Source organism: Diadema antillarum, unplaced genomic scaffold (genome assembly GCF_040938485.1).
Source record: "Diadema antillarum isolate AM-2024a unplaced genomic scaffold, OU_Dant_1.0 scf00000095, whole genome shotgun sequence".
Lineage (NCBI taxonomy): Eukaryota > Metazoa > Echinodermata > Echinoidea > Diadematoida > Diadematidae > Diadema > Diadema antillarum.
The window spans coordinates 2820884-2965062 of record NW_027270984.1 but is presented as its reverse complement, the minus strand read 5'-3'; the positions used below and the strand labels follow the sequence as shown (position 1 = coordinate 2965062).

The 144179-nt window shown below is 38.9% G+C and overlaps 5 protein-coding genes and 1 pseudogene across 6 annotated transcripts; 2 read left to right on the top strand and 4 right to left on the bottom strand.

Moving 5' to 3' along the window:
• Nucleotides 1-5769: 5769 nt before the first annotated feature.
• LOC139718537 (uncharacterized) lies at nucleotides 5770-10198 on the bottom strand. The gene is made up of 4 exons (XM_071630008.1): nucleotides 9692-10198; nucleotides 7858-7987; nucleotides 6908-6975; nucleotides 5770-6038 (listed from the first exon to the last, which is right to left on the bottom strand). The coding sequence occupies exons 1-4, from the start codon at nucleotides 10029-10031 to the stop codon at nucleotides 5785-5787; spliced, it is 792 nt and encodes a 263-aa protein (XP_071486109.1). The 5' UTR covers nucleotides 10032-10198; the 3' UTR covers nucleotides 5770-5784.
• Nucleotides 10199-24015: 13817 nt separating this feature from the next.
• LOC139718524 (uncharacterized) lies at nucleotides 24016-30260 on the bottom strand. The gene is made up of 4 exons (XM_071629996.1): nucleotides 29915-30260; nucleotides 27504-27633; nucleotides 26174-26241; nucleotides 24016-24269 (listed from the first exon to the last, which is right to left on the bottom strand). Exons 1-4 carry the CDS (start codon nucleotides 30258-30260, stop codon nucleotides 24016-24018), a joined length of 798 nt encoding a protein of 265 aa, XP_071486097.1.
• A 15031-nt stretch (nucleotides 30261-45291) lies between these two features.
• LOC139718523 (cytochrome P450 2J4-like) lies at nucleotides 45292-56966 on the bottom strand (annotated as a pseudogene).
• A 3018-nt stretch (nucleotides 56967-59984) lies between these two features.
• LOC139718480 (uncharacterized) lies at nucleotides 59985-68140 on the top strand. Its single transcript, XM_071629954.1, has 3 exons — nucleotides 59985-60462; nucleotides 64775-64898; nucleotides 67950-68140. Exons 1-3 carry the CDS (start codon nucleotides 60117-60119, stop codon nucleotides 68041-68043), a joined length of 564 nt encoding a protein of 187 aa, XP_071486055.1. The 5' UTR covers nucleotides 59985-60116; the 3' UTR covers nucleotides 68044-68140.
• Nucleotides 68141-76354: 8214 nt separating this feature from the next.
• LOC139718479 (7-dehydrocholesterol reductase-like) lies at nucleotides 76355-118583 on the top strand. Of its 2 annotated transcripts, none has more exons than XM_071629953.1 (7): nucleotides 76355-76583; nucleotides 105106-105247; nucleotides 106780-107002; nucleotides 115710-115979; nucleotides 116433-116546; nucleotides 117262-117516; nucleotides 118076-118583. In XM_071629953.1, the coding sequence occupies exons 2-7, from the start codon at nucleotides 105114-105116 to the stop codon at nucleotides 118538-118540; spliced, it is 1461 nt and encodes a 486-aa protein (XP_071486054.1). In that variant the 5' UTR covers nucleotides 76355-76583; nucleotides 105106-105113; the 3' UTR covers nucleotides 118541-118583. The 2 variants fall into 2 exon arrangements, with proteins under 2 accessions (XP_071486054.1, XP_071486052.1); XM_071629951.1 differs by lacking the exon at nucleotides 76355-76583 and adding an exon at nucleotides 89879-89961.
• A 19260-nt stretch (nucleotides 118584-137843) lies between these two features.
• LOC139718522 (uncharacterized) lies at nucleotides 137844-143021 on the bottom strand. The gene has a single exon (XM_071629995.1). The coding sequence runs from the start codon at nucleotides 143019-143021 to the stop codon at nucleotides 137844-137846; it is 5178 nt and encodes a 1725-aa protein (XP_071486096.1).
• Nucleotides 143022-144179: the final 1158 nt, after the last annotated feature.

Sequence of the window (144179 nt, the reverse complement as noted above, 5' to 3'; positions counted from 1 at the left end):
ATTTCAAAAAAGAGCAAATTTGGTGACCCGCCTCGGGCCACCAAATTTTTTTTAAAAGTAAGTCAATAAATTCGTAACTTTTTGCGCCAGATTTAATTAGCAGTTAAATTTGTTCAAAGGATGGCTGAAAAGAACTGAATGAATGACTGAGAGTGAGTGTTGCAAGTTTGTTGAAGTCTATTTATGAGTAGATATGTCCAACTTCTAATTCTTACTGTCATAAATCTTAAATATTTGACTCACTAAAAAAAAAGGACTTTTAATGTTTTTTATTGTTTTTTTTCGGGACACCAAATTTTTCTCTCGGGCCACCAAAAATTTGAAATTTAGGATTTTGGTAGCCCCATCGGGCCACCAAACAAAAAAGTTAGTGTCGAGCCATGCGTATTGTACATGAAAACGCCAAGACATGAAGAGAAAGAGAGCATGATAGGAGGTCGAAGAAAGCCTAAATAAAGGCGGATTCTTGCTTTGCAAGAGTTTCTCAGCACTCAACATACACAAACAAGTTCAATGAAATACACATTGTAATCTGTCAATAGAAATACATTGTATCACCACGAGGCCTATGCCCGACAGACAAGAGACAATACCTGCACAACATGCAGTTCACCATAATCTGGAATGATATAATTATGTTACCATCAGGAATGTTGTTTTCATTGCACAGTTACTGACTGGCATATAAGGCGCGAAAGATGCGTTTTGAAAGGTGATCCATCATATTATTCTTGCAGCCTGTTACACACTCGTTGAAAGTTATTTGCATCTTGCCTTTTTTGACAACTTTGCGTTGTATAAGACGATTGAATTAATCAGAAATAATGACGATACTCCGAGACAACGTCGCAATCATATAATTTTAAGTATTAAAAGAAAATGTCCTTTATGGTATACCTTCATTTATCTTTTGTAGAGCACGAGAATAATTCTAGCTCTCCGCACTATGACAATCCAACGTCTAGTCACCATGGATACTACCACTGCGCCCTCTGTAGTCTACCGTGTCGCCAACGATGCTCATTTCTCCCAAGGTGTGACGAGAATCTCCAGCTTATGACAACAATCCTACTCAAATTACCCTGACGTTCGCAGCCGTGCTCCTTGTCGGACAATCATTGACTGTTATCGGTATGTTTCCCCGAAACCAAATGTACGCTTGTTATGAACGAACACAGTTTGCCATGGGCACAATATCAAATAAAATATATTGATTGTTAAATAAATTTCAAAGTATGACTTTCATATAGTTTATTCGAATTATCGATGCTGATGTATATAAATATATGTATATAATATGATATTATATTACATATAAAGAATTAAATATATATATATATATATATATATATATATATATATATGGGTATATGTATGTGTGTGTATATATATATATATATGTGTGTGTGTGTGTGTGTGGGTGTGTCCGTGTGTACTGGTGTCGTGTAAAAAAGAAAGTTATTCATTATTCTTTAACTTCACCAGTAGTAATTATTCCAGAACAATTCAAAATCACACATGATGATATCAACGGCCAAGCATATTAACGCTGCTATTTGTATAATTCTATAACATGAAAACATGTTATATCTATATTATGCATGCCTTTCATAGTTTCCCAGGACCGATGACACCTCCCCGGTGTCACATCACACAGGTACACACACACAGTACACAAGAAAGATGATACGGACTGCTGGCATCATGGATAAATTCATGATAGATATCACAAAGAAAGGCGCAAGCTGTTTATTTTTTTTTTTCATCGCCTCAGATTTGTGTTTTCAAGGAAAGTCAGAGAAACATAACGGATACTTTCATCACACAATCACTTTGAACATGCAGAACACAAGTATTTGGACATACACTCAGAGCGTAGCATAAAACAAAGTCATGGTCATTGATGTTCAGTCTCTTTTCCGCAAAGGATGATATGATATACATTTTACATTACAATATTAAACATGTACTAAGGAACAGGAACGTCGATCAGTTTTCACGATGGGGGGGGGGGGGGGGGGGCAAAAACACAAAGTTGGAAGATCTATGCGTCAATCTCCAAAGTGTAATGAGTACACATACATGTATATGGAAGAAAACCTATAACGGGGGAGGGTGTGTGACAGGTATCCCCTCCGACGCGAGGGAGATTATGCATTTTCAGAATTGAAATTAAACTATCTGTGTGAAATATTTGGACAGCACACTATAAAAAAAAAAAAACCAAAAAAAAAAAAAACCAAAACAAAACAAAACAAAGGCAAAAAAAAATCCTTTCGGGATTTTTTTTTTTTTTTTTTTGGGGGGGGGGGGGTGGGCAAAAACGTTTGCCCCTTTACCCTCCAGGATCGACGCCCCATGCATAGGAATGAGCTTTTGCATGTTTATGAATTTTATAAATGAAAATACATCGTAAACACAATTTTGATGGAATTTGGGAAATTGCCAATTCTAAAACGGAACTTTTTCATTTTTCTGAAGTGATAGATCTGGTCCACACCTTTGATGAAACATTCGGAAATCTGTCGGTCTATAAGACGTGTACTAGTACTATAAAAGCCTATGGTAAAAGAATCGAACGCAGGAGGATGTGAGAGGGGTATTCCCTTCCCATTCGAGGGAGATTTTGCAGTTTCAGAATTGAAATTCAGCAATCTGGTGCACACTTTTGGTAAAATATTTGGACAATTTTCTACCCCCCCCCCAAAAAAAAAAAAAAACTAACAAAAAACAGAACAAAACAAGAAAATTTGCGACATCCCAGGAATTGCGGGGGGGGGGGGGGGGGGGGCAAAACGTGTGTGGATCATGTCGTTTGATTACCAGCGTCTTTCTCCACTTACATGACTTAAGACATTGATGCTACTGTGGTGCGGTACCAGGTAGGCACTCCAGACTTTTAAATTCTTTCTCCCAATTTTCTGTCTCCTTGCAGATGCCTTTTCTCCCTATTATCTCCTTTGTGACATATCGTCCCAACTCGTAACATATTCATCTTCACCTATCTCTTTCCCCTTCGGACACCTCTGAAGGGTAAAGGATACCTTGCAAATCCGCCGAATTTGCAAACGCCACTTACTTTCACTGTTTCAGTCACGAGCCTACCGAATTGCTTCCGACTATCTGGCTTCTTCGTTCTGTCAGTTGTACTTGAACACCGGAGCGAAACATGGTACTAGCACTTTGCTGAGCATGGTGTACAACATATCATTACAATTATTGCACAGTTCCTGCTTCATTCTAGTTGGTTTTATTTTCTTCCACTCCTGTGGTGAAAGCGAGATTTACTGGGAAACTTCCCAGTGTATGCTCTATTATCTGTGATTGAAGCACATGTACCATCTTCTTGACTGGGACTTTATCAAACAACTAACCATCACTTCCTCCGAGAGTGCAATAATTATGTTAAAAACGACATGACAATGCATTGGAAAACAAAGAACAACAGAAAGAAATACGTGGTTAGTAGGTACATGATACAAGTTAAACATATAAACGTCGCTCTTTGTAAATCGTTGGGAAATTCAAAGCAGTCGTCGATATCAAAACTGTAACGCAGAAGCAACAACATCATCTTGTTGCCGTCATGTTAACGCTTCTTCTTCTTCTTCTTCTTCTTCTTTTTTGGGACAAGAAAGTTCTACACTATGCGACCAAAAAGTACTTTGTATATAAAAAACGCTAAGGGAAACGAAAGGCACTGAGCCTTCTGACTTGCCAGACATCAAACCTCACATAGACATGCAATGGAATGCTAAACATTTCTTCTTAGCGCCAATCTAACAATATGCAATTTACAAACAGACCATATTTTTCCTCTTCTCCTTGATTTTCAAACTTACGTTGGAATCCGAACACTCCCTGACTGTATTTAGAAGCGCGTTTCTAAAGCCTAATTATCACAGTTTCATCCTCAACAAACATCCAAACTCCAAATACATCATTATCAGACAACTAAATGAGTAACTTTTATGAGTCTGACAAACTCAATTTGTTCGGAACAAAAAAGAAGAGAAAAAAGGCAAATCAACTGAAAGGCTGGTATTAACTAACTGCTATGAAGTAAAAAAAAAAAAGAAAAACCAAATATTTAAAGTGATATCTCCACAAAATCAATCACCCTTCCCCTTGTTTGTACTTCTCCCATAATGTTTTGCGCTGTCTTTTCATTTTCAGATTCTAATCCAATGTTCAGCCAATGAGAAATCAAACCCTTTACAGACACAAAGTACAATGCAGAAGATAAGACAAGACAAGAATTAACATAATTATAAACGATATGATACTCTATTCTATTCAGTTTTGATCCTGTTTTGTTTGCAATTAGAAGAACTTGCACAGAGTGATTCAATAATCCCGGCACTAGTAGCTCTGTGACACTGAAATCACGGTGACACAGTTGTGCAGGTTGACACAGAAAAATAAATACCTCGTGAATTTGATGACATGATTCTGACGGAAATAATCCATCTTTGATATTGCTGTGCTGCCGACCTTTTTCATTATAAAGCTGCAGCGAATTATTGTTCAATCATAATCATAACCATCATTATCATTATCATCAATTCCATCGATTGCTTCACGATACAAAGGAAGATATATACTCTCTTGTAGAGAAAAAGATAAATGTTTTTCCTTCCTTAAACTAAGATTTTCGTGCGCCACTGTCCTTTTGAACTGTCGCAGCAGTATTAACTGACGCCACGTCGTGTTGATGCCACACTATTTAGCACAAAAGAAGAGCAACACGGTCTGCCGTGAATCTCTATAACTATCCCAAGAGTAGTTTTTTTTTCGTTTTGTTACTATATAGTCTGTGATGTTTCATTACTCACAAGTGCACTTGGAACATTAAAAGTCCTTGGTGAATAAAGTATTTTGATCCACGTGCAAGGATATGTACAGTCAGTAAGTACAGCCAAAATAAGAATAATGGCACACTAAACATTCTAAGATCGCACGCTGCTACGTAGTGTTGACAAAACCAATGTCAGGCAGGGAAACTCTCGATTTGACGGGAGCCTGTGAGGGTACTGTGTAGGACTCCCACGATGAAACAAGCAGCAAGTGAGTTGGATGTGATCATATAATATACATGGACAATGACTCACAATCGTCATTAAGAACAATCTGCTGTTGCTTTTGCAATGAAATAATACTAATAAGGTATATTATGGCATCACCCTCTTTGATGCTCATTACTTTTTGCTATATCTTGGTTCTTTGTGGTTGCTGAAATGAACACATCTTGAACCCTTTGAAGAAAGGTAGTTACTACTCTGTTATTGGGGAATAAACCAAATGCTGTAGGTGCCCTTTCATTGTGATAGTTTTGCCTGCTATAGACTCCCAAAGGACAGGCGAAACGAGATACAGTGAGGTACCATTCACAATGACGTGACGATCAACGAAACGCTTATGTGGTTTGATCCAAGAAACAGCGGAAACCACACCAGAAGTGGCATTGTCAACTTTCGTGCGGAGTTCGAAAGATATCGGTGATGGTGTTGAGTGGTTTTCCCTTTGGAAGTGCCATAAGCAGCCTTGGATCAACATTACCACGGTGCGTTGACTTCAATGATAATCATTATGAAGCTTGCTCTGTCATGCACAATTTCTGACATAGTCTGACTAGCACCCGAGTGCCCGAGTGTACTATCATCTCTCATGCACTTCTATTCCAGCCGACCCGAAGGTTGATATGAAATACAACTGCATTAATAATACATGTCAGGCATTGAGAAAAAATGCACGACTGCATTTACGGCCATTCAAGAGGACATCTCATAGAATCGTGCATTTGCTGCTCGCCTCCTTGTTCTTCATGACACGGTCACCGACGACCAGGCACTGTCGTAGTGCCTCCAGCGCGTCGATGTGTTTCTTGTCGTCGAAGAAGTGCGACTCGATGGTGTAGTTCTCGATCTCGAACAGGTAGTTGATGCCCATCTCCTGTAGCCCGACGCGGAACGTCGACACGACATCCCTTCTGACATGTGGATTACGGCAGTTTGTGATGATCACGATTGGGGGTTCTCCTAGTAAATGTGAACAAGAAAAAATAAACAACAAACAAACAGTCGATTACCATTTACATCTCCACTTTCTCACACAGTTGAAATATTCCGCCACATGGATAGCCCATCAGCAACATGTTGGCGAAGTACATTGCTCTTGCGCACACACCTTGAGGATTAACCTTAGACTCTATTTGCACTCGAAATATATTTCCAATTTTTATCAGTTCACAACATCAAATTTTTACATAATGGGATCAAGAATACGCCAAGCAGAAGCGGTGAACAGTCAGGTTTCAGTTCGTAATCAGACGTTCAAGTGGAGATGAAGCTCACTTTAAAGTATTCGCAATGTTGCACGATTGTATATACCCTTGAGCACACTGCATCTCCAGCGACACACTCACACCTGTGCATTATAACGTTATTCCCATGACACCTTCTTAACTAAGTTAACATCGGAAAGTGTCAGTTAAAGCTAAAGTTCTGCGACATTATTTTGACTAAGACATTTCACTTCTGTCGTTAACCAACTCTTTTTCTCCCTCTTTTTTCCGTGCATGTAGTAATATCCAAGATTAACCAAGATTAAATGATCTTGGGTAGCCTTATTTGGATCTGTTCTCTACCTAATTTTCTGCACGCAGAAACTGTAAATCAAAATTCTTGTCGAATTAAGCCCTTTCAAAATTCAAAGAGTTCATAGACATACCCAGACACTGCATATGATATAAATAATGCCACTGCATGAGTTAAAGCAATGATAAACATTGTATTCCTTCCGCATCGTAAACTCCTAAGCAACTTTATAGATAATTATGAAAGATAAAGGGAAATGAAATGAGAAACCCGTTCTCAAATTGAACACAGTCTTTCATCAAAATACGTACCTGTCATCTGTTGAATTGTATTCACAAGCTCTCTTAGATCTTGCGGCTGCATATTCAGACTCCTTGCGCTGTAAGCGAAAAACCATACATAAATTGATTTTTCCCTTATCCGGAAATACTTTCGATTCTCCAAATGGAAGGTGTAAGTACAACAAAAAATAACCTATAAGGTGTGGTTGCATTCTTTTATGGAGTGTCCCCTCTTTTAATTGATAAAATCGACAATTATTGGACATTTACGAAAGTGAAGGGTCTTTTGGCGTCTCTGAAATGAGTTCTTCGCGGCAACTGTTTCAAAGTAGCATTGATTTATTATTGATCACGCAGTTCTGTCATTTTATCCGCTAGAAGGGAATTACAACGAAACCATAATAGATCTTATCTAGAGCTAGGTAAGCTATGAATTACACTTGGGGACTGCATGGAGATCACTAGAAAAATGTTTTCATGATTGGCTGATGAGCTGCCGGCCACATTAGAGGTAAATTCCACTCATTTTAAAAGCGACTCCCGCATTCGGGATTGAAACACCGCTGCAGATGATGCATGTACTGACCACGCAAAGAATCACTCGGTTAGTATTTTTCATTTATACTGACCGTCCTACCGTGAACTTTACTATTATGTTCATTTCATTTTTTCAGTTTTTGACATTGCTTTTACAGTTCGACTCTATTCTCTAGTTGTTGTTGTTGTCGTTTTTGCTTTCCAATAAGGGGTCAAATCAAGGAATACACCCCTGGTGGCTACAACGACAAGAATAAACTTAAAGGCGATCCTCTGAACTGAAAAAAAGAATATACACGCGTGCGTTTGTTTACATTTCCCAATCTAACAAATAATAACAAATAATGACAAGTACTAACAATGATAATAATGAACACCCCCCCAAAAAAAAATCATTGCAGAATAAGAAAAGAAAATTATAATGTGTATGATGGAATATTTACCTAACGACGAGAACACAGGTGTGAATTTCGCAGTCCTGAGACGAAAGAAAAGTTCGCTTCAGTCCGGACACCAACCTCTTGTAGAACCCGCTGTCCCATTCGACCTCATGTCCGTCACCGTATACACCGGCTGCGCAAATGAACATCACAACTTTCCTTATTCACAATAAGCCAGTTCGGAGTTAGCTCATATGCAAAGTGGTGCACATGACTTTTTTTTTCTCAGTTGGTTAGGTGCTTTACCTTTTTTTTTTTTAAATGACATACTGCATAAGCCTGCCCGACGTGGCAATCTATGAAATTTGTCATTCCTGTTCAACAAAGAATGAATGTATGTAGACCAGGTAAGCAGAGGGGTTTGTTGATAGCATTAACACTTGTGAAAGCATCCATATCGAATTTATTACAGTATCGAACCTCTTCTATTAATACTAAAAAAGGACAAAATACCAGCCTTTCTGTAAGGTGGATGTGCTGACAAGCACCATTTATGAGAATGTCAATCACGTCAATAATCATTATTGAGATGCTTATCTCAGTAAATTTGAATACCAACATGCCTGTTGGTAAAAATGACAATTTTCTGCTCATGCGCGAAGTGGAATTGCCTACAAAACATTGACACATTTACTAGTCATCAACTGATCGAGATGCCACTTCATGTTCAAGGTGACTTGAATGTATAGAATAAGAAAACATGAAATATGCAAAACTGATTGTTTAGTTTGATTTACGTGCTCATTATACAGAGATGTAGTCACAATAGCACACAATGCATGTATATCATATGATATTTATTCGATGGGGCAATATATCATAACATCCCCATGTACAATCTCCAGTGGCTATGATTGGCCTTTACACAAACTTTCAGAGAATATTTGTCCCTCTTGAAGTGAATTAAACAGTTAAAGGTCGAAACTCTTCCATCAGTGGTTGAATCTTGTCAAAAAACAAACACATAAAAAAAAATTACATTGGTTCACTGTTTAACGCTAAGATATTGGTTGAAAGCTTGATTTGCATATCATTTTTTTTTTTTGTACGAACCAAGATTGATTGTGAAATTATGAAACCTTTCTTACACTCCCTCAAAAAAGAGAGAAAAATAAAAATTTTAAGGGTGTTTCTATATGATTATAGATGTTATGTCACTTGTGAGTAATCGATTACACTAGAGACGGGGCTTTCTTGTGTACTAAGCATGTGTCTATTCCTATTTTTTTTCTTTTTCAACTTTAAAATTCCGCAGAATATCCATTCAATAGGTATACGCTCGATATAGATATTCCAGAAAGCGATATGGCATAGTGCAATTACCATGGAGTTCTATTTAATGTCTAAGAAGACTGTTGTGGATGTGTACATAGGCCCATGAGCTTTTATTCATGCCCTACCTTTTAAATATCATTGTTACTATAAAATATAGATCTAGCTCTCATAGCTTCGATTATAACGAGGCCATATAGCTCAGATTGTATTTACAATCATTCTCCATTCTGATCCCGAATGAGCACACGGCTACATTTTATGATAAACCCTGGCAAACATGTTTCCAAGTCCAAAGAACACAGGTTACCCTGCCTGCAGTTTGAGGTCGAAGGGCAAATTGTCTTCATATTCACGTTGGCTTAATAAATAGAGCAGATCAAAACTGATCAATTGACCACAATTTCTTCAAATATGCGATTTCCACGCGGCGTGATACCATCATAACACAATTTCAAAATATAACATTATATGCGAAATCTTATATGTTTCTAAACTGTATCATTTTACAGTATGTCCGATATTGAACTTCTATATGCTTATATACCCTGCGGAAAATACCTACCAACTTGATTGCCCAGTTCAACCATGAAGTTGCCTCCGAGGCTCCGCATGCCTCGGTTGTCGACTAGGCTGATGAAGTCCGAGATGTCATAGGAGTTGAGGGCCCGGGTCTTCGAGGCTTCCTCAGCAAACCCTTCGGGGGCTTGATTGTCCCAAGTATCTCCCGTGGCATACAGAACAGAGTTGATGAAAGCTGACTTGCCAACGCCTGGTGGACCAAACAGACCTATGCGAAGTCGTGCCGGTGGGTGTTGGGGTCTTTGCCTTGCTGTTCGCATAGTCGATCCTGGCTTGTAGCTGAATATGGCACTCCGCAACTCGTCAATTCTACTATGCGCCATGATCAATTGTTAAAGATGTTTAGGGATAGGATCGGACGAGAAAACCAACTCTCCAGCAATGTAACCTCTGAAAGATGAGAAATAATCCGAAGAAAACGTCGCATGAACTCTCTTGTAATCACGATTTTAACACTTGAACCCTACAAAGCTCAGGTACGGGGCATCGAAATGCGAATCTTCGACCTCTTGGACACTGAAAGAACGACACAAATACGAGCTCTTAACAAACCAACGCAATCTCCTCTCAATCTGCTGCTATTTTTAGGCACTGGGTTTTCCCACAGCTCACTGCTATCAGCTGGCTATGGGGAATTTTCACAAGATGATCCGTGTGCAACGCTTTTATGGTCTGTGAGGTTGCTGTGTGCTATGTGTTCGTCTAGAATTAAAGTCTTCTAATTGTCACTTGACTTATCTTATGCCTTTATCACTTTCAGGAACAAAGAACTGACAGATAAAATCCAAAACAAATCCTGCAGTATATGGACCACAAACCGTTGGCATCGTAGTACCACTACATTCAGGAAATGAGCAGTACACAGGAACTCACGGCAGTCTATTATTTCACCAGGGTATAACGAGAGCGGTGTAGACGCATATGAAACGTACATACCACGCATTCGCAGACATGGCATACATACATGCCGTCTGCCTATCCGAAAATTACCAAGTGCAATGTACCTGGGAATGTCCTTTCCGGTGCTATGAGGTTTACAATTGTGCAGTGCAGCTGCGGTTTTTAACGTATATTTTCTGCAGTTATCAATCGGCAATTTAATTGCAATTGCCATATAGAAGAACCGAACAATGGCTGAAAATAGTCAATTTACGAGCCCATGTATAGTATTTAGGCACATACCAGACGAATTGGCAATCCTTAACTCTTAAAAGAAAAAATAACAGTTTTGTGTACATTAAATCGAAATCTTGTCTGCTTGTGTGGCGCTGAAAATTTCCCGAGAATCGAAACGTTAGGGATAGTTCAGTTCAGTGTTATTAGTTGCATTCACAGTTGACATTTACCAAGATATATACCTATTTTGATTGAATCATTTCTTTATTCAAGAAAACTAATATTATGATGTTTGATTATTTACGTTGATACAAGACATGTTACATACTATTTTCTTGGATAGCAATGAAAAAATGTCTTTTCTAATGTTTTACATATCTTTTGAATGTTGTTCCTGCTATAATATGTTCTGAATATATTTTTGTAGAACAAAATTTGTAGACAATTAGTAAACAAAAAACAAATCATGATATGAATAATGATTGCATTGAAGAACGATATATCGGTATACAAATAGAGCATACCCATGGTAGAGATAGTTCAAGTTCAACTTTATTTCATTTCCATTAAATAAACAGTAGAAATTATATTCAATGCATAAACAAAACAAATTTGTAGTAATTTCGATAAACGTACATCAACAAGATACATGTGATGATGAGTAACAACATAATTGCATTTATAAGGTATATACATATGCATATTACACGGATGGGAATGGAAATTGAGGGTCCCACTAAAAAGCCAAGCTTGTACGATATGGGACCCTCAGAAATACATAAAATGCAAATAAGGGCTTCATAAAACTACAAACAAATATATGAAACAAAATCAAAGAAACCAATGTCAACTGACATGAAATGAAATAACAGGAAAGAACGAAAAAAAAAAAGAGAAAAGGGAAACAACAGAAAATGAAACTGCAACACACACCATCGTGGACACAAGCAAACAGATTTCCAGGATGTATAGGAGTAATAAGACGCACCCTTGAATGATATTGTGAATATAAGGATTGGGTACAAATACCAGAAAAACTACAAAAGAGCGGACATATTAAAAGCAAAGAATAGACACAATGATGCATTGTTCGATGACTGTCATATTTGAGGAGAACTTATATTCGACAGATTATTTTACTCTCATGATAGAAAATAATTGATGTGTAATGATTAATGCATATAGGTAAGTGATAACTTAATTGAGTTCATGAAACAAACCTAGTTCGGTAATGTGTTATAAGATTTCAATAGAAATAATATCAATTTATTCTTGAAAGAATTCAAAGTTCGTGCTGTTACAATATCATTAGGAAGTGAGTTCCAAAACTTTGGCCCATCGTAAATAAAGGTGTTCTGAGCCAGTAGGGTTCTGAAAAAGGGCAAATGAAACTCATTCGAACGCCTTGTTGGGTGATTGTGAACGGACTGATTTCTTGGAAACATTGTTTCAAATATATTTGGAAGATTTTTTTTTTTTGCAACTGATTGACAAATTGCCCTACATCGACGTAAATAAGCACTGAATTGATCAGTGTTTTAGTAGTAGCCATGATAAAAAATCATGGGCGTACATACTCGAGCAGGATTCGAACCTACGACCTCCTGATCACCGGACAGGCGTCATCTGTGATCAGGAGGTCGTAGGTTCGAATCCTGCTCGAGTATGTACGCCCATGATTTTTTATCATGGCTACTACTAAAACACTGATCAATTCAGTGCTTATTTACGTCGATGTAGGGCAATTTGTAAGATGACGCCTGTCCGGTGATCAGGAGGTCGTAGGTTCGAATCCTGCTCGAGTATGTACGCCCATGATTTTTTATCATGGCTACTACTAAAACACTGATCAATTCAGTGCTTATTTACGTCGATGTAGGGCAATTTGTCAATCAGTTGCAATGAAAACATCTCGACGGAAGAATTTTCATGAATTTGAAGATTTTTTTTATCATAATTAAACATAAATTGTCCTAGGTTAAACAGATACAAATCCTTGATTTTCAATGTTTTGTTTTCAAAAAATAACGGGTCAGTATGAGACAGAAATGCAGTATGACATATAATACGGAGTGACTTCTTTTGTAATAAAAGTAATTTATCTAAGAATGTGTGGTATGTATTTCCCCAAGCAAGAATACCATAATATAAGTATGGCAATATGAGAGATGAATATAATGTAATAAGGGACGACAAAGGAAGACAAAATTCAACCTTGTTGATTATACCAATATTTCGTGAAATAATTTTGGATATACTATCAATATGGATTTCCATGAAAGCTTATTATCAACTGTTATTCCCTGAAATTTAATATGGGAAACAATTTCCAGTGGAGTCCCATAAAAAACAATGTCAACAGGTGGTTTCTCTATAGAGTTGCTAAAAAACATATTTTGTTTTTTGAAGATTGAGAGATAAATTATTTGCCTTTATCCATTGGGCAACATTTTCTAATTCAGAGTTTATTGTATTTACAAGAGTAAGAGGATTATTGTGCGAAAAAAATAAATTTGAGTCATCCGCAAAGAGAATAAAGGAAAGAACATCTGATGACCTACAAAAATCATTTATATAAACGAGAAACAAAAGCGGACCTAATAAACTTCCCTGTGGGACCCCACATTTGATATTTAACATTTGTGAATTATACCCATTCAAAGAGACATATTGCTTCCTGTTCATGAGGTAGCTCCTGAACCACTCCAAGATACACCTAAGCTACCCACTATGATTATGACAGTATGAAAGTATGCACATTGTATGCACATTGGATACAAGAGTTCATAACATCACGTGGTGTGGACAATAAAAAGGAAATAAAAGGAAATTCCACAAAAAAAAAATCATTTTTCATGAAAATCACACATTTCATCAACTTGATCATGACATAATGTTAAGAGTAGTAATTATTCCCCCTGTTTTCTGAGAGCAGTTAGTCAAGTGCTCTTTCATTGTGATAGAAAAGTGAAATCATGTTTCATTTATCTTATATTTTCTTTATTGTTGTCTACACGTGATGTCATAAATTCAAGTAGTCTCCTCAATCAGAGGATGAAAAGTTTAAACATTTATAACTTTTGCATTTATTGTCCGAATTTCCTCAAATTTTCACTGATGTGTTTTACTAATGTTGCTGCTTTCTCTCAATCCACATTGCTCTTTGGGTTTTGGTTTCCTTTAAAGCTTCTCACCTCCCTGGTTCAATCCATTATGTGTTGTCATCTTGGTGTACATAGCACGTTTGAGGTAAATCCCGACTCTGAGAGACATTGCGCAAGTCAACGAGCGCCCGGGATTCCCCGCGAGTAAGATAAGGGTGTGTAAGACAAAGAGAGGTGTTACCATATGCAAGATAGATGGAGAAAGATGTACTGCTAGGCTCTCCTTGGAAGTAATGCTCGTCACCGCCGAGCCAGGTGCATTGACAAAAGAGAGTTTACATGTACACAGTATGCAGTAATCAGGACTATAGTGCTATCACAGCAGTAAAGGAGACTTCTCCCTGTACAGTTCGCTCTCTCTTTCAATGTGCTGGCTAAAGTATACATTTCTTTTACTAATTGTTACCGTAATGATAGAGGCATTATTACCCCCCGTCCTCCTTTCAGAAAGAGTTAAGTCAAAGTGCTCATCATTAAGGTAGAAAAGTAAGTGTATGTTGATTTTCGTTTCCATAGAGAAGTCGTATATAATTTCTTTATGATTATCGTTGTCTTTGAGAGACGTCACGAAATGTTGCAGTCGTCTCATCCAGCGATGGCTTTAACAGATGTCAGGTTTTCCTTAAACTTTCGCTGCGTGTTTATCTACCATAGTAAAGATATTATGTCGTTTCCCTCAACCCGCACAGTACATTTGGGTTTCAGTTTGCCCTTCGAGTTGGAAAGGTTTGCACTGAATCTCTGTGGACAAGGAAGTAGGCCTACTGTATGCAAAGCTTGGGTGGCTTTTAAGAACACTGTACTCCTTCAAAAGCCGATTTGGAGTTTCTCTTTTTTAAATCTACTCAACCCTTGCATTACTTACGCTATATATGGCGTGTTTTTTTTTGTGTCGCCTAAAGTGCTCGTATTTATCTCCGCAAGTTAGTCTCTCAAGTAAGGAACAGTTATACTCAGGACATGGCTGATAGGAGACAAATGAAAGTATAAGGTCCAGAATATATTAGTGACCAGCTCTTAATTGTGTTCGTATGTTAACCCGCTCGATACGGTAACTTGGCGGCCTGAGTATTAAATCAATTGGGATTTCAGAATTCAGTATGGAACGGGTTAATAGCGTTATACTCAGAGATACGTAGATTTCAATCTCGCACAACACCACGAAGGATTTTGTGAAAAAGAAAACTGCTAGAAGAACAGTTAAAAAACAAAGAAACCAACACTCATGATACCTTTCTGATTTATGAGGTTTTAGAGCATGTTTGAGAAATACTAGTGAGCAGTCATAGTTTCTTTCGATTGATATCTATAATTAGCACGGTGTAATTGTTTCGTCATACCTTGAACACCTGGTTACTTTTCACCACGACATGATGAAGCAGTACACAGTTCGTTTAATGTTGTCTGTCACGGATGATTATGCTCCAACTACAATGCTCAAATGTGGAGTGTACGTGGTACAATGCAAATTACACTGCAAGGCGCTCGTCATCACACAATTGGCTATTATGATACACTGCAATGAGTTTGTTACACCTAAGAATAACTTACGACAGCAGATGGACAGTCAGTAAATGACATTGATATCAGTCCGGACAGTCCATCAAACGGTTTGAGAAGGAAACGCGTTGTAAAGTTAACGGTTTCATACGTGTGGCTGTATAAGGTATATCAATATCAAGTACTTGCTTATTATGAACTGACAATCCTCGACGTATTAAGAGCAAATAATTCCATAATCAAATACTGACCGTGCTTTGCCTAGCATCTACGAGGTTTATTCTACGCACGTCTGACTTAACAAGGGAATATCACCACTCCTCTTCCACAAAATAGAGAAATAATGTAATTTTGGGTAAGCCTCTCACAAGCTTTGATGTTATTTGTTTTGCGGACAAGGCATGCAGTAGAACTTGAATACATCATGGAAACCGTCTAATTTAGCACCTTCTGCACACTAACAGTTTGAGTTCAATCATGTGCCAAGTTTGTAAAATGTAAATGCTGTGTATAGGTATAGAGCCATTGTTGCACGGATGCAAGAAAGGGCAACAAAATAGTGTAGATTAAAAAAGAGGGGAAAAGCTGATCGGATCAGCAAATGATCACTGCAATTATTGACTGACGCCTTGAAAAGGCATTGTACATCAACCATGTCAACGAGATGGCGGCATGCCAACATGACAGGTATTCTGACGTTTCGATATCACATTAAGAGTGGCCTTCGGACTCTGTGCATGTCTCTGTATATAAATGTATATAGCGTTCCGTGTAAAGTGGTGGTTACCCCGATGTGATAATAGCACAACATTTCCACGGCACAGTCCTTTTATTTGTCTGGCAGGCATTTCTCTTCTGTGCATTGTTATCATGAATGTGGGAAGTGTGCGAATCGCGTTTTCTCCACACGAATGGCATGACAAGTTGAAACAAGGATTGCCCAAAGAAACTTCTAAAATGCCTTAACCCTATTAAGCCCAAGCTATTTTGACCCCTCGCAGGCCCAGGGGGGAGGGGGGGGGGGGCACATTGTGCCCCCCCCCATATAACTTTTTTATTATTCGATGTATCATCGTCATATTTGGGACGTGGGTAGAGTAACTCATACTCTACATGACCGTACATTTGAATTTTCACAAGGTCACCCATGGAGGGCGCTATTTACAAAAATATAAAGAAATACATAGGAAATATGCTAAAAACATGATTTTTCGGTATAATTTCTTTATCCCCATTATATATGTCTTATCATAGACCAATCATTTTCATATTTGTCACAAATGATAAGCAAGTGGAATTTTATTATTTGTTAGGTTTGAAAATTCCCAAGGTCACCACATGGGGGCGCTATTCATATCAACATAGTGATACATTATGAGACCTGAGATGAAATGTTTGGGATGGGTACATGTATAGTTATGACATTTCATATTTGCATAAAAGTGGAATTTTGAGATTGCAAATTGAAAATATGATAAACTAATGATATTAGAGGCATAACTTGGGTGAAGGAATCAAAATAACTCAAAATATAAGGGCAATCTGTAAAAAATATTATTGTTTTCCATTATCTCTATTATATCTATTGTTTTATGCCATTATCACATAAAAACAAAGAAATAATAAGAAAAACTTTCCAGGACCATGATTACTTCAAAGTTTGCTTCATCAACAAATTTCAGCCAAGAAACATCCATTTCATACACTGTAATGCTGTTAAATGAAATGGGAACAGAAAAAAAATATGCAAAATCTGACTGACATGGTTGTCAGTTTATGGTTGCCATGGCAACCGGCAACATCAAATATAGCTAAATTATATATCAAAATGTTCGCAATAAGATTTTAGGAAAAGTCACCAAATTTGGTTGAAATCGGATTAAGGACGAAGGAGTGGTAAACGAAAATCTGGTAGGGGGGCACAACGTGCCCCCCCCCCCCCCCCTTGGGCTTTATAGGGTTAAGGTCGATTAATTGACAAAAACCATCCTAAAATTTCGACTTTTCAGCCCACTGAGTATTCGAAATGCTTTTTTCGTCATACAAAACAAGAAAAGCAGGAGAGAGACACAGAGAGATAGAGAAAAGTAAAGATTATGTTTGGTTACTCTTTACCAAATTAAACATGAATCACTTATGACTTACCACGCAAACACTAGGGCTTACTCTACAAAAAAATTGATTGTCTCTTGCACTTTAAATATCTGCATGGTTTTTTCATGCTATCAAGAGATTGGAACTTTGGCAACCATGCATGTCATACATGTGATTAAACACATCACTTCAGCAGCGAAGAACTCAGAACTTTTGCCAGCCGTGGCTGATGTTTTGTTTTGATTAAGCCTTAATTGGTTTATAAGCTAATGAAAACAAACCATTAAAGAAATAACTAAGGAGTGATGTTATATTAAATTGATTAAATATAACGATTTGATTGTTTTTCCTATACAAAATGCTCCTCATCGACATTATCATTGAGTAATCATTGTAACCACAGAGGTTGCATCAATCCTTCCCTCGCCTTCTTTTTAGTAGTTACACGTTCAGACGGTAGGGACTTCGAGGAAATGTTAAATATTGCAAAGACACAAACGATCTTAAGCACACACACTGGATTTTTTTTTCATCATCACCTCTCAGATTTATGTTTCAAAAGAAAGTCAAATGAACTACATAACATCATGGATATCCTTTTATAATGCAATTCATTTCACAGTATCACTTGAACATTCAGAATGCAGGAATTTTGACACACATTCATAGTTGTAGCATGAAATAGATAATGGTTATTGACGATAATGATTAATGATGTTCCTCAACAAACAAGGAACAGAAGTAGACCGCCAAGAAGACTCTGTGGGGTGGTCACTGAGAGTGAAAGACTGTATAACATACTCAAACTTGCACGTCAATAGAAAGGAGACGAAAAAATAAGAAGAAAGAATCATAAGTATTAAAATACAAATTATACGTCGATGGGCGTTGCTCATGGCAACTCTATGAGAAATACAAATCATTCGATATGACGAACTATGACATACAATGTCACAACGTTAATAACATTTCCTTGCCGTTGTGCTTGGGTGAATTTTGCAAATAAGAAAAGAACAAGCTTCATTGCGACCAAAAAACATAAGATAAATAGAAACAAAATACAATGTATGTAGACTCTTGAGAAATCAAACGTACCGGACCTAAGGAATTGCCTGCAATAAACGTTTCGTTTTAGCACCAATGCACTAACAATGAATAGGAGGAACTTGCAACCCTAAACGTAAGCTCCCATCTAATTATCGTGAGACCAGTATCAAAGGAATCTCTGCAAGCTATTACAAAAGCTGGTAAACAAATTCTTATGCTAACATGTTTTGAAACACTACCTTTGCTCATCGAGGATCTTTTTAACATTTTCTTTTTATCCGTACATCTGAATGCAAAATTCATTCGCGCTTCTTCCAGATACGCTTCTCCATTCGCGTAATGGTACCACGATGTTACTAGTAATTGCTATATAGTCGTATTTTACTTGATTGGGATGCGTGTTGCAATCTGAACACTCTCAGACAGTCCGACTGTATTATAAGCTCACTTTGATGATTTGATTTGTAAGCTTATTACAAACTATTGTTTGTTTGTTTTCAAAGGGGATGCATATTGCCCTGTTATTCTAAATATTGAGGTACAAAGGGCATCAAACAAAACACTCCCTTAGAACAATCAAATCGATTCACGATGAATATAATCTTTCTTAAAAGAAAATCAAAAGCTATTTAGTCAGGTGTAGCGTCGTGACTTGACAGGCCGACAATACTACGGCGCCATGCATCCACCAACAGTCAGCTCACATAGGGACCACTGTTAGTTCACATTTTGGGGAAATACTTCTCTTTGCAATGCTACTAAACTGATATTCTGTATTGTCTTCAAAAGGGTTTTTAACATTCCAACTCTGGTGAATTTGTTAATTGTCAGAAAAAAAGTAAACAAACATAATTTATAATTTATGCCAGCCTTACAGTCATTTTGTCTTGAACAACGATAAAAAAGATAGAAAAAACTGTACAACGTGTATATCAATCACCGCCAGCTCTCTTATCAAAGAAATTATTTTTATTGCTATAGAACTATGCAAACACATCCAACCTATTAATATCTCCACAAAAGGTCCCATCCCCTTGTTTATACGTCTTCCATAATAATGCCCGAATTTTCATTTTCCATATCTAAATGAAAACCAACATGACCAAGATGCAAATCAAAGTCTAAAGCAGACACAAAAATACTATAGGCCTACAATATGCACACTAATTCTAATACTTGTGCTTCTGCCCATGAATGCAGTTTAAACCACACACATGTCAGATAGGATCGAAGACGAGACGGAACGAGATAAGACAAGACATGACAAAACATGACAAAACAACAATATTGTTATAACTTTTCATCCTGTTTTGTGTTCAAACTCGTATAGAGCTAGTCAAGACTCCTGACACTGACGCATTATAACAGTAAAATGACAGTGACTGAGTTGTGCAGATCCATTCACAAAAATTTGCACTATACATTCCAACTGGAATTTCTATCATTCTACGTACACATAATTCGCACAATATTCATCAAAGCAAATATACATCTCAATACAGAGTACTTCTATTTAACACCAAAGCTCTTGAAAAACATGCAATGAACTTAAAGCGTCGTAAAAAAATAATGTACAAACAATAACAACAACAACAACAACACTATATAGTGTCTGAGCAGACACCATTTTTCCGAATCCCTGGCAGCTTAAGAATGTTTCTTGCAATAAAACAGTCATTGTAATAATATTCCCAATTACTATCTTTACATAAAGAACAAAAACAATGTATTCTTCTTCTTAATCTACAATCATAAACTTCCTTTCCTACAAGCATAGTAATATAACTTATTGCGGAAGTGCTGCGCTGGCACTATTAAAACCTTAATAATACATTTTCCGTCGTATCTGTATTTCCTAAACTATAGTTCATTCCATAATATAATATGAACGTATTGTACTCACTCAAGACATAATTAAAGTTTGTACATACAAATTACGAACATTTTATTCTTTTACCATCGTTCAGTCAACCTAACTATCTTTAACATCTTATTTCTATGTAATATGTAATTCAATATTTTGAAGAACTGAAATCAAAACCTGATGTACTATAAAGACGGGGACAACGGAAATGGTCGCCCGTATATTTTTCTATCAAGACGTATTAAGTTGTCATTGAAGAAAATCTTTACACTGATATACTCTATTTACTCTATTCTTAAACATAGCATAATGTTTTATAGCCAGACTTAAAGAAGAAATCCACCCCAAAAATAGATATTTTCAAAAGAAAGAGAAAAAAAGTAAGATATGACATTTTGAAATTTCACGGTTTTTTTTTCGTAAAACATTTTCTTGACCAGTTCATTTGTATATTCAAATCAGCAAGTTGACGATGTTACATTCTCACAATATCTTATTCATTCTTTCTACAGAAATGACCCAAAATCTCATATCTAAGCTGTATAAATATAAAACTTTATCCGATTTTTGTATTTTTTTATATCATTCTGTAGGAAATATTTTTTTCTTTCTTTGAAGTTTTGGAGTGGATTTCTTTTTTGAGTTTTGAGGCATTTTGCACAACTGACTTGACATTTTTTTCATTTTACTTATTAAAAAAAATGTATTCACGTATAAACATTCAGGTACGATTAAATATCAATCTACATTATTTATATATCATGGATAAAAAAGATCTGAAAATAATTCGTTGGCTATTTACAGTCTAAATTATATGAATAAAATTCAAGTTATAATGGGATAATAACCTTTTTTTTTTGCTAAAATATATTCATCTTTTTTCTTTGCTTGCTTGAAGAAATGATAAGATGAGAAAAAAAATATAGTGATTGATTTCTTTTGGCAATAGAAATTGAAACATTTGCATGAAGAAACCCCGACATTGAGGTATTTGAGGCTTTCTATAGAACCAAACACAAAGGTACTTCAAGCTATTTGAATCCTATTCTGTAACATAATTTTTTTTTTGTTCATTTGAGATAAAAATCTTTGTGTAACATCACATTCCCAAAGAGATGTACAATTGCTTCTGAGGATCTCGAACAAAATATAATGGAGGTCTTTGTTAGGTTTTCCATGGCAAAAAGTAATTCATTCACCCCGATAATTCTATAACAGTGTAGAATTTTGTATTCAAAATAACGAAGCTTTATATGAAGAGTAGATTTTAAGAGTAGATTTATAGAGAACATTGAATTATTTCAGCCAGTCTAAATTTTGGTTTTTCTTTCCAATTTTTTTCAGATTCAGGAGTGCATATTTTATTTCTATCTCACTGATTTTTCTATCACGACCCCCTTTCCGCCAAATTCCAAAATATTCAATAAAAAAAAAAATCAATATCCATATCGTATTTCCTCTTAAAACAGTAAATGATAACATATTTCTCTTTTTTATTTCTTAAATTCTTATAATTGCAAAGGACCATCTCCGCCGTGGAATATTTTGACTTTCTAAAATTTCGTGTAAATCCATATCATTAAATTTTCTTTTCTACATAAAGAAATATAGAGCGTGCTACTTCCGCCAATATGTACCTCGTAAATTTAATGACATGATTTCAATGGAAATGATTCATGTGGAACTATTGTGTTGCAAATCTTTTTTTTTTCGAGATGCGACCATCAATCATTGGTAGATCATAATCATGATAATTGCCATAATTTTTATCATAATCACTGATCATAGAAAAGGTGATAAAAAAGAAACAGATGGCAAAATGTAGAGGGCTTTCCTCTTCCTTAAACCAAGACTTCCTTAAACCTCTCTCATTTTCAACTGTAACCTTCTGCCACATCGTGTTGATGCTGTATAATAGGACAAAAAGGAAGCTAAACACAGTCTGCTGTGAAAATCTACAACCACCGCCACAATAACTCTTCCATTTGTCACTGGACAAATCAAAGACTGTTTTGGACTGCATGTTACAATACTTTACATGAAAAAGCGCATGAAACATCGAAAGCCCTCGTTTAAGGAAGTATTTCGATCCAGGATTAGTTGTCAAAAATATAAAACAAACAAAACGAAACCCCATTCACTGAAGTTCATATGCGCCCATTTCCTTTTGTAAGCACCTCTATGATGAGAATATTTTTGAGGAGACTAAATCATAAAAGAAAAAAACAAGTGAGTAGGATGTGTAACTGTTCTCATCTACAATACATGTGAAATATGGCTCATACGGTGGCTAACAATGAAATCTTTTGTTATTTGATTTCTCAGCATAAACTTATCATGTTCATTATTAAATGATGCACAGGATAGAGTGCGTTAGTGGAGATGTAGCGCACTCGAGGGTGGCAAACATGCACTACATTGTAAATACCCGAGAGTGAGCTGCATCTCCACTAACGCCACGAAATAATCCTGTGCATCATTTGTTTTATAAAATGGGTCGAAAACTAACAGCATTTTTCACGTACCTTTGTGAGTCAATACCAGTCAGCTACATGTAGCACTCGCTCAAGAGTCAAGATGTCCGAAGATGTTAGTCCCAAATATTTACGCACGTCGCACTCGGAAATCCCGCACATATAAGTACTGTACGTATAAGAGTATTCGTACGCCACACATGTTATGCACACAAGAAAGGCCGGCCGGCAGCCCGAACTACTAGAAGTTGTTTACAGGATTGACAGCGCGTATAGTAGCGCGCGACGCACTTGTAACCACTGATTGAGTGCGCACTGCTAGTGTAAACATTGTGACGTCAGGCCGTGCATGCTAGTGAGAAATTGATGCACGCACACGTGAGTTATTTCAGCGCTTCCAATTGGCTACATTCTTGAACCCATTTTATAAATAATAGCATCATCCTCGTATTTGCTCATTACTTTTCTGCTATCTCCTGGTTCTCTGTGGAAACTGGAAAGAACGCGTCCTGAACCCTTTGAAAATAATAAAGCAATGGGCTTTTGAGGAATAAACTGAACACGTGTCTCTCCACTGCTATAGTTTAGACTCGTTTAGATGGCTAGACTCCCAAATGACCGGCGGAAGCAGCTGCAATGAGGTAATATTTACAATGACCTGACGGTCAACTAAAAGCTTATGTGTTTTGACCCCAGTACCTGCAAAAACTAGACCGGAAGTGACATGACTGCCCTTCATGTCGAGGCCAAAAGATATTGGTGCCGGCTAGTGGTTTTCCCTGTGGCCAATAGCCTTGGATCGTCGTTATAATACAACACATTTACTGTAACGACACCTATACTATATGGAGAACGCTCTGGCACGTACAATCTCTGACCATAGCATCCGAATCTGTATAGGCTACAATTACCCTCACTGTAGAGAGGGGCATGCCCCTCATGCAGCTAACCCGAAGGCCGAAGTGAAATGTGACTGTGTACAATTGCATCAGAATAATGATGCATGTAGGCCTAGGCATTGGGAGTTACAACCCTTCCAGCGGACATCTCACAGAATCGTGCATTTGCTGCTTTCCTCCTTATTCTTCATGACACGGTCACCGACGACCAGGCACTGTCGCAGTGCCTCCAGCGCGTCGACGTGTTTCTTCCTGTCGTAGTCGTGCGACTGGAGGGTGTAGTTCTCGAGCTCGAACAGGTAGTCGATGCCCATATCCTGCAGCCCGACGCGGAACGCCGCCACGTCACTCCTGACGACCATTGGGCTACAGCAGTTTGTGATGATGATGATAGGGGGCTCCCCTGATAAATGTAAACGACAACAGCAACCAAAAGAATTACAATCTAGCTATTCGACTGCAGGGCGCAGTCGATTATAATTATGTCTCTACCTTTCATGCAGACGGTATGCTACGCTACATGTTAAGTTACATGTAACTGCAGAACATTGCTCTTGTACGCGGACCTTGAAAATTGATCATAGACCCTCTTCAGGAACGGACCCAGGAATTCCGTATACAGGGAGGGCCTTTACAAAATTAAAGGGGGGGGGGGCGCATGCAACCCACCCCTCCAATTTTTTTCTTTTCATTTCTTTTGTTTTAACACAAAATAAGTGGGGGGGGGGCGCTCGATGCGCCCCACCTGGATCTGTCACTACATGCTCTTTGCACAGCAGAAATATTTCCTCATATATTACAGTCTACAACATCAAATAACAATTAAAGGTGTTAGTCAAATGCGTACGCGGGCGCACGGCGCAAGTTTCCTAAAGAGACCTACGCTATCGACTCCTCTTTGGCGCTTACGCAGTGGCCCACTTCCCCGAGTCCGAAGAAGTCCGATCCACTGTAGTCAGTGGTCCGATCACAGTTCGGCTCATGATTCGGCTGAGGGGGATGACCGCGTTAATAGCAAACTTCTTTTGTGATGTCATAATAACAAGCACATATGCACGCACCCTGGCATTACTACAGACTGCGCGATGCGCAGAAAAGACAACGATCGAAGGCAACGTTACTTAGCAACACCTACGCACTTTACTCTTGATGACAGCTGAACTTCGGTAATCTTCGTATCAATGCTAACGGTGATCGGCAGTATCATCAACAGCGCCCTCTACACTACCGGGACTATGCCCCTTTAACATCCTCATGACGTTTTCACAGCACAGTTTATGGCGGCAATTGACAGTTTAGCTGGAATTCAGTGACCTTTGATCGAGACCATTTCTGAAATCTAAGCATTTGGCCTATATTCGAATTATAACACCTATTTCGGTGTGTCTTATATAGACCTATCATCTGCCTAATTTTCCGCATAGGCCTACATTAACTAGAGCTGTTCTCGACATTACCGGTGGTCCGGTGGCCCGGGACCACTAATGAAAGACCTGTCTCACCTGAGTATCTCACCTTCATCTCCCACGCATTCTTGCAGACTATCTATACTGAAAACATTGTAAACTTGGGAGGCTGGACAGAGGGCATGGTGTCCATAATTGCATACATTTTTCTACCGCACTGGTAAAAAACACCTGTCAAGTACAATGTCCTTAGAAATTTTGACTACCTGTATGCAGCTAAAAAAAAGGTCAAAAATGCAAAAAGTGGCCCACTATTTTGATCCCCGTCCAACCCCAGGATCTACCACAAAATGTTGGTAGCCCCTCCCCCCCCCTCCTGATCAGCCCCCGCACCCCCCCCCCCCCCCCTCCACACCGGGCCCACCCCTGGAACTGCTATAAAGAGACTTAAAACGGCAGTCATCAATCTATTCACTCAAACCAATAAGTTTATCACTTCTGGTTCTGAAACAGAAGATTTGTGAATACTTTTAAGGGGGGGGGGGGAGGGAGGTGGCACGTCTCTCTTTTCCATTCCCCCTCCTCCTGACGTTGCATTTCTATTCGGGTCACCAGAGAAAGGAAGTGAGTGTTAAACCATGTTTACTTTTTTTGTGTGTGCAAAGCTTAAATTCATATTCTTGTTGGATTACTCCTATCGCAATTCAAGAGTATACAGACAATAACATCCGGACACTGTCATACGTGTAATGCCGCTGCACGTGTCAAGGCAATGATCACACAGTATCCTTCTACACGTCGTGACGTCAGTAGACATGAGCGAGAATAGGGAAATGAAATGAAAAACCCATTCTCATACAGGTGTACTGAAGACAGTCTTTCAGCCTATCACAATACGTACCCGTCATGTATCTAATGGTTTCCACAAGCTCTCTTATATCTGCCGGCCTTATACCCAGACGCTCTGCGCTGTAGAAAAAGGACATACACAAATATTGATTTTTTTCCATAACTCGGAAATCCTTTGACGTGTTTTTTCATTCATTCATTCATTCATTTGACCCTACTGGTTTCCTAACACTTTGTTTTAAAACCACAATCTGGTGATTTCAAGGTGAGTGAATAAAAAAAAATATCAATAAATACATATCTTGTGAGTATATAGTAAATGGGTTCGTCTTATAGGAGTGCCTCATATCTTGTCGGTAAAATCGGGGACAATTACGAAAGTTACAGAGACTTTGACATCTCTGACAAAAATGTCTGAAGCAGGTTCTTTTGGGCAGCTTTATCATAATAAACTTTCCGTAAAAAAACTGAAGAAATCATGACATCGGTATTTCTTCCGATTTCCAAAAGGAGCTGTGGTTTTTCGTTTCAAACTATCACAAAAACGAAGACTCGAAATGCCACTATGGCGACTAGTTGATACCTCTGCCAAAATGCATGGGTCTCCCACAAGGTTTAGAATACGCATTGACAATGTGAGAACAAAGAAAAAGAAAAAAAATGATTCCGTGCTTGAGTTATTTGGAGATTAAGCTTATCTTATTTTCTTCTGACCCCTTTATGACCTTTGATTTCATGAACCCCAAATCAAACTGTTCCTTTCTTATTTCATTATAAATACACCTCAGAAATGTGGTGAAAATCCGATCATCCGTACTTAAGTTATTGGGAGATAACATTCTGTTTTATGTCTCTTCATGATGATCTCAAGACCTTTCTCAATTGAATTCTCTTACCACATTTTGAACACACCCTGAAACATTTATGAAAATTCGTTGATCCACTCTTAAGTTATCATGTACACAAACAGAAGGACAGACAGACAAACATACGGAACTGAAAACAAAACCTTCGCCGGCCGTAGGTTTGACCTACTGGCGGAGGCGATGATAATAATCCCAATCCCAGTGCCAATAATAGTAATAATAATAAAAATAACAATAATGATGTGATAATAATAATAATGATGTGATAATGATAATAATAATAATAATAATAATAATAATAATAATAATAATAATATTATGATAATAATAATAATAATAACAATAATAATGATAATGATAATAATAATAATAATAATAATGATAATAATGATATTGTGATAATAAAAATAATAATAATAATAACAATAATAATGATAATATAGAATTTAATATAGTAACAATACAACATAAAATCATCACAGAAAAGGGGCATTATAATGTGTATGAAATATTTACCTGACGACGAGAACACATGTGTGAATTTCGCAGTCTTTGGACGAAATAAAAGTTCTCTTCAGTCCCGACACCAACCTCTTATAGAAGCCGCTGTCCCAGTCGACCTTGTGTCCTTCGCCGTACACACCGGCTGCGGAAATGAAGACCTCAAGTTTATATATTCACAATTTATCGCTTAGAAAAGCATAAATTGACATAATACACGAATATACCTTTTTCTAATTATGGGACACAGTTGATGTTCAGGGTGACTTGTATGTATGGAATATATATGATTATGAAAACATGAAACATAAAAGCGATTTTGAAAGCTTGACGAGTTCATTTTTGAATACAGAGATTTCAAAATTGGGTCAGAAAATGAATACCATCACCTTGTAAGTATCAAATGACTGTATTATGTTTGGCTCATACCGAATCTTCACAAAAACATTCCATCTCCTTTGAAATTAATTAAACAGCAAAACGTGATCCCCTTGTCTTTAGAGATTGCAGCTTTCGGAATAATTAATTGCCTTGTAATGCTCAGATATTTTGCAAAAAAAAAAGTTTAATCCGTATCTGTATTATTATTTTTTTTTTTACAAACCAAGTTGTGTGACTATCATGATAAATCCATGCAATTATCATCATCATGTGATTTTGTCTTTTGCGCAAACATAATAGAGGAACTGCACAACATATAATTTTCGCAAAGTACGTCCGATCTTTAGAATTTTCGCCATTATGTTTGTTTGATTTCTCTAATTTTTCAAAATAAAAGAAAACACGGAATGGCTTTTCACTAATGCAAGTGGGTGGGAATATGTAAGATACACTTTGATTGTTGCCTTGGCAACCGCTTCACTTTCCATGACGGGTATGTAAACATTGAAACACGTAGGTTGTGCACGATTTGTAATTATCACTTTGTCGTTATTGTCTATAGAGGTGAGACCACATACATAGTCAAATATTTCATTGGTCTGCTTTCACCTTTTTGTGGAAAATAAGGTTTTCATTAATTAATAACATGAATTTAATCAATATAGATGTCACTATATATCTATTCATATTCATATAGTCAATATGGTCTAGCAGTTTTCGATGGAATCACGCGTAGCAGTCAGAAATGCCAATACTCGAGGGTTTCGCAGGATTTGACGAAAGAAAGCAAGACAAATCTGCCCTGAAATTAAGCCTCTTAGCACAAGACTGTAATATTGCTGATAACAAACTGCAACAGATTCTTAAACAGCTTCTCATCACGATACTATACATATCAATTTCTTGATATTTTATGGTAGCTCATCAACTAAAAATGACATAATAAGCGACCTGCTTTATTGTCTTTCTGCTCAATCACTTCAATCCAGGTTAAAAGACTCCCTTATCGGTGTTGGAATTCTACCTTAGCATCTAGAATCTTGCATTTAAAGCATGCTTTTTTTTTCATTTCTGCTTGTAAAAAACAAAACATGCAGGTAAAAAGAAAATCAAAACAAATTAAAAAAGTATAATATTGAATGAATTCAGCTACCAAGTAAAGTGCCGATTTCATTCCTAAAATTTGTCTAGGGTTTTTTATTGTAGCAAGCAGGATTTTCAATAATTCTCAATTCTTCAAAGGACTATCATTCCAAATCTATCAATAATAAACATTTATATCGCACCATAATTAACAAACGTGAAAGTTTCAAAGATATGTATATGTAAAATTAGATTATAATCAAAATATAATTTCACAGGATCAAAATTGTTTGCGTCGGTAAAAAAATCAAGGAAACGCTTTTCTGCCTCGTGTAGCTTTCATATTACAAAAGAATCTCCTCAAGTATATATGCCAATAATGCCATCTACGACTACGAGGCATTGTTGCATAATCCCAAGCTCCCCATTGTTTATATACCCTAAATCATACCTCTTCCCCTCCTTAAGGCAGGTAAATGCTATGGTGCGCTGTATGGTATACATGATGACATAATCCCATTTCTATAGGTACAAAAAAATATTTGCATGAAATAATCTCTCCTAGCCATTAATCATTGACAATTATGAACGTTTTAAAAATCATAATCGACAGTGTCATTCCTGCATGAGCCATTGATTGCACAAAAGAAAACCAGCGACGGACTTTTCTTAATTATGTTATCATTTTTTCTCTTCCTTTTTTATTTTCTGATTACGCGAAATATCCAGGTAATATAGGAAGTAGTATTTTTATACCTATTACTTTTTACAATAATTTCATCAAATACTTCAACAATAATAATAGATACAGCTGCGCATGTCTTCATGCATTAGGTCCTATCATTACTTCTTTCTTTCTTTCTTTCTTTTTTCTTACTTCTCGCACGTCCGATAATGAACTTCTGCAATGACATACTTTTCGTGGAAGGTACCAGGGAGGTCACCTCCCTGAAGAAACCTACCAACTTGATTGCCCAGTTCGATCATGAAGTTGCCGCCGAGTCTACGCATGCCTCGGTTGTCGACCAGGCTGACGAAGTCCGAGATGTCATAGGAGTTAAGGGCCCGGGTCTTCGAGGCATGTGGATCCTCAGTAAACCCTTCGGGGGCTAGGTTGTCCCAAGTCTCTCCCGTGGCGTACAGAGCAGAGTTGATGAAAGCCGACTTGCCGACGCCTGTTGGACCAAACAGACCTATGCGAAGGCGCGCCGGTGGATGTTGCGGTCGCTGTCTGGCTGTTCGTATGGTCGATCCTGGCCTGTAACTACTTATGGCATTCCGCAACTCCATGATTCTAGAATCCGCCATGATCAATCAATAAACCCTGATGTTAGAGATAACATCAGACGAGCTCTCCAGCGAAACGTTCGCTCTGAAAGATGAGAAATAATCGAAAGGAAAAATAGCAAGAATTGTTTTTAATCACAAGTTTAGTACAGCGCGCTTGAAGCCCACAGATAGGGCTCGATTCGGGGAGTTAAAATCCCTATCTACGAGCTCTTCAGAGGACGACACATGTTATATTTTATGGGGCATCCTCGCTCCTCTCGATCTGCTGCTATTTTTAGGCACTGGGTTTTCCCACAGCAGACTGCTATACGGGGTATTTCGTGATCACATCATACAGCACCAGCGCTCGTATCGTCTTCCTGGCCAATGAGGTCGCACTGCGATGCCTGCTCGTATTCGTCCCAAAGCAAAGTCTTGTCGCTAGACTTATCTTATCACTTATGCCTTCATCACTTTCAGGAACATAGTACTGACAGACAAAATCTCAAGCAGATACAGTGGACCAGCAACCGTTGGCCTCGATTATCACTATATCATTCAGGAAGTGAGCAGTACACGGGAAACTAGGGCAGTTTGTTTTTACCAGGGGGTAAAGGACACGTCCGTAGACGAGCACATGAAACATACATAAAATTATTACACATTCAAAGACAAGGCATACAATAAGGCCCTCTGCCTGCTGAGGTTACGAAGACGGCTACCTCGATGCTCTTTCCAGAGCAGGCGAGGCTTCAATATTGCAGTACAACTGCGTTTTCTTAACGCCTTTTCTGCAGTAAGTAATCGGCAATTTAATTGCCATAATAGAAGAACCTATATAACAATGGCAGAAAATAGCTACGTGTATTTAGGCCCATATTATCATACGAATCGGTAATTCTTTAAAGGGATCACACAGTTTTGGTTGAGACCTAATTTCAGATTTCTAACATTTTTTGGTGAGATAATGAGAAACCTCTTATGAAATATGAAAGAGCATGTAATTCTATGAGGAATTCAACGTTTATTTGATGAAAATTGGTTTTGAAATTGCTGAGATATCAAAAAAGAGCGATTCTAATAAAGTGTGGGACCCACACTTTATTACGATCGCTTTGTTTTACTTATGTTTTTGGATGTTTCAGTCATTCCAAACCCGATTTTCATCAAATAAACTTTGAATTCCTCTTAAAATGGTATGTTCTGTACTACATCACAAGTGTTTTCTTGGTATCTCGCAAAAAGTTCAAAGCCCAATTCTCATCTCTACCAATACTGTACTATCCCTTTAACTCTTGAATAAGAACATTAATAATATTGTGTAAATAATTATGATAGTCACTACACCACGAATTCTTGTGTGGCGCTGAAAATTCCCCAAGGATTTAAATGCTAGCATAGTTCACTTCAGTGTCATCAGTTGCATTCACAGTTTACAAATACCAAGATATGCCAGTATAATTATGTTAATTGGTGATCGATTATTGATGTTGATATAAAATATGTTGAATAATATTTTCTATGCTTGACATGTCATTTGAATGTTGTTCTGTATAATGCATTGTTTATATTGTAGAAAGCATGTATATAAAACAAATGTCCTGCATGATATGGACGATAAATGATTGAATTGAAAAAAAAAAGGATACCGGACCGGCATACAAATTGAATATACCCACCATACCCACCTTACAAGAGATAGATAGAACACCTATGGTGTACACATTATATGACGGTATAAAATTATACACACTGTGCAGAGTTTGTTTACTTTAAGAGTGCAGAATCACTTACAATGTAGTCAAAGTGAGCCATTGCTTTTCGATCTTTCAAGGAAAAGTTGGCATGTGGATTCAATGCATATAATATATGCATTGAATCCACATTATAGGAACATCAGACGCAAATATCAGTGAAGTTTGTCGCCTTCAGATGTCAGCTATGAGTTTTAAAGGTTTGGTTAAAGCCATATGTGTCGTCGTCTTGGTATACATGGCACGTTTGAGGTAAATCCCGAAACTGAATTGCGCAAATCAAAGAGTGCCCGGGATTCCCAACGAGTAGGCCTAATAATGTGTAAGACAAGGGATGTGTTACGTAATCATGACAATAGAGAAAGAACTACTGCTCTCCTCGCACCGAGCCAGGTGCATTGACAAAGGAGAGTACATGGATGCATTCAGTAATCAGAACTAGTGCTCTTACCTGCTCACGCTCTTAACTTCCTCACAGCAGGAAAAACAAAACAAAACAAAACAAAACAAAACAAAACAACAAAGCAAAACAAAACAAAACAGAACTTCCCCCCCTGCCACAGTTCGCTCTCTCTTTCAATGTGCTGGTAATGGTGAAAGCACGTACTTCACTAGAGCACCGAATCAAACATCGATGCACTGTAAAAAAAAAAACACTTTTGTCAGAAAAAAAGAAAAAAAAAAGAAAAACGAAGAAAAAAAACACACACGCGGGATCACACTTTAATTGAGTAATTAATTAGAATAGAATCGTACATGTAGACATGATGGAGATTTCTTTTTCTGTGTGAGAGAGAGGGCACAATTTTCATTTCATTTCGATTTGCGGATTACAAGAGTATAATTATACAGAAATACTTGCTAATAACTTCGAATTCTGTCCTACAGTTTTCTAAATAAATCTTACCCTTTTGAAATCAAATGATAAATTTGTGTTGATACATAGACCTACAGCTTGTTATTTAACAAAATATGAAACTTTTTCTTCGTCTCCAAATTTCGTCTTGGAGCTATAGAGTGGAGTCGAGCATGGCTTCAAAGCGAAGATGAAGTTAACACATCTCTTTCAAAGTTCAAATTTCAAATGTATTTTCATTTCCATCAGATAAAGAGAGAAAATGATATACAATGTATGACCAGAGCATATTTGTAATAATTGCAGAAATGTTTAACAAAATACATGTGATAATGAGTAACAAAATGAAGAAAACAATTGTATTTTTTGATATATATACTCTATATACATTTGATCACACTGTGTTTGTGCGTGTATGTGTGTGTGTGTATGTGTGTGTGTGTGTGTGTGTGTGTGTGTGCGTGTATGATACACCTGAATGTAAAGCTCTAGACCGGAGTCTCACAAACCAAGGAGGTAGTATCAAGTGTACATACTTGCTGCCATAAAATCAAAATATCTCTGGGCAATATCCATACCTATTCCTATCTTGCACACATATTATGTAAAATCTTAAAATTGACAATGGATAACGAAGGTTATTAGATCACTTGCGTGGTGATTACTGTTTCAATTTTGAAAATTTGTTCGCAAAGAGCAAGCTGATAATGAAATAATATTTATGCCAGCTAGGACCTCTCATGACAATAAGTCTATCAATCCATGGTCATTTTTTTTTTTCAAATGGACTAGATACGTTGTGCAGAGCTATTAGACATAATATTATGGATTGAGTGAATGCAGCAATGTATAGTAGAACACGAAGCGAAGTTTGAGGAAAATGTGACAATCCATTGAAAAGTTATGAATTTGTGAATTTTCAGTGCTGCCATCGATGCATAAGGAGACAATTTGCGACATTACTGCAGGACAGACAGAGAGGAAAATATAAAGAAAAGTCCACTCCTTTGATTGAAAAGGTTTGCACTGTATCTCTATAATTATGGACAAGGAAGTATCCATATGCTTGAGTGACTTTCCTGAACACTGCATGCCCTCCTTCAAAAGCCGATGTGGAGTCTCTCTTTTAAACCCTTGCTGTGCTTGGGTGATCAACGGTTTTCCGTTCTAATCTCCGCTCAAAGCACTAAACGATGGTAAAAGCGTCTTGATTCTCGTATTTATCTCCCAAAGTTGGCCTCTCAAAGGAACAGTAACCCAAAAGATGGCTGATACGAGAGAAATAGAAATATAAGCTCCAGAATAGTGACCTGCTCGGACGACGTTCATAATGTTAATAGCGTTACTCATAGATGTCAATCCAACACAACGCCATGAAGAATTCTGTGTACATACTGCTCTAGAAGAACAGTTTTTGCAGAAATCATTACGGGTCACTTTATGATTTCTGATGCCCTGGAGTATGTTTTGGAAATGCAGTGAGCAGTCAATGCAGATTCATTTTACTGATTAGCTGGATGATTCACATCGAATCATCATTCTGTTGTACCATGAGCACCTGGAGATACTTCTTAATTTACGCATAGCCCGCATTTAAGTTGTACCCCGCATTGAAATTGTACCCGTGCTCCTTCTCTTGTTCTTCACACTAGGCTTCTGTAGGGACCTACGCTCAACAAGCTCGCTTTTAAGTAGGTGCCATCTTATTTCTTAATAGCATTTTTACTTTGATCGAACCTCTGACACATCGACCGCAATGTTCTCTAATTACATGAATAATTTGTATTGTTTATCCAAGCTGGACATTATGACGATTATATTTTGTTATACTTTACGCATTTTCCATTGAGAAATACGAAAATAGAATTCAAATTTAAATTCAATTCCTTTGGTTCTGTCTGTAAGGGCTGATTATGCCTAAATTATATATGCTCACATGTGGAGTGTGGTGTAGTGCAAATTACACTGTAAAGCTATCGATCGTCACCAGAGAATAACCGTGCTAGTATGATATATTGCAATGAATTTGTCACACGTAAGTTATGCAGAATTTCGACAGCAAGTGCGCAGTGAGTCAAGGCATTGATGTCAGCTCATCAAACAGCTTGAGAAGGAAATGCATTGTAAAATTAGCCATGTAACGCGAGGTCAAGGTATTGAGTATATACGCCAATATCAAATATTTGCTTATACTGACAACCCACGGATGTACTGAAGGAAAAAAAATCATAATAGAATACTGACAATGCTTTGTATGGCAACCATGTCTTTTCATTTACTCACGTTTAATTAAGGGAATGCTCACCACCCCGCATAAAACAACAAAACAGCACACAAACAAAAAAAACATACAAACAAAAATGGAGAAATAATGCAATGCAGAGTTTCTTTTGTTTGCTTTTACTTTAATAGGTATACATATATACGTATCTTTCTTTCAAGCTCCCACGACTTGCCATCACGCCGAAACCCCGGGCCCTGAAATAGACTTTTCTGTATCCAATATGTTAAAATTCATGGATGCTTTGTCTCCTACAGCCCATAGTAAGGAACATTCCGTTTCCTCCAAATAAGTTTCTACTAAGTAGGCGGAAATTCACGCAGCATTTATGAGTCTTTGCTATAGGTTTAGGCCTACAGGGTGAGTTTCTTCGCTAAACAAGCTTTGTTGTTGTTGCTAAGGCAATCTTCTGGGAACAAGGCATTATTGATTGACTTTGAACACATCACCGACAGAATGTGTTCAATGTGATGCCAGGGTTTATAAAAGGTGTAGACACTTGCTGGGAATGTAAAGAGTTACTACTACATAGATGCATTGATAGACAAGAAGAGGACAATAGAATAGTGTGTATAGGGTACAAAAAGAAGCTGATCGGATCAGCAAACTGTCACTACATTCATTTTCACGCCTTGGAAAAGCATTGTCCGTCAACGAGACATCGGCATGAAGTGCTGCGTATTCTGTGCGTTCAGAAATCACTTAAAAAGTGGCCTTTGGACCGTGCACAATATACAGCAGTCTTGCCAGGTGCCTCGATCCTTGTGTAGACGCAGCGTTATGTGATGCGATGTGATGTGTAATGTGTTACAGTATGTGATGTGATTTAATATACACAGTATTTCCAAAGCATGGTCTTATGTCTCACAGAAACTCTTTTTCTGTGCCCTATTCTCATAAATAATGTGAAAAGATTCAAATCGAAGCGCGTGTGCTTCTTATGAATGAGTTGCACAAAGAAATGTCTAAACTCTTGTATGCCCAAGAGTTCGACTTTAAAAAAAAAAGGTCCATGAGTCATACTGCCCACGAGTCATACTCGACACTATAGGTAAAACTCTGGCCCACGAGCTCGACATTACAACACTGGGCTTAATGTGTCGGTCTCGTGGGCCCCATTTGCTTTAAAGAGTGTCGAACTCGTGGGCTGTGTGACTCGTGAGCTGTACAATTCGTAAGATGTATGACTTGAAGGATGTTTGACTCTTGTGCTGTATGATTCGTGGGCGTCAAACTCGTGACGTGCACCCTTAGAGAGTATATCACTTAACCGAGACGAATTCAAAGCTGTTTATAGCTGATGTTTGCGTGGATAAAGCCTTGGTTTATAGGCTATTCAAAAGCCAACAAACAAATAACTAAGGAGTAGTATTATTGCATTGATTAAGTATACGATTCGACTAAAGAATGGTTTCAGTCGTCGATGAATGACACGTTTTCATCCTTCCAAAAGAGATCCATTTTTGCACAGGGAAACTTGAATCGGGCATTTTTTTGATGAGCCATCCACTCCCCCCCCCCCCCCTCCTACTTGCTAATCAAGGCGATTGCTCGTTCTTTCCCTCACCTCCGATCCTTGGTAACCCATGATTATGGGAATTTGAAAGAGTAAACGGCGCTGTGGAAATGAATTGTGGGGAATTCCCAGCCATCTAAACGCGACATTTCGAACAGCTGCAGCAATCATGCCAGGGTTGCCTGATCTGGAATGTGTATACCTACCTGGCAATGCGTGGTATTACCACCAAGGAGATTGAAGAACCTCCTTGGTATTACTACAAAGTACATATACTTTGGAAAGGGACCGGGGGGGGGGGGGGGGGGGGGGCGGCTTCCATTGTGTTCCCTCCCAATGTGTAATACCGACCACGGGAAAGCGCAAGCACGTAACTACAACCTTGTAAGGATTCATCAACTCAACTAGTGATTGTTGGTCTTCCTTCTCTTATTCGGAGGGGGACTTCAAAAATGTCGGTCCCGTGATTGCTTGTTTACAATCATACATAATGTATCATAATTATGAAAATACATACACAAATAGAATAACATGTGCTGCTGCTGACCATGTTAATGACTGACAGTTTGAACAATTTGCAGATTTTGTTTAATTTTGGCATTTTTCAATGTGTATATATATTTCAGAAAGTATTATACATTTTGAAATATCAGCATTGATACTTACTGCTTATTATGATCTTTTGTTCTGAATTTGTTGAGTACTCAGCAAAATAATGACTTTCAGTGAACTTTTTTTTTCTTCAAAGTTTGTTTACGAGAACGAAGGACAGGATCAATATTCAGACGAAGGTTTCTCGTGCCTCTAATATTGCGCTCACACGCATGCATGCGCGCGCACACACACACACACACACACACACTCACATACTCACATGCACACTCTCTAGAGTCGACGTGATTGAGATTGTATACCTACGTTAAAAAAATAGATTTTTGACAGAAAAGAACAAAAACGAACAAAAAACAAACAAACACACTATCTTATTAGAATTTAAATAAACAAAGGCTGACAGACGTCAACTCCCACATTAATCCTTTCTGTACCGCTGACTCATGTTACACAAACCAGGGCCAGGAAATAAACGTGACGCACAGAGAACCTTTTAAACGTTTGCCTCTCTCATGTTATTTCTATAGAAGTTATCAGCGTAAGATGAACTGGTATGTTACATTAAAAAGTTATCTGGATTCCTTTCTGGCTTTCTCCTGGCGTGAACTCCGGTGGTATGTTTCAAAGTGCATTACGGCAGTTGAAGCTGGCAGCGTGGAAGTAAACATGATATATCTTCCACCTCCCTGATGGTTCAGCGCTGGGAGCGGCGGGGAATACCCAAGTGATAAAAATATAACATGGCCATTGCGCTCAACTCGATGCGTTGTAGCGAGTCTATGGGACGCCACGTGTTGCAACAGTCGTCGAAAGACCCTAATTGGGCGTCCTACATAGTCCTCATCAGGGGGTTTATTTTGCGCCAAGAAAAACATCTGATCAGAGGTTCTGACACAGCACGCGCGGCACAAAACCTTATGTTTTTATCACCAGGACTGAATAAAAGGAATTTCGGAATAATAATAGCATAAAAAGTTCTCATTGACCATTTGCGCACTTTTGTGCGTGATAATTTAATTGCCAGGATAAGTACTTGAATGTAAAATGTTATCTTTCGGATAAAAGGGGAAATCTGTGAGAAATAAAAATTAAAAATAGCACAAGCACATCCGTGAAAGCTTGATCAAAATTTAATGGAAATCAAGGGAGTTATGATACTTTGAAGTTTCGGTAATTTTCATGAAACTGTTCTTGAACAGTCAATATGAATAATTATGCAAATAATGAATTGATGATGTCATCACCTTCCAATTTGCCATACAGATTGCACATAATTCATGAAATTGTCTTTTTTCGATCAAACAAAATCATGACCCATTTTGAGGTTATTCAACCAGAAATAACATTACGTTTTATACTTTAGATCAGGAAAAAAAAACACTGAATGTTCGCCATGTTTTGGTACACGAACGAAGGAATATTGTGAGCTGATGGTATCATCAGCTCACTCATTTAGGCCTACATAATATTCATATGAACTGTTCAAGAACTGCTGTACAGAAATTAGCGATTTTTAAACATTATTTTCATAACTTTATTACTTTTGATCCTATTTTTATCAAATTTTCATATCCAACAGGCATCCCTTTACAAAATTAATCATGCCACACATATCAAAGCGCACACACACAGTCACACTCTGTCAGTAACACACGCACACAAACGCAAACATACACACACACACACACACACACCTATATATAGCTGATCGTGGAAATCCTGGATGTCCTTTGGTGAGGTTGTGTTTCGTTCCCGTTCTGCGGCACTAATTAAAGTTTTTTATACACAGTTTACCAACAAGGGCACCTGCTAATTGTTAAACATCGTCGAAAGTGTCTCAAGACATCTGTCACATTGTCTTAACACCTTGCATTTTCTGTCACCAAGAAAGAGCGTTGTTTCGGGCTAAACTGAGGACGCCTCATGTATGCCCCAATCAGGGCTTATTTAGTGTTATTATGTCTGCCAAGTCAGGCAAGCCCCAGAACACGAAGCTCACACATATGAACAAAGCCAATGAAAATTGCCATTCTTTGTGAATAATCTGCCCTATTCAGTGTTTATGTGATGCCTGCTAAGTCAGGCAAGGCTTTGAAGCACACGCTCAAAAGGACCAAAGCCGCCTCTTAAGTGCCATCCTTTGGGAATAAAAAAGGTAACTAGTCGCTGATTATTCTCTCTTGCCGTCTTGTTTCGGACGGTTCATGTCTATATATGTATATATATATATATATATATATATATATATATATATGTATATATATATATATATAATATATATAAGTATATATATGTATCTTGTATACATACATTTGTATATGTACATTATGTTATACCTGTTTGAAACATGCAAGTCATCAAATTAAGATTTCTGTGAAAGTCGCAAATTTCCTAACTAATATAAAAATGGAAGTCAAATCCAATCATTATGCCTAGATGAAAGTGTGATACATCAACATTACTATAAATTTATTTTGATTCATTGTATTTCCACATATTTGTAAATGTACGTTCACGTAATCTTTATATTCAACTGTATTATGTGTCTCGTCTTTAATTTGAATAGATTGATTTCTTGTTGTTGTTGTTGTTGTTGTTATTCATGTTCAGACCAACGGCATAAATCCGTACTGAGGAGTGGGGGGATGATCGGTGATAGTCACCATCACCACGATTACAAGCCCATAACTGGACCGGAGCAGTCTGGGGGGAAGCTTGGTGCCCCCCCCCCCCAAAAAAAAAAAAAAACAAAAACAAAACAAAACAAAACAAAACAAAACAAAACAAAACAAAACAAAACAAAACAAAACAAAACAAAACAAAACAAAACAAAACAAAAAACAAAAACAAAAACAAAACAAAAACCAAAAAAAACCAAAAAAAAAAAACCAAACCACAGAGTGGCGTAAAGTGGGTCAAGACATGGGGGGGGGGGGGGCACCTCGTGGAAAAGTAATTTTCAGGGTGTGTATATGCTTATGCGTGCTTGCGTGTGTATGTGTGCGTGCGCTGTCCGTCTGCAAACTTAATGGGGACTACAATACATAACGATATGTGATACATTCCCCAGCGCAGTCATTCAGCAACATTGTAAGTTTTTTAGAATGACGGTGTGAAACAAGAATTTACTTGGAGCAACATCAGGAGAATTGCATAAAATTAAATGCGAGCGAGCGTTGAAAATTTTGACATTTGTACAAAAACTGCCGTTTGTAGCTATATTTTTCGCTATGGAAATTAAGGGTGTGGCGCACCAGGCTCAACTGCTTGCAATTACCGGCAGCAACATCAGGAGATTGGCATAAAGATTAAATGTGAGCGAGCGAAGCGAGCGAGCTTGAAAATTTTGACATTTTACAGTAAAAAAACAACTGCCGTTTGTAACTATATATATTTTTTTCGCTTTGGATATTAAGAAGGAAGGGGGAGGGGGCTCACCGGGCGCAACTGCTGGCAATGTTATTACTGACAGCAACATCAGGAGAATGGCATAACGATTGAATGCGAGCGAGCGTAGCGAGCGAGCTTGAAATTTTGACATTTTACAGTCCCAAAACTGCCGTTTGTAGCTATATTTTTTCGCTTTTGAAATTAATGGGGGCGCAACGGGCGCAACTGCTGGCAGTAACTGGCAGCAACATCAGGAGAATGGCATGACGATTAAATACGAGCGAGCGAAGCAAACGAGCGTTGAAAATGTTGACATTCAAAACACCCCAAACTGCCGTTTGTAGCTATACTTATTCGCTTTGGAAGTTAGGGGGGGGGGGGGGGCGCACCGGGCCCAACTGCTGGCGATTATTGGCGACAACATCAGGAGAATGGCATAACGATTAAATGCGAGCGAGCAAAGAGCGAGAGAGCTTGAAAATTTTGACATTCTAAAGTTTGTAGCTATACTTTTTCGCTATGGAAATTAAAGGACAAGTTCACCTTCACAGACATGTGGGTTGAGTGAACGCAGCAATATTAGTAGAACACATCAGTGAGAGTTTGAGCAAAATCGGACAATCCGTTAAAAAGTTATGAATTTTTGAAGTTTCTGCTCAGTCACGGCTGGATGAAAAGAGTATACCATGGCTTGTGATGTCACATGAGTACAACGATATAAAGAAAGAATAAAGAAAATTCAACATATTTCAATTTTTCTCGCATAACAAAAGAACACTCCACTTCTCTCTTTCAGAAGGCAGGGGAATAATTTTACCCTTAACATACGTCAGCAGCAAGTCGGAGAAATGTGCACTTTATTCATAAAGTAAAGTTTTGTGAAATTCTCTTTTTATTTTCCTTATATAGTTGTACGCATGTGACATCATACACTGTAGTAGTCTTCTCTTCCAGCAGTGACTGCGCAGATACTTAAAATATTCGTAACTTTTGAACAGATTGTCCAATTTTCCTCAAACTTTCACTGATGTGTTCTACTAATATTGCTGCATTCTCTCAATCCTTATGTATATGAAGGTGGACTTGTCCTTTAAGGAGGCGCACCGGGCCCAACTCTGGGCAATTAATGGCAGCAACATCGGGAGAATAGCATAGCGATTAACTGCGAGCGAGCGAAGTGAGCGAGCTTGAAAATTTTGACATTTTACAGTACAAAAACTGCCGTTTGTATTTTTTTTTCGCTTTGGATATTAAGAAGGGAAGGGGAGGGGGCGCAACGGGCGCAACTACTGGCAATGTTATTACCGGCAGCAACATCAGGAGAATGGCATAACGATTAAATGCGAGCGAGAGGATCGAGCGAGCTTAAATTTTTGACTTTTTACAGTTCCAAAACTGCCGCTTGTAGCTATATTCTTTCGCCTTTGGAATTAAGGGGGGGGGGGGGGGTCGCAACGGGCGCAACTGCTGGCAGTCACTGGCAGCAACATCACGAGAATGGCATGACGATTAAATACGAGCGAGCGAAGCGAACGAGCTTGAAAATGTTAACGTTCTAAAACTCCCAAACTGCCGTTCATCCGCCGTTTGTAGCTATACTTATTCGCTTTTGAAATTAAGGGGGGGGGGCATTTTTTTTGGGGGGGGGGAGGGGAAGGGGAACCCTCCGTTAATTGAAAGTACCTAGATATCTCCATCCACGGAACTTTTGCATTCTTTTTTTAAACTGAAGTAACAGACCTGGTGCACACTTTAGATGAAACACTTTAAAATCTGTTAATCTATTCCACATACACACTATTTTCATCTGGTCTTGGAGACTGCTGAAGAATCTTGCCAATTGTGGGTTTCTCAGTGATCTCCTGGCAGTCTTCGTTATAAATGTGGTATGGGATCCTAAGTAACATGAAAGTAGCAAATGTCTCATACATCCTTGTCATATAATATCACATAATGATGATAAAAAACAGGGCCTCATGAGATATCGATAAAATTTCACGTGAAGTATGTAAAACGTGCCTTCGCAGTATTTATGTTATTTATTTATGTGATCACTGCGTTCAACATACGTACTTGTTGTGACAATCAGGGTGGTGTAATTAGTTCCTGAGGTTGATCTTCGTATTAAGGTGTCCAGTCACCAGTCCTTGGGATGAGTAAATCAGCAGTCTCTCAGATCGTGGTCAGAGATATGGGGCAGCTATAGTCAAGGCGTCAGATTGAAATGCTAGCTGTAAAAGTGGTTTCTTTCGCGTACAGTGACTTTCGCGGTTTCCATCGGTGCCGACTTTTTCGCGTGTGTTTAAATTTGCGGTCGGTAATGATAGCGTTGTAACAAGCGACGAGTTCAAAACATTTTCGCGTGATGTTAAATTCGCGGTTCAACCTCAAAGCGTGAAAAGCGCGAAAATAAAACCACCGTGAAAGAAACCACTTTTATTCCTACCTGAACTTTGTTATATTATATATTCATAGAACTTAGTTATGTTTATGGAAAACTGATGAGATTGACGAGAATTCAGAAGACTGTATTAAAGCAAAGAGCTTGAGTAGAGAGAGAAAAAAAAGAAGGGTATGATTATTGTTTGGATTTTAAAGCGGAAGGGAGGCCAGGTTATTTTGTGTTTTTGCTGAATATAACCTTATGATTTTAATGCACCAACATGTAAATCATGTTATGTTCTTGAAAGGAATGATACCTCGGTCACAATAATGGTTAACATTTTAATATGGTTTTGTTTTTCTTCTTCTTCTTCTTTTTATTATTCACGTATAGGCACCATTAAATCGCCTGGTCTAAAATTTTATCCGTTCTCCGCCTCTTTTTCACAAACACTGATTACTCGCCTGACGGAGCTTACAACAAAACAAGCTTGCTCTCATGTAGATCGCGTCATACTTCATTTTCTACAATCCCATTTCAATTTCGACCAGTTATCATTACAATTACTACGTTATTATCATGTTTATATATATATATATATATATATATATATATTGTTTGTTTGTTTTTTGTGCATTGTTGACAAGGTTTTCTGATGTAACATTCATAAATGAGAAGTGTAAAAGAAATGAATTGTACTGAATCGAAATGAATTATGGGGTTGCATCTCGATTGTAGCAATAGATGTCATTTTAAGAAGGATTTAACGTTTATTTGAAGAAAATTGGTTTTCAAATGGCTGAGATATCTAAAAAAGTGATGATAATAAAAGCCGAAAGGCCACACCTTTTATTGGGATTTCTTTGTTTCACCTTATTTATTGATATCTCAGCCATTTTCAAAGCGATTTTCATCAAATAAACTTTTGATACCCTTACAATTGCATGCTCTTTGACATCTCACAGAGTGGTTCCTGAATATCTCGCAAAACGCTGAAAAGCTAAATCCTCACCTCAACCAGAACTGTACACATCCTTTAATAGGTTGGGAAAGTGCTTGTTTTCACTAGGTTTTGAATAGATTGGATCTTATGATGAAAACTATTGATTTTGCCGTGTAGTTCTTCGTGTTCATTCTCAAATTGTATCTTCACGCGTGTACAAAGGCAGCTGGCGCGGACACTCATGATACTGGCACATTTACACTCTTCTCATACAATCGAGCATATCCATAAAGGGAATGGTTGATTGACACCTTCGAGAACAACAATGTCCACTACATTGAAACTGATAAAAAATGAACATTATAAAATTTTGTTTGTTGTTAATTGATATAAAAATATTATCGGTTTCCATTTTGTGAGATTACGTGAGATTATGTGTCAAGTTGTCTGTATGAGTTGGTACATTGTGTTGTTAGTGTTGGGAAATTGTTTTGATATTTTTTATGTTCGTGTGGTGCTATCAACGACTGTGTTTGAACTGTTTTTGAGTTGATTGCAGAAACTAGGAAAGTGATCAACAGAATTTGGAATTTGTCCCAAAATAAGCTCAACGTAACCATCGCGTGCATTCAATACACAAGTATACGAAATGCTATTGCTCACATTTACTCGAATTTGATTTGACCAAAAGGAAATAGAGTTCCCATTAATACTAATTGCTAAGATTTCAAATTTGAAGTTCCATATCAATTTTGCATGCGTGTACTGTGTGTATTTGACTGCATATTCAATGGTTGGAATGACGAAGATATGAAATTGACCGCAAAAACCTATAGTACTTATTACGGGTACAAATGATACTTCTGAACAGACTTGATATATCTTGTTAAAGCAAATCTTTGATCGTTTGTGTCTTAGTGAATTCAATCACTTCATAATTATTGAAATAAAAAGAGTGACTTAGCCTACCCTTGTAATGTACCTAGCTCTCATTTAAGTAGCCCTTATTACAAATTACATTGTTAGGCTATAATCAAAGATTGCAATATTATGGGAGGCTTTAATGTTGATCTATCTAAATCTCAAACATGGCGCGTGTCAAATCAACATTTAAAACTTCTGGTGTACCAAATTATTAGGATCACTATGAATACAAAATAAATTAGAATCATCAGCAAAGAGGATAAAAGAGAGAACACTCGAAGAATATCGAATGTCGTTTACACAAAACAATAGAGAATAACAGTGGACCAAGAAGATTTCCTTGTGGAACTCCACACGTGATTGGAACGGTAGACGAATCATATCTGTAAGTTGTTACAGATTTAGTGAAATTTAACGCTGTATGGCACACGTTGAATACTTCGTGGGTGCTGTGCTAAGTCCACTGACGCCCTGCAAGCTTGACTTGGGATGGCCGGGTGGAATTCGAAACTCAAATCGCTGAAAAAGATTGGTGAAGAATAAGAAAACCTCCATTTTGGCCAGTTGAAGCCCCAGACATTCTCGGCGACCTGTGCACCCAACAATCAAGATAAATTGACACAGAGTTTTACAAGAGTTGAAGAGTTTGTTTGCAAAAACCGATATGTCCATATTTGCCAAATGGAGATATTTGCGATTAAAGGTCAAGAAAAATAAAGAGAATAATAAGAAATTTTTTTGCTTCTTTTGACCATAACTTCAATAATGTATCTTTATATGTAATGACCAATACGTTTTAGATCATCTAAAAGGTATTATTTTGTACTTTATGACAGAGACCGTACTTCAAAATCTTCAAAAATGGACTTATCGTTGTTTTGCGAACAAACTCTTCAGTTCTACTTCCCAGAAAATGGCTTATGCCATATTATACAGATGTGTTAGACCTACACGTATTTTGATTCTTGGTGATCGTATCTAATAATGCAGATGAGAGACTGCTATGAATTACCATTTCTGGTTACTTCTGCTTATCAACAACTTCGTTATTTTTTCCAAGTTTATTGAAATTAAGCCCTTCCATTTGCAATTATCAACTTTCATCAAAATTGATTACAAAAAAATTCTGCAAAGTGCACTGCCGACCTCTCTACAAGTGGTTGATTAATCAACTTGTTGATTGTAGTCGGTAACCTGGAAGAAGAAGATATGTCTTAAATGTAACGGTGCCGTTAGAAATGAATTTGATAGTATGATGTAATCGATATAATAATAATGTTATATACATCTAGACGAATAAAGAAACAAGTAAATGAATACATAAATGTAACAGTTGAGTAACCACATAAGTAGGCTATATACAAAGAGAGAGCATCGCAGCGAAAGCCAGAAAGAATAAAATTATGAAGGACTGTCTGGTTACATTCGAAGACAGACATATGAGTCATATGCATTGGATAAAATGGGAATCTTGGAGAAAAAAATAAACAAAAGAAATAAAGTTTGAGGAGGGAGAGGGTGACATATTTCCTTACAGTTCGTTGTTGCATTAATTATTTTGCCCAGATTGGCATCTACGCTTCACAATGAGTAAAAATATAATAACACGCATGTATCTTAGAATGAATGGTTAAGAATGCGGAATTAGTTTAGACAACATTATCTACCCATACACTGTTTATTAATTAGACTTCAATGCGTTTCTGGGAGATTCTTGTTTTGCGGAGACGCGTGCAGAATAAACTGTGCATTCCTAAATGTCAGGTTTCTTTGATAATTATATGACGGACAACGATGACGTACCATCTCCTATGACATGGTATTCGTGAAGTTTTGACTGCATTCATTACACAAGATTAGATATAACTAAGATTCGCTAGGTCAGATGCACTTACCAACGCCAAACGGCATCCACGCGTCACTTTTAATGACAGTTTTCCCGTCATCAGACAGGAATCGCTGTGGCTTAAATTCTTCTGGATCCATCCACTCTTTGCTGTCATGGTGAACAGCCCAGATGTTAGGGATCACAATGGTCCCCTGAGGTATGGTGTAACCAGACAAGGAAACATCGCATGAAGTTTTGTGGGGCAACGTGTTGGGAAAAACTGGTCTCAGGCGCATCACTTCAAGTATCGTAGCCTCGCAGAAAGGTAAATTCTCCCTGTCGCCCAGTGTTGGCTGTCGGCCCCGCCCAACAACATTGTCCAACTCGGCCTGTACCTGTATGTTGACGACAAGGCAAAAGCACTGTTGAGTTGAAAGTTACATAGTTGTCTTTAAATCTAATTCTGCTTTCTTGGGAAGAGGGTTCCGAGGTGCTAGATGCAACATATTATTGGTCCTATTATCACCTTCACTTGCAAAGAGAAATCTTGACATGAATTATTATTGTCATAGAAAGCCGCCATGAGCACATTTCTCCTCCACTGTCATTATCACATCAGTGGTAGAGTCCGACACCGATGGGGAAAATAATAGCCACAATTGCTAAACCTAGTTCCTTCAGGGAATATTATAATTGTATTATTGGTGTGTTTTACCATAAAGTAAAGACAATATTAGCGTCTATAGCAATTTATGCGTGAGAAGTATTCACTCTTCCATTATTTTATTCTTTAAACAAGAAAGAGAGGGAGAGGGGTAGATGGCAAGCAGGACTTGCTGATCACCTTGGACAAGGACATCTTCATACATCCCTGCCTCCACATGCTATCTTTGTATAGGACTCTTTATAATAGCTATCTTACCCACGCACATCTCATGTATAATCGAGGGCCAAAATGACCATCAACAGAACAAATAAAAAGGTTTAAGAGTTAGGATATTTCCTTTTTTGTTTGTTTGTTCGTTTGCTTTTGTTTGTTTCTTTCTTTTAGTGTTTATGAATCTTTAGGCCATTCCTTGATCATCTTATTTTTCTTTACGGAACCCATGATACCGTTTTCTTCAACCCACTTTTTTTTTGTCCACATAAACGGCTTATGACGTCATGAATAACATCTCCATGCATCATATATCTTCTTCTACCCCGTTACCAATTCTCATACTAGCATCTTCCTTGAAGGCTCCAAAAAGGGTAATGCCCTTATCATTGCTGGCCGATATACATATTATATAATATAGCCAAACAAGACGGATTTGCCACGCGGTCACGGTCATAAACCTGATTATTGATTTTTGTGGTAGGACAAAAAGGACATTTAGGCTCTAGTCGCAGTTACTGGCAAAGTCACCTCTTCTTGATAATGCATACGAATGTAGAAATGAAAAAAAAAATGTATATTTTTTCGTAGCATGTGATCTCTTAACTTATGAATCCGGACGTAGACTTTTATAAAATTTTGTTAAACCTATGCAGAGAGGGATATCGCATCAACATTGTCATTTCATTTCCACTTTGTAACAAAACGTTCAATGTCATATTCAAATGTGGGCATAATTATGCAGTTTGCAAACAAGTACAAAGAGTTTACCTTTCGTTGTACGTCTGGATAGGTCATCAGGTAGAGAATCATCCACGACAACGTCAACGAGGTCGTCTCCAAGCCTGCCGCAAAGAAGTCTAGGACGGACCGCCAAAACTCTTCCAAAGTGAACACATCAGATATGTCATGTGCAATGAATGCGTCTACCATGCTGCGAATGTCGCTTTTCTGAAACGTGTCGCGATGACGATGCATTTCAGAAAGAATAAATTTCTTCGATATCAAAAAGTTTGTTTGAAACTCACGGCACCAAGGGGTGTAGAGGAGGAAAGAGAAGACATTCACGGGATCAGAATCCGATACGCTGGTGAAGAGCCTGGTTATCGAGTCTACTACCTTCTGGTATTCCACGTCATCGTAATCGAATCTGTTACCAAAAACAAGTTGGCAGATGATATTCGAAGTCGCCTTGTTGAGGTACTGCAGTATCTCGATGGGCTTGTCTTGAGTAGCCTCAATTTCATCACCAAGGTACTTTGCCTCAAGGTTGATTTGAGGTTCGAGGCTTTTCTTACCCATGCCGAAAGCCCGGAGAGTGACGAGGCCAAATTTTCGGAGATCACTCCAAGACTTTCCATTGCTCCATACTATGGAAGCTGAAAAATAATAGTCACAAATCAAACGGACAGTACATTAATATCTACACGAATTTTCGGATCTTTCTCCCCGTGCATATATAGACCTATCTTTTAAGAGTAATGGGAACATACTTTTTGAAGAGTGTAGTATTAACTTAATGATTGAAAAGTGTCTATAAATGTCGGTATAAAAAATAACTCTATCAATATATTGTAGCTTTCTTCGATTTCATCGAGCATTGCTGTTCGTCGATAATGGCGAATCTATTTCAAGGCTACATTTTTCTCTAATTCAAATCCGTGTCAAAACAGAAAAATTAACATAGTACAGATTTGTATTCTTGTAAAGGGGAGACCTGAAGGCAAGAACATTAGAAGCTTATTTCTCCTGCGATTGACTGATTGTGCCATGAAAGCATACAAAAATATAAAATTCGATATCTTCATATCGCAATGTGTAATCAGTCACCAGACGTGTAAATCAGTGAAGCTAAGAGTTCTTTACTATTGATACTAAGGAAACGAGATATGAACAGCCTTCAAGATCAAGTTCAAGTTCCTTTGTTTAACACATAGCATAAATCATACAAAGATACATCATATAAAATAAGACAATTCAAATATCGTGACACTTGCACGTACAAAAAAAGAGAAATTATGCAGCTGTAAGGAATCAGCAGAAAGGCCGAGGCCCTATATGCGACCCTGCACCACAAAACAAACAAAAAGTCGCCAGACATGGAATTTTAGTTAAGGGCATATTCTGAAAGACTAGACTCTAAGCTTTAAAATGATGTATAACTCAATTCCTATAGACTCCCCTAACCTATCTAAATACTGGAAAGAAAGCACCCACTCTGGAAAAGTGTGAACTGAGAAAAGAAGTTCTGAAGTACAGAGTCTATTCAAGCGCTTAATCATTTACCAAGCCGTGCTAGCTGTGCAATGAAAGGGACAAAACACAGGATGTAAACCACCTGAGCAACAGCAATGAAGGGATTATCAGATTAAGCTACAATTGGGCATGTTCCATTAACACATTCTGCCCATGATTACTGCCAACTTTCATAGCAGTAGCATTATCCTTTCAAAAGTTATTAGACTTGAAATTGAAGAGAGTGCTAGGGATTTCAAGAATTGAAAAGGGACCTCTAAAACATACTTGATCATTCTACTCTCCTCCAAAAAGGATTGCAGAAAACGTGCTAAAAACACACTTTCTCATTCATGTCATGATCCCAAATTAGAGCATAATGTAGAAGAAGGATAGCTCTTTCAGGTAATATGAAAAAACTCAAAATTAAGTCAATTGACGCTTTTCACTTGTTTTGACCGCTCACTTAAAATCAAGGGGTGCAACTTTTTGTTCGTTTTGTGATGCAAGGTCACATATAAAAAAAATGAGACCCTGAAATAATCATGACAATTATACATCTAACACAATTCACACACACACACACACACACACATTCACACACACACACATTTACACGCCAATCACACAACAATATAACTGTATCGAATTAGAATTAAAACATTAGAACTTACAACTCTTGGTCTTGTCCGGAATGCCTTCCAGTATATGCTTTGGAACATAGCGATCAGAAAATGCATCTCCGTTCTTTACCAGAGCCTGCCTAAACCAGAAATTTGTACAAAACATGCGGGCAAAAAATGCGGGCGATACGGACAGATACGACCAGATGCGAATACTTGCGTCCACTTGCGGATATTCTTACGAATTGGCACATAATAGTTCTGAACACTTGCGGAGAGTTGCGCATTTTTCGGATAGTTACGGATAGTTACAGATTGCGATGAATAATTATGGACAATTTGGTTTTCTCCTACGATCCCTGCTTAAGTCAGTGCATTATGACAGCAAGGTTATCACATTTTGGACTGTCTTACATTGTACACTGGGGAAAACTGAAATTGAATTACGTACAAGTTGTGAAAAATCGTAATCCTTTAATTTACTTTACAATAATAAAAGGTATATGAAATTTTGAACTTGAAGTTTGAATTTTGTTTGTGCAACTCAAATATGAATAAACGTCATAAATGTAAAGAATGTATGTGACCGTCCATCACAAAACGAACAAAAAGTCGCACACACTGATTTTGTGTGAGGACAGAAAATAGGTGAAATGGGTCAACCGAGCCGATCTTGACTTGGCTACCCTGGGTAAATAAGGCCTTATCATTATTATTATTATTATCATTATTATTATTATTATCATTATTATCACTATTATTATTATTATTATTATTATTATTATTATTATTATTATTATTAATTTCAGTTTAATCTGATAATCCCCTCATTGTTCTTACTCCGGTGGTTTCCATCCTGTTTTTTTGTCCCATTCATCGCACAACCAGCTCGGCTTGATAAAGGTTAAGCGCTTGAATAGACACTCTACTTCAGAGCCTCTTTTCTCAGTTTACACTTTTTCTGAGTGTGTGCATTCTTTCCAATATTTAGATAGGTTAGGAGAGTCCATTTGATTTGAGTAATACATCATTTTAAAGCTTAAAGTCTGCTCTTTCAGAACATGCTCCCAACTAAAAATTCATGTGTGGCGACTTTTTGTGTGTTTTGTGGTGCAGGGTCACATATAACATCACTATACCACAAATAAAATACAATATAGATCGAAAAGTTAAACATAAGAGTAAGAAAATATTACTTGCAGTCATGGAATAGACAAACTGTGGTTACGCTGTCGTTGTTCAGCGATATTCATGACATACTGGGTTATGTTAAGGAGATATTTATGATAAAGCAAGGCTTATTAAATTTACAGAAAAAAAGACATCAAAACCTTCAAACACCCCTCCAACACCCAAGTACAATATCAAGTCATCTCTTGAAGTAATGTATTTTCTGTTTGAATTTCTTGTATGCATGTCATTTTGTAATGCGCAGTAGAGTATATTATTATAGTAGCTGCGCAGTATAAATGTCCTTTATTATTATCATTATTATTATTATTATTATTAGTAGTAGTAGTAGTATAAAAAAATTGAATACACATTCGATGTAGCGTAAAGTGCATGGGTAAGAATATAGAGAAATACTAAATTCGTTCTCATTTTATATAGTTGCCCCTGTCCCACACCTTCCCCGGCCAGAAAAGTTAATAAAATGCTGTCACCCCATCCCCTACCCAAAATATTGTTTTTTTTTTCGAAAAATATACATTCGAAGAGTACAAGAAAAAAAGTTCAGCACCAAGAGTCAACCGATGTCATGAGTATACGTGGTATATGGGTGCCACTTAAAATGACCATTAATTGTGGGAGAAATTTCATAATTTGACCATGCAGTTCTGCCTCTCCACCGCTCCGACTGTGTTGTAGTATTCCTTCTGGTAAAGGCGCTGCAGCTTGGCAACATGAGTAGTGTGCCTTCCCACGAGTCTCTGTGTTCCCATGCGAGTGGAAAACGGAAAACTTCGAAGGACGTAATTGTCCGCAACATCCGTAGCTGTCCGTAAATATACGTAAGCGGACGAATCAGTTGTGATACGTTAACTTGCGGTTAATTTCGGATACTTACGGTGGACGTAAGCGAACGCAAACGGACGGGAGGTAAAAACTTTTGCGGATGGTCTGCGTCCAAGCCACGGGTAGTTACGTTCAGTTACGGATAGTTACGTTTGGTTACGGTTACTTGCGTAAGTTTGCGTCCGTGGCGTCCCTCTGCGAAATTTTGAACATTACAAAATTTCGCAGGTTCGGCGACGTCATTTTGCGTTTCTTTACGGATGAGTTACGGGCAGTTACGTCTACATACGTCCCTGCGGATGCCTGCGTCCACGCTGCGTCCTCCTGCGTCCACTCATTCGTATCTATCCGCGGCGGACGTAATCCATCGTAAAGCACTGTGTGACTGGGGCATTATGGAGAGTTTGTCATTCAAAACTACGGTGAAGTATGGTCCTTTCCGCAAGCTGAATACGGGACCGTATCGTCGAGCAAGATCCTGGTAGCCTATGTCTCGTGGCTTGGTCGTCCGCCAAAGCGGTATCCTATAAGCGGTAAGGACCACGGACCAGGGGGCAAATTTTTCCTCCTATAAGTGGGCCTACGTACAAACCAGAGAGTCACCATGAAACTGCACAATCCAATAAGTAATGCGGTTGAAATGACTGTCATAATTTCAGTTAGTTGATTTCCCTACTCTAGCGTATAACGATAAACAAAAACGAAACCAAGCTGGAAATGGTTAGAAATTGTTGTCCGAGGGCAAAACGCTCAGCGTCATTATGATATCTGCTGTATAGAAAAAGAATACAATACTATTATAGCTTATCTCTTCGATTCAACCTTGCCATCACGTGAACAACAATTAATCAGAATGTGACTTAGACCTCTTGACCCTGCCCAAAATGACTGATAATTATGATGCCAGTTTCGACCATCAGTCTTCAAAGAAGTGGACTTTGGATGGACTACGTTTAATAAATTCAATGAACATAACCTTGCCCTCGACAAGGTCAACAGCTTTATTCAAATATCTTTAGTAAATAACGTCCGTGTCCGTTTCACATTTTCATTTGATTCGGTTTTTGTTTCGTTTATTCGTAGAGTTTTTTTTTTTGAGGGGGGGGGGGGGTTTGTTTTTAGCAAAATGCACTTTCTTTTTATGTTCCCCATCGCTTGAACTTAAGTCGTGTTTCCTTATAATAAAATTGTACGTGCAAAGAGCGGCGTTGCTTTCCATGCAGCTGGCATCCATTTGAATAATAATAATACAAATTGATCATTAAGGATGATTTTTTTTAATGTTGCGGTATAGGCATGATAGGTAAAAAGGTTACCCAGAGGAATGTGGTAATTTGTGATGGTAACATACAAACGACAAAACGCACTCTATGGACATATCACAATTAATTGTATTTATGACCACATGTGCAGTTAGTCGGTTACATCGAGACATTATGTCCACTTCATTTCTGTGATTACGTGAGTGATGTTTATAATTCAATGTCATGAAGAGTACATGTTGTTCGTTCTATTTCATGCAAAAGCGATTTCTTTATGGCAAATATACTTCAGAGATTAGCGGAAAACGCCTGACATGAAAATATTCCCTTCTCTAATTTGCATGATTACCATTTTTTTAAAATTCTTCTTCATCTTCTTCTTCTGGTAGCCCTGCGTCCTTCGCACGTGAAGATTATTCAGACGTGATCCACGCTGTGCGTGCTGTTCATATGTGAAAGTGCAGTTGTACAAAATATCTCATGGTGCGAGTAAAATTAATCAAACATTCGTATAGTTTCTATGTTAATTTGTTTGTTTGCTTTAAGATAATATCACGGATAACCAAGATTACGTTTGTACATACGTTTTGGTACTTATAGACATGATGGAATGGTTATTATGGTCTTCTTTCTTTCCTGACTTTATTCTGACACTTCCACTTTCCACATAAATCATATCTGTAGTTTATTCGGTATTCCGTATGAAATGAGGTTCTTTTTTTTTTAAATTAAAGCATTCCATCATTCTTCAAGTTATATCTCATATATGTTATGTACACAACAGATATAAGTATAAGGTATGCACATATGAATTACATAACGCGCGTGTACATGCGTTTGTATAATATGTGTTTAGACGTCTGGGTGTATACTTTGCTCTTAATCTTAAAGGGACTGTACAGTACTGGTTGAGGTGGGGATTCATGTTTTGAACATTCTTAGGTGAGATAGTGAGAAACATCTCATGAAATATGAAAGAGCATGTAATTTTAAAAAGGATTCAACGTTTATTTTGATGAAAATTGGTGTTCAAATGGCTGAGATATCCAAAAAAGTGATAATAATAAAAGGCGACATGCCCCACCTTTATTAGGATCTCTTTGTTTCACCTTGTTTTTGGATATCTCAGCCATTTCAAAACGGATTTTCATCAAATAAACTTTTGATACCCCTCAGAATTGCATGATCTTTGACATCTCATAGAGTGCTTTCTGAATATCTCGCAAAACGTTAAAAGCAAAATTCTCACCTCGACCAGAACTGAACATACCCTTTAACATATCAATGTGAACTTACCTTGACCTGCTGTACGTTTATAGATTGAGGAAACTATGCGTGGACTACTTTAGATAGATATATTGACACATGACAGAGTCATAGATGAGGTCAATAGTGTTATTGGAGTGATCGTGTCGAAGGTACTATGTGCGGGTGTGTGTGTGCATGTGGGTGTGTGTGTGCGTATGTGTGTTTTGTTTGTTTGTGTGTGTGTGTGTGTTTTGTTTGTTTGTGTGTGTGTGTGTGTGTGTGTGTGCGCGCGTGTGTCGTGTGTCTCATAACTCTCAAGCGTTGTGTGGTCAGCTGTTTGACTGTTTCGAAACTTACGATCAACGTAATGGTGGGGGCAAATTCATGTTTTCTTCATCTCTTATAGTACATAACGTACCAGCGACATTGATTGTGACGATCTATGACGATTGTTGCATACAGGCACAGGTACAGATAGATAAATCTCCCTCTAAATTTCTTGACGGGGGTTGGTGGGAGGGGGGGGGGGGGGAATTGGGGGTGGGGGAGGGGAGGAAGAGCATGGAGGTGCCCCCAATTTTTCTTTTTGAATTTATGTACAGGAATACTTATAGGGTCTAATCCCTTTTGGCTCCCCGCTTTTTCCCCCTGTAAAAAAAAAACAACAACAACAACAGCCAAACAAACCCCCCCCAAAAAACCACACAAACTAAAAACAAATGAAATACACAAACAAACATGTCTTTCGTTGAGTTTTTTTTAATTTTGTTTGTTTGTTTGTTTGTTGTTGTTTTATTCTCCCAGCCGATGAAACCTGGGAGTGGTAAGTAGCAACGTGGGTGTGGTTTTGTTGCTGTTGTTGTTGTTGTTGTTTGAGGGGTGTTTTGTTTTGTTTGTTTGTTTTTGTTTTGTTTTTTTTTTAGTATTTGCTCGCTTACTAGCTGAAGAATTCGGAAACCCGGCAGAAAGTGATTGTTATGTCCAAACTTTGACGTTGGGTCTATAATGTACGTTTTAAAAACCTCCATTTTAGACGAAGACGATGGAACCTAATTATAATAGGGCCTATATATATAAATATATATATACATATATATATATATAATTATGTATATATAGATAATTTGTATAGGCCTATATATGATATAATATCTTCTAAAAAACGTTGAGGAAACGTTCTGAAAACGTTTTGTGTTTGCCCGCGCCTGGTGTAGAGTAGCGTATGAATGTTATTGTCTCTATGAGAAAATTATATTTTTTTATACATACTTTTGCTTAAACGCAATAATGCTCTCTCGTGACATCGTGTGTTTGGCTTTTCCAGCCGTAAATGAAAGCAGTTAAAGAAAGATAAATTGTTGAAATAGCATTTCAGGTGACAAAAAGTATTACTAGTACTTTACTTTTTAGGCCTATAAAATACGTAGAAAGCGTTCGATACTGTCTAACTTAAATATTGTTTGATTACTGATACAACTGTTTGAAAGGCGATTCGATGAATAACCTATATTCTGGGGGCTTCAAAGTAGGCCGTACATTCTTCTTTTTCTCTCTTACCCACTTGCCTTTTCTCTATAATTAGCTGCGGGAACATGCAGGGCCGGCGGAACGTTTTCAAATGTGTGGGGGCCCACTTCCGGGTTTCATGAGCTAACAAACAAAAAGACAAAAAAAAAAAAACAACAAAACAAAACAAAAAGGGTCCTCAGCTCCTCTCTCTCTCTCTCTCTCTCTCTCTCAAAAAAAAAAAAAAAAAAAAAAGGTCCTCAGCTCAGATCTCCCCCTTCCATTTCCGGGTTTTTTTTCACCTGACAAGCAAAAAAAAAAAAAAAAACAAAAACAAAAAAGCATATCACACACAAAAAAGGTCTTTAGTCACGTTAGTGGAAAACCATAGTCTTATACCGCGCTCACACTTGAAGATCTCTATCTACTTCTATTTAGTGCCACTTACGTACTTACGGAGCCCCCACGGCCCCCACGGTCCCGCCGGTCATGACATGTATTAATATAATCTGCGGTATTGGTTTTGAAAAATAGTCATTGAATAATGCTGAGCTACATTTTAGTTAAGCACTGGATATGTTGTAAGTCATTGTCTTTTAATATTTCACCCTCTTTATTCTTGTCCCTGTAACCGTGTGTCCAAGTCCAAGTTCAATATTTCCCCATTATTCAATCCCTTATTCTGTTTCAATACAATTTTTTTTTAACATCCGTTAGTGTGCTGCACCCCCCCCCCCCATTATCATTTCATTTCCGCATACTGTATGTACATGTAGGCCTACAAAGTTTTCAGGCTGAAATTTTCAGCCTTGTGTACCTGGTGGCTTTTTGTTTTGTATTTGTAAATAGGAGTTTCTGCAATTTACAAGCATTGCTTCTCAGCAGGTCTCCTATCTTTTCCACCTGATGTATAATTATGTTAAGTCTCCTATCAGCTATATCTGTCATGCTTGTCTAATCATTGATTTGTTTGTCTTCGCCCAATATTACGATGTTTGTAAATTTTTATTCTTGGTGGAATTGAACAAATTCATTGAATTGAATTGAATTGAATTGAATTGAATTGAATTGAATTGAATTGAATTGAATTGAATTGAATTGAATTGAATTGAATTGAACTGAACTTAGCTTATGATGATAGTCCCCTGCATTTCACTTTTATCATTTCCTGTTGCTTCCTTTTATATATGATATTCGTTCTCGAAAAAAGAAAATGTATGTATGATCCAAACGTTACGAATATTAGCTCTGTAAATGACTATGTAAGTATTTTGTTGATTTGTTGATTTGTATTGATTTTGAAATTCAGAAATAAAAACTGAACTGAACTGAACTGAACTGAACTGAATTGAATTGAATTGAATTGACTTGAATTGGTGTTGGGTTCAGACAACATACAAATCTGCATTATTGTATAATCTTATTTCATCCTGAATGCTTGACGCGTGTCTACCTTATGTCGTTTTGAAACTTGTTAGTCCATCTCATGCTGTTTATATGATATTACATGTATTTTATGCTGATCAGGTCACGCTGTATAAAGATTCGCAAGAAATATACGTTTTCCCGGCCAATTTCGCACTCATTGTCAGTCCATTTGATGAAAGGTTCATTCAATTTAGCGAAAATCCTAGTAACTGCATATTCTGTCATTCAAAATTGCAACTTGTTCGTTTAATTTAGCGTTTCGATCAGTGAAATTCGCACATGTGTCTTTCGAATTCGTAAAACGGGCATTCAAATTAGCACGTGCTCTTCAGTCATTCAAATTCGCCAGCACTGGCGGAAAATGGTATTTCAGTCATTCAATTTCGCGTATGGGCAGTCAAATTCCAAACATGTTCATTCAAATTGGCGTAATGTTTTTTTTTCTATTTTGAAAAGGTGAGAACCGAGATTTATACGTATTTAAACGTGAATTTTTGTTTCATCCACAAACTGTTAAGTATGTATTAAAGGTATCTTTGACCATAAATAACTCAAGTTTGTTGTTCTGTAACGCTCCTCTTCTTTCATACATGTTATCAGAACTATACATGCACCAGTACCATAGATTCACTTCACTTTCTTATCTCCAGTAATGGCAGCACGATTTAGATTCAGGCGTATCTCTCAAGAAGACAGGGAAGACAGGGAAATCACAGAAGCGTTTGAGGGTAATAATCTTGACAAATTGATGGCTAGAGCTGATCCAAGACCTTTATTCCTAGTGATAATTAACGCAATATAGCACCCATCAAATGAAAATAATGAAAACTGTAGATGAAAGAAATAATCACGATGTAAATTGAAACCTCCTTCTCCCAATTAATATCAAAACAAACTTAAGATTAATGTATCTGTGAATGAAATGATGCGGTCGAACATTATAAACACATACACATACTTGTATTTTGAAAGTACTGTTGCAAAGATGATATCAAAATAAAGAATGAATACGAAAATAATGGAATGTTATGATGCTTGCAAACAATACCTATGATGAATGAAAATGAAAAAAAAGGAATAAAAGCATAAACGTGTCTGCTAAATTGACTGCAGTAAATGCGAAATTGGATGCCCAAGAATGAATTTGAATGAACGAGCGCAGCGTATATACGTGATCACGTGACTATATCATTCTAAATTGAATGGACGATTTTCGAAATGGTGCTTGTCTTACAAATTTGAACTGAAAAAGTGTTGATTCGAATGATGTTAAAGGTAATTTGAATGCTCCAAAATGAATTTGAAAGAAAGGATTATGAAATTGAAATACCGAACTTGCCATAGTAGGCTAAATTGTACTAAATTGAATGCAGCAATTATTAATTGGACTGAAAAAAAGTGAGAAATTGGCCGGGAAAACCTATAAATAAATAAATAAATAAATAAATAAATGAATAAATAAATAAATCGTTTCTACCAAAGGACTGAGTCAGTCTGCATCTTAATGTGCTATGTGAGTGTGTGTGTCTGTGTGTCTGTGTGTATGTGCATGCATGTGTCTATTTCAGTGTGTATGTTCCTTATATGTGTATGTGTGTGTCAGTGTTTGTGTTCCTTGAGAGTGTGTGTGTGTGTATGTGTGTATGCGACTTTGCTTCTGAAAAAAAGTATAATCCAATGCGTCTCATTAGATACATTCAATTCGTTCCCTCTCCGATCTGTAGGTCCTACGTCTGCGCAAGTCGATTTCTGCACTCTCGCAAACAACGCCTCCTGTTCATCAAGCAAGAGAAAACATACTATAATGTATCACTTAACACACAAAAATAAAAAGATACTGAATGATGGGGAGAAAACGCCCTCTATGCCATGTATGATAACATTTCGTTCATGGCTGGTTTTTCAAATGAATGACCATTTTCTGGGTAGATTTTTTTTTGGACTCACACTGTATAGTTTCTTTCATACTTCAGAGCATGGTTTTTCGACTTTTGCAACACATGGCGTTCCATAAGCCATACAGCTAAGAATGACTGTATCAACATAACCAGTGCCGTACGACGTGCATTTACAGCCTTCGCGTCTTGCATTCACCATAGTACTACCCTGTAGTTCGCATGTTCTAGCATGGATGGGTGAACAGTGTCTGACTTGAGAAGGAGGTGACTGCTACATTACTAAAGAGACTCGCACTTCGAGGGTAACATTCCGGTATGGAACAGCACGACGATGAGATCAACGAGCTGCGGGAGCAGAACGCCGCCTATAGGCCTGGCTCAACGTTTCGTTCGTCGAGGCAGCGGCCTATGATGCCACCCCGTCATCTACTCGTAGCGGTCCTTGGCCCGACTGGAGTGGGAAAGTCAGCCCTCATTAACTCGATGTTTTATGTCATGGGACACGGCTGGGAGTGCCGCGCGCCAGAAGCCAACGCCACGCAGCCCTCGGCGACCAGGGAACCGACTCCCTACGATGTGGCCAGTGGCATCAAATTCATCGACAACCGTGGGATGCGCGAGTTCGGTGGTGGATTTATGGTCGATCTCGCCAGAGAACTTGGTGAGTCGGAGTTGTAAATGAATTCTGATGTAGTGACGGATCCAGGGGGAGCGCACCGGTAATTTTTGTTAAAACAAAAGAAATAAAAAGAAAATTGGGGGGGGGGTGCGTGCGCCCCCTTTAATTTTGTAAAGGCGCCCCCTCTTTACGGAATTTCTGGATCTGCCCCTGTATGTGACAATTTGCTGGATCTAACATGATTAGTAAACGAACATCAAATAGATAAATGAATGAATAAATAAAATGATTAGGAAACGAACATCAGATAAATGAATGAATGAATGAATAAATAAATAAATAAATAAATAATGAATAATAAATAAATATACTTTCAACTAGGAAGAGAACTCTCCTCCAGATTATACATGCAAACGAAAACCATTAGTTTTACAACAAGATACAGTAGCAGTAAGAAGCATTGTACATGAAGTATATCTCATAGAATTCGCCTCCATGCCATTACAATTAGTGGTAACTTGAGTATGTTGAGTAAACTAGGTGCAGTGATTTACAAGCAAGACGCCATAAAACCCAGATCCTACGTTGTCGCAGTGGCAGATTTGCACCCATGTCACTCAGACATATATGTGCGAATTTTGGTGGCAGTGTAAATTTCCCTGTAATTTACAATACAAAAACCGTATGTTTTCTTTGATATATTTGACAGTATATAATAATGATAATAATAATATAATGTGTGTATATATATATATATATATATATTGTCAATATGTGTATACGTGTGTGCATATATATATATATAATCATACACACACACACGCATATATATATATATATATATATATATATATACATATATATACAGGGTGGCCCAAAAAGAACTGAACGCCTAAGATCTTTAATTTCAGCAATATCGTTGCAATTCTCGCTGATATATATAATTCTCGCTGATTTCGGTGTCTCTGAGAGTGCAAAATGATCACATTTTGAAAATTGCAAGGGTTGACAAAAATGGTCCTAAAATCGTAACGCATTAACTGAAATTAAAGAGCTTGGTGTCATTCTCTTGGAAAAAATGGCCTTTCCAACAGTACGCAAAATAATGACACATTTGCAACGATATTGCTGAAATTAAAGATCTTAGGCGTTCCGTTCTTTGTGGGCCACCCTGTATATGGGCAATTCCACGATAACACCGTGACACTTTTGAGTAAAATTTCACTTATCAAATGTAAATAATAATCAAAATGTAACACTTGAGAAAAATTTTTTATCGTGTATCTATGCATATCGTCATAAGCAATTTTGAAAACAAAAAAAAAAGGAAGAAAAACTGCTGTGGTAAATGAATTATGCATGATTAATTACCACTGTAACACCGTGACGCAAAATGGACATGGGTTTTTGTGCACTTTGTTTACTGACAAAACTCTGTGAAGTTAATGAACATTTTGATAAGTGGATCTGTTCATTGGATGTACTAGAGACTCAATGACAATAATGAAGTAAAATTTGATTAAAAAAATCAATTGACAGGAAAGCTATGACATCGATTTTAAATAAGTGCACCGTAACACCGTGACTGTAACACCGTGACCTCTGAAATGTGTGTAGAAAACCTATGGAGAATCATATTGTCTTACTTTCAGCTCATAGTGTTTCTCCATTAAGTAGAATGAAATGATGATTCATGATGAATGTTTGACATCACAGTATAACACTTCCAGATAAAACAGAAAATTATTGAAATCATAACAGATTAACAAAAACAACAAAGTAAAGAAAAACTTTGCACTGTAACGCCGTGACATGTCATATACGTTTGTACACGTTACAGTGAGGAACACTGCTCTTTCAGTAAAATATACTTTATGTTTTGAGACATAATTCACTCTATCATCATTGAAAGCTTGTTAAATATTAATTGAGTGAACTTTTAGGGTTACAACTACTCTTTAAAAGTCCAATTTGTATATAAAAAGATGACATACAAATTTGAAACTTTGATTTTAATACCTTTGGTCACAAAGCCAGGTGAACCCACTTAGCGATTTCAGTAGCAATAAAAAGAATCATTCAAGCAATTTGTGTGGTACAAAATGTACCATGACTATGATTCTTTTTCAAAGATGTACTGGAAAATGAACATGTACAACTACTGTACATAAAAATGATTACAATGGAAATTCCCATTAATACACATAAATCCTAATGAGTGTGGCTCTTTTATTGTGAAACTTGTAAGATTGTGCACAGCACCATGCACAGGAAAGGAGTATTCCAGTGAGATTAACTTTTGGTGGACACATCGATCTAGCTTCAGTATGCCCTAAGTAATTCTTTAGCATACCAGGGAAGCTGCAGCAAGACTTCAGACTGTTTATCATGTTAGGAACACATTTGAGTCTACAAAAGAATAGTCAAACCATGTAATAAAATGGTCAATTATGATAAAAATATTAAACAAAGGGTATTAACTCAACTGAAACTGTTGCCTTTACCGTAATTAAAAGTTCAAAACCTTCAGAAATGTTTGCTCTGGATAGTTATGAATCTGGTAGGTGGCACACTGTGAGTGGACTGCTTCCATTTTAATCCACCATGTGCTGTGAGTGTTGATTGGCATATCAAACCCCACTGCATTGTAAACACAGTTCTTGATTTTTGGCACAGAAAGGGTTAAAATTGCATGATGCTGGCAACGAGTACAAGTGATAATCTTTGTGGATATAGCTTGACCCATCATGAACAATCCTTGAAATACCTCTATCTTTTGAGTAAATGTGACAGAGAAATCAGATGGTCACTTCAACAGTTAATTATCATTTGTAATCCGGTATGTGTCCTGTGTTATTGCAATGCAAGTCAAAGTGTTATAGACACGGTGTTACAGTTACTGTAACACCGTGACACATTTTAATCAGCTTTAATTAATTAACAAAATGAGTTACCATCATTTTAGTACTTGTATATGGTAGCTACATGTGGTCATGATTTGGGCTGTCAAAATAAACCCTTTTGCGTTTGTAATTTTCAAACAATACTAAAAACATCAGTTTTTACTGTAACACCGTGACATTATTGATGATCGTATTTACGATGTTCGCTGAAGCTTAACACATAGAAAATCTTGCCTTTTGATGATTTGGTAATGATGTTCAACCCTTAAACTCTGAAAACAAAGGCAAAGTTTTTACCTCCTTTTTCATTTTCTCATGCTACATTCATTTAACTTCATTATATTTTTCAGATATTTATGTCAAATTTAATTATGCTGATTTTATGCACATATTTAGCAAAGTTAATGATGTAATTTTTTAACAAGATGGTCAAATATGAAAAATTCAGTCCTTAAGCTTTCATTTGATACCAAAATGAATGAGATTTGACTATTTTGAAAATATGATGGTCATGTCCACTTTATCGTGGAATTGCCCCCATATATAAACATAATTATGGTACCAGTTTTTGAGCAAAAAAAAAAAAAGTTGCAGAATTCATATGCACTACGATGCGTTTACTAGAGAATTATTTTGATTGCCAACTCGTTGGTAATAACTATGTAGGCCTATCTCAGTATTATTCTGCCAGGGACGACTCTCTGCCAGAGTGTCCCCTTATTCAGAATTTGACACATTACTCGCAGATTACTGGCGTATATTATTATTATTATTATATGTGCACGAGTCAAAAGAGCGGAGGGCAGAGTGTGCCGATCTCTTGTTGTTGTTGTTCTCGTTGTTGTTGTTTTTGTTATTGTTTTCTGATAAAGACACTTCTTCGAAACCACAGTGATGATCCCAGCCCAGTCACTTGCCCGAACGGGCACGTCTGAGCGCATGCCCCGTTTTCTTCATGCTATGTCTTTTCTCTGATCATTTCAAAATTAGGAAGCGTACAATTTTGCAGATAAGTTATACATTGATTTATTGTGTAGTCATGGCTTTTTCCATGCATCACTTTCATTAAGATATAGTATTCTCAAATTTTGAGAAAGAAACGTCCAAAAAATAGACACTTTATATTTCTTGGCATTGCGAGTCATTCTCCTTACTCTGAATGATGTATTCATTCATTTATGATTACCATTCTCATGATTATTATTACTCATCATCATCATCATTGTAGGTATCTTATCTATCATAAATAATCAATACTATTATTATTTGTTGTTATTGTTTCATTATAATTTTGATCGAGTTATCAAGTACATCAGCATCATTCTATATTTTCTATATTACTGATTAGCACCAGGGGACATGTCCAGTGAGTGAATGACGAAGGGTATTCATGAATATTATTATTTCCCGTCTCTGTTCGTTCCATTGCCCTATCCTTCCGTGTCTCGCAGGTGATGTGTTCGCTGGCCAGTGGGAATGGAATCGACAGTTCATTCTGGATCTTGTTGCCGGCATTGAGCGAGCTTGGACAGGGGAAGGAACCTGCGATCTTCACTGCGCTGTGCTGGTCCTGAGGTACGAATACAAGATGGGTGTGTAAAACGTTAGGGTGGGATGGTCCCATGGAACCCGCAGGTGTTAGTATGTTGCGTTCTCAAGCCAACAAGTCAGCTATTAAAACACATTGTGTTCCTAGATATAAGTACATTGTACATGTACATGTATATAGTCATGTTGAAATGGAATTAAAACACCCAAACAATGGTGTGCAAACTTTTGCCATTGAGTTTATTCATTTTGTGTCAATTTATTTGTCACAAAATTGTGAAGAAGAAAGATGTCTTCGATGCGGTACCGTTATGCCCGACGATCGATTTGCACCAATGGATTAAAACTTGTCAAGGATAAAGAGAATGATATATAATGTGACTTCTTTGACTAGAATCACAGTGGTAATGAGTAAGTGCGCTGTATAATCGTTAGCCTTTAGCCACGCATAATCCCTTCGTCAGTGGCGTATCTAGGGGAAACGGCGCCCGGGGCAAGCGCGAAAATTGCGCCCCTAATTTCTGAAAAAGTGTTCAACCCCAACCCCATCCCGGTAGCTTTTTTTTTAAAGACGGCACAGATTGGGGCATGGCGCGTGTTAAACCTATGGGAAAAACGTTGGGTTAGGGTTTTTGGTTATGGTTATGGTTATGGTTAGGGTTAGGGTTGGGGTTAGGGTTAGGGTTAGGGTTAGGGTTAGGGTTAGGGTTTGATGGTTAGGGTTAGGATTAGGATTAGGGTTAGGTTTAGGGATAGGGTCCCCGATAAATTTTTAGTTTCCCCAATCTGTGCCGTCTAAAAAAAACACGCATCCCGGTAGGGACTTTAAACAAAGTCTACATGATATGCTTTTTTTCAAGCACTTAAAAGGGGACTTTTGAGGGTGATTTAAATGTAGCGAATTTTGATAAATTTTGGCGAGCGAGCGCAGCGAGCGAGCCGAAAATTTTTGTATTTCAGCTTACAAAACATGGAATTCTTGCCATTTTTTGCTTATCAAATCTTACAATTCTAATCAAGATATAGTGACGGCCTTATAGATAACGATTTATACCAACAAACTGAGGACTTTAAAAAAATACTCTAAATTAGTGCGCACGAGTGAGCCGAAATTTGTATATTTCTGCGTCATCATCACGTTTTGTTCTTATCTCTCTTTTATATATATATATATATATATATATATATATATATATATATTGGCGAGCGAGCGCAGCGAGCGAGCCGAAAATTTTTGTATTTCAGCTTGAAAAACATGGAATTCTTGTCATTTTTTGCTTATTAAATCTTACAATTCTAATCAAGATATAGTGACGGCCTTATAGATAACAATAATTTATACCAACAAACTGAGGACTTTAAAAAAATACTCTAAATTAGTGCGCCCGAGTGAGCCGAAATTTGTATATTTCTGCGTCATCATCACGTTTTGTTCTTATCTCTCTTTTTTTTATAATAATGTATATAAATTTTGGCGAGCGAGCGCAGCGAGCGAGCCGAAAATTTTTGTATTTCAGCTTACAAAACATGGAATTTTTGTCATTTTTTGCTTATTAAATCTTACAATTCTAATCAAGATATAGTGACGACCTCATAGATAACGATTTATACCAACAAACTGAAGCCGAAATTTGTATATTTCCGCGTCATCATTACGTTTTGTTCTTATCTTTTTTGATTTTTTTTGCGCCCCCCCCCCGTATGTTCGAAACCGTTGGCGTCCTCTTTTGATCCAATCGGCGATCGCCTTCAGAACGAAAGAAATTGCAGCCGCTGCTCAGTGAAACATTTTGCCTGCTAAATATTAAATGACATGTGTGAACACAATAGACATTGTCATTTTGTCCACGTCGTCACGTTTTGTTCTTATTTTCTTCTTCGATTTTTTGATAAATTTTGGCGAGTGAGCGCAGCGAGCGAGCCGAAAATTTTTATATTTCAGCTTACTAAACATGGAACTCTTGTCATTTTTTGCTTATTAAATCTTACAATTCTAATCAAGATATAGTGACGGCCTTATAAATAACGATTTATACCACCAAACTGAGGACTTGAAAAAATACTCTAAATTAGTACGAGTGAGCCGAAATTTGTATATTTCCGCGTCATCATTGCGTTTTGTTCTTATCTTGTTTGATTTGGGTTTTTTTTTGCGCCCCCCCCCCCGTATGTTCGAAACCGTTGGCGCCTTTTGATCCAATTGGCGACCGCTTCAGAACGAAAGAAATTGCATTTGCTGCTCAGTGAAACATTTTGCCTGCTAAATATTAAATGACATGTGTGAACACAATAGACATTGTCATTTTGTCCGCGTCATCATCAAGTTTTGCTCTTACCTTCTTTTTTATACATATTTGGCGCGCGAGCGCAGCGAGCGCGCCGAAAATTTTTGTATTTCAGCTTACGGAACATGGAATTCTTGTGTGAACACAATAAACATTGTCATTTTGTCCGCGTCATCATCATGTTTTGTTTTTATCTTGTTTGATTTGGTTTTCTGCCCCCCCCCCCCCATCATTCTCCCCCCCCCCTTCCGGGCGAGTTTTTTTTTTTTCTTCTTCTTCTTCTTCTTCTTCTTTTTTCTTTTCTTCTTCTTCTTCTTCGTTTTTTTTTTTCTTTTCTTCGCTTTTTTTTTCGTTTTTTGCGCCCCCAAGGAGTGGCGCCCGGGGCACGTGCCCCCCTTGCCCCCCCCTAGATACGCCACTGCCCTTCGTTTACTTGTACACGTTCTGCAATGCCTCAGTGTTCTTATTGGGCATTGTATTGCAATATAATAAGAATAGTAATACAGTCAGTGATAATATCAGCATAATGTTATACTGTATTTTAAGAATATTAATTTTATTTAGCCCAATTATGGCTCTTGTAATCAGCATTTCGAAAGTATGGAAAATCTGTCAAGTTTTGCTCTGGAATTATCGATTATGCAACGTCTGAATTGCTTCACTGACTACGCTAAAACCGGGGCTGAAACGCAACTCAACATGCTCTGCTTACTGTTTCCATATAGCTTCCATCCCCCCCCCCCCCTACGTATCTCACAGACACTCTTGATCCTTTTTTTTCTTTTCTTTTCAGTGCCTTGAACTTCAACATCACCGTCAAAGACATGAAAATTCTCATCGATAAGCTCAGGAAGCTGACAGGTTTGGCGCTTTTGACTCTATTTTAATAAAACCATGCTGTCGTGTTTGTGACAAAACTGATGTGTACGCTACGTTACGAGACGTGTGGTTTAGATAATCTCTTTTACAAATGTAACATTATATGTGTCCAATTTTCTCTAGTGAAGTACATGTATGTTTGATATGAGTCTTCTGAAATACACGCACTCACTCACTCACACACACACACACACACACACACATGATGACGTGATGTAAAGCGTGAAATAAATGTAAAGAAAGAATTTACTGTAACTTTTTTATTGTATTGGACATTGTATTGTATTATTGTATGTGTGTATTATAGATAATGTGTGTGCGCATAAGCAGTACAAGACGAGTGTACAAACTGTATTTTCCTTTCGCCGTTCATTCGTTTCTCTGTTTTGCTTCGTGGTGATTTTCATTTCGAAGCATTTACCGAAATGTAACATAATAATGTGTTGTGCAGTGTGCCTCTTTGTTTCACTTGTGTTTTTTCCATCCATCTTTGACCTGATGTCATTTCTTCCCATCCTGCCGGTCGATATAGGCGAACCACCCATTGTTGTCATAACGCATCGTGATCACCCGGACGTTAGTCACCACGTCATCAGAGACTTTAAGGCCGGACTGCAAGAGAACAGGATCGACTACGTGTTCGAGCTCGAGAACTACACCGCCTCCGACCACATGTTCGACCCTGAGAAGCACCTGGCCGTGCTGCGGCTGCTGCGCCAGTGCACTGTGGTAGGAGACCGTGTCATCAAGAACTTAGAAGAGGGGCCGAAAAAACGGTGCAACATACTGTGACGAAAAGAGCGCCCTCTATGGGGAGAATGCACAATGAACATGCATCCACTGACTCTCACGGACTGCTGATTAGATTACTGTTTTGTGAACCGAGATTGCATAAAATCTATTTAATGTTTAATGACTTGCGCGTCGACGTGACGTTCACCTTGCCCACACTAGAATACTTTTACTCGATGTATCAGTATCAGTGGTTTTTTTTTCATGAATGGACACAAATACATGCGTAGTAGGTTGCTGTAACAAGAAAGTCTTTGCTCTCAGAAATGCTAATGAGAGAATAAAATCTATTTGTCTATCATTGTAAACTTACATTTTTAACTGTGATTCATTTCATTGCCATAACTGTGAAGTACATGTATATGAAATTTCCGATAATTCTCAATAATCTTTCAGTAACTATACAGCCTTCCTTCTTGATGTATGGTTATTGTTTCACTGGTGTTCGTGGTGAGACGGATTTTAAAAGAGGTCTCATTTTTGAAAGTCCAGGAGAAATACCAGTATGCTAAGAGAAAATGATTCGTAATGACTTTTCCGGACATTGGTCATTAATTCCTACGCAGAATTATCACATGTCACGTGAGTTGATTACCAAGATTGTGAGGATAAAGTTATGTGATTGACATATATGAGGTGAAGTGATAAAACTATTGGTAAACATTAGGAGAGCGGCAAGCATGGAATTTACTTTGTACTTCCAGCTACATTGTAATTGAGTATGACAAGGCTCAACGAGCTTGTCTCTTAACAGGACGTTTCATTGTCGATAGCATATTTTTTTTTTTCAAACAATTAAACAGAAATTACACACGTGCTGATACTTTTCTTTCCGACTTTCAACTGTATGTTCAAATATTTTCTATTACATTGATTTCTTGCAATTATTGTACATACATTTGCAGTTATTTGAAGAAAAAAAAGCTTTGAAATAAAAATTTGAATTAGACTGAATGCAGATTGTTGTACATCGTACTGGCACGTATTTCCTGTAGGTATTTGCTTGTACATGTATAATATATGCCATTTGATGTTGCTCTGTTGCTGTTCTTTAAGACATGTGATCTCTGTTTAACACGGCCACAAATTTACGTACATGATACATGTACTTGTAAAATGAACAAACACGGATATTATCGCAGCATTGCTGTAAGTCGTGTGAAGTTTGATGTATATTAAAGTTGGAGCTCCATTTTTGTTATCTTGCTCTTTCTGTCTCAGCGAGACGCAACTAGTGATAGAGGATTTAATTAAGCAACAAAACCTGAAGAATGTGATAAACGTACGATACACTGAAAATACATACATGTATTGTTAATTGGGTGACATTAAGTGGCAAATATGAAAGTACATCGTGCCGATATGAGCATACTGAAGAAATATTGGGAGTTGTATAGAAATTGGCGCGAGGGTGTACAGGGTACGCACTTCCCCCTTTCTCCAGCTTCCATCTCTGTCCCCTCTATCTCTCTCTTAAACAAGGTTGGAATCATTTAATTCTTGTTGAGTAGGCCTATGGACGGAATAGTCTCACTGGCCCTTCCTATTTCAGTGGTTAGATACGCCCCTCGCTTACCCATGGAGAGAGTGTATGGGAGTTCGCAGTGGCGGATCCAGAGGGGGGCGCAACCGGCGCACGCCCCCCTTTATTTCTCGTTAAAAACAAAAGAAATAAAAAGAAAAAAATGAAATGAAACCCGGAAGTGGCACCAGAAATATTAGTCACGCCCCCCCCCCCTTTACAGAATTCCTGGATCCGCCCCTGGTTCGTACATTTTCAGCCTGTAGGGCTATAGTTGGTTGTCTTACCCATGTTTACTCGACAGTGCTCAACTCATCAAGAATAATTATACAGACTGTACATGTACACGTGTACATAATGACTGATACGACGTAAATTATTTCTCCCTGTTCTCTTATGAACGTTCGGGCTCATTTGTTTGTTTGTTTGTTTGTTTGTTTTTTGTTCTTTTCTTTATTGTATAGTGATGATTTTGCACGCTTTTTCTCAGATCTCCAGCATTTCTCCAGTATTTTGAGTGTGATTTTACAGTAGATGTGAACATTTATCAATTTGTTATAATCATAACTGTGTTATCATGACTGTGTGCTACAATTGAACCAAAGACATATGAAATTTTATTAAGTAAAATTAATTATTATGTACACTTAAACAAACAAAGAAGAAAAAAAATCTTATTTTGCAACAAATATCGCCGACGACATATAGGTTGTTGTATTTAAATGCACCCCACTCATTTTTTTTTTTTGTGGGGGGGGGGGGGGGGCGAGAGGGACAAATGAATAATGATAGTAATGTCGACAACGATGATGATAGTAATCATAACGATAATACATTGTACTAAATGATGCAATAGTAACGGTACTGATAAGAAAAATAATAGCAACCATCTGAGTTCAGACTGTCACTGCTATATTACATACATAATACTATAGTGCGTAATGTGCCTCCATAATACCACTGCTTTTGTACAAGGCCTACCGTAATCATCATCGTTATCTTAGCCAGTGTAGATTATGTTCGGTTTCCAAAACCTATACAGTGGACTCCCGTCGGTTATAACGAAGTCCTCGCTACCGGCAGTTTTCTTTCGTAAATCGCAATTTCGTTATAACCGAACAAAATACAGTGTACAATAAACAATGAAAATACATAGAGCAGATATTGTTGCGGCCTGAATTTTTACCTCGTTGTAACTGGAATTTCATCACAATCATGTTCGTTATACCGGCAGCATACTACATTGTATAGGCTTACATTATCTTTTCTAGGCTGTTTGTGCTATAACAGGGAGCCGCTAACGTGCTGCTTGGTACCTCATATCCCTTGCGAGTAATTACAAATGCCATACCAGAGCATGCAGAAGGTATAATCAAATCGAGTATAGATTTGGCATGAATGAATTTGGATTTCAGGGACCCTTTAAAACTTCACGAAATGATAATTTCAGTCACCCCTTGCACCACCCAACCTTGCCGAGAAAAGAGTGCTTTGTTGTCAATGGCACAAATCTGCCACATAGTCTTGGAAGTTCATGCGTTTTCATGATTTGACAGGACATCTGCCACTTAAAGGGATGGTACAGTTTTGGTTGGGATGGGGTTTCAGGTTTCAATCTTCTTTTGATGATAATTCTTTGAGATAATGAGAAACCTCTCGTGAAGTGTTAAAGGGCATTCAATTCTATAAGAGGAATTCAAAGTTTTATTTGATGAAAATTGGTTTTGGAATGGCTGAGATATCCAAAACAAAGGGATCCTAATAAAAGGTGGGACCCACCTTTTATTAGGATTGCTTTGTTTTACTTTGTTTTCGGATGTCTCAGCCATTTCAAAACCGATTTTCATCAAGTAAACTTTGAATAATTCCTCTTAGAATTGTATGCTTTTCATCATTTCATAAAGTGGCTACCAAGTGTTTTGCAAAAACGTTAAAAGTTGAATCCTCATCTCAGCCAATAATTGTTATACTATCCATCTAAGACCAGTCTCAAAACCTGAACAGAACTATGTCATTTTAATAAAGTTTTTAATCGTTGATGTCATCTCCAATGAGCTCGAGCAATTACCTTTTCCTACTCAAGCAATCACCTTTTCCGATATGTAAATTTCATTCTTTCCACGACCTGTTTATGTGCTGTCTGCTGCAGAAATTATCTTTTTTTGAAATAACATTATATACCGGTATATATAAGGACGGCACCAATGATTTCCAATGCATTTTTGGAGAAATATTTATTGTATGGTTAACATATCAAAAGAAAATTCTACAATAATGTGCCAATTTGAGAGAGAAATAGAAACTATGTTCTTTTGAAACGATATTTTGCAAGTCTAAGCATCAAATTGATATAATAAGCAACTGAATGGGTTCTTGCAAATTTTTCAACATTCACAATCAAACAACGAATATTGCATAATGACCTTATTGATAGGCTCTACGTTATGAAACTATGAAACTGAAAGTAACAATAGTACTACACTAAATCACAGAAATAATGGCGCATCTAAGACAACATAAACATCATTTGCAGCTTTCTTTTCCTGCGATGGAGGCACCAAAGTATCAAAAATTCAATAATTTCGCAAGTAGTACTTTAGGAGTAGCTGTTCCTACCGTAACGCCGCGGGGTCACCTCGCATGATACCAGTAATCAATCTACAGTCATCGTAGATGGCGTCCTAATGGCACAAAGAACAGTGTCTCGTTTCCTGTTATATGAAGAACGGCACTGACGAGGAAAAACGATCCCGAAAAACGATCCCGTAAAACCGCGTGCGATAGCAGTGGAATAGTGTCGGACAGAACATTACTTTACCCTCAAGTGGCGTATACAAGAATTCCTAGCCTGGAGAGCATGATTCATCCAAATCACAGATACCACACACTAACAGACACACAGCAGGGGCGGATCTAGCTTTTTTCCAAGGGGGGGGGGGGGGGGGTTTGAGGGGCTGAGCTGGGTATTGCGAGGGAGCGTAGCAACCAAGCCCGAGCGAGCGAAGCGAGCGAGGGGGGGGGGGGGAAGGGTGTGGGAGGGGGGTATCCCCCCTCCCACAGTAGGGAGATTTTTCATTTTTAGGGTTGCCAGCTTGCGATTTTAAGCATACTTACATGCTCTATTTTTTATCTTTTTTGCCGACCCTGGCTCCGCGGTCCCTGGGTTTGTGATGTCCCAATGGCGATGCAGAGCATCGTCCACAAGGCGATGTCTGTGAGCCGCGTGGAGCCGCGTGACGTCGCGCCGATTTTTTTTTTTTTTTTTTTTTTTTTTTTTTTAGCTATTTGAACCCCGTAAGTGATGCTTTCCTGGCATCTACTAACGTAATGGAGAACATAAAAAGCAGTCCATGATATTACATCTTATTAGAATAAGATCAAATAACAGTTTAAAACAGGCGCGCCGGAAGGAGTTTTGGATTGGGGGGGGGGGGGGGGGGCAAACATTGGAGGGGGCTCAAGATTAGACCATGCATATGTTACACAATATACACATACATACACACACACACGCACACACACACACACACACACACACATATATATATATATATATATATATATATATATATATATATATGTAAAGTGGCGTACGGTGGGTCGAAACATGGGGGGGAACCATAAAGTAATTTTGACGGTCTGTATAATATGCTTGTGCGTGTGTGCGTGAGCAATAATGGGACTACAATACATTACGGAATGTGATACATTCAACAACGCAGTCATTGAGGAACATTGTAAGTTTTCCTTACATGGATTATGGAATGACGGTGTGAAACGATCGACAAATTATATACTGTCAGCAACATAAGGTGAATGGCATAACAATAAAATGCGAGCGAGCGAAGCGAGCGAGCTTGAAAATTTTGATATTCTGCAGTTCCAAAACTGGAGTTTTGTAGCTATATATTTCGTTTTGGAAATAAATGGGAGCGCATCGGGCGGAAAATGCTGGCAATTATTGGCAGCAACATTAGGAGAATGGCATAACGATTCAATGCGAGCGAGCGAAGCGAGCAAGCTTGAAAATTTTGACATTCTACAGTCCCAAAAAGGGGTTTGTAGCTACAGTATATCTTTCACTTTGGAAATTAATGGGGCGGCGCATCGGGCGCAACTGCTGGCAATTACTGGCAGCAACATTAGGAGAATGGCATAACGATTCAATGCGAGCGAGCAAAGCGAGCGAGCTTGAGAATTTTGACCATTTTACAGTCCAAAAACTCCCGTTTGTAGCTGTATCTTTCGCTTTGGAAATTAAGGGGGGGGGGGGCATCGGGCGCAACTGCTGGCAATTACTGGCAGTAACGTTAGGAGAGTGGCAATATCCCCATAACGATTCAATGCGAGCGAGCGAGCTTGAAAATTTTGACATGTTACAGTCCAAAAACTCCCGTTTGTAGCTATATTTATCTTTCGCTTTGGAAATTAAGGGGTGGGGGCATCGGGCGCAACTACTGGCAATTACTGTCAGCAACATTAGGAGAATGGCATAACGATTCAATGCGAGCGAGCTTGAAAATTTTGACATTCTAGAGTCCAACAACTGCCGTCGTAGCTATGTTTTTCGCTTTAGAAATTAAGGGGGAGGCGCACCTGGCTCAACTGCTGGATGCGAGCGAGCGAAGCGAGCGAGCTTGAAAATTTTGACATTTTACAGTCCAAAAGCTGCCGTTTGTAGCTATATTTTCCCCTTTTATTCATATATATACATATTTATTTTATTTTCTTTGTTTATTCATTTATTTTTGGCAGCCCAAGGGGGGGGGGGGGGTTTAAACCCCCTAACCCCCCCCCCGTAGATCCGCCACTGCACAGCACAGCATGTCACTGCAGCCCAGCTAGACTGTCTGACACGCAGCATTCTTCGAAGACCCCCCCTTTTTTAATGAGAGACTATCAAGGAAAACGACGCACAAAATAATATACGATGTGTATCTCTTCAAATTAAAATCTCCATAGGCCTGTCCCTGTATAATGGTTGCTCCTACCCCGCAGGCAGCCACGAGTTGCCGAAAATTTTGCTTTCCCAACAGATTTAATGGCCACCGTAAGTTTAATTTTGTTGTTGCTGTTGTTTGAACAAATAAATTGAATTGAATTGAATTGAATTGAATTGTCCAGCCTCTGCGTCAATCAAGCGGAGTACCCAATAAAGTTGTACTTCATTATGCGGAGACTACTGTACTAGTTATACCCATTAACAGGCATCAACGATGGGTATGTACAAGACTAGTAGTTGAAGCAGGGAGGTGGACTGGTGGAAGAGAGCAAGGAGTTTCTAGACTGGCAGTAGGACCTAATCATAAGAAAGGCAGAGACACGCAGCAAGATGGAGTACAATGCATGAGGATGCTTATTAATTGTTCCTGGTCTTATCAAGGAGGTACTTGCTCAACTACCTCCTTGGTCTGCCCATGAAGTTTAGGTTCATGGTCACACCAGTTTGTGATAAGAGTGTCAGTGTAAAAGGTGTCAAAGTACGGGACGCCCGTAATTTGACCCTAGTAGGGATTAGGGTGACGGTTATAGGGTCGCGTGCCTGCCACGCGCGACGTAAGTGCATAATGAGAGTGCTTTGTGTGTAGGCACTTGCGGGTACTGAGTACCGTCGTATTGATCAATCCGCCACAATGTCCATACAGACCTACACACCAACACACACACACACACACACACACACACACACACACACACACACACACAGCGCACACTAATGTGTACAAGTGTATGTGAAAAAAAAAATTGTTAAAATTTTTGTACCAAAAAAAAAAGAAAAGAAAAGAAGAAAAGCACTGTGTGCGCGTAGCTCTCTGCCTGCGCTCTCTGATCTCAGCTGTGTCCGTGCACCGCACGAAAGCGTGAGGCAGGCATTAGGCGAGGCTGTTGAAGGGATGTGTGCACGGTCAGTGCAAGTGAAATCGGACGACACAGTAAAGCGACACCAAGGCTCGCCCTCAGCTAGCTAGCGCTGCTTACTCCCCTCCTCGCGGAAGACTGTGTGATGAGTCTCACATCTCCGTTGTTAGTAGACAAACAATCGGGCGTGTTGTTTGTCTTTGTGATGCGGCGGCGATGATGCCCTAACCCATCCCCTCCCCCATCACCTCAGCTTTTTCTGAAGAAATATACAGACAGGAGACTTAACGAATCTGGATTTTTTTTCCTGCCTTCTGGAGTTTGGATATTTACCTTGAAGCCCCCATCTGCATTTAGATCATTCGAACGCTGACGGTGAGTAGATATCAATTGCATCCTAAGTAGCTCAATGCGACAATGGTAAAGACATTAAAAACGTTTCGATTAGTGCTGTATGACCTTGACCGAAAGATCGGTCTGTATCTGTCCGTCGGGGAATGTTCCGCGGAGACTGCGTCTGGCTTCACGGATCAGGACAGCGTTAATGGCAAAATATAAAAAGAGTCCTCCGGACAGACGGATCTTTCTGTCTATGTATGACCTTGATAATCGTGAAATCACCACTGGCACTGTGCACAGTTGTTGTCACCGTCTAATTTCGAGAAAAATCAACCGTATTTAAAGGAAGGAATGTGTAAATCACGGTACATTTTAGGTCAAGTGAGCTATCAAAGGTTGAGCAAAATAAGGAATTGATTACCTGTTAAAAATAGACTGTGTGAGTATGACTTGGATTTGCCCAGATAGGCCTAGATCTAACTGTTAGATCTAAGTTAAAATAAGATTCATAGTGATAGATTCTAACGTTAGTAGAATTTATTGCTAACGGTACGCGGATACTGGCGTATGGGACTAACTTGTTCTGTCATAGATCAATATTTTTACAGAAGATTACTCAGTGTCAGGAGATGCACATTTTGATTGTAGCATAATCCCAAACAAACAAATAATAAATCCTAGAGAGAGGAGAGCCAGTAGGATACAAAATAGGTATTTCTAGTCTAGATCAAGAATCGATGTTTTGATGCTAGTAAATTGTGATTTACTTGACTCTTTCATTTCTAACTGATTATTAATTTGTTGCTTAAAATTCAATGAGAATGAATAAATGATACGGTAGATGGTTATGACTTTTTTGGGTTATTGCGTGTCCATCTACGACGTACGAGTACATCAAACACAAAGCAGTTTACTAGTACTTCACAACCAACACATCTTGCTTGTGTGGACCGTTTTCCTTTTGAGTACGGTAACAACAAAAATACAATCAGTTCAGTCGGATAACATGCTTCTCCCGTTCCGGGTAAGTAGTATCATCAATTAGGCTATTTGATTATTGCTAAAGTATATTATGTAATGTAAATTATTGTAGAGTTTTGTAGTTATGTTGAATACAATATTACGTTTTGGTATAATTATGATACATGTAAGGCGCTTAGAAACTGTGTTATTAAGCGCGATATAAATGTCTGTTATTATTATATGTGAAAAAAAATTTCATAGATAGTGAAAAGGTCCATCAGAATAGTGATTTTTGTTTTGTTTTGTTTGTAAATCAAATATTATAGATCTACCTGACATTTCCACATGATCTAATTTACTTTCTCAAAAAAAAAAAACAACCCAACAACAAACAAAACAACAACAAACCATTGCCCCTTGAAAAAATGATTATAAATCCTCCCATTGAAGTAAAAATGTGAAATGAGCGACGAGAGGACGAGACGGACAATAAACAACGAGAAAACAAAATTGAGGGGAACAGCGGAGGAAGAAATAGAAACACTTTTTGCCCTTTCATTTGGAGGGGCATTTACCAACACTATCTTGAAGAAACAGTGTTGTTATATAAGGAAGAAAAAAAAAGAACAGCAAACAAAGCAACCCCTCTTTGCATTGACAATCATTCCTAATACTTCCCTGATGAGTGATCTATTGAGGACGCTTGTTACTATACGGATTACGTATAGTGGTCTACATGTACACGTATTGGTCACCTTGAACTGGCCAGCAAAAAAAAAAAAAAGATAAAAAAAAAATCTCATTTTTTTCTCGAGGTCTTGATGTACGCTGCACAAAGGCAAGCAAGTGCTTATCAGACTGTAAGCTGATAAAAGAATTCGTTGCGAATAACAGGAAAAGTTCAAGCTTCCTTGGTTTGTTATGTGAGCAAACAACACAAGTGAAGACAGCGAGTGCTGTGCACATTGTATAATGCATGATGCAAAACCTCTGTACAGTTTCAAATAACTTGGAATGATACCATGCTAGTGATATCAATGCGACTTTCATTGCGGATAATATTTTTCAACTCGGACCAAAGACAGGCACATTATAAGGCCTAATCACCATTGGTGGAATGTGGAATATGGAATCATTGTTATCACAACATTTGGACTTATCAGGTATTATGCATTGTAATAGGAAACACTGTTTAGTAAAGTTGAAGACGACAGGCACAATTTCCTATTAATGGTCATGAGACTGGTATCATGATGAACGACATAATTACAAATACAGATTGGAAAACACGTGCTGCGTTACAAGCATTCTGAAAGGAAAAATTCGAATAGCGAGACAAACTATACTGCATGGGTATCTCTTAATCTTCCATGTGTGCCTACTATAGTATTTTTAATTTTCCGTTTCCTCATGCTATCTCAGCTGGTAATGGGAAAAAAACCCTCCCAATTTCAAAGGCATTAGTCAATTCTTTTCTTTTCTTTTTTTTTTTGGAAATATATTGTTAAGTCTCAGTCTATAAATTATAATCTATTTCCAACAGAGTGTGCTGCGTCAAAATGGTCGGGCAGGAAACTCAAACACTGCCAAGATTTTACTTCCTCATCTCGTATTTCCGTGATTGCGAATTGTACTAATGAGGAATTCGTAACTCATTTGCAGATGAAAAACACAACAAAACAATACAAACAAACCAACCTAGCTTTAGTGCTTCAAAATAGTTCTAGAATGTGAGTTAGGGATAGAGACAGCTAGCGTAAAAATGCTGATCAGTGTAATTAATGTTAACTGTTATTAAATGTACAATACATGAACAATACTAGAGTTTTATTGAAGTCGTTTCCAAAATAAACTGTCTACAGTTATGATTTATTGGGAAAATTACTGATATCTCCTTTTATTTTGCGGCTTTATTGCAAAATCTTAAATATGGTATAATAGGATGTTTTGTAATAAAACTGAACTATACATAATCATTATGAATAAAATGTGATGATTCGAACTTGTTTTCTTTTTTAAATCACAGCATCCAACACAATAGCAAACAGTGGCTTTAAATAAGTCAATGGTCCTGTAAAGCTTTAAATAATGTGTATGTGTGTGTGAAACATTATTCATTTTCATAATTCGATAAGCGATGATGTGCTCTTGATGAATTGTTTGATATACATGATTTCTTTGTGCATATTTTCCTCATTGGCACTGAGACGGTTCAAGAATACAGCAAATAAACATCCACAGACACACAGACACACACTTACACACACACACACAGACACAAACAAATGACTAGCAAGATAAATAGTTTTCTAATGGGGTCTACAAGCAAAAGAGATGTAGGGCTACTACTTAGCATCCATCTCTCAACGTCGCTTGCCAACAGGGCAAATGGTCGGAGATCTCTTTTGTAATCTCAGCATTCAGTATAGCACTGCATGGCAGTTAAGTGCATTCGTCGTCAATAAGTGCATCTTTTGTGTGTTTGTGCTGGTTGACATTACAATGTATTTCGCTTTTCTGTTGTTGTTTATTTGTTTGTTTAAAGTTTGTTTTAACTTTCAGCGTGTTCTGATAATGGTGCATGGGTTTAGACTGTTACGTCCTTCGGCGTATAAAATCATAATGCTGGTAGGAAACTTGTACACTCGCATACAGCGCCAATATTGCATGAAACATTGAACAGAGGGAGACGATGACACCAAGGAGGTATCATACGTCTCCTGATCGCACAGTGGAGTATAGTTCGCTGTATATATTACCGGTAAACAGTGCGTTGAGGTATAGAATTGTAATTACCACGATTACATTACGTTGTCCAACTTCCAATTTTAGGCTGCATGCTCCAACCCCTTTCTCACACACACATCTTGCCCAACTCACCTCCCGTCTTAGAATATATTGCAGATCCGAAATGAATGCATTTGCATCAGTCTCGGGTCGCCACTTACCCTTCATAGTATACAGCTCCATGCTTTTAGTACAGACTGACGTAACGTGCACGACATTGTTCAGCGAGTATTTCCGCTGGCTGATGCGATTATTGAGGAGATGAGACAATATCAAGGGGCTCACTGCAGGGAAATGCTTGTGCCAGCTCGCTGTAGTCTGCACGGATCCCATTTTAATAAACGAAACCTTCGTTCCTAGTTATACAGAAACGTCTTCTTTTTTCTTTTTTTTTTTTGCAGCCGCCTCCGACAAATGTTCGCCCACCAACACGACCCATTCGTACATAATAATCATTACCTCTTTTACCTAAGATTTTAAAAAAATTGAAAATCGTATGATTCACCATGACTGCTAATGAGCTCACACTATTGTTCAAGGAAAGAACGGGTTTTATGAGCACAGTGCGATGAACAAAAGACATTCACAACATCACTTACGAAGTACTAGGTCGGATTATCATCTTGACAATAACTATTGTCCATAGCATGGGAACCAAACGTACGGTTCCCCGAGTCTGTTCAACTTTCGATATCAGAATATCGAATTCATTACACTGAGTATGTAAAGTTTCAGTTTTCTCAAAAAGTGTTTTGTATCAGTTTCCTTGTTTGTGTGTGTATGATAAGTGCCACTCGCGTTTCGCTTGTAATCTGTAGGTTGTATGTAAGTCTAGCGCTGTTTTCAATTTCCTCGTCTGCGTTTGCTTCTACATTTATATACAAAATTGCATCTATAGGTCTATACATTAAAGATACGGTAACGTACATAAAATACATAGGCCCTACACTAATTATCAAGGGTATCATTTGTCATTTGCAGATGAAACAACACCCCCATCTTTAGTGCTTCAAAATAGTTCCACAATGTCAGGTAGGGATAGAAACAACCAAATAATGTAAACAATGTAAAGATATTAATCAGTATAATCAATGTTAAGTATTGTTGAATATACAAAGTCGCTGCTTCTATATTGGTAAACAGTACCTTTAATACGCTCATTCTGTAATTCAACGGTTCTTAAAAAAAACCCCCACAGATGCTATGTTAGATTTAGTTCGCATACTTTCTCATGGTCATCACGATTACAGCTGTATAACTGTCGTTACTAATGTTGGTTTTTTTTTTGTGTCTATTTTGTACTTGGTCATCATTATCATCATCTGCTTCATCTATGATATCACTGGCGGCCCAAGCATATCTTTTATTAGGCCTACATGTTGTAATTGTGCCTGAGGGTTGTCAGTGGCTTGATCGTGCATAAGCCGTGTGGAAATAGTCCTCGATATAATCTTCCAGATCAACGTATTTTCTTACAGTGTACAGTTGTAAGGGTAAGAAGGGTAATAAGTCACTGCGACAAGCTCCAAAGCCTCCTCCCCAACGCCTTACACACACACACACTGACATACACACACAACAAGAGGAAGACGCCAGATGTAGCGGATCTGATTATCATGCTGTGCGCCGCCGCCGCCGCCAGTGCAGTCCTCCGACACTGACGAAATGCGTTGGCTTTTGAGATTTCTGCACAGCAGCCAGCCATACCACGTAACACACATTCTGACCTCGTACTCCACAACAAAGGCGCTCCAGCAGATTTCTCTTTTCCAGGGCATGTGCATACTGTTGGGACAACACCTCCATGTTGCTTTTTATTTCCTGGTAGCATGCACTGTACGACACGATAGTAGTGTACTGTATGGTATAGTATTCATAACCCCGTAAAAAAAGAAGAAGAAGAAGAAGAAGAAGGGATGGATTGCCCTTATTATACAATTTTGTCAGCACGACAAAGCTGCTCTTCCATGGCGTCCATGTACAAAGAGTACAAAATGTGAGAAATAAACGACATAATTATAAATTCAATTCAGGCTTTATTTTCACTTTAAAAAAAAAGAATGTACAAAGAAATATGTGAAATTTCACATGCGTTTTGTTGAATGTATACACAGCCATCGCCAGACAGGAATAACAACATGTTCATGTCTATAATTATGATCAGTACAAAAAGAGACATACAAATTACAATCGTATTTAGACATTTCCCCCTCAAAAAAAGATAAAAAATGCAGGAACCCACTCAAAAATGTCATTACCTGTAAAACTGGAACGCAATGATGCATGTGTTAGAAAGTACAGCCTGATTACCTGTAATCTCCTTCCATGTATGTATGTATGTATGTACGTGTGTGTATGTATGTGTGTATGTAGGGTCTATGTACAGTATATGTGTGTGTGTGTGTACACTTGCAAGTATAGATGAATAAACATGATGGACATACATGTCCATAAATGAAAAAGTGAAATAAATGGTATAATGTGCTTCGATGGCACTTACATAATAACTGAAACAGAAAGTGTAAAACATTCAACGCGAGCAGGGTACTGACAATACTTACAAGGTCCTTCACAGAGAATTATACTGAATTTGCACACAATGTCTCTACACGACGTGTCAAACCCTCGCTTCTATCATACGTCTGTCACTTTCACCAGACTTAAGTGACTGCTATATACACTACAGGAATTGCATTGGCAACACTACTATAGATCTGAGTAAACCAATTAAGTGCGAAGCTTGAAACCATAAAGTGCTTGACGCCATTTCTGTTTTAGATTTGAAGTGGAACAAATGGAGAATGTCAATTCTACAAAGAAAGCTTCGTGGGATTGGAGTGGTTTTTGTGAACTGAGGGATGTAGCATCGCAGCAATTCTTTCAATTATTCTGTCTTGTTCCTTTGCAATTCGTGAATGTATGTGTATGTATGTATGGGTACATGTATACGTATACTTGTGCTTGTTATGTGTGTATGTACGCGTGTGTATATGTGTGTGTATGTGTCTGTATATATACAATAAATAAAGTATAATAGCATGCTCTATGGCAAAACCCTTCAGCAAAACAGCGGTATACTAGTAACACGCACTGAACGAGGTTACATGTTAAATACGACATTTTTATAATTATATGAAAGAAGCAAAAGAATGCCGCCTGTGGATAATACTTCCAGCTGTATAATATTATACTACTACACTGCTACTGCTGCTATGACAACAACAAAAACTATTACTACAATAACTACTACTACCACAAGTACTACTGTCACTACTATCACTACTTATTACTATTATTACTACTACTACTTCTGCTATTACTACTATACTACTCTCCCTACTACTACTATTAAATAAAACTACGTAAAAGCCTGAGAAAAGATGAGGGTGAAATGGTGTCAGCAGAATTCCATTTCTTTTTAAACAAAACCACTTTGCTTGGTGCAGCCAAATTGTGACGTCAGTACGTAAACCTCTGAAATGGTTCAGTTTTTTTTTTTAAATCCTGCTTTGCTTCTTTAAATGTGTGTCGTAATCTTGAAATGTCTCACCTCCGATTGCCGCGAGTCGCATTGGTTCACAACAATAGGGCCTTTACAAAAATATTTTCGCACTTTATTGAGCTTAGTCCCCTCCATCTGCATGCTTGGTGTCTGATTTGCCTCGCTGTGTAACCATTTGAAATGTTCTATCTGCCGAATTATCCCCATTAGCGCACATAATGGATCTCTGTAAGGGGCCTTTTCAGGGTCACACGTGCATGCCTGTTATAATATGTATTTTTGTACACTGATTACCTGAACTGCCCTCCAAATAACCATTCTGCCTTATCAGGAAATTCTGGACGGTAATTTGTGATCTTATTTTGGGCGAAAATTGTATCTTTTGTCGTATATCTGATATAATTGTAGTTATTTTGCCCGTAATCCTGATGCCACAAATATCATTCTATGCTAAATTTCCCCTACCATTTCGCATTTGCAGAAATATTTGACATTGATTCATGATTGTGTAACGCGATACAAAATGCACAGTTTGAGCATGTCAAAATTTGAATTGGCTATGAGTATAGTTGGCACACACAAAAAGTTAAAACTTGCAATTTGAAACTATTGACATGCCAGATGCCCAATAAATAGTATAACGATGTGCATCAATGGAAATGTAAATCACTTGCGACGCATAGACAAAAGAGAGTGTAAATTAGAGATCGATAAAGAGAGAGAGAGGAAGAGAGGGAGGGGAGAGAGAGAAGAAGAAAGAGAATGAGAAGAGAGAGAGGGAGGGAGTGGGCACCCTGCGCTTGTTAGTTTTTGTTGATGATTAATATGCGAGAAATTTGTAACAGATGTTCTCCGGCATGCGTGCTCGCGGATTGAAAGATGTTGGTATTTCACACCTATTGTGTTTGCCATCTCTTCGTTGCACACTCAACGTCAGTGTACGTAGGCTGGCTCAAGTGCATCGATTTTTTTTTTTCCGTGATCGATCTTCGGCGCTGCTGTCTGGCGTTGCCCCTCACTGCCCCTCGTCGCAGACAGCGTTAGGCCTATGCAAATCGACATGCTGAAAGTGCGGGAATGGGGTGGTTAAACTATTTGTGGCCTTTGTTGATCAAATTTTAAAGGTACTGTTTACCATTGAGAACAGTGATTTCAAAATGTTTCTAGTTATCACATTAATTTGATGCATATGTAGGTCAGTAAATTGTTGTATCAAAAAACACCCTACCATTATGAAAATTTGGCAACAAAGCCTAAAATATAAGGTGATAATTATCCCAATTTTTTCACTAAACCATAAATGTAGACACTTTTATTATAACTATTGTTCACATTTTGTGATCAAGCAATTTATACTTAGCATTGATTAGAGTCTATACTGATTAACTTTTTAACACTGGTTGTTTCTATCCCTAACTCACATTCTAGAATTATTTTGAAGGACCAAAGTTTGGTTCTTGTTTCATCTGCAAATGGTAAATAATGCCTTTAATAATGTGTATAAAGAGCGCACTTTTCTTGTTCGTGTCACACACGCTTTTGGTTTTTCTCGCTCTTTTTTCTGTCTTTTCTATTTTTTCTGGGGGGGGGGAGGGGGTGTGCACTACAAAACAAACACAACAGTATATTAAACAACAAAAAAGAAAATCATCAAATAGATTTGTTTCTTTTTGTGACAAGTTTGGTCTGGTTCCCCCCCCCCCCCCCACGCGCGCTACCAGGTGGTGACCGAGTTCACCCATCTGTTAAAATTATGATACAGTATTCATGGTATGCGGGCAGCGGGCAGACCCAGGTCACGTGATGCCTGCTGAACTCCCCCACCCCCACTTCTCTGTCAAACGCGAGAACGAGTCTAATCCTCGAAATGAGGATGGTATAGTATTAGTTGAGGTGAGGATTCAGCTTTTAACTTTTTGCAAGATACTTAGAAACCACTTTATACAATGTTAAAGGGGAAATCCAGTCCAAATAAAAGTTAGTCTGGGTATGATAAGAAAGAGTAAAATAATACGAGTTTCAACGGTATAAATTTGATCGAAATCAGACAAAAAATAAGGAAGTTATGACATCTTGAAGTTTCGCTGTTTTTGGGGAAAACAGTTCTTTCACAGTCAATATGAATATGCAAATAGCAAAGTGCGCATGTCTTTCCCTCACCATCACCATATAACTTACCATAATATTTGTACATAAAATTTTGAAATTTCCAGTTTTTCATTCAAATGCAATTATGCCCGAGGGTCAAATCCTCATATCTAACTGATCACTATTCTGAAGTTATTCAACCAGGAATAACATCTGTTTTGGAGAAATTATCAAAACTTTAAGATTTCATAACTTCCTTATTTTTCATCTGATTTCAGTCAAATTCAGTTCTACTGTTGAAGTCGTAAGATTTTACGCTGTTTTATCAGACTAACTTATATTTGAACTGGATTTCTTCTTTAAAGAGCATATAACGATTCTAAGAGGAATCCAAAGTTTATTTGATGAGCATTGCTTTTGTAATGACTGAGAAATCGAAAAACAAAGTAAAACAAAGCAGGTCCCACCATTGATCGCCTCATTTTGGATATCTCAGCCATTTCAAAACCATTATTTCATCAAAATTAATAGACTCTGGATTCCTCTTAATATTATATGCTCTTTCATATTTTATAAGAGGTTTCTCATTGTCAAAAAAAAATATCAAAAAAAAACCTGGGAACCTGAAGACCCATCTCAACCATGTCAACCAAAACTGTAACTATAACTTTAAAATGTGTCAAGGAATTTCCGTTCATTTTGCCATGCACTTTTCTGCGAAGTTCTTCCCTGTATTTTCTATAACGGAAAATATAACCACGTTCAATTTATCATTTCATTTAATTATTCCTTGAAATATGCTCACACGGGTGAAATGTTTTGAGTGACGGCCGGCCATGTGTGGCACTTTAATAGGTATAACATTGGACGGCCAGAAGGAACACGGAAATAAAGATTTGAAGTCGGCACAGAATTATCACTGTCTCGTCATTCCATTGTCTCTGGCGTATACTGTAGATAATTTGATTTGATTTGTACCAGCTCTGACCCGTATTCTCATACGGGTGAAATGTTTTGAGTGACGGCCGGCCATCTTAATTTTGTACATCTGGGGGGCATTTCATGAAGGAACTTGTCGGATAAAATATCTGACAAGTCAATTATATCCGAGAAGTTTTGAGAAATTCTTTAGTCTGATTGGCTGATTTCTCTGAACTTGTCGGATATAATTGACTTGTCGGACATTTTATCCGACAAGTTTCTTCATGAAATGCCCCCCTGACCACCCCCTATTCACACGCTATTCACACCATGATGCATTGCATGCAGCATCTAGATAGGGTAACAAGTAGGCCTGTATACATGACAGTGCTTATTATGATACACGTACTACCGCTTACAATGTTTATGATTATCAACAACAATGATAAAATGATAATGATAACAACAACAAATCATATCAGATTTTGAATGAAAAATAAGATCAGGTGAGAGGAAAATCAACGTTTATCTCGCAGATCAAGAGTGTCCCATCGGATATGAAATTCAAACATCACTCATGTCCCTGCCCAATAACGTCACAAAAGAAGAAGAAGAAGAAGAAGAAGAAGAAGAAGAAGAAGAAGAAAAAAAAAAAAAAACTCCTACTGATGAATGAGACCACAATCATCATTATGAAAGGGTCCATCTATACACCTATTCCAGCCTATACAGTCTAGAAGTCTGTGGTATTTCCACTTGATTTGATGTGAAAGCAATACAGTAGTCATAAAAGGATGATCAGCGAGTGCGCGCATGACTCAATCCTCATGAATGTGTCTGCGTTGTCTGGGTGAAAATCTGAACAAAAAAAAAATAAACAGCAGAAAACGATGAATGAGCATGACATGCATGAGGGGCATTATTTAGCAGCTTTTATTGTAATCGTTTTGTAAGCGTGACCGACAAAGGCTGCTTTCCCAAACTCCGTCATATATCCATGCACAGTCTTGACAGCAGACTAGCCCACCATCTAAAGATAAAACATGGCTCCCATATAATCTATATACCTGCAGAACTGTCGATTTTGCACTAAAATTGACACATAATGCCGCATTAAAAATAAACATGTAAAATATTGCTATAATAGCACTATATCAGTTTGCCAACCACAAAAATCAAAAAGATTCACTAAAAGTACTACAGTCTCAAAACATTACCGATCGTGCTCATGGCAACGGACTTTCTTTTTTTAATGATATTGATTATCGACAATCGACGAATCGGGCAAACAGCATCCACCGATGTTCCACACTACATGTACATGTATCTTATACGGAGAGCGAAACGCATGCAGCTTGTTGGAAAACGACTGCTGTAATCATTATAGGGCACGATCGAACACATCACATAACGTTCTATACAAATCCACATCTGAACGGAGGGGGGGGGGGCTCTTTAGGTATATAAATCGCATTACGGTGGTAATCATTTTGCACTTTTGATCAAAAATACGCCCAAACAACTCATTATCCTGGTAAATCGAGTCAGCCAGAAAATTTTCATGGTAGACCCTTTCGATGTAATATTGAAAGCAAATCCAAAATGGTGGAAGATGAATACTTTCCTGACAAAGGTTGTTCGAAAAGTTCATACGCGTGAGCCTTGCTTGACATGGTAACGATTAACGCGAACTAACGTCGATGCACACATTGAAGGATTTTCAGTAGCTATAATAGTAGAGGCTATAATTTTATCAGTAAGTTTGTTTTTTTATATACATAAGGAAAAGTGTATAAATACATTTTGACGCGATAATAAGATGGCCCGTGCATATAAACGTTGTAGCAACGTTGAGAAGCGTTATACTTTGCTTGTCTTACATTGTTTGCCACGACATAACTCATCTTTTTTTCATCGCTATTATTGTTTTAAATGCATGCCAGACATCTATGCCAGAATCACTATCATGGCGTTGAGGTGACATGTTTACACCTATATGATCAATCACGGTTGGACCGTCATGCGGCGTACAAGCTCTTTTGAAGCGTCATTCTGCCTCTCTTGAATACTCTTTTGCTTTGTCCGCGCGACCGCTGAATTTTGCACGGAAATACCCAAAGAAATTGAATCAAATGATCAAAATGGTGATTTAAAAAAAAAAAATTACTGGAGGAATGGAATAAGCACCCATACAGGGCACCGTAGACATAAATGGCAAAGAGTCTGAATAGAGTCACGAGACGAGCTGATTTACAATTGGAATAAAACTCACTCCCAATAATGATATAAAGGGATTTTGTGAATATTTTTAAACAAGGCAAGTGGCGTGGGCGAGAAGACTTTTTTTTCCAAAGCGAGTAAATGGTCCAAGTCCGCGTACTTTTTAGTCACCCTATGTGGTTTGCCTTAATCTTCATTTATATCTGGCGTTCTTTTTTTTTGTTTTTTGTTTTCTAGTAAGTTGATCCTGTTCGTCTTCTTATATAGAAAATACACAAAATGGACAACAATGGGTTAACAAAAGTCGCTGTGACCTCGCATCGTCTGCATGACAACGACATGCGACCAATCACCCGATATCACAGAAAAAGTTTGCTTACAACGTCTGGCTTTATGCGATTAGTTTTTTGCTGAAGGTTAATCCGCCTATTGTGTTTGTATAGCAATGACAAGTGTACGTCAGAATCTCTCACACACTGCACGCAGAGAAAACAAAAACAAAAACAGCACCGTTATTCCAGGGATCCCTGGTTATTCAAAGAGCTTCATGGAATTAACGCGCGCCCGCCATTGACCGAGGAGAGTAGGACAGAATTAATTTTGTCTATCATTTCGGTCTGAATTATCAAGACTACCACATGCCTTCCCTCGGACTGATGAATGTGTAAACTCTGTGTGACTCGCCGGTGCATCAGCTGATACCCACGTTACAGCTGCGAGGAAGGCGGTCCCGTTCCCGAGACATGCCGACTACCCTTGCCTGTTGTTAGTCGCTTCGTGCCTCGCTTGCTGACTAGTCGCTCGCGGCTCCCCCGCTTTCTAGCTGCACATAATTCTGTCTGGAGTTCAAGTTCAGGGCGAACCGGGTGCCGCTCCCGTCTGCTTACAGTGGTCGGCGTGTTAAGAAACTGACCAGAATCATGGAAACCAGAGGTGAGCCATGTGCTGCTTTCTGTCTTTGTTTTCGCTTTCTATTCCCGTCCTTTAAATTTTCAGCAGGGAGGTCACCTCCCTTGTATATACAGAGCTTATGCAATACGATTGCTGTCCAGCCAGCCCCGGCTTATTTGCCCGGTATAATGAACCCACCCCGCCCTTCGTGCTTTAATTTTGCGTAAGCTCACCTGCGGTGGAGTGAAAGTGATTTTGCCGGTGAAATTATTGTGCGTTTCCGTACATATGATCATACAGCGTGTAGGCTTACATATTGCAAACGTGACACGTCATTGTCCATTGCAGAACAGAGAGGAGCACGGCCGCTGGGCAGCTTGAGATGACGGAAAAGTTGTAGCAGTCAAATAATGAACGCGCTTTTGACTGTTGTCTCGAACCTTTCACCGTACATCGCCATTTTGCCGCAAATCGACTTTGCCTCGACTTTTATGGATTCACTCTTATAGCTTTTTATGGCATCCTGCGATATCGCTCGGTGTTTTTATTATTGTCATCACACTATCATATAGTTCGAGCGGTGAACACATAATGTGCAACCTTCCCAGGTCACTGTGTGTTTGCTACGAAGAAACGGAAACGTGCTGTGTGAAGGCCTACATGGCCTCTTATGTTTCAAGTACATGATTATTCATTCAGATCATACTAGTCGCAAGGATACATTTATATGAAATACGATAGTAATATACAGAGATCTGATGAGGACATGTCCCGAGAAGTTACACTAAAAGGTACATAACTTGTGTTGGGGTGGGGTGCCCTTTGCATACAATAAAACAATTTGAGTACGACTGATACAAAAAAAATAAAAAAAAATGTCTCGGAAATCTCATAAATAAGGAAATTTTATCGGAATAAATGACATTCACCAATGATGGTTGTGTGTCTGAAATGAATGACTCTAACATTCTATAAAATTTGGATTGCGAATATATCTCATTGTATGTTCATTGTGCACTTTTGTAATGGTGTTTTAGCTTTGTTTGTGTGCATTGCGATACTTCGTTACCTTTCTCTCACACAGAGGAGACATCTCCGCAGTCCACCTAGCTACAATAGGTAATATTCAATATTCTTCATGTATAAGAATCTGCTGTGTGACGATTCAATGATATTCTCGAGCAGATGCGACCGTTAAGCATGTTTTTTTTTTTAAATCTCAGATTTTCTACGATGAAAAGGCATAATGATCATTATATACACCCATCCAGTCCTTTCGCTAATCTTGCGGCTGCATCAATGCATGTCATTATGGGTACAGAGCCCGTAGAGCATCATTCACATAACTGCCGACTTCGTCATGGATGCACGTGTGCGCTTGATGAAAAGAGGGGAAAAAGTGGAAAGGGACTACAGTATCGTACGATGTTTGCGGGGCCATTCACCCGTGGCCGATTCTTCGAGGCGAGTACACGAATACTGTGCGAGGGTGGCTCAGACGATAGTCTGATACGCAGACCCAAAATCCTGCCGAGCTCGTCGACTGGGTCGACCGGAAAAAACGTCTGAAAACAAACATAACAATAAAACGCTTTATTACATTTCATACATCAAATATGAAAGATGATAGCGGAGAGTCCTTGTGAAAACAACATAACACCCTTGATCACCATCTTTCATATCGGGGGAAGAGCATGATCTCCTCCCCCGATGGTGACGCTTTCTTCGTCCGACGTCTTTGCCAGTTTTTCACACCGACTCAAAGTTTCACTTACACTGTACCTCCTTTTCCACTGGTCATTGTGTCAAAGTTGAGGGTGCGCATCCACTGTGGAGTGCCTTAAACTCCTCGCTTTATTATATCTATGACTATTGTGATTGTGCCTGTTTTATGACTCCATCTAAGAGAAGATGTCAATACCTCATGTCCATGTCGTATGTTTTATGAGTAGAATGGGATCCTTCATCGTATACTCGAGAAATCTTGTCATGTATCAAGGAAATTATGAAATTTTAAGTGTTGTATACATGCTTGAATGAGTATTAACTGAACCTATACATCAACACTCGAATATAGGTCGGGGCAGGGGGAAATTTGGTCTGCGGACTGGAAGGGATTTTATGTCATGGTGACAGCCTAAATTTTACTCGTAATATTTACATACAATAGGCCTACTAGTATTATGCCACACCCGCAATCGTAGTCAAAATTGCAACATTATCCAGAAATGTAAGAAAGTTGTATAATGAATGTCGAGGTAGACGAAAAGTAGAAGATCAGGATGAAGGAGCAGACAACAAAGAGAGAAGAAGGACAAAAAAGAGGAGGAGGAGGAGAAGGAGGAGGGAGAGAAGAAGGTGGTACCAGGAGATGAAGGAGTATAGGGAATTGCCAACTTAACAGTTTAACCAATTCGACAATAAAAGTTGGGGCATTTGAAGCCTTGATTCAAAAGCAGCTTACAATGAAAATTTACCTGTAAACAAGATAGTTGTCGGATCTGACAGCAACTTCAAACAGACGTATAATCACCCGTTTCCAATCAGCTGATTTTAATCCTTTAGTTACACACGGATTTCTTCGTCTGACACGACAAACGTCTTATCACCTCCCGGTCCCAGACGATGGCCCCTTGTTGCCCCTTTGGTAAATTTTTATCCATAAGACCTCGTAAGGTGGACTGTGACTAGACTTGTTTGGCCTTTTGTCAGAGAAATGCTGAATTATGCAGTAATGTATAGAGTCATGCATACTTTGACGTGCATGTTGTACTTCTTCATGACCTGGGCCCTGTTTTATGAAGAGCAATAATTGATTATATAGTTGATTTCTATGATAAGTCTATGGCAGCCTGTGTAGTAAGGAAATTCCTAATCGATTATATCTGTTGATAAAACGGGACCCTGGTATTGCAACGGGATCTTCCCACGAGCTCGATACCCACGAGTCATACAGCCCACGAGACCGATATTAGAAAAAAAAAATCAAGAGTTATACAGTCCACGAGTCATACGGGTCACGAATCACACTGCTCATGAGCTCGACACTTTGGTCAAAAAGCCCACCAGCTCGACATTATAGCCAAATAAGCCCCATGAGTTCGACACTAAAGGCAAATAAGACCCACAAGCCCGACACTATAATAATTTACGTGTAAAATGTGTAAAAATTAAAGATGTGTAAAATGTCGGTCTCGTGAGCGTTTTTTTAGTGTCGAGCTGGTAAACCGCACAGCTCGTGGGCCTTATATTTCACTTGATGTTGAGCTCATTTAACTTAGTATCGTGGACTGTATGACTCATGGGTTGTATAACTCGTGGGCAGTATGACTAGTGGGTGGTTGCTCATTATTTCTCACCCACTTGCTTACACACAAAGTAAAATCGGAAGCGCCCTCTCGACTGAAGTAAAACTACATAATACTGTAGTTATCCTTTTAATGTAAAAGGCTTCTCAACCATTCCGCTGTGGTTCCTCCTGTCATGTCATGCTGGTGAGTGTATAATAAAGTAGGGTTTTGTAAAACGAGACTACAATCTGTGGGTTCGTGCAGTTGCCTCCTGATGCTATGCATGAAATATCAAGTTGCATTAATTTCATGACTATTAATCGTTACCTGATCTCTATTAATGACCTACCAGTGTAAACCAACTACGCCGCCATGTGCATTCACTTATTCATTATCATTTTTTTTTTCTTTTCGACCTATATGAACTGACTCCTTCGTGTAACAAACATACGGAGAAGGCCTACTCGTATAAAATGACATTACTGCCTCATAGGGCCTACTTATATTTTTATGTTTATACTTTTTAAAGACTTCATCGGCTGCTGTAAGACTAGACGTGAATTTGTGATACCTGCACGGTGAAGTGAGGTAATGATGAACTTGTTTCACTGTGACCAGCAGAAATCACACTTACAGCACAAAATTAAGGTCTTTATTCCGATTGACCCCTTCAAAATTTTTGCTATAATGTATCGCCTTTCATGCACTACATTTTGGCATGAAAAACGGTGTACGAAAACGACTTATATAAATGTAACATTACGCCAAAAATTTGCACTTCGCATTACCAGATATTTCATAATTTTATTTCATCGTGGGCGTCTATACAAGTTTCAAAAATAAAGCCTGCATATCGTCTCCAGCGACAGCACTCATCCAGCTCAATTTGCGACGCGGCAACAATGCATGGCAACGTTGACGTCGCTGTATCACTGCCTGCAGCGTTCTGCCAACAAAGCTGTTGACAGCAGTGGTGCCTCAAGTGCGAGTACTTCAAAGTAATGATTCATTATGATCGAGTTGCAATTACGAGCTGATGGTGTGTTTGCATTTAATGATAAATCCTCGTCTTGATGTCACTTAAGTTATGACTGAGATGTGTTGATTTCATAATGGGATAATAAACCGCAAAATCAACAACAAACCGCCTATTATTGACATAGAAATTAAGTTACCTGTCGAAGAAACAACCGACTTTTCTAATACTAGCCTATCTACCTGATTGTGAGATTTTATTCATTAGTTTTTACACGACAAAAGACAAACAAACAAAGTACCGATAGCTGAGAAGCGTCAGTGAACACTCCCTTTGGGTTGTTTGCTGCCAAACTTTCTTCATAATAATATTGGATCCATGGAAAACGCATAATTTGGAAGTAGGCCTACATAATGTTTCAACTGATATGAAAACTGGAGGGTAGCTATTAAAAAGTACCCCAAAAAATGAAAACAATCTTTTATGTGCTTGAAGAGTCAGAATTATAATCTGACCAACGGGGTGCGGATGAATCCCACCTCCCTGATCTGACTGAAGGAATGATCTAAAGCCTATACGTTCAGTGAACGACATTCTATACCCATAGTTTACTGTGATGAATGATGTAAATTCGTTGCTTTGACGTGGAACAAAAGTCACAGAATATCAGATTGAAAAGAATATGACTTTTTGTAAAGGTAAACCCGAGTTTGTTGTGCCTCGCTGCCATGGTTAAAGGGGATTACGAGGTCGTGCACGGAATGACCCCCTAAAGGAGCTGAAAAGGGCGCACATTTTTATCTCGGCCCAAACTGTCTCTGCCCATCCAACGCGACCTGAGTGACATGCTCTTTGTCCATGTGCCATTCACCATTGTTCACGTGATCGAGTTCGGTTTGGTCGTTCAGCATCTATCACCTTTACGGATCAACTTTTGGAGGGCTTAGCAACCCAGTGACGAGGATTCAAGGCAAAATTGATAGCACTGTGATGCAGCCTGCACGCAATTAGCGCTATATAGTGTAACATGTAGGACCTACCTCGTTGATTTTCATCAAATTTCGAGGAAAAGCACGAGTCTCTATTCTCAATGTAAAAAAAAAAATCAACTCTGCGAAAAACAAAACAAAATATACGCACGAAAACGTGTGAAACGTGATAATTTCAAAACGTTCATAGTCTATGACTAAATTTGATGAAGCCTATCGATTTAAATAAAATTGAACATGTGATATTCTATGGGTTTCCGGGGGGGGGGGGGTGAAATAAACTGGAGTAATTACAGTTCTGGATCGAATTCGAATCGCCTCTTGTAGATTCCACCACAGGCAAAAGTCCCAGTCTTCGATAGAAAAACGGAATTGCAAAATGTGCAATTTGAGTAATTGGTGTAGGAGATAGAGTTACCATTGTCTCGGGAGACAAGTCGTAGAATGAGTTAAAGGACAAGTTCACCTTCATAAACATAAGGATTGAGAAAATGCAACAATATTAGTAGAACACATCATTGAAAGTTTGAGGAAAATCAGACAATCCGTTCAAAAGTTATGAATTTTTGAAGTTTTTGTGCAGTACCCGCTGGATGAGAAGACTACTGCAGTGTATGAATAACTTAGATGTCACATGCGTACAACAATATAAGGAAAATATAAAGAGAATTTCACAAAATTCCATCTTTTGAAAAAAAGTACACATTCCCCTGACTCGTTACCGACAAATGTTATGGGTAATATTATTCCCCCTGCCTTTAGAAAGAGGCAAGTCAAGTGCTCTTTTATTATGCGAAAAAAGTGAAAATATGTTGAATTTTCTTTTACATTTTCTTTATACTGTTGTACGCATATGACTCACAAGCTGTAGTAGTCTCCTCATCCAGCGGTTCCAACACAAAAATTTAAAAAATTCATAACTTCTGCATCGATTGTCTAATTTTCCTCAAACTTTCACTGATGTGTTCTACTAATATTGTTGCATTTTCTCAATCCTTATGTTTATGAAGGTGAACTTGTCCTTTAAGGATCCAGCGACTTGGCAACTCCAATTTCGTCGTTGCAAGTTAGGCACCCGACCTTCATGCCAAATTCCAGATACCAACGAAAGTCAACGCATAATGATTGAAGATCACGAGTGCTTTAAAGGTGCATGTGCTCTTCAGCTCTCAGAAGGGAAGCGTACTATGTTTATAGGCGAGTCCTGAAATCAATATTGACCGTGTCCGCCTGCATGAGTGATGGGTTATGGCATAGGAGCGCTTCCACGGCTGACCCTATTATGAAAACAAATCAAACCAACAACAACTTGTTATGTGATTTGGTCCTATGGCACAGGTCTTTTCGAACAATTCCAAAGACAAGTATGATATTTCCCGTGACTGCGTTGGAATGAATTGACGCTGCAATGGATTCCAAAATCTATATGTTTGTAATTATATTTACTTAACCGCCCCCCCCCCCCGCAGCATATTTTTTATGTATCTATTTCTCTGTCTTTCTGTACTATGATGTGTACGTGTGAATCCGGAGTGTCCGAGCTCTATATCTGCAGTTTTGATTATGCATAAATAGACCACCGTGATGATTTTAAGACAGATACCAATCGATTAATGCGTTAATGATCCTCCTTGTAAACGTATTACACACTCATGAGCAGTTCTGCGTTGACTGCGTTGTAGTGAATTGACGCTGCAATGGATTCCAAAATCTGCGTTTGTAATAACTATATAATAATCCCCCCCCCCCCGAAGCATATGCATCTATTTCTCTCTCTTTCTGTATCATAATGTGTACGTATGAATCCGGAGTGTCCGAGCTCTATATCTGCAGTTTTGATTATGCGTAAGTATATAGACCACCGTGATGATTATAAGACAAATGCCAATCGATTAATACGTTAATGACCCTCGTTGTAAACGTATTACACACTCATGAGCAGTTTCGCTTCTTTTTTGCTTTCTCTCCCCCTTTCTCTCTATCTCTTTCCCTCTCCCTATCTCTCACTCGCTCTCTGAGTCTTAAAGGTCCCGTTCACCAGTGGGAGCAGTGATATTAAAGACAAGTTCGAAATGCATATGTGTAGGTCAGTTGTATCACAAAACATCCTATATAAATGTAAAAAAAATCGCAATAAAGCCGATCGATCTAAAGAATATGAGGCAATATTACTATTTTATCAATAAACCATAACTGTAGGTGGTTTGACGAATCTAATTATAAGCGTTGTTCACATTTTGTACATTTAGCAATACTGAACATCGATTATCCTGATTAAAATTTTTACATAAGATGTTTCTATCCTTACCTCACATTTTAGAATTTTATTTCGAAGCACTAAAGCTGGGTTTTTATTTCATTATTTCATCTGCAAATGGTAAATAATGCCTTTATCAACTGAGTGGTAATTAACTAAAACAATGCGGTATGGGATGACCATATGAAGAATTTTTATCAAAGATTGTTTCGAGTATGGTGCGTGGAGATCGCCGTAGAGAGAATTGGAGATGATGATGATGATGATGATGATTCAGTCATTATTGGGATATGACGATGCACTAATATCTCGCTGACATTGAAACATCGTTTGGTGTTATGAGCTGGATTATAGATGACCTGGAGGGTATTTTTATCAGGTCTTCGTCACAAGCAAATGCTAACTGAATGCTGTCTATTGGAGTCCCTCAGTCCCATACGCACCTTCCGGATCAATTGACTAGTGATATTGCCAAACGTGACGGCTCGGACTCTCTACCACGTATACGGTGAAACATTAAAACGGACAGTGACCAGTACAAAACCGAGATATCGAAAGGAATGTGATTCTTTCGCCATGATATGAATATAGGTCGACTCTTGCTCAGCCAGCGCATCAGTTTGAGAGTGTGAGTACAATCATCAATCGATATGATTTTGTGTTGATTATCCTCTATATGAACCATCGATATGCTTAATATGACAGCCAACTGTGAATCGTAGAATGTCATGATGTCTGCCTTCTTCCAACCTTAAATCGACAACATTAGCGATTGTGAGAATAACAATGCTTGCCGCAACCTAGATTTATGTGTATGAGTGCTTCATTCATCAAATTTTCAGAAGGTTGCATCATTCTAAAACTGCCAATACTGCAAACGAAACAACATGGCCGCCAACATCGAAAATGCCCTCAACGCCTTCATCAAAAGCGATAAATTCCTCGATGCAATTCGAAAAGCTGTACGTGAAGGCATTCAAAAGGAGCTAGCAGAGCTAATCGATCGCAATGAAAGAAGTGAGGCGAAAATAATGGAACTAGAAACCACAATAGCCCACAAGTCCAAAGAAATAGACCACCTGAAAAAGGAGGTCGACACTCAACACCATGCCTTAACAGCCCTACAGAGGACAATGAACGCACAAGAACAATACTCGAGGAGAAACTGTTAAGAGCGTGTTTCTACTGAGCGACGATAATTCGAGGTGATGCCAGCCGATGTGTGGTGATGCCGGCCGATGCCGGCCGATACCGGCCGATGCGTGGTGACACCTCGAATTTTTCCTCAGTAGAAACAGATCGGGTAGTGGCCGATGCCGGCTGATGCGAGGTGCTCCGTCGTCCATCTATTGAGGTGGTCGATGCGTGGTGACGCGAAGGACGATTCTCAGTAGAAACACACCGGGTAGCGAAATTCGTGGTGTTCGGACGTCTAGAATTTCTCCCCGCGCTTTTTCAATCGGTTCATCGCACACACTCCTTCGACATATATGTGTACAAAATACGTGTGTACACACAGCGACCGTGTTCGCATCATGCTTTGTTTGTACCAACTCGCTTTTGTATGTGTTACAGGCCCTATACGTTACGTTACATGTGAATTGTGGCATTCATCGTCTATTGTTCGCCTAACTTATTGCATTACTAAGCCCTCATCAATTACTTGATTTTACACCGCGTTATTTCATTTTATATTGTCTCGAATCGCGAGAGTACCACATTAGTATGTCGCAGCCTTGAGAAAATCTCAGCTGGACCCTCGATCTCCAAAGATTTCTCATCAATCAGTGGCAGAATACCAGTATGTTAGTTCGGGGTATATTGGATGGGAAGACGAAGAGAAATGGCTAATCAAAAAATAGCCGACGCAGTTGTAGTAGCAAAGCAGGCAGGGTTCGGATCGTATTAACAGGCAGTGCGCGCGTGACCCAAATCTGTGACTTAAATACCTGACTTCCGGAATCGCCGCATTTGCACGTCACCGTTGCATCACCTCGTATTTTATCGCTCAGTAGAAACAGCTCGACTCAGTCGTAAAATACGAGGTGCTGCGTTGGACAAAATTCGTGGCGATGCCAGGGATGTGAGGTGCTCTCAGTAGAATCGTGTTGAGGAATCTGCCAACGAGGACACCGATGAACTCATCTGCAGACTTGTAAATGACCGGCTTGATGTCCCACTCCAGAAGCTTGACATAGAGCGCTCACACCGGATTGGAAGATAAGGCAGACCGAGCCTAACGCCGGAAACAACCGCGTCACAAGGAGCTCAAAAGGAAAAGAACAGAAGCCACGCCCCATAATTGTTAAGTTCGCGTCGTATCGCATGAGGAAGCAGGTGATTGGTCAACGCCGTCGGCTGAAGGGATCTAGAATCGCAATCGAGGAAGATCTAACAAAAGTAAACGCGAAACTTCTGCAAGAAACAAAACAGTGCTCCAAGGTTCTCGCAGCATGGCCGTCTGATGGCAGAATCATAGCATTAATACCAGCCTCAGGAAACAAGACGATCAAACGTGTTATCACGTGCGAAAATGACCTAAACTTGATATGACTACTGCCAGTTTCTTAGTTATATGAGTGCATCATTATACCACAGTCTTAAATTTGATGCAGCTAAATATTGCTGTACTTTTAGTCGTTTTCCACTGTTTATGACTTTTTGGTAACCCCTGTTCAGTATTGTACAACATAGTTATACCATACTTGCTGAGTGTGTGTGTGTGTGTATGTGTGTGTTTTTCTCTCTTTTTTTTTTCTCTTATTATAATTTGTAGCTAATGGGCAAGAAATATCCATGTACCTTGTGCTCTAAATGTGTCAAAAGTAATCAAAAGGGTCTTTTATGTACACATTGTGAAAAATGGGTGCATATTTCATGTGCAAGCATCCCTTTAAATGTTTACAATGATTTATCAGATCGGTTTTTCGACTGGAAGTGTCCAAAATGCTTGATGAAGCAATTACCTTTTTATGATGAGAAATGCATTAATGATTCAAATAGTAATACAAAACGTAAACCTCCAAGAGTAACAGATGGAAACGGTTTATATGGATGTGAATTTAAATTCAAGTCATTGTGTGAGAAAGGTTTGAAATGTATACAACTGAATGTTGTTAGTATAATGAAAAATTTTGATGAGTTGAAATCTATCATCCTGCAAAATGATGTTTATGTTTGCGCTCTCAATGAAACCAGGTTGGAGGAAGGGATTCGAGACAGTGAAATAGAAATCCCTGGTTACTCGATTATAAGAAAAGATCGAAACCGAAATGGTGGAGGTGTAGCCATTTATATTCGGAATAGCATTTGTTACAAAGTCTTGGAACACCGGTCTTTATTTGAGTTGGAAGCTATCTTAATTTCGATCGAATTGAGAAATTCTCAACCCATTCTTTTTTTGAATTGGTACAGACTGCCTAATTCTGGACGTGCAGTCTTAGATACGTACGAAGACTTACAACTTGTATTAACATTCATGGGAAATTTCAACTGTCACTCAATTATCATGGGTGATACTAATTTTGATATTTATAAAGGACCCTTTTCTTCACATATAAGCAAATATAATCAGATAAATAGTATTTATGGATTTTATCAATTAAATAGTACGAAATGCACCAGAGTTACTGTAGAGACAGCCACTCTAATTGATCATATGTTGACAAATAATACTGACTGTATAAAGACCTCAGATGTTCTCGAGGTAAGCATGGGCGATCACTTCATGAATTATCTGATCTGGAAAACAAATAGTTTAACCACCCATGACCACAATTATGTAACCTTTAGAAAGTCAAAAAATATTGACTGGAATATATTTCGTAAAGATCTCATGGAACAAGACTGGAATGAAATTGAAACTTGTTATAATTTGGAGGATGCTGTTAAGAAATGGGAAGAAAAGGTATTACTGGTCACCAACAAGCACATGCCTATAAAGACAAAGCGTATGCGTAACAAATACTCTCCTTGGTTGAATGAATCGATTTTTGAATTGATGAGAGAAAGAGACAAGGTTAAGAAGAAAGCAATTACACAAAATAGTGAACAGTTGTGGAAGGAATATCGACGGCTGAGAAATAAAGTTACTAATGTTATAAGGAAAATGAAAAAACAGTATTACATCAATAAATTGTCTGAATGTTCCGGAAGAAATGAATCCTGGAATGTTTTAAAATCTTTTCTGCCAAATAACGGCACATCGTCTCATCATCTCTCTTGTGACGATGCATACAGTAAAGCCTCCGAATTTAATGAACACTTTGCCAGTGCTGCTATGAATTTGTTAAATGAACATCAGATGGAGAAAACGGACATCACCGAAGTAGATATCATTACAGGATCCGTATGTTATGATAATATGGACACATTTGCAGTTGTATCTGAAGCTCAGGTTATGAACGAAATCTACAAACTGAAAAATAAAAAATCGACTGGAATTGATGGTATATCGGTTGAGATTTTGAAAGTATGTGCTGATATATTGAATAAGTCTATAACGTATTTGATAAATAAATCAATTATTGAAGGAGTTGTCACAGAGTCATGGAAAATAGCCAAGGTAATTCCGATATACAAAAAAGGAGATAAGTCGAACCCTGATAATTACAGGCCAATTTCCCTGCTGCCTTGTATCTCGAAATTACTGGAGCGCATAGTCTCGTTACAATTATCACACTATCTTAATGAGAACAATGTCTTAACACCGGTTCAGTCTGGATTCAGGGCAAATCATTCCACTGTAACTGCCCTTGTAAAGGTTACTGATGAATGGCTTTTGGCCATGGATGAAGGTGAATATACTGGGGCGATATTCGTCGACCTACGGAAAGCGTTCGACACTGTCGACCACAATGTAATGTTAGACAAGTTGTCGAGAATTGGTATAAATGGAGGTACACTTGAGTGGTTTAAGAGTTATCTGACGGGCAGGAGGATAGTAACTAAGGTCAACAACGCATTGTCTGATGAAATGTACTTAACTCATGGTGTGCCCCAGGGCTCTCTTCTTGGCCCTCTACTGTTTTGTGTTTTCATTAATGACCTGCCTCGCATTTTTCAGTCATGTCGTGTTCATCTTTATGCGGATGATACAGTCATTTACTACTCAAACAAAGATATTAAAGTCTTGGAGTCCATTTTAAACAAAGAAATGCAAGTTTTTGATCAGTGGATGTCACAGAACAAACTCTTGGTGAATTATTCAAAGACCGTCAGTATGCTTTTTGGTACGAAATGTATGCTCTCAAGGTGTAATTCACTAGATGTAAAAATAAAAGACACCCAGATTCGAAATGTTGAAACGGTAAAATATCTTGGAATTCATATCGACGCTGAGTTGAAATGGAATATTCATGTAGATAAAATGTGCCAAAAAATCTGTAGATTGATTGGTTTTCTTGGAAGATTAAGACATGTTGTAAATGAATCAAATTTGAATTTGATATATAAATCTGTGATTCTTCCACATTTTGATTATGCAAACGTTATCTGGTATTCCGCTCCACAAGGTTCTCTGTCAGCCCTTCAAAAGCTACAGAATAGAGCGGGTCGTATGATTATGAGAGTAAATCCATATTCTTTTGTATCTACTCAACATATTCATGATGTTTTGGGCTGGGAATCTCTTGAATACCGATATAAAAAGAATATGAGTATGATGATTTATAAGATATTGCAGAACTTTCTCCCCAATTACATGTCTGATAATATTTCTAGAAGATTTCTTAATTATTCACTGCGTTCAAACCAGAATTTGAATCTTCCAAAGCCAAATTCGAATAACTGTAAAAGGACTTTCTTTTACAGGGGAGTATCAATGTACAATCAATTGCCCAATGAAATTCGTAACGCATCAACTTTAAGATCCTTTCAAATGTTATTATCTGATTATTTAGATAGAGTATTATGGTAAAAAAAAAAGACTCAATGGAGTACCAAATGTAACAGCCATTTTTGTGTGTGTGTTTTTTTTTTTTTTTTTAGGGGGAGGGGGGTATATGAGTCTTGCCTTTTCTTTTGTAAGTTTGTTCTCCTCCTCTTTTTCTTTTCCTTGCTCTGCTCTTCTCTACCTATCTCTGATTATTGCTGACTCTCACTGTACCAGTTCGGTAAATGATTTTCATTATTTTTTTTCTTATGTTTTGTATATACAGTGTTTATCATCCTTGTATTGTACTGTAAATTAGGGACCCTGTGGAAGAACAGACATATTTTGATAATATGACTGAACAGGCAATCCCCCGTTTCTTCTGTAAGTATATGCAATGTATGTAATGTGTGTATTTTTATATGAAGACGGAAATAAAAACAACAACAACAACAACAACAATGTTCTCGTCAACTTGACACTAAATGCTGTGTTGAGAAAAACACACACCAAAAAAAAAAAACAACTTAAGTGGAAAATAGGCGATCAGCATTGTAGGGCCTTCAAATATGACCAGAATGATGATATATAGTAGTAACTCGTGTTTGTATGAGAGCAATATCAACTCTTCGCACAATAATTGGTTCGGACGCGTAATATGTATACGTCATTGACAGTATCTCTCTAAATGGTACGAGCTGAATAAACACGTCTGACGACTGCATTCTATTTCGTGGGATCCCTGATTGTACGTAGTTGACAAAGGACTTGTCTTGCGAGTGGTTCACTGCAAAGCATGCTGCCAACGCCTTGTCTGGTTCGATGCGGGGGAGGGAACATTTATATTAATTTTCACGACATTGTTATCCCTTTTCCCTCTTATTCTACGATGTTTGTTAATGTCGACACTATTCTTAGAGACCTTGCGATCGAAAGGGGGGAATCAAGCGTGCCATCGTTTGAGGCATAGCCTGTGAAGACAAACTATTTGAAGTTTCCTCCCTTCTTCAATAAAGAACAGAATGACATAAACATGAACTGAACTTTTGATACAGTCAACTTTGTGTCACTGTGAGACCCTGGCGTTCAGACCTTTGCCATTTATGAAACTGATCAAGATGTGAGTGTTACAACATACTAATAGACCAAGGTTTTGGCGTAGGAGGTGGTGTGTCTGCCTGATGGTGCATTTTAGGATTAGTTCGCAGAGATTTCAGCTGAGCGGTCTGGGATAAGTCGTCGACTACAAACATTAACTTTGTATGATCAGGGCAATTTAAATCCATGGTGGAAAGACCGGCTATAGAGGAGGGTGGGTCAATATAAGTCTGTAGAACGGCTCTCCCAAACTACATTGTATAATGACTTTGTTGAGAGAAGATCTGAATGCCTCTATACAAACGATTTTCCCTTGTTCTTCCTCCCTTCTGTAGGTAGTTTTGGTCCAAATTTTGACCAATCACGTCCGAGGCAGATATGCTGCTCCAGGGCATGTTGATTCTTACTCCAAGACCTGATGAGAACTCAGTATTTGACATTCACCGGCCCTCGTTGATATTTTTGTATTACATACTTCTTCACTAACCCCTTTGGCGATGAGGTCTGGAGTCAAGGATCGTAATCATGCTTGTTTACATTTTGCCACTTCTAATGCATTCTTGCATTATCTGATGTTAGTGTGCGCGTTTCCCCTCTCTCTTATGCTAGCTTGTTTGCATAACAATATCATGTTATAATAATAATTATGATTATTGTAGTAGAGTCACGCTCATTAAATGTTTGTGCGTCTCGTATCTTTTCAGGGATTACGATGACGGAGCCGTCTCCTTATTCCAGGCCGACGACGAGGTCACAGGCCAAACAGGTGTCTACCGAGGAGATCGTCCAGCCCGAGGCCAACGGCTCGGCGTCGAAGACCAAGCCTGGACAATGGGGCAGGGCGTGGTGAGATTTGCTTTTGCTTGATGGGCTTGATGGGGCAGACAGAAAATTACTACAACAACAAAAACAAAAACAAAACAACAACAACAACAGCAACATCATCATCATCAACAACAACAACAACTACTACTGCTGCTACTTGTACTATTACCACCACTACTACTACTACTTCGTCATCGTCGTCGTCGTCGTCTTCTTCTTCTTCTTCTTCTTCTTCTTCTTCTTCTTCTTTATTTTAATGAAGCCAGCTGCAACTCCAAGGATTTCTCCAACATGGTGTGGTGTGCTTGGGAGTTTCATCACTCTTCACTGTCACCAGTTAAGTTGGAGTAATTCTTCATCAAGCGTATTTTGCGCCTGTACATCATAGCCCTACATTGACAGTCACAAAGATCACCGGGCATCAATCCCATTCCGTTGATGTGAGAGAGCGTCTTTTCCTAAAGAGTGTAGCTCGCTTTCGTGGACACATTCATGCCTGCCCTAATATGGACAGCAACTGTCCCCCTTGAGACCATGGTTGTGTGATGGATCTTCCGTGGCGCCCTTCCAGTTGAAGACGCCCCCTGCCGATGACTCACAGAAGCTCCCAAATACCTTCTTCCATTGCATCTCCAGAAATTTCAAACAGTCGCGATCAAATAATCTCATTGTATTGTTTGTTTTTTGTGCACCTCAACACTCAAATGCTACTGCCCGAGAGCACGATTTCAACATCCCTAATTGCCTCTTTAAACGTTTACTGAGGAAAATGTGAACCTTAAGGCAAATAAGGCATTGTCGCAATAACGTACAAGCTCAATCTACTACTTAATTGGTGTTAATTTCGTGCATGATGAGCTGACACATATACAACACGATTATTTGTATGAGTGAAGCCGTCAAGAGTTTTAATGCAAAACAGAACGTGGACGTGATAATGGAAGACTTTCCTGTATGTTTTGTAATAAATCGGCTTCACCCATTAAAATGGCCAGCACAATATCTCGACATTATTCAAACAATCTGGCGTGCTCAAATTTGACATCAATAATATGTTTGTGTACAAGCCATACGGTTTCCCTGTCACAAATCTCGTTAGCTTTAAGTTGATCTACCGACATAAAGTGAAGGGTCCCTGAGCTTTTCAAGCTGTGGGTTTAATCATTCGTACTTAATTTCATCTATTCCTTTATTTCATCTCTTTATATATATTTTGGAGCTCCATGGTATAATAACATATGGAAAGATGAAATTAAGGATAGATACACTAATAATCAAATACACAGAGTACAAAGAATACAAAGGGATATTATCTCTCAGCATAATGTGTATAATTATGTGTGTGTGTGTGTTTCAAACTGTACTGCAGGTATCAGGTATGTACAATTATTTTTGTCGTAGTTATGAATATTACAGTATGTGTACATGTATGTATATGTATGTATGTTTGTATGATGTACAATGTATGCATGTTTGTACGATGTATTTGTGTATGTATGTATGTATGTATATTGGCCCTATGTATATATTTCTTTTGTCTTTCCACAACGTAGGGAGGTCGATGTATTCACTACGATAGGCGTGCTGGCCCTCCTCACACTCATCCCGCTCCTCGTCGTCTACTTCCACGTCGCCTGCACGCACTACGACTGCGCACTGACCTCTCCCCTCCTCGAGATGCGCAAAGGCGCGCTGACGCTGGCCCAGCTGTGGGAGCAGGTTCCCGCTCTCACGTGGGACGTGGCGACCATTGGTTTTCTCTGGGTCGGCTTTCAGGTGAGACACGCCACGTCGACGTCATAATGCGAAATCACTAATATATTCATATTTATGCATTCCCTCCTCCCCTTTGAAGCTTTTCAATGATTTTCTTGAGAAAATAGGCCTGTGAAATAATATATTTCCTGTGCTGCCCCCCCCCCCCCCGATCTGGAAAATTGCTTTAGATTGGTTTACTAACATTCAAATTAATTTATGCATATCTTCGGAAGAACGATCGTCGTTTTACAAGCAGTAAGCTTGTTCGACTTTTGTCCTCGTTGCAACCCGCATTCAGGCCGGACCCTATAATCGAAATGATATCTAAGAATCTGTGAATTGATATGGCTCGTGAAATTCCTTTCGTCAGATTTTCCGGGGGAAAAAATATATAAAGAATTTGAATACAACAGTCAACTCACTGTACATAATATCATATAGTATAATTTAAACACTCACACCCAGACAGACACGGACACACTCAGACAAAGACGAAGACACAGGCAGACAGACAGACAGACACACACGGTTTCTGTCCAATAAGACTCGAAACAATCCTCCATACATTCTTAATAGACATTTCCTACATATAAAATTAGTGTGAAGAATCGCCGTTGCACCTCACGTTGACGTCTGGATAACCTTTCAGGCAGATGCTATTAGGAGCATCTGACTTCCACCGGATATCCGTAGTACCGAATTATCTGATAGGGTAATATCCTCACAAGGCTTTACATAGTCTGTTGGGGCCCATGACTTCGGTTCTCTTGGGAGCCTTCCTCATGATGTTTCGGCATGTCTTCCTACTGTAGTTCTCCTTTATGTGGAAGAACTAGAACATCGGATCGTGGTCAGACGGGATATAGTGTTTTTATCGGTTTTGAACGGTTCGTGAACAAAGTAGCAATGGAATAGAGTATCTTACAGGATTCTATGACAAGATATCTTATCAACTAACCACCGTGTAGGAAGATGCCGGTGTCTTGATGGGCGGAAGTGACCATTACATGGTACTTTGCGAATCTCCTGGCATGCTCCAAACTGTGATCCCTGTTTTCCGCCTCGGATTTGCACGTGGTTCCGCTCCCATTATCAGTGGGAGAATCTCTCCTTATTCACTATTATAGCCGGCTAGCTTTTGTACTTAAAGCTATTATTAGAAAATCCGCAGCTTTAGCGACAGCATCACAACAATTGCCCTCACTTATGTAAGTGAAGGAATGCGTTAAAAAGTAGAACAAAACAAAAGCACTACATGCTGTTGTATAATGGCACAATACACGTAAACGTTCTTGCGATCGCAGTGAAACGGTCCAAAGACGTAGTTTCTGGTTATTTGGGTGCATCATTGGATATCATAGTAGTGTTGTTATCTCAATTACTAGTACGATGCCGTGAAGCAGAAACGCCTTAGTAGTACACTTTCGTCTTGGAAGTGCTAATACATTAAAATTCATCAGCAAACTAATTCGCCTCGTCTTCGTACGTAGAGTTTGTGTTACTGTTTGCAGTGTCAACTTACATAATGCTTTTGGCCCGACATGAGCTGTAAAAGGTTTAATAGCACCCTTTGTCGTTGCTTTTCCTAAATGTGGAATTTAACTGTAACGGTGGCATTTTTATTGACTTTTTTCCCATTGAAATATATGTTGAATGTTGCAAATGATGATAAACGGCACTGTTGCGAAGTCTCGTACTTGAAATGCGATATCGTTGAGCCTCACATTCCTAGCCTAAGGTAGGTGCCCTCACCCGACGTCACTCGACACTCTCTAATGTCAAGCGGAGGGGGGGGGGGGGGTGGGGGTGGGGGGGGGGTGGGGGGAGCTAATGTTACCAACTCATGTGTCTCTATCAAAGGCAAGGGGAAAGACAAGAAATAGGAATGTGTTAATCTGCATGGATGCTAGAGGAAGAAGGGCTTATGTTCCATCCCTATTGCGCTGTACCGTGTCAAGAGTTCAGGGCTAGTCTTCAAATTTTCTTTCTTGAAAATAAAATCACGTAATACTCTCACCAGTGAGTTGTTTTGTCTTTGCATTAGTAACACCTAAGAACTACTGGTAGGGCGTATGGGGAACAATGCGGAAGGTCACACTCTCTTTCATAGCAAGTTACTTGCTCCATTATACAATCCGTTGTATTCCAAGTGGTAAAATCCACTACATAAAGTGTGACAGGCATAATGCGTGCAAGGTCAACAAACTTTGATGAAAGTCCGAAGTTTGCGAATTGAGTCAGAAAATGCTACGGAGAGGGCCAGGGAGTACCCATGGACTTTGTCTGACACTCGGTGCAGTGAAAATTATATTACGTCTGTTCAAATACGTATTGCAAGTGTATTGACTTAGAAAAAGTTGCTCCCACGGTGTCCCGCCTTCCTGTTGTCCTTACCTTTCTTCCCTCTCTCCCTCAACCTTTTCAAATCGAATCCAGGAAAATCTGAGTTGTTCACACGTTATTTCTTTGTGTATTGTAGGTGTGTGTGTGTGTGTGTGTGTGTGTGTGTGTGTGTTTGTTATTGATATTGCGTTGCGAATTCAAATTTGATTGTTCAGTTTTGATTTGATTTCATTTGATTTATTTATTCTCTGTATGGCATCATTTACAATTCTTTAAATCAATTTAATCAAGCATATTATTCATACAAATATGATATTCATTATAGCTAGTTTCTACAATTGCACAATTTTCATTACACATACATCTCTTCTTGTGTCTTTTTTTTTTCTATAGCTGTCCATGTGGACAGAGTAGACCTACTTAACCCTTTTTTTGCCACGTTCATTTCCTCTCCATAGAATTGTGTGTAAAATTTGTGCACATTTGACCCATTTGCACAGACGGGGTTAATTTAGGGAATAGAACTTGCCATCAAGCTATATTCGGCGTGATTCCTCCGGCGCTATAAAATACGTGCATTGACAGCCGATATATCGTACATAAACAGTGCAATACACCTGTTCAGATTTCTGTCATATAATTATGATCAGGGGCGGATCCAGGAATTCTGTAAAGCGGGGGGGGGGGGGGGGGGGGCGTGAGTAATATTTCTGGTGCCACTTCCGGGTTTCATTTCATTTTTTTTCTTTTTATTTCTTTTGTTTTTAACGACAAATAAAGGGGTGGGGGGGGGGCGTGCGCCGGTTGCGCTCTTCTCTGGATCCGCCACTGATGATAGATATTGAGTTCTGGTTTCACTGTTTGGCTTCGTTGTGATTGTTGCCGTTGAATGCACATTATACCAATATTTTTGTTTGTTTGTTTGTTGGATAATGAGTATTGATATCACTAGATTTTTTTATTGTTTTTTATTTTTTAGAATGAGTTTTGATATCACTAGAATTTCCCAGAGACGTGTTGTTATAGGGGTTTATATCAAGAAACTAAATAGATCTCTGCCGGCATAGAATAGATGAACTACAGATGTTGGCTTAACATAAGACAAAGGTGAACCCTGAATACCCCGGCAAAAACAAATTTACAGTAGATTTCTTTACCTTTTAATCTGCTGCAGTGTGGACTCCGGTGACAGTTGATGACGTATAGGAAAACGTATTTGCAAATACATGCAATGTTTGTATTTATCGTTAAGATAATGTTACTGCCTCTAGTTGGTTCAGCAAAGTCCCTCATTGGTCCTGTTCACCATTCTACTTGGAAGACATTACGTACTGCGCTGGTGAGAACGGCACAGCGCGGAATTGAAAGGAAAAAAAAAAGATAACAAAACACAACTCACACACCACACACACACACACACACACACAAATCCGTGACTCTCACACGGATTTTCTGTTTTTCTTCAAACTTTCATTATTTAACCTCTTCTTTTCTGCTTTCGTTGAATCGGCATTAAAATTGTGCTTTGCGAAATTTTCCCTTCACGTATGTATTTTCTGTCGTCTCGAAGTTTTATTTTTCATGACCTGCCGTAATAGTATTTCAAGGAGAATGTACAGTTTGCCTGCTACTACATTTGTCTTGATCTACGAATGAAACGTTTGGAGATTATAGGCACAACTTCTGGTAAACTCCACTACTGCCCTCTAGTGATCGCTGAACAGATAGTGGTATCCGAAACAGAGCTGGAACCTATTATTCCATGTTGTTCGGTTATTGCTGATTCGGGTATGTTTTAAACAAGATGATTATATTGAAAGCAACCTAAGACTTAAGATTTGAAATCCCTTACATCCTATTATAAAAGGGAAACCCGACAATCTCCGTTGTTGTTCTCCCTAAAGTATATGCACGAGCTCTTCAGCTAGAAGAAAATGAAGACTACCACCGTAGAAACCCAACTAAGGACATGACATGCAACTCTGCACTGCTAAGGCAGACATCTAATTACAGGACAAGAAAAAAGAGTAGACGAGTTCATCATGCGTGCAGAGCTTCTCGCGGAAAATCAGACCCCTCAAGAAAAAAAAAACCACCAACAACAACATCAAACAACAACAACAACAACAACAAAACACGACATTGCGTTTCCGTTGACGTCCAATGAACCTTTCGGCTCCAACGACTTCCGTATAAAGACCTCGAATCCCGCTTCATATTATATATGTCTCGACGTTTTAAAGGGAAAGTGTTCCTGATATTGAGTGATAATGATATTGGTTTTGCCAATATCAGAAAGCAGCCGATCAGGTTACTATCTGAGCTACAAAGCTCAACAAGAGGCAAATAAGTCGTACATGGTTTCGAATGTGTCGGTATCCTTATACAATACGACATGATGACTTGATAGGTCGGGTTAGTTTTGTTCTCCACCGCTTATAGAAAACTACATGTATGTCATTATAATCTATATCCGTTAGAATTACGTGACAAGGCAATCGATATGATAGTACAGTGTGTATTAGGGACGTGAGAATAGAGGAATGCACTCATCACGTGACACTGAGGGGGTTTGTAGGGATCGGATTATGCCCAAACTGCAGGGGAAACTGCCTCTTCACAGTGCAGATTCGTCCTGTTGGTGTTGCAATGTCTCTAGGCGAGAAGACTGTTATTTTCTTTTTCTCTACGACCACTGTTATAGCTGAACACAATACCAACACAATACCTCCAGTCATGCGATAACACTCCCCGAGGTTTGCGACCACTCCTTGGTATGACCATAATGCTAAATCCTGTATACCGCTGCTATGTGATTCCGTATAAGCATTCCTAGACGAGTTTAACAAAGGAGCTTCAGTGAAGCTCCTTGGTATAACAGTACCGACTGTTTCTAGCTCCCTTTGAGTGGTCTGTATGTGTATTATATGCTAGGTGCACCACTGCAGCACATAGAATATCACAACCCACAATAGATAGTGTGCGACAGTTATATGGTTAGAAGATATTAAATGAAATATCTTGTGAGTGCGGTGCGCAAATTTTTGTTAAAGTAACGTTTCTGTATCATCTCAAGTATTTGAGAACGTTTGATATCTTTGAAACGCAGAGGGAACGTATATTTCGTTATATACTTAAACAAATCATTTTATTACTTTTTATGATAATAATAATAATCATAGTGGATTATTATTATTATTATTATTATTATTATTATTATTATTATTATTATTATTATTATTATTATTAGGTGATCCGAGTATCCTCTCGGATCACCTATTGTATCTGTACGGATTCTTTCTTCTTCTTCTTCTTTCTTTATTTCTCCCCAAAAGTTGTGCAGAGGTTAGCTCAGAAAGTACTCTGCCTATCAAGTTCAAACTTATACCATGTATGTATCGTGTCCCAAAGACGGCAATCGAATTGAAATCAAAGTGATCAGTCGACCGTGACGTCACTATGACGTCATTATATGAAAACACATTCTCAATCATATCTCATTAATGGAATGAAGTTTTTCAATGAAATTTACGTCACATATATTTCAAGTTATGCGCATTCTACTCATATTCTCAAAATTCACATTTTCTCTTGGTACGTGCGCGTACGCGCGCGTTGAAATATTTGTATGCTCAAATCGAGCTCAAATTTTTTTTGCACACGTTTCAGACCATTTGGAGCATTTTTTGAAAAATTGAAAAAATCGGACGGACGCGTACGCGCGCGCGCATATACGCACGCACAGCTCATATGCAATAGAAATTTTCAGTTTATTCACACGGATCGGATGTCCACAATGTCAAGGAATATTTCTATCAAGTTTCAAGTCGATCCGACTCAATATGACGTCATACGGGCCCGTCAAATTCAAAATTCCGCGCGTGCGTCAATGGGGATACACTGTGCAACTATGCCAAAAAACCGCCAATTTTAAATCGGATTTTACTCGTCAGGATGGACGGTGACCCCCCATTTTCTTGACATATTCTGAAAGCTGATGAGTTGTACATGTCATTTCATGGGTTGGCGATACTGAAAAAATGATTAAAAGATATCAAATTTCTTAATAAAGTAAACAAAGTAAATTTTCCAAATGACGTCATCAAATTTCAAATTCACTCGAGCGTATATCACTTAAATTTCGCCAATTTTCACCCAGATTTCAGTATGTTGTAGCTTATGAAATGTTCTTTCATCAATGTAATAACAACATTTTGATTGGATAACGTCATCACCTCGTAAAAATGGATTGAAAGTATCCTTGTAAAATTTGACCAGTTTACGTGTTATCTCTATGGGAGAGCAGTTTTTCTGGCAGTGAAAATTGACATGACTCTCTTTTTCGAGCACTAGTTCACCTATGCTTCGGTGAATTTCTCCCAGATTTTAGTATGTTGTAGTTGAGACTTTGGGCTATCGTAAGTGTGACCTCCATTTTTTCATACATCGTTGGTATCACATCGAAAAACTTGGTTGAAAACTTGCATGTGGCTTCGATGCAGCGTCATTTTGCTTAATACACAGGGCCTATGGAGCATGAAATAGGTCATTGCATAGCGCATCCGACTCGTAATCCTAAGGTCCCTGGTTCGAGGCTCACCCCTGCCAATATTTTTTTTCATTTTTTTAAACACTTTTTTTCTTCTTTTTCTTTAGTTAGTCTTAATCTCCCTTCCTAACTTTATCTTTTTCTGATTTTTTTATGCTTCTCCTTCAAATTTCTATAAAATAACATATTTTTTTCTTTATTTTTCTTTCTTTCTACTACTTTCTGTGCAATAGATGAACAACAACAATGGCTATCAATCCCATATTTTGCACATGTTTAGTTCATGTCACGTACATTATTTCATAAAATAACAACTACTTGATCAGACACCATCTTGGGTATGTAAATTAGGGTCAAAGGTCATAAATGTGTCATCCTGTGTCTTGGTGAATACATGTCCTATCTTTCCCATATTTTGCACACACAAAGACCATGTAACAAGGATCATTTCACAAAATAACCACTTTTTGCTCAGACGCCATCTTGGGTGTGCAAAGTGAGGTCAAAGGTCATATGTACTTCTTTCTGTATTTTCGTTATGACGTGTTATCTCTATGGGAGGGATTTTTTTTAATGTGAAAATCGACATGCTTTTCTTTATCGAGCACTAGCTCTCACTTACCCTTCGGTGAATTTCTCCCAGATTTTATGTTGTACCTAAGACTTTGCATTTTGCATCTTGGTGAATACCTGTCCTATCTTTGCCATATTTTGCACACGGATATAGACGATGTCGCAAGAATCATTTCACAAAATAACCACTTTTTCCTCAGATGCCATCTTGGGAGTGTAAAGGTGGGTCAAAGGTCATATGTATTCGTTGCTGTATCTTCGTTATTCAGTGTATACAGAATTGGTACCAAAGATGGCAGATATGACTCCCTTTTCTAAATGAGAATCCAAACCTCACACGGCCAATGTCTCTAAACACAGATGAAACTTGTATTGTCATGCCTATTACGATCAGGACTCGAATCATTGATTAAAAAAAAATCGGATCACCTTAATTTGTCAGTGATGACAAATTACAATCTCTAGTTATTATTGTTGTTGTTGTTGTTGTTGTTATTATTATTATTATCATTATTATCATTATTATTATTATTATTATCATCATCATCATCATTATTATCATTATTATTACTATCATTATCATTATTAGTGGGGGGAGGGGGCGGCCGGGGGTCATTTAAGAAAGAATTCACCTCTGTGATCAAGTTGCTCTGAAGAAGAAAGCGAATCAAATCAGAGTCTCCCAAGATGTCAGTATCTTTTGTACTTTTACTTACCTTTCCTGATATGTAGATATTTTCTTTTCCTTGATTTTCTTTTCTTTTTTTCTCAACGCAACCACGGTCGGTTTGCACTATAAGAGTGGTTATACGTAACGTGGCATCTCATATGGCCTCTAAAGAAGAAGAAGGTGTTACACTTCGTTTGGATTCCACGTGTAATAACTAAATTCGATATTTGTAACCAAAAGTATTGTAAATTGAATGAGATAATAATTATGATAAATGTAATAATCCTGGTATTTTCCTTGGTATCTTAGTTTGTCTGGGCACTTCGATGATACGATCGTACTGCAGTTGTATGCGTTTATAATACAGTTTAATGACTATGTCGATTATCACTGAAGAAAGATTGTGATATATTTCATCTGATGCCTCAAGATATCAATAAATGTGTGCTTAAGAGTCTGTGACTTGCCCAATGTTTACGTGTCAACAAGATTTCTTCGCGTTGTTCTGTTTAGTAAAATGCAAATATCAATTATTTTTTTATATCTATTATTATTATCATTTATATTTTTTTTTCTCACGCCCTCTACAGGTCGTCCTGTTCTACCTGCCTGATCTCTTCCACCTTTTCATTCCGGGCTACGTGGGAGGAATGCAGCTTGGTGCTGTGACGCCCTCTGGCATCCAAAATCCGTACAACATCAACGGCCTGCAGGCTTGGTTCATCAGCAACGCGCTCTTCGTGGCCAACGCGCTTTACTTCAACTGGTTCTCGCCTGGTATCGTGTTCGACTACCGCGGCGGGCTCTTATGGACCGCCAACCTCATCGGCGTGTCGGTGGCCGTCTACGCTATCGTCAAGGTTAGCGATTGCGGGTTTGGGGCCAGCCATTGGACTGAAAGAGAAATAGCGACCGAATAAGCTTTTATAGAATCATCAGTAACAATGTCTTTGACTAGAAGAGAAAAGGTCTATCGTTTCTGTTTTTTAACGTTGTAACCCCTTCAGCTCCTTACCGGCTTCCCGTTACATTCGTGATATAGATCACCTGTATAGTTTTGTCGCACAAACCCAGGAAATCGAAAAGCCTCTACAACCCTCCATTGAATATGTAACGTTGGTATTATTTTGATTACGAAGCAGACAAGCACGGGAAAGATAATAATAAAGATGCCTCTGCTATTACTGCTGCTGCTGCTACTACTACTTCTACTATTACTACCACCACCACTACCATGGCTACTTCTACTAGTGATTATGATACTCTTAAAACTTTTTATGTTCTAAATTCTCAATGATCTCTCTACCTTTTAGGCCTACTTCTTCCCCACTCACGCACCTGACCGGGTCTTCACCGGCAATATTTTCTATGACTACATGATGGGCATCGAGTTCAACCCGCGCATCGGAAAGATGTTTGACTTCAAGGTAACCAATAACGTCCGCACCGAGTTGTGATTCTTCCATACATTCTGTAAACCCTTATCGATGATGCACTGCTTGCCAAAACATACGAGTGTTACGTCGTTCGTTAACTTCCTATTCAACCCTGCCACACACTACACAACTTTGCCACGATTCGCCGGTCGTACGACCTGGCAATGCCAGTCTTGAAGATTTGACATGTCGAATTTTACGACCGGTCGTGGAACTTTCAGCCAATCACGCTACGATATACAGACGCCGGTACAGTCGTAAGACTAGCTATGGTCTGATCGCATAGTGTGCCTTGTCGTGTCGCACGACATGCGACCCGGCTTGCCTCCATAGTCGTGCAACCAGCAGGGATCATGTAGTATGTGGTAGGCTTTATGCACACTTCACAACAAGGGCACTCGACAGCTAATTGTCGTTACAGCAACGGCTAAATAGCAACCAATCACTTCTAATTGATTACGTGTATGTCTGTATGAAGCGGGACTTCCAATTCCACTTAACATCCGGACAATTTGATTGTTTGGTGATCTTTCAAATCATAGCATTTTACCAAATTACCATGTAATTAGGCAATTACAGACATATTGATAACTCAGAACTTATTTATTTATGTCGAACACCAATCCTCTTTGTAGGGCAAGGCTCATGGATATCTGTGATACATTATTGTTGACTGTATCATTTTGTATTTGCATCATCACGCCAGCTCTTCTTCAACGGCCGGCCCGGCATCGTGGCGTGGACCATCATCAACTTCTCGATGGCATGCAAGCAGTACCAGCTGCACGGCCAAGTTACCAACTCCATGGTCCTGGTGAACGCCCTCGAGGCCATCTACGTGGTCGACTTCTTCTGGAACGAGGCGTGGTACCTCCACACCATTGATATGCACCACGACCACTTCGGCTGGTACCTGGCCTGGGGTGACATGGTCTACCTCCCATTCATGTACACTCTGCAGGTAACGTGCTTCACGAGCTAAAGTGAAAACAACCTCCATTACTATTACTACTACCACCGCCACCACCCCGACCAAAACCGACATTACCCCAGCTAGCATCACGGGGTATCACTATCAAATAGGTGACAATGCAAAATAACTCTAAAAGACAAGATAAAGCAAAACGTAGCATTCTCATTTTGCTTTGCACCCTAGCCCCTCATAAAGGTGCTCACCTCTGCAGAGTGTCTGTCCGTTGACGGCATATCCTGTCAGAACCAGCACTAGTCATTTTAGAAGCAGATTTCCAGTCATTTTGCTCGTGACCTTGCTATGAAAACGTCCAATTTAAAGAAAAAGAGGGAAAAAAGCAAGACATGTTTGGCTAATACGGGCTCATGTCTATGAATGCAATCATTTGTTGATGAGTTTATTGGTGACTACTCTGTGGCGGTTGTGATGGTTCTGTTCGGTTTGTTTCTGAAGAGGGTATGGCATTTTTTATGTAAAGCTATCTGCCACTCGATATAACCATGTGCTTTGTTAACTCTATTCCCCTTCCTCTTTTCCGTTTTGGCAGGCTTTCTACCTCGTAGTAAACCCAGTGGAGCTGTCCTGGCCTGTCTTCACCATGGTCCTGCTGCTAGGAACCTCCGGATATTACATCTTCCGGTCGGTCAACCGCCAGAAGGATTACTTCCGGCGCACCAACGGGCAGGCGCCGATCTGGGGCGCCCTGCCCAAGTACATCGACGCCACGTACACGAGCGGCGACGGGAAGGAGCGGCGCAGCAAGCTGCTGCTCTCCGGCTGGTGGGGCATCACGCGGCACATGAACTACACCGGGGACCTGATGCAGGCTGCGGCCTGGTGCCTCTCGTGTGGCGTCACTCATCTCTTCCCGTACTACTACCTGGTCTTTATGACCATCCTCCTGATCCACCGGTGCCGGCGTGATGAGGACCGCTGCCACGCCAAGTACGGCAAGGCCTGGGAGCAGTACATGGCTAAAGTGCCCTGCCGTCTCATACCCTACGTGTACTGAGGCTCAATTAGCAACAGGCAAACTTTTTACAAACCCAATTCGTTGTTGGTGCATACATGTCCAAAAACGACCCCAAAGTAATCTACTATCTCATTCTCCTTTCAGATTTTCTTGGACAACATTTTGCTCACAATTAAAGATCAAAAATTAAATTTTACCTTTCAAAGGAATATTGGTAGTGCTCTAATATGTAATCAAAAAAATTCTAATTACAGAAATTGTATTTCAAAAGCAAAGGAACCAAGAAAGGAGGGATGGAAAGAAAGCCATAATAACTTCGCTTTTAACCATTCTTATCCTAGGCACAAACTGTGTAACTACCAGCTTGCTGTATTTGATCACGTTGGTACAGGACAGTCCGTGGCTGCTAGGAGGGGGTGGGGAAGACCCAAATTGATATCGTCAACTAAAGACGTAGCTTCGTCTTTAGAATGAACTTGGAACAGTAGAAGTAATTGTTTGTTTTTGTGATACGTGGTTGGAGCCAAAACCTTAAAACTCACGTTTCACTACTTGGCTCTCCGAAGTGCATGAATGAATCTAACTGAGGCACTCTATAGGGGTACCTACACTGTGAGGCAGTATCGTGAGGCACTATCGCTTTATTGACATTCTAATCTAATCAAAAATTATATTATCATATGGGTAAAACGTGAAATTAACATACAAAAAACATAATATGACGAGAACCATGATAATGCCTACTTATGTAACTTCCTCCTCTTTTTTTTTGATCCCTGCACAACTCATAACACGACTCATCCTATGGAAAATTACACTCAACATAGTTTCAAGAATTTAAAGATACAGAGATACTCTTGAAAATTGTATAGCCTTGTTTGTAGATGTATTACATACACAATGTTGATACTGAGTGGATTTTTGCACAGCCTATGCAGTTATCGTGTCATAAAAGTTCTGTAGTTGAAGAATCCTTTGGAATACATCTCATTCAGTTTGCCTGCCCTTGATTTTGAACTTACATACGACTTTTCACCATTTTGAATACACGCACTGTTCTTTATCATAATCATGTACATTTTGCAGACCTGGCAGTATAAGATTACGATTAATATTCCTTTCCACCCACACCGCACTGCGCTATCATTATACACGAATGCTGTCTGCACACATCTTGTGATTAGCATACTAGATTCGTTCCTCTCTGACTCACCAATGTTTGATAAAAACGTTTTAGAAGCAGAACTGTATTTGTATGAATGAAGATTGCTTTAGGATGTTACAAAATTTGGGCATTAAAAGCTCAGCGTAATCTATCGGTCACTTTCACCCAACGCATCCGTACTGCGGCGTTCTCGGGCTGTGCACCGCCAACTGCAGATACATTATGCTTCAGACATTTATCTTGTTCAATTGCCCTGTATAGCGTCCTCTGGCGGCAACTCTATGACAGTTGGTTCTGTGCTTTGTAGTATGATACCATTATTAAAAGCACGTCTATGGTTCTTTGTAACAAAATGCTGTGCTCCTGAATACCAGCAGTTGCCCAAGCTCTGTTTGACACTCATTTCACCATTCGAATTGCAACAAGATCCTCGTCCATATTGTTATAGCTGTTGCATCGTACTGTTGTAGCTCGTTTTTTGCTGAACACCACTAACTCGTTCAGATGCTAGTCGACCAGATTTGTGCGTGCTGCTTGTGGGAAATGGCATCGAAACAGCGAGTGGTTAGCTCTTGTAAATACGATTTGTTTCAGGGTATATTTTTTACTGTATTAATCTGTTCAGTTTTCTGCAGGTACGCGATATATATTGTATATACACATAAAAACAAAGCGGGGGGGGGGGGGGGGGGGTGATGAATTTCATACAACATCTGACCTACACTCTAGTAGAGAAGTAGGCCTATATACCTTGGGCAAAAATATTACCTAGTTTTATTATATTTTGCTACATGCTTGAGGGTCATGCCATGTTTATTTCAAAATTTTGCCATCTCCAGTTACTGATCAAAACAGAATTCAACTGAACAATCTGAGAAGTGTTAAATCGACTATTTCATGAAAATTAACTCTCAATTTATTTGCTGATGGTGCTTTTTGACATCTTGCCAATGAGTGACGCACACACAAAGAGGCCTTCATGTTTTCTTCTTTTTTTATAATACACATGTATAATGTTCTGGTTTCCAGTGGTATGATGTATAATTTTTTTTTTTTTTTTTTTCATGTTGGCATTATTTCATGTTGGTCGTAGAGGGCGTTGCAGTCACCAGTTTTGCCCTGTGGGTGGAGCTAGAAAGTCATACAGACAGTAACACTTGACCTGCCAAAAACCAAGACACATACAGTAGTGCACGTCAATTCCGATGACATGACCAAGCGATTATACTGCGCATGATTGTGCTCTTTCAAATTGCGAGCTGAAATGCATTGGATACTGTCATTTTCAAATCAGCCAAACTTTGCTGTAGTAAGTTATAATGGCCTACTGTTTCATTTTTCACTTTTGGCGATAATTATGGTAAGAAATAGATACATGTATCAATTGTTAAACTCATTATCTGCCAAAAGCGATTCATTTACGCTTCATTTGATACGAAAGAAGAAAGAGAAGACTTATATATAGTCGTGTGGGTTATTGGTGATGTTCAAAGATAAATGTATTTTAAAAAATACAAAAATATCTCAGTGGTTATGCTTGTTTGCGCACAAAATGCCTTTTGTTTGTTTCTGTTCGCGAGGTTGCAATAGCTCCAAAAATTGCTGTCTGCTACGTAATTAGTATCATGATGAATGTAGATGGGTATGTAGGTTAGATCAGAAAGTGTGTGTGCGCGCTTTGATGGTTTGGCACGGTGCAATGTGTAGGTACGTACGTAACTCCTTTCGTCATTTCTACAGCCGGAACGAAAGCGTCTGGCAATCAGGCTAATTTGATGCTGTCGCTACGCACTGCCGTCAATCATCGGCCGGAGTCATTCACTGATTGGCTGTTGTCGATCAGAAAGTATACGTCATAATAGGTCTGCATTAAGACACACCTCCATGTCTCCTGCATTTTGTTTTGTTTTATTTGGGTTTTTTTTTCACAATGAAGTGACAGTGATAAAGCAACAAAATCTTGTCTGTGGTTGAATGATGATTTCAACAACTAGTGAACGGAAAGGAGTTCATGTTGACAATAATTATTATGACCACCTGGAATTATGACGGCCTATACTAGTAAGTCAAGGCTCGAAGAAAATAAAATAGTGCAGTAAGAAATAAACAAAAACAAAAATGAGGCTTTTGAACATGGAGAGCTTGCTGTATTATTATATTGATCGATTGGATGGAGAAAAGCTGCAATGCTGAATTTTTTTTAAAGACATGCACCACGTGTTGTTATTAAACCAAAGCAGAAAAGGTGACAATACCTTGATTATACTATTGCAAGGGCAGGAAAAGCCATTTTCGTTCTTCGGTTTACACGGTATAATTTTTTATGACGTCATTACAGCTTCCAAGAAGTTGTTAACACGCCGAGCTGAACAAAATAATCGCCAACTCAGAGGACCGGACTCGCAAAAATAGATCAAGAAAATAAGAGAAATAAAGGAAACAAACAAACAAGCAAACAAGCAAAAGCCGCGGTTTAAATTCAGCCCATAGACACACAAGCGAAATACGCTTGCCGTGCAAAGATCGTTTCAGCGCGTGTGCACCATGTGATGTGTGGTAACGTACGCGATGTGTCACGCCTATTTTTTATCATGCAATTAGAATTTGCATTATCCATGGACTGGATTAAAATCGCTTTTGTGAACTGCGGTCATAATTGTCTTATACTAACTCTCAATATTTCCTTTTGTTCTTTCTTTTTATCGTAGATATATTATTTTGTTATATCTTGTTACGTACTGTCTAAGAAATGAAGAATTGGGCTGATTAGGTGTTACGGTACGAATTTTATAGAAAAAAAAATAATGTTGTGATTGTGTGAAGAGGGCTGAATTTTTAGGGTTTCATATTTTCGCGTTTATTTCTTGGTTTATCGCACAATATACGCAGAGGATGTACGCCCATACTTGGCGTACACCGATCCACCTCTTTTTGTCATTGATTTTTCTACTTGTGTGTACGAATAAGTCAATGACTAAAATGTGCTGTGAATAATAAATTTTTTCCCTCACGGAAGGACATCATCACGTGCAGCGTGCACGTATGTGATGTGATTAAAACTTGCCGCTCTTCTGGCGTGTGGATTGGCGTTTCGTTGTCGTTGTATTGTTGTGTTGGATGGACTTGGATATTATCCAGATCGTGTTTGCATGCAATCTACAATCTAGTTTATTCTATGCAGTGAGACGGACACATTCAGAAAGAAAGCTATGGATTTAATCGTGGATATCGTAATAGCACACAGTGCATTTCTTCAAACCCTGCGGGTGCGTATATTTTTCCTGTGATCAGTATTATATGTCGCTCTAATACGCAATTTTCACGACATGTTCATTCACGCACAATGATATACAGTGTATATGATTAACTCTGTGAGTTGATAGACTTGTATCTGCAATGCCACATTATGAATATGCAGCAAACTCAGGTGATGGAATACTAAAATCGATGCCACCTTACGGTATCTTCTGTTCCCATGGTAACTGGTTCTCGTAACAACTGGGGCTGGTCGACGCTCAATGAGATCCCATTCTCTGCTGGTTGCAGATTCTGGGTTAGGAGGACAAGAAGTGGTTTGAGAGCCAGTTTCCATGGCGACAAGGCCGTACTTCGGCTCCACGCATGCGTAGTTGCGTGTGTCAATTGAGCACTGATGGGTTACATGAATTGTGATTGACAGGTGTCTTTGTCAATAAAATTAACTGAATGTATTGTGGTATAGTCGGTCAATTAATCCAGCGTTCTCAATTTCTCTTCTTTTCTTGTGTCTTCGCCGTCCGATGTTACGTGTGTTGATGTGAGAGAGGAAAGAGAGAGAGAGGAAAAAACACCCACAGTTACAGGTGTTTGAATTGCCTCAAGGGGCCTCAATTAAATGCTTTGACGTTAAGTCTAAATACATGTACAGCAATTTAACTCGACTGAGATATCCCCACAGACTTAACACATAACCAAATAGATTGCCGTAGGTCAAGGGCGGGGAGAAGAAACCCACAGCAAATACAATGATTTTTACAGAACTCCACAATACATAATCATTTTCAGACCATTTTTCTTTGGACAGATATAACACTTTGTAATTGGCTGGTTTGGCACGACGTGGCATTTATTATGTTCATTATAGTCTAGGTCGTGCAAAATGATTAAAAACGATAATTATTGATTCGTGCATGAAGATTCTGTTATACACACACTAAAAAACCTGTGTAGCTTCTTCATTAAATGCTTCACCTTCTCGCGCTGTATATGATAAAATAGTATGCATACATACGTATGATGTTAAAATGTGTGTGTGTGTAGTCAGACGGCCTTTGCGCAGCATAGACAATCATTACCTGAAAGCTAGCTGGAGATTTCGCTCAAATACTTTTTGCTCTGTGGCATTTCTTTCACCACTATCTAAATAATTTCTTCTGTCCAATGGCTTTTAAAATCTGCCTTCACGATAGCATCTCCGTCGTCATTGAATATCATTTTTTTCCCGTCCTTACTCTCCCCCCCCCCCCGAAACTTCTTGAGATTATTCTAATGATCATTGTGTACGTGTGTCTCAGACATGAATTGAGGGCTTTCTGTATACTATTTGAATTACAATATTCCCTGGGAAGGACAAATTGCAAAGGGAGACCATCCCGCACCTTGTGACTACGTGTAACAAAAACCATTTATCGATATATAGGGTCCTATATGTTCATCTTTTTTCCCCTTTTGGAAACGGGAGAGGGCATATAGTGTGAAATCTATGCCCTGTAACCGGAGTATATGATGAAATTATTCGAGTGGAGGTAGTTGCGCGGAAAAACAATTACCCCCGAAAAAGAGAGAAAATCTTTGAAAATGAAACATCACCATCACCATTTCAAAATGTGCCGATTATGTGGAATGATGAAATTCCAGCTTCTCTAGCAACGTGAAGTGTAGATTTCTTCAAATTCAATCCACAACCTCGAATGCTACAAGAATTTTTCCCCCTCCATCATGTCCATTGATTCTCCGTTTACTGCTGAAAACGCAAAAGCATATAAACATCGATAACTATTACACTAACATTCCTCTATTATGCTTTTAATGCCTCATTGTAATGTGGCCGACACTCCACAACTTAAAACATTGTGTTCGTCAAAAAGAATCTCTAATCAAACCATTACGTCCGTTTGAATAGGTGTTTGATGACGTCATTCAGATAGCATTAATTTGATAATGTGCATTCACAATAATCTATTCTACAAACTTGAATCATGAGGAGAAGTGAAAAAGAGGAAAATATCGTCGGTACAATATCAGCACTTTACAAGGAGATGAGGCTGGTGTAGTTATGGAATTGGCGAGAAAGAGAGGGAGAGGAATAAATGATATGAAACAGGAAGTGAGTAAAAGAGAGGAGACTCGTGCGAGTTTGTACAATGATAGTATATATAAATCATAAATCTTTTACACCATCAACCTCACCTTCCCTACCTCTATCCCCTCTAGTCCTCCCCCTCCCCCTCCCCGTATGTGTGTCCTTCGTCAACAGCCTTCGCATAATAACTTCATACTCATCCCTACACTCACTCACTATTTGTCTCATTATCTTTCTCTCTCCCTCACTCCCTCCTCGACAGTATATTGTTTTCTTGTTTAAGCACATCTTTATACTCCTTCTAACTCTCAATTTTCAAAAAAAAAAAATCATCATCCTCTTCGATTTTCTTCATTTTTTTCTCTCACAAATCCAAGCCAAGGGCCCTCAGTTTTCACGCAAACAGTTCGCCTAATTCCCCTCTGTTTGACGAGTTAATTGAACAGCCTCACATATTCGTGAGGAGTGGGAGAAGCCATGAATAATGCGCGGATTTTGAAGCGCTGCGTGAGATACTAGGTACCACTGAAGTCTCAGTTGTGGTGTGCGTGTGTGCATTTTCCACCAATAATTATGACAGGCGTAGTACGTGAGTGCATTTACTTCTCTCATAAGTTTGAATATCATATCATGTGTTCTTCAAATGGGTGTCGTGAGATACACGCCTCAGTGTCATCTTGAGCGAATAATGCTCGTTTTTCCTAAGCTCCGTTAATCCGACAACGAAATATGGATCGTTATTCCTAAGGTCCGTAAGTCCAAAACACACAAATTCCCTATACAAATCCATAAATGTTATCAAAAAATCAAATTCTGTTTCGTTTAATATTCCAAACATTTATGGCGTTATTCCGAAGGTTTGTTCTTCTGTAGGTTCCTTCATCCGAAAACAAAGTAAGGTTTATTAATTCCGACGGTTTGTTAAATCCGAAAATATTGAAAGAAGGTGCGTACTAAAGAACCTTCGGAATTACGAGCCTCATTTTGTTTTCGGTATAAGAACCTTTGGAATAACAAACTGTAACCAAAACTCTTGAGCGTATCTTGTTTGCCTTTTGTTGTTTCACCCAGCTTTAATAAATATGCATTATTTATCATTTTCAGATGAAACAAAGCCTAGCTTTAGCGCTTCAAAATTGTTCAAAATCTGAGTTAGGGATAGAAAGAAGTAGGGTAATTTTTTTTAAAAATCATATTCCACGCTGAGTATTGTTTAATAAGTGTCAAATATGCAATATGTGAACAATAGTTGCTATGAAATTGTTTCTAGACCAAACCGTCTACAGTTATAGTTTAGTATATAGGAAAAATAGTGTTATCTCCTTACATTTTAGGCTTTATTGTTAAGTTTTTATAATGGTATTCGGCTGACCTACACATACATTGACATATGCATCAAATTTGACAACTCAAACATTTCTTAAATCGCTGCTCTTCGTGGTAAGCGATACATTTGATATCAGGAATCAGGTGACGTCATTCACATTTCCTATATAAAATTAGTTTGCAAATTTCATTATGAAAACACAATTAAAAAGTCTGAAGGATATTCTCTTTCAATTCATATTCTATTATGTACCAATGTATACCTTGAATCTAAAGCAGATAGATCGCTTAGGATGGATAAGGTATGTAGTTACAACACAATGTGTTGTAGCTCTGTGGATATAGTATAAGAGTGAAAGATCGATTACTATAGGTTTTCCCATCCATTTTCGCACTTTTGTCATTCAATTTCAAAGATTTATTATTCAATTTCGTCCCGAGAAGCACGTGGAAGGCAAATCCTAACTTCAATTTCGTCAATTGTCATTGTAATTCGTTTTTCGTCACACATTTTCGAAGACATAGCATTCAAAATTGTCAGTTGTCATTTAAATTCATCCCTCCCGCTGACGGATCGCAGAATGTGAAGATCAAATTCGTCTTTGTTCACACAATTTCATGAATTTTTTCATTCAAATTAGTCAGATGCTGTCGATTCTTTATTTTGAGGGTGAACCAACTTTAAGCCGACATATAATTATATTTTTACTTTCTCTCGTAAATTGTATCGTTACACATTATTCCCTAACCATTTGCTTAGACAATACACACGAAAAACATGGCTGCCAACCAAAATCGCCAGAGAAGCAGCAAACATGATTATGTTATCCATTCTTTGACATTAAACTGGCTACAATTCTACACTTAAAATTTTGTCTTTAATCATGTTTGCCTAGAAATCGTTTGTCAGTGTTTCTGTATGCGAGGCGGTACGTCTGTTTGTATCAGTGTATACTCGGATTGCTTGTGTATGTGTCTGTATGTGTGGTTCTGTGCGTGTGTGTGTGTGTGTGGGGGGGGGGGGGACACTTGTGTGTATGTTAACTCCTGAATGTAAAATGTGAACGGTTACAGAAAAAATACATGAATGACTGGGAAATCACACCGGATAGAGATATGAGACGAATATGAATGAAAATTTACCGAAAATGATTGACGAAAGACGAAATTGATCCTGCTGTTTTGAGTGCTGCGAGTGAGACTGACGAATTTGAACTGTAAATGACGAAAATGTATGCCAAATGACTAAATTGAATAGACTTTATTTGAAAATGAACGACGAAAGACGAATTTGAAAGTAAGATTGGACTATTCCGGACATCCCGCGACGAAATTGAAGTAAAAATTTGTGAAATTGAATGAAAAAAGTTTGAAAATGAACGGGAAAACCTATAGTATAATGTTCTAAGAGAGCCAAGAACAAACAGTAATTTTCCTTTTTGTTTCAGATATAAAAGAAAAGCCCTGATGACCGGTGATATGAACTGCAAAATTATCATTTTTAACGATGATACTTTCTCGGAAGTGTTGCAAGGTTGTTTTTAAACGTGTGGTTACTCTTTTTTCCTTGTTTACTTGAGCATGATATCTTTTGATATATCTCTATATGTTTTGTCATGATCTTCACTGCTAAGACTGATATCCCTAGGGTCTACTCGTGATGGCAGTGTCCACATCTTATCACCTCGGTGACACTTATTCGTTGGTTCAATTTCCCATGGGTGAACAAAATACTTAAAGTACAGAGAGATTCATTATGTGATCTTGATTCCCCTTAGGTCGATTTTCCCTTCCGTTTTACAAGGCATAGACATGTCTGTTCTGCGACTGGTAATGCCTGGCTAGGCTAACTCTCGGGAGAATTCTCGCATCTCCTTGTGTCGAAGACGCTTCTTACTTACAAAGTAAATTACCGGGGTAAATAGACGGAGTGACCAGCAAACTCTCGAAGAGTGATAAACTATAATGCTTCCATTAATCGGCTTAGAGAGCCAATTCATTACAGCGCTCTGGTCATCTAGTGTCCGTGTTGAAGAAACACAAGGCCAATGTAAACACACATCTAGTGGTCGATATTGACAACGTCTTTAAAACCACCGAACTCTGCACAAAGTGAAGAGCTGCGCGTTACCTAACGAAACGAGTATCACATAATTACGGCTTATAAAGCGCGCGGTTCGATTTCATTCAACGCGCGGACGTGTGTGTCAAGAACGTCGTCTGAGTGAGCGAGTGTATGATCCTTCCTTCATCTACATTCCCTGTCATCTTGTTAGTTGGCGTAGCGGAAATACACGACGAAGATAGACATTTCAGCTGCTCTTGGAACACTGCGATGTCCTTCCAAACAAACTCGTCGTTTTCGCTTGCTCTCTCACCTGCAGTCTGCTTCGGAGAGCAGCTCTCGTCCACCTAGGATTCTCAATAGGACATCTTTTCCAATTCGGTAGACGGGATATGGGACGAGCCAACGTTATACGTAAGTCGAAAGTTTCTTTTTTTATTCCACCTTAGCAGCATCACCGTTGCATATCGAAACTTTAAAAAAGAAAAATGTCCTTGCACTAACACGATCGAGCAATACTAATCGACGGTGCCGTTGACAAAATCCAGGCACTTGCTATTTGCTATAGCCTCTGATTTTAATTTGTCGATATGAATTGCTATAATTGATTACATAGATCTATTAAAAGAAGCCGGACGTTGAACACGAAACTATCAATCGACGAGGTTAAGCTTAAGATAATTGTCAGATCCGTAACTCTAACTGAGACCCTAGCCCATCAGAATATAGCTCATCATGAAATGTCGTGTTCACTGCCGTGTGATTTCACGCTCAGACGCCAGCGATAATATACTGATGCCGTGATGGCATTCTTTGCCTTATCGTATTGCATTTGCACAACGATGTAGCAAACACACATCGAATTCACTGTTATCTATAATGCGGTCGATCTAGTCACATTATAATCATCAGATTACATCGAGTTAAATCAAATCAGATCAAATCAAATCAAATCAAATCAAATCAAATCAAATTAATTCGAAACAACCTAGAGTACACACAATTGCCACCCCCGCCCCTCAAGAGAGAGGGAGAGAGAGAGAGAGAGAGAGAGGGAGAGAGAGAGAGGGAGAGAATATACTTACTACAAGGTGTCGTTTATGCAAAGTAAGCTTAGGGTTCTTCCTTGGATATGTTATGTTCGTGCCTGTTGCGTTCTGTGTAAAGTGCAAAGTGCTCTCGGTCAAGGCAGTCTTCATCGATCAGCGCTTGTCCAAGAAGAACGAATGTCCACAACGTTTACTTCAGAGTGGATGGGCGATAGTGCCACGATACGGGAAGTTCGTGAGAGATATATACATGATACCTTGAGTGCATGAAGTACTCCTGTTTGTAGAAACGAAACGAAACAAAGAGAACAATGTCGAATAACTAATCAAAATGTTACTGTCATGTGCTGCGACGTACTTGATGCTGCAGACAATAACAATGATCAAGACTAGTGACCGGAAATCAAGTCACACAGATTTTCATTGTGCGCATATTTTTATCTTTCATCATCTTTCATCATCATGTTATGACAAAATATAGGCATGGCAGGATGCATCCCGAAAGCCTCACTGATTATTGATTTAAGAACGAACAAACTCCGAAACAAAAACAACAACAACAAAATCATATTGAGCCCTTAATACAGCACCCAGGTAGTATACAAGATATTGTGCTGTCATTACGGCTTCATGCATTCACTGTTTATTATTTGCAGGGATTTTACACCGTATCTATATTCTGATAAGTTCCATCTAAATGCAAAGTCAACTCTATTAATATCCCGATGATGGGGCACAGTATATATATATATATATATATATATATATATATATATACACACAGTGTGAGATGTTGTTTCAATATAGGATTGACTTCACTGGGTGCCAGCCATGTCATATGTTTGTTCATGTATACACTGTATATAGAGAGACCAATACGTCTGGAATGGTCTGTAATTAAGGTCATTGAACTTTCGTTATCTTTGTTTGGTTTTCATATGATGTATGTATGTGAAATTATGTACGTATTTATTTTGTTGTGTTGTGCTTTGTTTTGTTTTTTCTGTACGAGAACGTCAAAGAGTAATGAGGGGTATTTGCTTTGTGACGTTACCATGCCCGATAATCTAGAATTCCTCGAAGGCACACGGCAGAATTGATGGCATTATTAGGGGCGCATCATTCACTTGGGTCTGTAAGTTCTATAATAGCTCCCGTCTTTAATCTCCTGACTCAATCTTGATTGGCTGCTTGGGTGGAGGTATAGCGGTGACGTGTCATAACTGCGGAATTGAAAGATGGGATTTGATAAGAAGCATGCAGAGAAAAAAATCACAGCTCACGTCCCTCTCTACCTAATTTCACAAGCAGTGTAATTACGCGATCAAATTTGTTCATGCATGAGCAATTATTGATAGTATGATAGTATATCACAAAATGATAGATTTATGAGTTAGGGGAGGCGGCATCACCAATCTAGCAATAAGTGCTTCTTATCACGTCCCGGACAGGACAGCGTGGAGCCATTACCCTCGTTGGGAATTGTAAAACCTTTTACGGAGTCGCAGTTTTATGCCGAGATCTGTTAAAATTCAACCAACCCTCGCAGGTTGATTCGGCGTTATTGTGTGCTGAAGAGTTATGCGCATAGCCCCGTTGCACGACCGAGTCGTGACGACCGAATCCTGTATCTACACGAACTGCACGATTTATCGAATAAGCGTATCACAACCACGAGCATGTATGATGATGGATTTCTTCCTTAACCATCTGAACTTTTGAGTTGATGTGACCTGTTGAATAAAGTCATATCATCATGCAACAGATGTCTATATTTGGAAACCGCCATCAGTTTCGAGATAAAGCGGCCTTAGAATGCGTCAGGTGGTAAAAGAAACAGAAGAGAATGCAAAAATTTGGGGAATTCTTCTGTTTCCATTTCTTTTCTTCGCTAAAGCACGGAGGCATATTTTGGGATAAACTTCAACCTACGCCATCCTGAAAGGAAATACCAACTCCAGATCAGGTTTGGTGCAATTTTAGAGGGCTCGCATTAGACGGCTACTCCTGTGGACAGATTGGAGGGGATGGTCGGAGACAGAAAGAAAGAGAGGAGAGAGAGAACGAGAGGGAGAGAGGGTGGGAGATGATGATGAAGAAGAAGAAGAAGAAGAAGAAGAAGAAGAAGAGAAGGAAAGAGTGAAAGAAACACAAACTGACGGACATATCGACAATAATCGCAAAAAAAGAGTGCCGGATCAGAGCGATGTATAATAAAGCATAATACTAAGGCATGAGTACGACGCGCTTCTGCCACAACAACAACAACAACGATAACAACAATAACAACTAAAGAACAAAAAAGAAAACATCCCAAAACATGTCATATAAAACGGACTCCAGCAAAGCAAATGGAGAGCAAATTAGAAAGACAAACACAAAAGTGAAAGGAGTGGATTGCCTGAGTTGGACAACTCACGGACGGTCGAATTCAAGTAAAACGCGATCAAGTTCAATTTCATTCCTTTACTCAGGCTCGACTGTCCTTTTCTGTATAGGTACCGCCATAGTTCCCCGACATATAGAGTGAAACATAGGATCACCGTAATGGGCCACGAGCTCGATGTCCGTCACTCGATCTTTATCGTCGATGTCATGGGGGGAAGGGTGGCAGTCTTGATTACGGTCGTCGGAAATTTGCCCAGCTTTTTTTTTTTTTCTTCTTCTTCTTCTCCTTCTTTTTCGTTGGTGGCAGAAGAGATCATAGATAACAGGACAGGGGGCAATGCACTTAAGCCCGCTCCGAGAAGAGTCGGAAAGACTTTCAAACACGCACTCTGATGTCGATAGCCTCTTTTCGTTGTTGTTTTTTTTTTCTTTTGCTTTTCCTATCGTACATGTCCTGCTGCTTTTAGTCCTTGTTACTGAAGGCGGTCAGTATCAGAGAAGAAACACTGATAGCCAAAGTATTGATCAATTCTGATGGGAAGAAAAAGACATAAGGCGGCTAAGAAGAGGAAAGAAAGAAAAATGTGTCGTTTAAATAACCGCCTTTCATTTTCTGCAAATATGATGCATTTCCACTTACTGCGTGTTTGAACGTACCATTTTTGACCTACGGCAATCATAATGCATTGATAAGCTTTCATTTTGCTTCAGAAGAGTGGGATGTCGTATGTATTCACAATCTCGTATGAAACTGACTATCAGTGTATTGTACAAACCTCTTTAAACATCACAATGATTTATTTCCCCAGCTATTTGCACCAGTATAAGGATGCCAAAAAATCTCACCTGGTTTTGTTTTTAATGTAAATTTCTTCGACCACATGTTACTCACAACAATTACGGTCTATATACACGCTGTCGTGCTGCGCTCACATCAATATCGATTTGATAGAACTTGATAGTGTGATACACACATCACTGACACTGTAAGAAGTGGACCGACCATGACAGTCCATGGTAATCTTACCTTTCACACTGTGAAACGTTAAAAGATTAGTGCAAAAGTCTAAGTCCGAATCTCACTGCTATTGCTGAAACTCACGTTTTGTCTGTCATGGGGATTGTAACGGTTAACCGGTATATGATCCGAGAGATCAGGTGTTCCACATCCGAGTCAGCCATTCTGAAGTGTTTTAGACGCTTTGATGTAACTTTTTCACAAAGTGGTGACTAAAGAATACGACTTACATGCGTATCAATGTTGAATGATCGTTAGATATATAATTTCGTTATTTTGAATTCAAGTACTTTCTCTTCCCTTTCAGGGCCACCGTCTTTAAATGCCATACACACGCTTCACACATGAGTTGTCATAACAGAACATCACATGCATACTAAGTATCAATAATCGCAGAACTTGCAAATGAACGTTCTAATCTAAGTCTGCCCAGGAAGGTGACCTCCCTGCTCTGTCCCCATGGCAAAGAACGTTGTTTAGCATGCAGTCAAAGGAGGATTTTACAAAGTAAAAACAATTTCCTTGTTGCATTCGATCGTAAAGCACTGTTTGCCACACGTAAATAAATGAGATTTCCGTTTGAGATTCGCAGCAACCTCTCTGGTCTTTTTATGAACCATTCGTAACATACAGTGATATCATGGCGAGTTATCCACCATGTGGTATAGATAGGCAAGTAACGAAACAAATCAAAGTATTTCAGTTATTACTGTCTTCGCTATTATCATCGCAACTGACATTACTCACAAGCTATACATCCACATTTGAAGCTTTGTCCAGATCGCCTACCTTTCTTATGATGTCACATTATGACACTGATAGATTACACGCCATGATAATGTGTATGGATTACTTGTGTGCATAGTTTTCCGTCATCCGCGATAATCGAGAAAACATATCAGACTGCTGGTCGGCTCCGTTTCACGTTGCCAAGGCAACGAGTCTCGTATCAGCAGAAGAGTTCATGCGCGTCTCTTTAGCGTCCATAAATCATAGTTTCTGTTTTGATTTCTTTCTTTCCTGGGGAGACATTTGACTCTCGTACCGAATACTATATCGCTGCCAGCTTTGATACACGAAGCTATGAGCGCTAGGCGATTTGCAGCTTCTTTCCCTACAGTACACGTACAACGGAGGGCATGCCCTCACGCTACGAGTTATCCGCTACTGTTTATACTGTATAAGAACACTGTTTTTCTTACATTATGCTATATTGTGCTACTTTTGTTTTCTACGGAGGGAGGATAAATCACCCAACAGTTCATAAAATTGTTAAAACGAAAGAAAGAAAGTAATGGGAAAAAAAGAAATGTTGGGGCAAAACATACGTGTCCACTGGAGCACGTATTAGCAGTAGACCACTGATCTCTCCATATATCTCTCTATATATAAGTTTACATAGAAATCAGTGCAGTTAATACTTCATATAAGAACAACAACAGAATTTCATTTATAATCGAGGTATGGGATTATAGTGTGGCAGTTTTATTTCCCACATACCTCAACGGCATAATCACATGCCTCTCACTCTTTCCAATGGTTTCGTATGTTCCTTTCTTCGCAACGTTGTAACCACCTTGCAACGTCGCAAACTCATAGTTACAACGAATACGTTCCTGTCATTAGTGATGAAACGCAGACTAAGGATTTATGTATTTGTTTTTGTGCTCTTGGTTTTTTTTTTCTCTCCCTCTTCTGTTCTATCTGTCACGCTCTGCATTACTTTTCATTTCCTTTTGTAAATTTTTGCGCTGCACGACTTGTCCAAAGCATACAGGCACTTTTTCTTTAAAGTGGAATAAGTGGACATGTTATATATTTTTATTTTTGATTTCTTAGAGCATGGTTTGAAACTATGTATACATTGTACATGCTTTCATTCCGTCATTTGCCTGTTATTTTCATCATACAGTCAAGTATTGTGTACTCTAAATCATTTGTAATTTTCGTGTAACATGTTTTGGTGAAGAAAAATGTAAATAAAGTGAATATGGAAAACACACTCAGTTGTACATCTATAAAGACATACGTACACCCCCAGAAATCAGTGACCCTTGACCTTGACGAAAGTGTGTTGACCCTTTAAAAAATAAAGTCACAATTTGTCAACGGATTCACCGTAATAATCCATATCACCATGGCCGAGCTTACATTCAATATCAGAAACATATCTCCAAAATAATAAGAGCAATAATGATAATAATAATGATAATGATAATGATAATAATAATAATAATACATGTAATAATAATAATAATGATAATACTAATAACAATTATTATTATTATTATTACAAGGATAATAATAATGATAATACCCTTATGGAACAAACACAGTGCTACAACAGTGTGTTCACAAAGTTGACTATGTGTAAACAATGTGTTAACCATGTGGTCACAGTGTTGTCACAGTGTGGTATTTGAGATCACATAGTGTACCACATAATTGGCATACCGAACACAGTCACACACATATACCACAGTGTGGTATAGTGTTACGACAGTGTGTTCACATAGTTGACTATGTGTAAAAAATGTGCTAACCATGTGGTCACAGCGTTGTCACGGTGTGAGATTTGAGATCACATAGTGTTCCACATTATTGGCACACTGAACACAGAGTGACACACATATACCACAGTGTGGTATATATCGAACTATGTGTAAACCCTGTGTTCATAATGCTACCACAGTCTGATATTTCAGTTAAGTGTTTTACCACATAATCCCCACATAGATCACATACTGAACACACTGTGAATCATGTTTGACACAGTGTGGTATATTTTGAACTATGTGTAAACCCTGTGTTGATAGTGTTGTCACACTGTGGGATTTCAGATCATTCATTTACCACATAATCCACACAGACTTGGCGTACCGGACACTGTGTGTAGCTTCACTACATTGGGTGGGATTCGTTCTTGTAAACGCACTGTTGCATCACCGGCACACGACCAGTCGTCGAGAAAATAATGAAACACTGTCCAACTCGTTTGCTTGAATCAATAATCCAGGCCTGTCCTGATTTAATGATCGATTCATCAAAACATTCCTTGAAGAATCACAACTGAACATAAATACACCAATGTGTATCACGACGTGAACTTAAGATTCAAACGTGGGATGAAGTGATGTGATGAAGTGTAGTGTCGTAGAGAAGTGTCCTGAAAGTGTCTTGAAAGTGTCTCATGGGTGAAGTGGTTTACTGTAACAAAGGAATACATGTATAATACACTTTAATTACACTGTAAATGCCTACTGCAAATGGTACATAAGTGTCGTCATAGCTCACCTTGTTTATACTTGACTAATATTACTAATAAACAATAATTGATTATAGTACAGTAATCAATGAACATAAACATAATACAATTGTACTTGAACTGAATGATATTTACAATGTAATCGGACAAAGTCTTATAACTTCATCATTCTGAAGGGTTCACTTCATAACCTTCTACAAATCATTATATAAACTACCTGTCTAGGTAACACGAACAAAGTGTTTATAATCATTGCATAATACAGTCATAACAATGCATGAAATTATGTGTGTGTGTGTGTGAATCTCCTTCAAATAACTGAGATTTTGACATACAAATTGCTGTAAAGCTTTACTACTACAACTGTACAACTGTACACACCTTTAGTTATACCAAATGATGATGACAACAAACATTTCTTCTTATATCACAATTGAATCGGGACAATCATTGATGTGTGGCTGAAATAACAAGTATTAAGCTTCTATCTCAACTTACCAACTGTTTGAGAACCCCAGTCAATTGTTGCCATACAGTCCCATACTGTATTTTGCAGCCTCCACTGCTTCGTTGATTCTGACTGCCTTCTATCACCGATAGTTGCACAGTGAAGAAGTGTCAAAAGTTTTGCCTGTTTAAAACCAATTCTCCCTTTTCTCTATACAAATTATATCAAAAACCAGATTTCTAGAAGTGAAACTACTTGAAACAGTGCCGACAGTGGTGCTAAGTGCACTGGGTCGGGCAGATTCCCCTTAGTGATTCGTCATCTTGACACGGTTAGTCCTCTTTTGACCTCTGTCATAACCCTTATGACCTGCGTTTCTCTATGAATATATTTGAACTATATACATATCAGATCTCCTCTACTGACATCTCATTATTCTGAATGAGTGTAGGCATTATAAGTCAAATACAGAGGAAAAATCACACTTCTGCCGCTACATAACCGGCCCCAATGAGCTAACTTCTTCCAGTTGCTCATTCTCATGAATACTAATTCTAGCGGCAAAGTTTAAGATTACAATCAACTTGAATCAAATAAGCACAAACATATTGCCTAATGAATGTACCATGTTATGCACTGAAAATCAAACAACAAATGTAACAATCAAAAGCCTTCACTGAAGCTACGTATCACGGCAGTCTCTGCTGTGATAATTGCAGAATCACATATTATTCTTATTGCTCATTTGCTTCAAGCAGGCAGAGCTTCGAAATAGGACGTCGGTAGTGTTTTGCGCCGACTCTAACCTCCACTTGCCTGACTAGACCATTTTTGTCCGGGTAGGTGGACACAACTTTGCCCATGGGCCAGTGTCCACGAGAGCTGCTGTCATCTGCCAACAGCACTAAGTCACCAATGGCGAAGTTCCTTTTGGGTTTTGCCCATCTTTGGCGAACTTGTAGGAGCGGCAAGTATTCCTTTACCCATCGCTTCCAGAATTGATCTGCCAAGTGCTGGACCTGACGCCATCTCCTCCGATGGTAACTGTCCTCCTTCGAGAAAGCTCCTGGTGGAAGGGAGGGGTTCTGGCGCAACAGAAGCAGATGGTTTGGTGTAAGTGGCTCATCGTCGTTCGAGTCCATACTCAATTGGGTGAGTGGCCGGGCATTCAAGATGGCTTCAACCTCCGTCATCAACGTGGTGAGTACCTCATCTGTTACCAACTGTTCTTTAAGAAGGCCTGACAGGATTCTTCTCACAGCCCGTATGACCCTCTCCTAGACTACCCCCATATGGCTGGCTCCTGGGGGGTTGAATTCCCATTCTATGCCCTTTTGTGTCAGAAACCTTCCGACCTTCTGGGAGTTTAGTTGTGTGAGACTTTCTTTGAGCTCGCGATACCCGCACTTGAAGTTGGTACCGTTGTCACTGTGGATTTTCTTTGGACGTCCTCGCCTATTGATAAACCTCCTCAGAGCGTTTATAAATGAGTCCGTGTCCAATGAGTGGGCTACTTCGAGATGTACTGCTCTCGACGCCAAGCAGGTAAATATACATCCGTATCGCTTCACCTGGCTTCTTCCTCTCTTGACCTGAAACGGCCCAAAGAAATCCACTCCCGTATTGGTGAAAGGTGGGGCGTTCGGGGTCACTCTTTCTCGTGGTAGATCGGCCATAAACTGTTCTCCTCTTGGGGAGTTTCGCCTTTTGCATTTGAAGCAGTTCCCGATCACCTTACGTACCGTTGCTCCTCCGCGAAGTATCCAGAATTTCTCCCTCAAGGCTGTCCAAGTCATTCCCGCCCCTGAGTGGCCTACTTCCTCATGGAAATGTGAGACTAACAAGTTTGTCACATGATGATCGTGTGGTAATATCAGTGGATGCTTCACATCATCTGAGAGTGGAGCCTTTGCGAGTCTCCCTCCCACTCTCAACACCCCATCATGCACAATGGGATTCAGTTTTGCAAGACGACTTGACCGCTGGAGTTTGACAGAGTCTGCCTTGCTCCTGACTCTCATCTCCTCAGGGAAAGCATGCCTTTGAACGTGCTTGACAATTTCAAGCTCTGCAACTTCCAGCTCCTTCGCTGTGAGGTCGTGTCTCATCTGTCTTGCCAGTGGGTTTCCTGACACCCGCATTCTCAGATATTCCTTGTACCGCAGTATCCACGCTACGCCTCTCTTCAGGCCATTCCATGTGGAGTACCGTTCTGTGAGCTTCTGTACAGGATCAGCAGTTGTCAGGTTTACTAGACCCTTTTTGACTTCTGGGTCGTTGAGAACTTCTCCGCTTGCTGCCAGGTCATCGTTTTCACCCAAGTCAATTGGAGGTTGTGGCCAGCATTCTTGGGGTTTCTGTAGGAATTCTGGACCGCATATCCATCTACAGTCACTTGTCATCTCTCTGGCTTGTAGTCCTCTTGATCCATCGTCAGCCGGATTTGACTTGGTGTCCACGTGACGCCATTCAGATGGGTCAGATACACTTTGGATCTTTGTGATACGATTCGCAACGAATGTGTGGAATCTTCTACTCTCATTGCGTATGTACTTCAAAACTGAAGTAGAGTCTGTCCAGTAAGTAGTGGTCGAAATCGGTAGCTTGAGTTCTGCTTTGACCACTTCCATCAATGAACATGCCAGTACTGCCGCCGACAATTCTAGTCGCGGTATTGTCATCGTCTTCAATGGACACAGTCTGGTCTTTCCTATGACGAAGGTGCACTTGATGCTTCCATCAGTAGAAGTAGTGCGGAGATACACTGATGCAGCATATCCACGCATAGATGCATCACAAAATGCATGAAGTTCGTACTGACTGACCTCCGACGTTGGTTTTAGACATCTGTCTATGGTGATGCGCTCCAGCTGGGGCAACTCTTCCAGCCACTGCTGCCATCGCATGCATTCAGAATCTCCTACTTCCTCATCCCATCCTAGACCTTTCGCACAGATGTCTTGCAGCAGGATCTTGGCTACCAAGATGAATGGTGCTGCAAATCCGAGTGGATCATACAGGGAGCTTGTGATCGAGAGAATTCCACGCCTGGTTGCTGGCTTGTCCTTAACAGACACTCTGAAGCCAAATTGATCAGTTCCAACATTCCACAGTACTCCTAATGTGCGTTCAACAGGCATGTCATCGAGATGCAGATCTAGAATTGAGGTTGATCTTTCAGATACAGGGATAGTCTGGAGAACATCATGATCATTACTCACCCATTTGGTGAGTCGAAATCCTCCCTTCGAGAGCAACTCTCGCAGGTCGGCGCATAGTTTCACTGCTTCTTCCCTAGTGCCAACTGATGTCAAACAGTCATCGACATAGAAATTTTCTTGTACGGCCTTGACAGCAGCCTCATTTTCGTCTGTTTGATTGTCTTCTGCTGTCTTGCGTAGGGCATAACCCGCACAACTGGGGGATGAGGTGGCACCAAACAGGTGGACGAGTATCTTGTAGTGTTTCGGCTCCTTAGTGTAGTCTCCACCAGGCCACCACATGAATCGAAGCGCTTCACAGTCTTCTGGCGTCACTCTTACCTGGTGAAACATGGCTTCTATGTCGGCGACTAAGGCTATCTTCTCTTGCCGGAACCTTGTCAGCACACCAACTAGGCTATTGGTGTAATCTGGTCCCTGCAAGAGTTGACTGTTGAGTGATATGCCCTTGTACTGCGCTGCGCAGTCGAATACCACCCGTGTTTTGTCTGGCTTTCTTGGATGAAGTACCGGATGGTGAGGCAAGTACCAAGTCTTATTGGTTCTATCGTTCCGCGAGTCTCCATCATGTGGCTCTCCTTGGGCCGTCTTTTCCACTTCTTTGGCATAACCCTTATCCAAGTATCCCTCCATGGTAGCTGTGTACCTTTGGTGGAGCTGGGGATCCCTCTTTAATCTCCTTTTGAGATATTGCAGCCGTGCCTCTGCTTGTGTGAGGTTGTCTGGTAAGCATGGATCTTCATGCCTCCATGGAAGACCCAGCTGATAGTGGCCATCGACCTTGGTGATGGATTGGTCCATTTTAGATCTCGCTCGCTTGTCTTCGAGGGACTCTCCCACCTTGGCACCAAGTGTGGATCCCCCAAAGTCCATGTACCAAAATCGCTCCACCTGCTGCTGAAGTTGCTCATCTTTGTTATGGACGAAATTCACCTTGAAGTCAGTTTTCCTCTTCATATTGTTGGTAGGTCCGATCAAGGTCCAACCCAGTGGTGACCTTATGGTGTATGGATCTTTTCTTCCTCCGCGCCGTTCTTCCATTACCCAGAACGCTTCTGGGACGTCACCACCAATTAGCAGCATGACCTCATTGTTTTCCATGTTTGGGAGTTCTATCCCCTTGAGATGTGGCCATCTCTCAACATCCTCGGCATGCGGCATGCTACTCTCCGATATTGGTAATTTTTTGACCGTCCAAACTGAGTCAAGTTGGATGATTTCAGTTTTCCCAATTCCAGTAACAGTCATGTCGACTTCAACACTCATTGATTTGTGATTCTGTTGGTTGATTGTTGTTAGCTCTAGCTCCTTTGCCGACCCTTTGAGTCCTAGCTCCTTCACCAGCCTCTCATCGCACAGGGTGACATCACTTCCCTGGTCAAGAAGCGCACAGGTGGTCACTTCTTTCCCATTTCCGTGTACCTTGACTGGGAGCACCCGAAGACACACTTTGCCTTGTTTTATTGTTGAGAGATTCGTACCCTGAGGTTGAGGGTTATTATTGCTGGCGCCGGCCCCAGTTTGGTTACTGACACTGCTACTGTCCAGTTGAAAGTGAAGGAGGGTGTGATGTTTCATGCCGCAGCCATCATTTTTACACCTTTGTGAAGACCTGCATTCACTCGCAATGTGAGACGGCTTCAGGCAGTTGTCACACAATCGTTTCCTCCTCACCTCTCGCAGCCTTTCCTTCTGCGTCTTGGCCAGGAAGTCCTTGCACTTGAACAGATCATGGTCCTGTGAACACAATGGGCATTTACGTCTAGGCCGCTCTGTGTTTTCTTTCGTTGGCTGGCTCTCTCCGCAGCCTTGAGTGGAGAAGGAAGTCAGTCTCTTAGTACCACTAGAAGACCTTCCACCTTTCTTTGCTTGACTAACGTCTCTCGTGGACTTACCTATGTTCTGGCCATAGACATTGCTTGCTACCTGTGAATGCTGTTCTATGAACCCCGTCATGTGAGAGAAATTGGGTTCCACACGTGATCGTAGCATTGTCTGAGCACGCTTTGCCCAGTCCACTTGCATGTGAACTGGGAGAATTTGCTGTATCTTCAACAGAGTTTCACTACTGTTCAAGTTTGCCGCGTGACCCATTTGTGTCAAGGTTATTTCACACTTGCGCATTTGACGAGCAAGCTCCACGAGCTTGGCTCCATCGTTTGGCCGAATTTGGTTTCTATCCAACACTTCTCTCATCAATGCATTCGTGATCACGTGTGGTTGCCCGTATTGCTCTGCCAGTATCTCCCTGGCTTTCATGTAACCCATGTGAGGGTCCATCAACACACAACACTCAATGCTCTCCTTAGCTTTACCTTCACAAAATTGTACAAGATACATCAATTTCATGCGATCATCTGAGATCTTACTTGCTACATTGATGTCAAAGCTGTTCATGAAATTCCAATATTTGATTGGATCGCCATCGAATGTTATCATATCTGGTTTGGGCATATTCATACTCAACATCAACATATTACACAATTGTGTTGTAGAAACAGTTTCATCACCTGGTTTCTTGCTATCGAGAGTCTTCTTGTACATCTCACTCTCGGCACGAACATTTTCATGTACTACTTGATTGTTAGGTAATTGTACTTCTACGTTACCAAATTCTACGTCTCTCTCTGCAGCGATGTTAGCTGAATTGCCTTCGTCTGCAATTTCTTGTGCCCAGAATTCAGCTTCCAGGTCGGCATTTTCCTTCTCATTAACAATGTCCATCTCGGCCATGCGCGCTTCCAGATCGAGCCTTTCTCTATCCAGTTTCTGCCTTTCCCTTAGCTGTTCAAGCTTCTGCTGCATGAGCCTCTGCTTTGCCCTGGCCTCGCGGAGCTTCATACTACTCGTTGTCGAACTCGCAGTGCGGATGGAACGAGCTGATTGGATCGACCTCACAGATCGGCGCCCTTCGTCGTCGTCGTCTCCACCATTCTGCTGTTTCGTCGCTTCCTCCATCCAGCCAGACAGCCGCTTCTGGAACTCCTCTTTATTAAGCTTGTACGACTCAAACTGCTGCATAGCGTCCTGTAATTCATCTCCACTAAGCAAAGCAATGTATTGATGGTACTTGTTCTCATAAAGAAGAAACATTCCTTTCAGCTGATCATATTTGTGTTGCACGGCATCCTGATTTTCATAATTCACAAAGAGCTGCTCCAACTCTTTATACCTCCTTGTGAGGTTTCCTAGGTGACCGATGCAAGACCGTTTCAGCGCTGTCACTTGCTCCATTGTTGTATCAACAGGGTTAGATTGTTCCATCTTAGTTGTAAGCGTTCAAAGCCAGTTGAAAACTTTAGTTCAAAGTACTACGGCTTGTAAACTGAAATCCAAACAAGTTGTAAACTCAAATGTAGCTTCACTACATTGGGTGGGATTCGTTCTTGTAAACGCACTGTTGCATCACCGGCACACGTCCAGTCGTCGAGAAAATAATGAAACACTGTCCAACTCGTTTGCTTGAATCAATAATCCAGGCCTGTCCTGATTTAATGATCGATTCATCAAAACATTCCTTGAAGAATCACAACTGAACATAAATACACCAATGTGTATCACGACGTGAACTTAAGATTCAAACGTGGGATGAAGTGATGTGATGAAGTGTAGTGTCGTAGAGAAGTGTCCTGAAAGTGTCTTGAAAGTGTCTCATGGGTGAAGTGGTTTACTGTAACAAAGGAATACATGTATAATACACTTTAATTACACTGTAAATGCCTACTGCAAATGGTACATAAGTGTCGTCATAGCTCACCTTGTTTATACTTGACTAATATTACTAATAAACAATAATTGATTATAGTACAGTAATCAATGAACATAAACATAATACAATTGTACTTGAACTGAATGATATTTACAATGTAATCGGACAAAGTCTTATAACTTCATCATTCTGAAGGGTTCACTTCATAACCTTCTACAAATCATTATATAAACTACCTGTCTAGGTAACACGAACAAAGTGTTTATAATCATTGCATAATACAGTCATAACAATGCATGAAATTATGTGTGTGTGTGTGTGAATCTCCTTCAAATAACTGAGATTTTGACATACAAATTGCTGTAAAGCTTTACTACTACAACTGTACAACTGTACACACCTTTAGTTATACCAAATGATGATGACAACAAACATTTCTTCTTATATCACAATTGAATCGGGACAATCATTGACTATTGGCTGAAATAACAAGTATTAAGCTTCTATCTCAACTTACCAACTGTTTGAGAACCCCAGTCAATTGTTGCCATACAGTCCCATACTGTATTTTGCAGCCTCCACTGCTTCGTTGATTCTGACTGCCTTCTATCACCGATAGTTGCACAGTGAAGAAGTGTCAAAAGTTTTGCCTGTTTAAAACCAATTCTCCCTTTTCTCTATAC

Excerpts from the sequence above, each read along its gene's own strand:
- LOC139718480 (XM_071629954.1), top strand. The coding sequence starts at position 60,117 with ATGGAACAGCACGACGATGAGATCAACGAGCTGCGGGAGCAGAACGCC. Across the intron at positions 60,463-64,774 it reads CGATCTCGCCAGAGAACTTG|GTGATGTGTTCGCTGGCCAG; the intron begins GTGAGTCGGAGT and ends CGTGTCTCGCAG. Across the intron at positions 64,899-67,949 it reads TGCGCTGTGCTGGTCCTGAG|TGCCTTGAACTTCAACATCA; the intron begins GTACGAATACAA and ends TTTTCTTTTCAG.
- LOC139718537 (XM_071630008.1), bottom strand. The coding sequence starts at position 10,031 with ATGGCGCATAGTAGAATTGACGAGTTGCGGAGTGCCATATTCAGCTAC. Across the intron at positions 6,976-7,857 it reads ACCTGTGTTCTCGTCGTTAG|CGCAAGGAGTCTGAATATGC; the intron begins GTAAATATTCCA and ends TTTCGCTTACAG. Across the intron at positions 6,039-6,907 it reads TACAATTCAACAGATGACAG|GAGAACCCCCAATCGTGATC; the intron begins GTACGTATTTTG and ends CACATTTACTAG.
- LOC139718479 (XM_071629951.1), top strand. Across the intron at positions 115,980-116,432 it reads CCGTCTACGCTATCGTCAAG|GCCTACTTCTTCCCCACTCA; the intron begins GTTAGCGATTGC and ends TCTACCTTTTAG. Across the intron at positions 117,517-118,075 it reads CATTCATGTACACTCTGCAG|GCTTTCTACCTCGTAGTAAA; the intron begins GTAACGTGCTTC and ends CCGTTTTGGCAG.
- LOC139718522 (XM_071629995.1), bottom strand. The coding sequence starts at position 143,021 with ATGGAGCAAGTGACAGCGCTGAAACGGTCTTGCATCGGTCACCTAGGA.
- LOC139718524 (XM_071629996.1), bottom strand. The coding sequence starts at position 30,260 with ATGGCGGATTCTAGAATCATGGAGTTGCGGAATGCCATAAGTAGTTAC. Across the intron at positions 27,634-29,914 it reads CGAACTGGGCAATCAAGTTG|CCGGTGTGTACGGCGAAGGA; the intron begins GTAGGTTTCTTC and ends TCATTTCCGCAG. Across the intron at positions 24,270-26,173 it reads AACCATTAGATACATGACGG|GGGAGCCCCCTATCATCATC; the intron begins GTACGTATTGTG and ends TACATTTATCAG.